The following is a 122282-nucleotide window of genomic DNA, read 5'->3' as shown; positions in this document are numbered from 1 at the left end:
CCGGTCTTCACCTGGGTTGTTGCTGCTCGTTGCTATCGGGGGTTGGTCTGTGACCTTGTTTTCTTCCCGGTCGGTGGTCTGGGGGGTCTGTGCCTTCCGTTCCCCGTTGGTGCTTTGCCTCTTTATCTGAGGCCGATTCTTGTCCTGTTTTCCCTCATCGGATGAGGTGTCGGCACTAAGTGCGCCGGCTGAGAGGTGTCGCTTTTTGCCACTACCCCTCAGAGGGTTCTTCAGTTTGTTTTTTTGTTTCCTCTTACGTTTGTCCCTGTTCACGGTTTCCCAGGGCTCTTTATTCTTTGTCCCATCCTCTTCCTCTTCCATTGAGTGTTCCTCATCAGATGGGGCTGGGGTTGGGTTGTCAGGAGGTGCTGGGGCCTCCTCTTTTTGTTGGGGGCCCTTCTGTTGCTTTTCCTCATTCTGAACCGTGGTGTCTTTTTCGGTGGAGGGTGTATGCACCTCCTCTCTGGTCGCCTTTTTAACTCCGCTGCTGATGATTTCAGCGTATGTCGCCCCGCGTTTCGGGCAGGCCCTGTAAAGATGGCCGGCCTCCCCACACAGGTTGCAGCACTTGTCTTCTTTGCAGTCCTTAGTCATGTGTCCCTCCTGCCTGCAGTTCTTGCAGAAGGTCACACTGCAGTTTGCGGCAACATGCCCCGTTTTGCCACAGGTGTGGCATACACGTGGCTGTCCCACGTAGTAGAGGTAGCCACGATTTACTCCAATAGCGAAATTGGAGGGGGGATGCAGGATGGCTCCGTTGCTGTCCGTTCTTAGGGTCACCTTGACCTGGTGCTCACTTGTCCAGATGCCGAAGGTGTCTTTCACTTGCACGCTGTCACTTTTCAGCTCAGCGTACCTGGCGAGGAACGTGAGCACATCAGATACAGGGACGTGGGGGTTGTACGTGTGCAGTGTAACAACCCGATTTCGCTGTGCCGGTAGCGTAAACAGAGGTTCCGCAGTCAGGATCGACAAGGGACTCTGGTTACCTTTCTCCTTGAAGACGTTCAAGAATTTGATGCACGCTGCGACGCTCTTGAAGGTGACATCAAAGAAACCATTCTTGGGGAAGTTTTGCAAGCAGAAGGTCTCTGTTGCTTTAAACCCACAGCACTCGAGCAGCACCTTCTTCACGAAGTGTTTCCGGTCCAAAGGTGACTCTCCATCCGTTTTCTTCACTGTGACTCGGACAGTGTTTCGCACGCCCCAGCCTGGTGGTCGGGATGCAGCTGCATCCATAGCTCGTACGTTGGGTGTGAAACTGTATCGGCGTTAGGCCTAAACCCGAGGTTTAGGCCAGCATGTAGATCCACCAATAGCAGCCAAGCTCCAAACGTTTCTTCTTTGACGACTTCAATCCCTCCGAGTTCTCCAATCCACGATCGTCATCGAAATCCTCAGCTTCCCTCGATCAAATGAGACTACACTTGATCTTAGGCAAAAGGCCGAGAAGCCGAGTAATGCACATTGAAGAGTGAAATGGGTGGTCAATTTTGAATGAGTTCCCTTTCGCCGTTGTGCTTGTAAGATGCGTTTGGTCATTCTTGATGACACCCCCGGGGCCAGGTAGAAGGTGAGTAGCAGCAGCCAGTTGCCGAAGCATTTTGTTGTGTGCTGGAAGAAGTGTGAATAAAGTGTATATTTGTATGTGTTTGAGCTGTTTTTTGAGTTTGAAATTCCCCATGAAGGGGTGGTGTGCACCGTTGCTGGAGATACTGCAATACCAGGTCGATGCGTGGAGTGGACGGAGCAAGCCCCTATTCCATCTCCCTGCTCCAAAAATCAATTTAATATATGGTCCCCAGATAAGGGACGTATCAGATATTAAACTGATAAGAACAGATACTACACTTGATCTTAGCCAAAAGGCCGAGAAGCGATGGCCAATGTTCTTGAGTTGCCCGAGTGCCATATGCCCTCCCTCTTTTACAGCACGCTGACAGCATTCCAAAGACTCTTCGATGAAAGCACTGACACTTTCACTCTTGCCACATTGCTCCTGGCCTTTGCCATTGAAACAGGAGATTCATATTGACAGAACCTGCCTCTTTTCCCCTTTGTCAATCAGACTGCATGACAGTTATGTAAATGAGCAGTACTCCACCTATCCACACGTACGTCACTGTCACCGCTGCGGAGCAAGCTTTTGAAAACACTTGCATGTCTTGCCAGTGAGAATGCAGCAGCAGCAACCTGCCTTTTCCCCGTGGCCCTGCAAATATTTTCCCTTCAGATAATTATCCCATTGTCTTTTGAAAGGCAGGCTTGAAACTGCCCACAGCACCCTCTCTCAGGCAGTGCATTGCAGATTCTTGTTTTAAAAATATATTTATTAAAGTTTTTTAACAACACAATTTTTTCCCCTTACAAACAATAACCCCCCCCTCCGTAACAAAATCGCACTGAGCAAGATATATACATGGCAAAATGGTATATTTACATAGCTTTATACACTGGCTCTCGCCCGCACGTGCCAATTTCCCCCACCCTCCATGTTATCTCCTGCTCATCCATCCCCTCAAACAATCTCTCGTTCCCCCCTCCCCTCCGCCCCCCCCCCCAGGGTTGCTGCTGACCGACCGTAGTCTAGGAACGGTTGCCACCGCCTGCAGAACCCTCTCAGGGCAAACTTAATCCTCTCCAGCTTTCTGAACCCAGTGCATTGCAGATTCTAACCACTCGAGCCAGGCAGGAAGATTTCCCCTCACGCCCAAAGACTGTATCATGAAAGGAATTCTGCTAGCCCAAGTCTCGCTCGCTCCTGTGATACTGGTTTTGGCTTGTTAAACGAGGCCCTCTTGTTGAAACCATTGTGTGAGAACAGTCAATGTTTAGGCCATTCGCACCATTATTGGACATCAGCTCCTGCGAACGGCAGCCTTTGTTCAAAGCTGGCTGCAGCAGACAAACTGTCTGTTGGCTCAATTGTGTTAGTGTAGCTGGACTGCTTTTGTCATACAAGGTGACTTACACGCCAGGATCTTTGAGATGTTAGCCATTGTTCACTTTTTAAAAAAAATGTCATTCGGATTTTAACATAAATCGTGCAGATAGATAAACGGGTACGATATAATTGGGATTACGGTGACCAAGGATGGGAACTGAATGTCCCTGGATATTCAGTATTTCGGAAGGACAGGCATAAAAGAAAAGGTGGTGGCGTGGCCCTGCTGGTTAAAGCGGAAATGAACACAATGGTGAGAAAGGATATTAGCTTTGACAATGTGGAGTCTGTATGGGTGGAGTTGAGAAATACCAAGGGGCAAAAAACATTAGAAGAGAAAATGCTGGAAAATCTCAGCAGGTCTGGCAGGGAGAGAAAAGAGCTAACGTCCCGAGTCCAGGTGATCCCCCGCCAAAGCCCAAAGAGCTTTGACAAAGGGTCACCCAGACCCAAAACATCATCTCTCCCCGCACCCCCCCCCCCGCCCCACAGATGCCGCCAGTTCCTTGATTGTCAAGGTATCACGGTTCAAGAGTTCAGATTCTCACTGGGGCTTCACATTTGAAATGAAAATGAAAATCGCTTATTGTCACAAGTAGGCTTCAAATGAAGTTACTGTGAAAAGCTCCTAGTCGCCACATTCCAGCGCCTGTTCGGGGAGACTGGTACGGGAATTGAACCGTGATGCGGGGACCTGGAAACCTTAGAAAAAGTTGCATTCCTGGGATGGAGTGACCCCCCTCCCCCGCTAAAGGTTCATCCCAGAGAACATCGATCAAGCTGAAAGTGAAAACAAATGTGCAAAAGAAAAATCAGTTGGAGCAACTTTTGTTTTATTTACAGTAGAAATGGTTCTTACTTCACAGCTATTCAGGGAGAGGTTTGAAATCAATGTCCAGAAGAAAGTTTTGTAATGGATGAATAATTTTGGCCACTATTGAAGGAGATGTGTGCCAAAAATGAGACTGAAGGGTCAGTGTGACAATCATTGCCTCACCCTTCACATTCCCATTGGTGGGAATTGTTATTCAAACTCTTTATAAATGGGCAGTACAGTGGGTTAGCCCTGCTACCTCACGGCGCCGAGGTCCCAGGTTCAATCCCGGCTCTGGTCATTATCCGTGTGGAGTTTGCACATTCTCCCTGTGTTTGCGTGAGTTTCGCCCACACAACCCAAAAGATGTGCAGGTTCGGTGGATTGGCCATGCAAAATTGCCCATAGGTTAGATGGGGTTACTGGTTTATGGGAATAGGGTGGGGGTGTGGGCTTAAGAGGGGTGTGCTTTCCAAGAGCCGGTGCAGACTCGATGGGCCGAATGGCCACCTTTGGCACTGTAAATTCTATGATGTCAGTTTCCTCTTGCGTGCAGCTTTTTTGTCCGTGTTTGGATCGCGGCTGTAATTGGGTGAGGAGCTGAGTGACCTGGTGGAACCAAACTGAGTGTCAGCGAGCAGGTTATTGCTGAGCAAGTGCTGCTTGATAGAGCCGTCATCAACACCTTCAGAATAATTACTCATCATCAATATCAGAACAGCAAATATATTTGACAGGCCCAGATGCGGGTTAATTTTATAACCCACCTATACTATGTCCACTGACACTTTCAATCACTTCAGTTTAATCTGTTTCAGTATTTAACACACATTCAGGAGAAATCAAGCGACACCGTCAGAGGGTTCCTTACATTTTGGATCATCGTGTTGCTCTATGTGTGGGTCTATGTATTCATGCTGTGCTCAAGTGGCAGCGCCTCGGAGAACAACTGCCTCTGCTCAGAAGTCTGTGGTTTACCTTGTGTAGAGTAAAGGGTTAACTCAAACACCAGCGGAAGGAACTATGTCAATGTCACTCGTTGAGGGGAAGCTGAATGAGTGGTATCTTAGAGAGTAACTCCAGCGATGTCCTGCCCTGACTTTTTTTTTATTAAGGTATTTTTGGCATTGTAAACAGTTACAGTAATGTGCAAATATCAACCCAAAAGAGAAACATAGTGCAAAAGACCAAACCTCTCTCGTAAACAGTACCCGCCTATTTATCCCTTCCATTCTACTCTAATCTACCCCCTCCCGCCCCTGCTGACGTTTAATTCCCCGCGAAGAAGTCGATGAATGGTTGCCACCTTCGGGCGAACCCTAATACAGATCCTCTCATGGCGAACTTAATTTTTTCCAGCCCCAAAAAGCTCGCCGTGTCCGAGAGCCATGCTTCGGCCTTCGGGGGCTTTGAGTCCCTCCATGCCAGCAATATACGTCGCCGGGCTACCAGGGAAGCAAAGGCCAAGATGTCGGCCTCCCTCTCCTCCCGGACCCCCGGGTCTTCCAAGACCCCCAAAATTGCCACCACTGGACTCATCACCACCCTAGCTTTCAGTACCTGGGACATGACGCCCACAAACCCCTCCCAGTATCTACTAAGTTTTGGGCATGCCCAGAACATGTGGACGTGATTCGCTGACCCTCCCGCACTTGTCCTCCACCCCAGTAAATGTACTCATCCGGGCCACCGTCATGTGGGCCCGGTGGACGACCTTGAACTGGATCAGGCTGAGCCTAGCACATATTGCAGTTGAATTTACCCTACTCAGGGTTTCCGCCCATACCCCCTCCTCCATCTCCTCGCCGAGCTCCTCCTCCCACTTGAGCTTCAGTTCCTCTGTCTGGGACTCATCCCCTTTCATAAGTTCTCGGTAAATATCCGAGAGTTTCCCCTCTCCTACCTCTCCCCTAGAGCCTACTCTGTCCTGGATCCCATTTGGTGGGAGGCGCGGACAGGATGGGACCTGTCTGCGTATGAAGTCACGCACTTGCAAGTACCAAAAGTCATTCCCTCTTTCTAGTCCGAATTTCTCCTCCAAAGCCTTCATGCTCGAGAAGTTCCCCCCGCAAGAACATATCGCCCATCCTTCCCACCGCTGCCACGCTCGGAATCCACCGTCCATACTCCCAGGGGCGAATCGGTGGTTGTCGCATCGCATATTGGAGACCAGGCCGATGCTCCCACCTCCCCTACATGCCTCCTCCACTGGCCCCAAATCCGCAGGGCTGCCACCGCTACGACCAGGGCTGCCAAACTGGTACCCCTGCACGAAGCCGCGTCCACTCGCCCCCAAATAGACCCCGTACCCACCATCCAATTCCTTACCATGGCTATGTTGGCCGCCCATAGTAGTTGCTGAGGTTCGGCAGCGCCAGCCCCCCCCTCGCTACGGTTCCTCTCAAGCATCGCTTTCTTCACCCGCGGGGGTTTCCCGCCCAGACAAAGCCCATAATAATCTTGTTGACCCTTTTGAAGAAGGACCGCGGGATGAAAATCGGGAGGCACTGAAAAATAAACAGGAATCTTGGGAGGATTGTCATCTTTACCGTCTGCACTCTCCCCGCAAGTGATAGCGGGAGTGCGTCCCGTCTCCTAAACCCGCTCTTCATTTGCTCCACCACTCTAGTCAAATTTAGCTTATGCAGCCTGCCCCAGTCTCGCGCCACCTGTATCCCTAAGTCTGGGAAACTTTCTCCGACCATCCTAAATGGCAGCCCCTTCAACCTGTTCTCCTGGCCCCTCGCCTGCACTACAAACATCTCACCCGTAGTCATGTTCAGTTTGTACCCTGAAAACCTGCCAAATTCTCTCAATACTCCTAGTATACTGTCCATCCCAGCCAGCGGGTCCAATACGTACAGGAGCAGGTCGTCAGCGATACCCTGTGCTCCACCCCTCCCCTAATCATTACCTCTCTGCCCCCGGGGGCATGATGATCACATTGAGTCGTCTTCTCAAGTTGGCTACCAGCTGTCTGCCTTTAACAAACCCTGTTTGGTCGTCCCCGATCACCTCCGGGACACAGTCCTCAGTTTTAAGCGCCAAGACTTTAGCCAGGAGCTTGGTGTCGACGTTAATCAGGGAGATTGGTCTGTATGACCCACACGCTGTCCTGCCCTTACTTTACCATTGGAAATAGTTAGTTTGCTGCTGGGGGAGGGGCGATGGGGAGATATTGCTGAACTTGTGAGAGCAGCAGGGGGCCGGCTGACAAATACCTTTGTCGCTGGAGAATGGGGGTGGGGGAGGGGTGGGGAGGCTCATGGATGAAGGAAGCCTCCATACTTTCCTCTTCTCTGGAAAGCTTCAATGAAGATTCAGATTATTTGGAGGGAACAGGATTCAGAGCAGAACGAGGAAAAAATAAACCAAGTTTCAGATGCGAGTAAGGACATTTTTCAGTGACGATGGGGATTGGGGAAGAAAGTGGAGGGACATCATGCAACCTGTTAAGATGTTTAAATGTAGGAATTGATTCTGTGTCAAATTGGAGAGTGTGGTCAGAGAGTGAAGAGTTCTTCCTCTGAGGAAGGGGCGTAAGGGAGAATGCGTTTATGTTTCAAGCATTACCTCTTTTTCCAGAACAAAGAAACAAAGGCCTGAATTTTATTTAATTTTTAACCCCAGGGAGGGTTTTTAGGCGGGGCGGAACGAGGTGGGAAATTGAAGGGACAGGATTCCCGTCCTGCCCAGCCTGACCTCACAATGAGTTTACACTGGGGCAGGCAAGGCCTCAGATGGGGAGCTGCCACCCTTGTCCCAATTGAGGATCATAAGTGGCCAATTATTGGCCACTGCAGGGCTGTTTCCCAGCCTCAATCTTTAGGGTGGTGGGCCACCCAGATTCGGACACGCCTGCCCTCCTCTGACCCTACTACGCTCCAGAAACCCCCTCTTTACCCTCGAGGTCTTGTTTGCCCACACAAAGCCCATGATGCTCCTACCTACCCGCTTAAAACAGGCCTTGGTAATCATAATAGGAAGGCACTGGAACACAAAAAGAAACCTCGGGAGGATCATCATTTTAATCGACTGTACCCTGCCCGCTAGCGAGAGTGGCAACACATCCCATCGTTTGAAGTCCTCCTCCATCTGCTCCACCAGCCGCGTCAAATTAAGTTTGTGCAGGGCTCCCAACTCCTAGCTACCTGGATCCCCAAGTACCAAAAGCTCCTTTCCGCCCTCCTCAACGTCGTCTATCCCTCTTCCCTGGTCCCCTGGATGCACCACAAAGAGTTCACTTTTCCCTACATTGAGCTTATAGCCCGAGAAGTCCCCAAACTCCCTTAGGATCTGCATGACCTCCACCATCCCCTCCACTGGATCTGCCACATACAGCAACAGGTCGTCTGCACACAGCGACACCCGATGCTCCTCTCCCACTCGGACCACCCCCTTCCATTTCCTGGACTCCCTTAATGCCATGGCCAAAGGCTCAATTGCTAATGCAAACAACAGGGGAGACAGGGGGCACCCCTGCCTCGTCCCTCGATACAGCCGAAAATACTCCGACCTCCGCCGATTCGTAACCACACTCGCCACCGGGGCTCTATATAGGAGCTTAACCCAACTGATAAACCCCTCCCCAAACCCAAACCTCCGCAGCACTTCCCAGAGATACTCCCACTCCACTCGGTCACAGGCCTTCTCCGCGTCCCTAGCTGCCACTATCTCCGCCTCTCCCTCCACCGATGGCATCATAATCACGTTTAGGAGCCTCCACACATTGGTGTTTAGCTGCCTGCCCTTTACAAATCCCGTCTGGTCCTTGTGAATCACCCCCGGGACACAGTCCTCAATCCTCGTAGCCAGCACTTTTGCCAGCAACTTAGCGTCCACATTAAGAAGCGAAATCAGCCTATACGACCCGCATTGCAGTGGGTCCTTGTCCCGCTTCAGGATCAGAGACATTGTCGCGGGCAGGGTCCCCCCCTCCCTTGCCTCATTGAAAGTCGTCACCAGCAACGGGGCTAGCAGGTCCGCATACTTCCTGTAAAACTCGACCGGGAACCCATCTGGTCCCGGGGCCTTCCCCGCCTGCATGCTCCCAAGTCCTGCAATCAGCTCCTCCAACCCAATTGGCGCCCCCAAACCAGCCACCTCCTGCTCCTCCACCCTCGGGAACCTCAGCTGATCCAGAAATCGTCGCATCCCCTCTTCCCCCGCTGGGGGCTGAGATCTGTACAGCTCCTCATAAAAGGCCTTAAATGCCTCATTTACTTTCACCGCAATCCGCACCGTAGTTCCCCTGCCATCCTTGACTCCACCTATCTCCCTCGCTGCCATCCTCTTACGGAGCTGATGTGCCAGCATCCGGCTCGCCTTCTCCCCATACTCGTACGTCGCCCCCTGTGCTTTCCTCCACTGTGCCTCTGCCTTCCCTGTGGTCAACAGGTCGAATTCCGTCTGGAGACTTCGCCGCTCCCTAAGTAGTCCCTCTTCAGGGGCCTCTGCATATCTCCTGTCCACCCTCAGGATCTCCCCCACTGACCTCTCCCTTTCCCTGCCCTCTCTCTTCTCTCTGTGAGCCTTGATGGAGATGAACTCTCCCCTGACCACGGCCTTCAGCGCCTCCCATACTACCCCCACCTGCACCTCCCCGTTGTCGTTGGTCTCCAAATACCTTTCAATGCACCCCCGTACCATCCTGCACACCTCCTCATCTGCCAGCAAACCCACATCTAGACGCCACAGCGGGCGTTGGTCCCTCCCCTCTCCCAACTCCAGCTCCACCCGGTGCGGGGCGTGGTCTGAGATGGCTATGACCGAGTACTCCGTTCCCTCCACTTTCGGGATCAGAGCCCTGCTCAAAACAAACAAATCTATCCGGGAGTAGGCTTTGTGTACGTGGGAAAATAAAGAAAATTCCCTGGCCAGGGGCCTAGCAAATCTCCACGGATCTACTCCCCCCATCTGGTCCATAAACCCCCGAAGCACCTTGGCCGCAGCCGGCCTCTTTCCCGTCCTAGATCTGGAACGATCTAATGCTGGGTGATAAACAATTTTAATGAGGTATTTTTTGGCATTGTAAACAGTAGAATTACAGAACGAGAAAACAAAAGGACTGTACAGTAAACAAAATACAGTAACCCTCCCTCTCTCTCTCTTCCCCCCCCCCCGCCCTGCTGACGATCATTGTCCACAAAGAAGTCAATGAATGGTTGCCACCTCCGGGCGAACCCTAACAACGACCCTCTCAAGGTGAACTTGATTTTCTCCAAGCCCAGGAAACTCGCCATGTCTGACAGCCAGGCTTCTGACTTCGGGGGGTTTGAGTCCCTCCAAGCTAGAAGTATCCGTCTCCGGGCAACAGGGAAGCAAAGGCCAAAACGTCGGCCTCTTTCTCTCCCTGGACTTCCGGGGCCTCTGAAACACCAAAAATCGCCATCTCCGGGCCCATTGCCACCCTTATGTTCAATACTCTGGACATGACGTCCTCAAACCCCTGCCAGAATTCCTAAATTTTGGACACGCCCAAAACATGTGGACATGGTCTGCCGGTCCTCTCAGACACTTTACACACCTGTCCTCTACGCCGAAGAATCTGTTAATCCGGGACACTGTCATGTGGGCCCGGTGGACGACTTTGAGCCTGGCACATGTTGCAGTCCCATTAACCCTGCACAGCGCGTCCAACCACAGGCCTTCCCCAATCTCCCCTCCGAACTCCTCCTCCCATTTATGCCTCAGCTCCTCGGTCTGCGTCTCCTCCGCCCCCATGAGCTCCTTGTAAATTTCCGAGACACTTCCCTCCCCCACCAATCCTCTAGACACTACCCTATCTTGGATCCCCCTTAGTGGCAAGAGTGGAAAAGGTGGCACCTGCCTGCGCAAAAAGTCCCGCACCTGAATATACCGGAATTCATTCCCCCTTCGTCAACCCAAACTTGGCCTCCAGCGCCCTCAAGCTAGGGAAGCTCCCTTCCAAGAACAAATCTCCCATCCGCTCAATCCACGCCCTCCACCATACCCGAAACCCCCCGTCCAACCTCCCCGGGGCAAATCAATGGTTGTCACATATCGGGGACCAGACCGATGCTCCCTTTGCTCCCACGTGCCTCCTCCACTGTCCCCAGATCCGAAGGGCCGCGACCACTACAGGACTGGTGGAGAAGCACGCCGGCGGGAACGGCAGAGGCGCCGTCACCAACACCACCAGACTGGTACCCTTACATGAGGCTGCCTCCACCCACTCCCAAGTCAACCCAGGTCGGAGAATCGGTGGGGGGGGGCGTGAATCCCGCCCCCGCCGGCTGCCGAATATTCCGGCGCCGGAGATCTGGCGGGGGCGGGAATTGCGCTGCGCCGGTCGGCGGCCTCCCTCCGCCGATTCTCCGGACCGCGATGGGCCAAGTTACGGCCTGTTTTTGCCGGGCCCCGCCGGCGTAAATCAAGGTAGGTCCCTACCGGTGGGACCCAGCTCCTTTGCCGGCCTCCGGGGTCCTCTGGGCGATCTGGCCCCCGAGGTGCCCCACGGTCGCCTGGCCCGCGGTCAGGGCGCACCGTTCCGCATGTGGGCCTGTGCCATGGGGGCACTCTATTCCTACGTGCCGGCCGTCTAAGCCTCCGCAATGGCCGGCGCGAAGGTGAACCCCGCTGCGGCGCCAAAGGCCTTCCACACCGGCCGGCCGGGCGCAAACCACTCCGCACCTTTGGGGCGGTCCGACTCCAGAGTGGTTCCCGCCACTCCACTGCGCCGTTTCTGCCCGTCCCGCCAATTCCCGGAGAATCCCGCCCCAGGTGCTTGTGAGGAGAGTGCAAGCAACCAAAACACATCCGTTTTTCAAAACCAGAACGTTTTGGGGAAAGTTCATAGATTGTCATAGAATCATAGAATTTACAGTGCAAAAGGAGGCCATTCCGCCCATCGAGTCTGCACCGGCCCTTGGAAAGAGCACCCTACTTAAATCCACGCTTCCACCCTCTCTCCATAACCTTTTGGACACTAAGGGACAATTTAGCCTGGCCAGCCCACCTAACCTGCACATCTTTGGACTGTGGGAGGAAACCAGAGCACCCGGAGGAAACCCACGCACACACGGGGAGAAAGTGCAAATTCCACACAGTCACCCGAGACCGGAATTGAACCTGGGTCCCGAGGACTGTGAGGCAGCAGTGGTAACCACTAAAGAACTGTTCTCATTGCGGGGAGGGAGGATCAATCCAAACCAAAAAAACTGATTGGGATAGTTTTAACATCCGGTCAGCCGTCAACAGAACCTGTGATGATCCATAATGATCTGTAATTGCAATGTGGCCTCATTTTGTCTTTCTCTCTCTCCAGTATGTGTTCGATTACCATGATGGCGATGTGTTTGGCTCTGTTGCGGACATTGGTTGGATCACTGGTCACAGCTATGTTGTGTATGGGCCTCTGTGCCATGGAGGAACCACAGTGCTGTTTGAGAGTACACCTGTCTACCCGAACCCAGGTAATGATTCTAGAGCTCAGTCATGTCTAAACATCTCAAAGTGCTCAGCTCCTTCCATCTCTTCTTTCAAGGATATGTTATTGGACTATTTAGCCAAATATTTGTGGGTTAGGTGGATTGGCCATGCTAAATTGCCCTTTAGGGTCCAACAATGTGTAGGTTAGGTGGGGTTACGGGGATAGGGAGGGTGAGTGGGGCGAGATAGGGTGCTCTTTCAGAGGGTAGTGCAGACTCAATGGGCCGAATAGCCTAACTGGTTCCGTAATGTCCTTTGAGGAAAGGAAATCTGCTGTTTCTTACCCAGTTTAGCCTGTACGTATCTCCCGTCCTGCGACAGCGTGGTTTACGCTTAATGACTTGCTGTAGTGGCTAATGTCCCTCAGCTAAATCAAAATGCAGCAGTTGTTGCCGAGGATGATATCCCACCATCACCTTCTCTGGGGCATGAGGGGTGGGCAACAAGTGTCAGCCTTACTGGCGATGCCCACACAACGCCCAAGAATGATTTTTCATATAAAGCATCTGTGTGAAAGGTGACTGGACAACTTGTGAGCCAAACATGTGCACATGCCCTCCCTCAGCTTGCTGCACTGCTCCAGCTGGTTTAGCTCAGTGGGCTAGAACAAAGAACAAAGAAAAGTACTGCACAGGAACAGGCCCTTCGGCCCTCCAAGCCCGTGCCGAACATGCTGCCCAATTAAATCTTCTACACTTCCTGGGTCCATATCCCTCTATTCCCATCCTATTCATGTATTTGTCAAATGTCACTATCGTCCCTGCTTCCACCACCTCCTCTGGCAGAGGGTTACAGGCACCCACTACCCTCTGTGTAAAAAACGGGCCTCGTACATCGACTCTAGACCTTGCCCCTCGCACCTTAAACCTATGCCCCCTAGTAATTGATCCCTCTACCCTGGGGAAAAGCCTCTGACTATCCACTCTGTCTATGCCCCTCATAATTTTGTAGACCTCTATCAAGTCGCCCCTCAACCTCTGTCGTTCCAGTGAGAACAAACCAAGTTTATTCAACCGCTCCTCATAGCTAATGCCCTCCATACCAGGCAACATCCTGGTAAATCTCTTCTGCACCCTGTCTAAAGTTTCCACATCCTCCTGGTAGTGTGGTGACCAGAATTGAACATTATACTCCAAGTGTGGCCTAACTAACGTTCGATACAGCTGCAACATGACTTGCCAATTCTTATACAGTGTTGATGTAAGCCTACTTGTGACAATAAAGATTATTTATTATTATTATGATCATGCACACGCAAGCTCTCTCCCAGCTCCCGAGTCAGTCTGAGGTCACCTGACGGACTGGTTTCGCACGGTGGGCTAAATAGCTGACTTGTAAAGCAGACCAAGGCCAGCAGCGCGGGTTCAATTCCCGTACCAGCCTCCCCGAACAGGCGCCGGAATGTGGCGACTAGGGGCTTTTCACAGTAACTTCATTTGAAGCCTACCTGTGACAATAAGCGATTTTCATTTCTAACATTCACTTATATACTCAAGAGACTCCTCGTGGTCAGTCATGACATCACTACACCCCTGCACATCCCATCAGTACAGAGACCATTCGGCCCATCAAGTCTGCACCAATTTTTTGAATGAGCACTCTACCCCTGCCCACTCCCCCTCTATCCCTGTAACCCCATAACCGAACCTGCACATCCCGGACACTAAGGACAATTTAGCATAGCTGATCCACCTAACCTGCACATCTTTGGACTGTGGGAGGAAACAGGAGCACCTGGAGGAAACCCACGCTGACACGGGGAGAACGTACAAACTCCACACAGTCACCAAAGGCTGTGAACGCGGGTTTCTGGTGCTCTGAGGCAGCAATGCTAATTATTGTGCCAACATGACGCCTGTGCTGTCTTCGTCCGGAACCTTCTGTGGTTGGGACCAAGACGGTTGCTCCTTTGCACCACTCTCCCAATGCTATGCTGATTTATAGCGTTACGAGGAGCAAGCTGACAATGTTGCAAACATAGGTCTCTTTAAGAGTAGACCTGGGCTTCGGAGTGAGCACTGCAGTCAATAGATAGCTGCCTCAGATCGATGGCCGCTCTCTCACATCAGCCTGGGTGCTGTGTGTGCCCTCAGCAACTGATAAAGGCGGGCATCAGGTGGCAGTCCTGGCTATAAGTATTTTATGGTTTGGGTTTGATAAGGTCATGAATTATCTTTTGAAAAAGGAGCTTGTGTAAAACTGAGGGAGGTGCAGCTGCTACTGAAAGGAGAGAGGAATGTTCATGAAGTATTGTGAATGTGTCAGCTGTGGGAAAATCAGAATCTTGCTTCACAGTTGGCTAGAAGAGAAGAGCGAGAGACTATAGATCGGAAGGGAGGGAAATGAAAATGAAAATGGATGGAGTGGAATCTGCAGTTACAGAATAAATAGTTTGTGCTCAGAAAGTGCGAGGTTTTCGTAATAATATGCCAGCAGCCAAGTGAGGAAATGGAGGCCGCAAGGGGAGATTTGATGGGCCGAATGGCCTTTCTCACCCAATGGGCGGGATTCTCCGACCCCCCGCCGGGTCGGAGAATCGGCGGGGGCTGGCGTGAATCCTGCCCCTGCCGGTTGCCGAATTCTCCGGCTCCGGATATTCAGCGGGGGTGGGAATCGCGCCGCGCCGCTTAGTGGGCCCCCACCCACCGGCGATTCTCCCGCCCGCGATGGGCCGAAGTCCCGCTGCTGGAATGCCTGTCCCGCCGGCGAGAATCAAACCACCTCTCTTACCGGCGGGACAAGCGGTGGGCTCCGGTGTCCTGGGGGGGGGGGCGCGGGGCGATCTGGCCCCGGGGGTGCCCCCACGGCAGCCTGGTCCGCGATCGGGGCGCACCGATCGGCGGGCGGGCCTGTGCCGTGGGGGCACTCTTTTCCTTCTGCCTTCGCCATGGTGTCCACTATGGCGGAGGCGGAAGAGACCCCCTCCACTGCGCATGCGCGGGGATGCCGTGAGCGACCGCTGACGCTCCCACGCATGTGCCGCACGGCAAAGTCATTTCCGCGCCATCTGGCAGGGCATCAAAGGCCTTTCCCGCCAGCTGGCGGGGCGGAAATCAGTCCGGCGCGGGCCGTGCCCTTCAAGGTGAGGGCTCGGCCTCTCAAGATGTGGAGAATTCCGCACCTTTGGGGCGGCGCGATGCCGGACTGATTCGTGCCGTTTTTGGCGCTGGTCGGCGGACATCGCGCCGATTGCAGAGAATCCCGCCCCTATCTTTTCTCACCGACTGATATCAATATTCACACCAGCCGATGTTTCGGGGCGAGCCCAGTCTGGGTCTTGGCGTATATCTTCGGGGATTGAGAAATTGGTTAAGAATAGAACTGGTAGGGCAGCACGGTGGCTCAGTGGTTAGCACTGGGACTGCGGCACTGAGGATCTGGGTTCGAATCCCGGCCCTGGATCACTGTCCGTGTGGAGTTTGCACATTCTCCCCGTGTCTGCGTGGGTTTCACCTCCACAACCCAAAGGTGTGCAGGTTAAATGGATTGGCTATGCTAAATTGCCCCTTAATTTATTTTTTAAAAAGAATATAACTGGTGGCTTCAGGTAACTGATTACAGCTGTAGAGATGATACGTGACTGTGTGAGGTCTCCATTGAAATACTTCCATAGCGAAAGATCAAAAAGGATTTGCTTTTCCCATAAAGGAATACTGGAGCGCTGGTGGGGGAGGGGCGATGGGGAGATATTGCTGAACTTGTGAGAGCAGCAGGGGGCCGGCTGACAAATTCCTTTGTCGCTGGAGAATGGGGGTGGGGGAGGGGTGGGCAGGCCCATGGATGAAGGAAGCCTCCATACTTTCCTCTTCTCTGGAAAGCTTCAATGAAGCTTCAGATTATTTGGAGGGAACAGGATTCAGAGCAGAACGAGGAAAAATAACCCAAGTTTCAGATGCGAGTAAGGACGGTGCATCTATTTTTCAGTGACGATGGGGAGTGGGGAAGAAAGTGGAGGGACATCATGCAACCTGTTAAGATGTTTAAATGTAGGAATTGATTCTGTGTCAAATTGGAGAGTCTGGTCATAGAGTGAAGAGTCCTTCCTCTGAGGAAGGGGCGTACGGGAGAATGCGTTTATGTTTCAAGCATTACCTCTTTTTACAGAACAAAGAAACAAAGGCCTGAATTTTATTTAATTTTTAACCCCAGGGAGGGTTTTTAGGCGGGGCGGAACGAGGTGGGAAATTGAAGGGACAGGATTCCCGTCCTGCCCAGCCTGACCTCACAATGAGTTTACACTGGGGCAGGCAAGGCCTCAGATGGGGAGCTGCCACCCTTGTCCCAATTGAGGATCATAAGTGGCCAATTATTGGCCACTGCAGGGCTGTTTCCCAGCCTCAATCTTTAGGGTGGTGGGCAGATTGAAGCCCTGTGGGTAAGGCTGGAAATAATTCAGATTATTTTCCTGCTATGCCAGGATGTGGTGGGGGGTGAGCATGGGGATACCTCCATCAGAAGCCCTCTTATAACCAGGAATTCCCTCCTCCCCCACACACCATATAATACCCAGTGGCCTCTGGACCTCCCTCCCATCCCGCTCCCTCCTCTGGGATTCCGATCGCTCCCACCTCATCCAATCAGATTGATTGGCATCTCCCTGAGGCAGGACTTCCTCACAAATTGAAAAGTAGTCTCCGCAATGGTGGAAATACTGATCGCTGGTTGTAAAAGCCTGTCTAGTTCACTAATGTCCTTTAGGAAAGGAAATCTGCCGCCCTTACCCGGTCTGGCCTACATGTGACTCCAGACCCACAGCAATGTGGTTGACAGGGCATCATGGTGGCGCAGTGGTAGCACTGCAGTCTCACGGCGCCGAGGTCCCAGGTTCGATCCCAGCTCTGGGTCACTGTCCGTGTGGAGTTTGCACATTCTCCCCGTGTTTGCGTGGGTTTCGACCCCACAACCCAAAGATGTACAAAGTAGATGGATTGAACAGGCTGAATTGCCCCTTAATTGGAAAAAATGAATCGGGTACTCTAAAAATTTTTTTTAAAGCAATGTGGTTGACTCTTTTTTTTTGATAAACAATTTTAATGAGGTATTTTTTGGCTTTGTAAACAGCAGAATTACAGAACGAGAAAACAAAAGGACTGTACAGTAAACAAAATACAAGAGCAATTGCCGTAACCCGCCCCACCCAGATCTGCCTAATTGACCCCCGATACTACATTCCCCTAACCACCACCCCCGCCTGCTGATGATTAATTCTGCGCAAAGAAGTCAATGAATGGTTGCCACCTCCGGGCGAACCTTAACAACGACCCTCTCAAGGCGAACTTGATTTTCTCCAAGCCCAGGAAACTCGCCATGTCTGACAGCCAGGCTTCCGACTTCGGGGGGTTTGAGTCCCTCCAAGCTAGATGTATCCGTCTCCGGGCTACCAGGAAATCAAAGGCCAAACCTTCGGCCTTTTTATCCCCTGGACTTCCGTGGCCTCTGAAACACCAAAAATCGCCACCTCTGGACCCATTGCCACCCTTATGTTCAATACCCTAGACATGACGTCCTCAAACCCCTGCCAGTATCTCCTAAGTTTTGGACACGCCCAAAACATGTGGAAATGGTCTGCCGGTCCTCTCAGACACTTTACACACCTGTCCTCTACGCCAAAGAATCTGCTCAACCAGGACACTGTCATGTGGGCCCGGTGGACGACCTTAAATTGAATCAGGCTGAGCCTGGCACATGTTGCAGTCCCATTAACCCTGCACAGCGCGTCCACCCACAGGCCTTGCCCAATCTCCCCTCCCAACTCCTCCTCCCATTTATGCCTCAGCTCCTCGGTCTGCGTCTCCTCTGCCCCCATGAGCTCCTTGTAAATATCCGAGACACTTCCCTCCCCCACCCATCCTCTAGACACTACCCTAGCTTGGATCCCCCTTCATGGCAAGAATGGAAAAGGTGGCACCTGCCTGCGCAAAATGTCCCGCACCTGAATATACCGGAATTCATTCCCCCTCGTCAACCCAAACTTGGCCTCCAGCGCCCTCAAGCTAGGGAAGCTCCCTTCCAAAAACAAATCTCCCATCCGCTCAATCCCCGCCCTCCACCATACCCGAAACCCCCCGTCCAACCTCCCCGGGGCAAATCAATGGTTGTCACATATCGGGGACCAGACCGATGCTCCTGTTGCTCCCACGTGCCTCCTCCACCGTCCCCAGATCCGAAGGGCCGCCACCACTACAGGACTGGTGGAGAAGCACGCCGGCGGGAACGGCAGAGGCGCCGTCACCAACACCACCTGACTGGTACCCTTACATGAGGCTGCCTCCACCCACTCCCATGTCGACCACCCCCTACCCCGCACCACCCACTTCCTTGTCATGGCTATGTTAGCTGCCCAATAATAGTTGCTGAAATTCGGCAGTACAAGCACCCCTTCCCCCTGGTCCCGCTCGAGCATCACCCTCTTCACTCGCGGGGACTTGCCCGCCCATACAAAGCCCAAAATGATCTTGCTTACCCTCTTAAAAAAGGAACGTGGAATGAAAATGGGGAGACACTGGAACATGAATAAGTACCTCAGGAGGACCATCATTTTAACTGTCTGTAATTTCCCAGCTAACGACAGCAGGAGCGCATCCCACCTCCGAAACTCCCCTCGCATTTGATCAACCGGCCGGGAGAGGTTCAGCTTGTGCAGTCGACCCCAATCCCGCGCCACTTGTATTCCCAGGTACCTGAACTGTCCCCCACTAACCGGAACAGCAGCTCCCTCAGCCGGTCCCCGTGGCCCCTCTCCTGAACTACAAACATTTCACTTTTTGTCATATTCAATTTGTACCCCGAAAACCGGCCGAATTCCCCCAGGGTCGCCATGATTCCGTCCATCCCCGCCATCGGGTCCGAAACGTACAAAAGCAGGTCATCTGCATACAATGAAACCCTATGCTCCACCCAGCACCCCCCCCCCCCCCCCCCGAACCAGCCCCTTCCAACCCTCTGAAGCCCTCAGAGCAATTGCCAGCGGCTCTATAGCTAACGCAAACAGCAGTGGGGAGAGGGGGCACCCCTGTCTCGTCCCGCGGTGCAGTCTAAAATAGTCGGAAGTCGTCCTGTTTGTCCTCACACTCGCCTCCAGGACCTGATATAGCAGCCTGACCCAGTCGGTGAAACCACCCCAAATCCAAACCGTCCCAGCACCTCCCATAAGGATTCCCACTCAACCTGGTCAAATGCCTTCTCAGTGTCCATTGCCACCACTACCTCCACCTCCTTTCCCTCTGGGGGCATCACGATCACATTGAGCAATCTTCTTGTATTCGCCACCAGTTGCCTACCTTTAACGAACCCTGTTTGATCCTCCCAAATAACACTCAGCACACAATCCTCAATCCTAGTGGCCAAAAGGTTTGCCAGCAGTTTGGCATCCACGTTAAGAAGGGAGATCGGCCTATAAGACCCTCACGACTCCGGGTTCTTGTCCCGTTTTAAAATCAAGGAGATGGTAGCCTGCGACATGGTCTGGGGCAACACCCCTCTGTCCCTTGCCTCATTAAAAACCTTGACCAGCAGCGGCCCCAATATCCCGGAGAAGTTTTTATAAAATTCTACCGGGTACCCATCCGGCCCCGGGGCTTTAGCTGACTGCATGGCCTTTAAGCCCTCTAATATCTCCTCCGCTCTGATCGGGGCGCCCAGCCCTTCTACAAGCTCCCTGCCCACATTTGGGAATGTCAGGCCGTCTAAGAAGCATCTCATCCCCTCCAGCCCCGCGGGGGGCTCCGAGCTATCGAGTTTGCTATAAAAGTCCTTGAAAGCTCTGTTCACACCCGCCGCATCCCCAACCAAGTTACCACCTCCATCCACCACTTTACCTATTGCCCTAGCCGCCTCCCTCTTTCTGAGCTGCTGAGCCAGCATCCTGCTGGCTTTCTCTCCATGTTCATATACCGCATCCCTCGCTTTTCTGAGCTGCTCCACTGCCTTACCCGTGGACACCACCCCAAACTCCACCTGCAGCCTCCTCCGTTCCCTCAAGAGCTCCGCACTCGGGGTCCCAGCATAGCTCCTGTCAATCTGCAGGATCTCTGCTAACAGTCGGTCCGTCTCTGCCCTGCCCGTCTTGTCCCTGTGAGCCCGGATTGAAATCAGCTCCCCTCTCAGCACTGCCTTGAGCGCCTCCCACACCACCGCTGCTGAGACTTCCCCCGTACCTGCAGGTAGTTTTGTATACACTTCCTCACCTTCTTGCACACCCCCTCATCCGCCAGCAGCCCCACATCCAGCCTCCACTGCGGGCGCTGGAAGCTCTCTTCACTCACCTGTAGCTCGACCCAGTGCGGGGCATGGTCGCAAATGGTGATTGCACATCCACCACCCCTGTCAGTAGATCCCTCAGCTCTTTTCCCATTGCTGACACTCTGCCCGTTCATGAGCACGACCGGTCCAAGCCTGGATCCATAACTGTATTGAAGTCCCCTCCCATAACCAGCTTGTGGGAATCCAGGTTGGGTATCTTCCCCAGCACCCTCTTTATGAAATCCGCATCATCCCAGTTTGGCGCATATATGTTGACCAGGACCGCCTTCCTCCTTTCCAGCTTACCACTAACCATAACATAGCGACCTCCCCCATCCGAAACAATACTTCCCACCTCAAACTGCACCGCTTATTCACCAGAATCGCGACCCCCCTGGTCTTCGTATCTAGTCCAGAGCGGAATACCTGACTAACCCAGCTCTTCCTCAACCTAATCTGGTCCGCTACCTTCAGGTGACTCTTTACTGCCCTCTGCAATGGTCCAGCAAACCCCTCAGTTCAAGGGCACTTAGGGATGGGTAACAAATGCTGGCTCAGCCCAGCGATGCCCACATCTCATGAAAGAATTTTTATAAAGGTCTCCGGTTTCTTTTGAAGATAGGGAGACAGCATGTGAAGAAAAAGAGCTATTAACAATATCAGTTAGTGGGGGAGGGGGACTGGGGGGCTGTGTATGTACGCTATGTTGGCTGGGTGTGGTTGTTGGTTGGGTTACTTTGTTGTTTTTCCTCTTGAAATTGTTGTTAAAAATTTATAAATGCTTTAATTGAATGTTTTTTTTAATATCAGCTAACATGGGAGCCGGAAAGGGCAATTTGTTGGCCAGCAGGTTAATGGGGGTAGGTAGAGGAAGCATTAGGTGGGTTTCATGGACAATGTGAGAGTCATGAGATAGGAGAGAAAGTCGAGAGTGATATGGATTCAAAATGCAAAACTGGAAGTTGGGGGGCGCTGCTTTGCTGGAGTTGGTCTTCAGAGGAAGCTTGGACCTGTGGGCTAGGAGCGATGTGACAGAGGCAACTGATCGGATGGCCTTGATCTTAGTGATAGAGCGTTGCCACCAAGTGAGGGGCGATCCATGAGCTCCTTGCACTTTTTGGTGACGGGGAGGAGTCAGGAGTGAAAAGAACTGGGAGATTATCTTTGTGCCTCAGCATGATCCTGGATTCGTGACCTGTTGTAGCAGACAGGAGTCGGACCTTGATAGCGATGTGATCCAGCCAATTCTGGACATAAATGGCTAAACCAGTCGTCCGCCAGTTCAAGCCTGCTTCTCTTGGACTTATGGGAGTGGAGGTAATGGGGGTGGGGGGCGCGGATTGGTCAGTGTGAGAGAGAGCAATGCTTTAGTGGGGACAAAGAGAATGAGGGTAAGGATACGTCTAACAAATCAGTAGCTGCTGATGTAATGTGGATCGGAGGGCCAGAGATGGATCAATTCCCTTAATATCCCAAAAAACAAATTGATACCAGGTGCACAAGAGCTGTGTCCCAGTATTCACGGGGGCTGACTGTTAGATGGGCTTTGCTCCCCCACGGACCATGGTGACAATATTCTTGGCTCACTGTCCTCCTGTTGGAGCAGACCTTTTCTGTTTCGGCGGACGATTCCCACTGTAGCTTCTACTTTGAAGAAAAATCCCAGCTCCGCAAGTTTCAGGAAGTTAAATCCATTTTTTGCTGTGTGTGGGGATGTGGAAAGAAGTAGGAAGAACATCATCCAATCGGGTGAAACAGTACAAATGTAGAGAGTGATTCTGAAATTCGAGAGCGTTATCGCAAAGTGAGTAATCAGACCTTAAAAAGGGGACAGAACTGGCGGCAGAGTAGTTTGTGTTTCAATCAATATCTGTTTTTAACGGGACAAAATACAGCTGCTCTGAGCCGGGCCGAGAACCATAAGATTGTGTACATTGTGGTAATCGATTAACCAAATGATAAACTTGTTTGTTGACTTTTATCTCTGTACCTTTCTGGTGTTGAGGAATGATCACCGTGATATTAGTCTGGTATCATTCTGATTTCAGCACAAATTAATACCTCAGTTAAAATAACACAGGAATGTCAGGTGTAGCATTGCTGCCTCACTTCGCCGAGGTCCCAGGTTCGATCGCGGCTCTAGGTCACTGGCCGTGTGGAGTTTGCACATTCTCCCCATGTCTGCGTGGGTTTCGCCCCCACAACCCAAAGATGTGCAGGTTAGGTGGATTGGCCACGCTAAATTGCCCTTTAATGGGGAAAAATGAATTGGCTACAATAAATTTATTTTAAAAAAGGAATGTCAGGTGAATATGCTCGTGAGGGGGTCGATGGGGGGCATTTGTCAGCTGACAGCTAAGCATTGGTCACGAGATTGATAACATAATAGTGTAGATTGTCCAAAAACAGCTCTTTATTAGAAACTGTGGTAGAAGTTTATAATCTGCATCACATTGTGACTGCTCACATCACGGAGTCATAGAGAGAGAGAGTCGTAGAATTTACAGTGCAAAAGGAGGCCATTCGGCCCATCCAGTCTGTACCGGCCCTTGGAAAGAGCACCCCACTTAAGCCCACACCTCCACCCAGTAACCCCATCACCCCAGCTAATCCTTTTGGACACCAAGGGGCAATTTATCATGGCCAATCCACCTAACCTGCGCATCTTTGGACTGTGGGAGAAAACCGGAGCACCCGGAGGAAACCCACGCAGACACGGGGACAGACAGTGAACCAAGCTGGGAATCGAACCTGGGACCCTGGAGCTGTGAAGCAATTGTGGTAACCACTGTGCTGCCATGCTGCCTTACTCCACTAGGTTCTCTATCTCCCTCCTGAATTCTGACTCGTCGTTGTTCAAGAACCGACCCACTACAGTCGTGTCGTCAGCAAACTTGCAGATGTAGTTGGAGGCACATTTTGCCACACTGTCGTGTGTGTATAGAGAGTATAGGTGGAAGGGCTCAGTATGCAGCTTTGGAAAGCCCCGATATTGAGGACATTCATGGAGGAGATGTTGTTGTTTATTCTTACTGATTGTGGTCTGTGGGTCAGAAAGTCAAGGATCCAGTTGCAGAGTGAGGAGCCAAGTACTAGGTTTTGAAGCTTTGATATGAGTTTGGCTGGGATTATGGTGTGGAAGGCGGAGTTGTAGTCAATAAACCGGAGTCTGATGTAGGAGTCCTTGTTGTCGAGATGCTCCAGGGATGAGAGCAGGGCCAGGGAGATGGCATCTGCTGTGGACCGGTTGCGGTGGTTTGCGAATTGCAGTGGATCTAGGCATCCTGGGAGTATGGAGTTGATATGCCTCATGACGCACTTCATTCCGATCGATGTCAGAGCCACCGGAGGGTAATCACTGAGGCGCGTTGCCTGGTTCTTCTTTGGCACCGGTATGATGGTGGTCTTCTTGAAGTAGGTGGGGACCTCGGAACGGAGTAGGGAAAGGTTGAAGATGTCCGCGAACACATCTGCCAGCTGGTCCGCGCAGGCTCTGAGCGCACGACCAGGGACCCCGTCTGGGCCTGTTGCCTTCCGAGGGTTCACGTTCTGGAAGGCCAATCTGACTTTGCAAGTTGTGACGGTGGGTATGGGTGTGTCCGGGGCTGCTGGGGCAGTCGACAGCGGATTGATGGTTTCATAGAACATAAAACATACAGTGCAGAAGGAGGCCATTCAGCCCATCGCGTCTGCGCCGACCCACTTCAACCCTCACTTCCACCCAACCCTGTAACCCAGTAACCCCTCCAAATCTTTTTGGTCACTAAGGGTAATTTATCATGGCCAATCCACCTAACCTGCACGTCTTTGGACTGTGGGAGGAAACCGGAGCACCCGGAGGAAACCGGGGAGAATGTGCAGACTCCGCACAGACAGTGACCCAGCGGGGAATCGAACCTGGGATCCTGGAGCTGTGAAGCCACAGTGCTATCCACTTGTGCTACCGTGCTACCTGCTCGAACCGGGATAGAATGGATGACAGGTGGAATTGTGAGACTTGCTAAGATGAAAAAGGAAGCATCGGCAACTGTTGTTTGTGATATACATAAATGATCTAGACGAAGGTATAGGTCGTCTGATTAGCAAGTTTGCAGATGATACTAAGATTGGTGGAGTTGCAGATAGTGAGGAGGACTGTCAGGGAATACAGCAAAATATAGATAGATTGGAGAGTTGGGCAGAGAAATGGCAGATGGAGTACAATCTAGGCAAATGCGAGGTGATGCATTTTGGAAGATCTAATTCAAGAGCAACGCAGGTCGATAGAGTGGTCAAGAAGGCATACAGCACGCTTGCCTTCATTGGACGGGGTATTGAGTACAAGAGTCGGCAGGTCATGTTACAGTTGTATAGGACTTTGGTTCGGCCACATTTGCAATAGTGCATGCAGTTCTGATCGCCACATTACCAGAAGGATGTGGGTGCTTTAGAGAGGGTGCAGAGGAGGTTCACTAGGATGTTGCCTGGTATGGAGGGTGCTAGCTCTGAAGAAAGGTTGAGTAGATTAGGATTGTTTTTGTTGGAAAGACGGAGGTTGAGGGGGAACCTGATTGAGGTCTACAAAATTATGAGAGGTATGGACAGGGTGGATAGCAACAAGCTTTTTCCAAGAGTGGGGATATCAATTACAAGGGGTCACAATTTCAAGGGGAGAGGGGGAAAGTTTAAGGGAGATGTGCGTGGAAAGTTTTCTATGCAGAGGGTGGTGGGTGCCTGGAACGCTTTGCCAGCGGAGGTGGGAGAGGCGGGCACGATAGCATCATTTAAGATGCATCTAGACAGATATATGAACGGGCGGGGAACAGAGGGAAGTAGATCAAAGAACAAAGAAATGTACAGCACAGGAACAGGCCCTTCGGCCCTCCAAGCCCGCGCCGACCATACTGCCCGACTAAACTACAATCTTCTACACTTCCTGGGTCCGTATCCTTCTATTCCCATCCTATTCATATATTTGTCAAGGTGCCCCTTAAATGTCCCTATCGTCCCTGCTTCCACTACCTCCTCCGGTAGCGAGTTCCAGGTACCCACTACCCTCTGCGTAAAAAACTTGCCTCGTACATCTACTCTAAACCTTGCCCCTCTCACCTTAAACCTATGCCCCCTAGTAATTGACCCCTCTACCCTGGGGAAAAGCCTCTGACTATCCACTCTGTCTATGCCCCTCATAATTTTGTAGACCTCTATCAGGTCTCCCCTCAACCTCCTTCGTTCCAGTGAGAACAAACCGAGTTTATTCAATCGCTCCTCATAGCTTATGCCCTCCATACCAGGCAACATTCTGGTAAATCTCTTCTGCACCCTCTCTAAAGCCTCCACATCCTTCTGGTAGTGTGGCGACCAGAATTGAACACTATACTCCAAGTGTGGCCTAACTAAGGTTCTATACAGCTGCAACATGACTTGCCAATTCTTATACTCAATGCCCCGGCCAATGAAGGCAAGCATGCCGTATGCCTTCTTGACTACCTTCTCCACCTGTGTTGCCCCTTTCAATGACCTGTGGACCTGTACTCCTAGATCTCTTTGACTTTCAATACTCTTGAGGGTTCTACCATTCACTGTATATTCCCTACCTGCATTAGACCTTCCAAAATGCATTACCTCACATTTGTCCGGATTAAACTCCATCTGCCATCTCTCCGCCCAAGTCTCCAGACAATCTAAATCCTTCTGTATCCTCAGACAGTCCTCATTGCTATCCGCAATTCCACCAACCTTTGTGTCGTCTGCAAACTTACTAATCAGACCAGTTACATTTTCCTCCAAATCATTTATATATACTACAAAGAGCAAAGGTCCCAGCACTGATCCCTGTGGAACACCACTGGTCACAGCCCTCCAATTAGAAAAGCATCCCTCCATTGCTACCCTCTGCCTTCTATGGCCTAGCCAGTTCTGTATCCACCTTGCCAGTTCACCCCTGATCCCGTGTGACTTCACCTTTTGTACTAGTCTACCATGAGGGACCTTGTCAAAGGCCTTACTGAAGTCCATATAGACAACATCTACTGCCCTACCTGCATCAATCATATTAGTGACCTCCTCGAAAAACTCTATCAAGTTAGTGAGACACGACCTCCCCTTCACAAAACCGTGCTGCCTCTCACTAATACACTAATCCTTGGAAAATAGAAGACAGGTTTAGATAAAGGATCTGGATCGGCGCAGGCTGGGAGGGCCGAAGGGCCTGTTACTGTGCTGTAATTTTCTTTGTTGTTTGTTCGTTCTTTGAGTTCATCGGGGAGGGATGTGCTGCTGCTGCTGCTGGAGATACTGCGCGGCTTCACTTTGTTTTGTTGTTTAGGCCTAGCTACAACCGCTGAGAGTCTGTAACGCTAGTCTGAGACTGTCGTTATGTGTGATATTGTGAATATGGTGATTAAGCAATGGTTAAGCAATGATTTCCGGTTAGGGACATTTGAGGGTGGTTTAGGAGTGTGATAAGAGTGGGGGGAGGGGGAAGAAGGTGTTTTTTAACGTGTTAGTGGGTGTTGTCAGACTTTTGTATGTGGTGGGCGATGGAAGAATTTGTAAGAGTGAATAGGCGGGCCAGGTGGGAGGGAGGTGTGTTTGGTTATGCTGCGCACTGTAATAATATAATCAGGGCTTAGTTTTAAGGTTGATTAAATTGGATATCTTAAATTAAAGAATTGGCCACTTTAAAAACCACGTCTGCAGAAGCCTGCAAAATCCGAATATACGAAACTCAGACTGGCTGCGGGGGGAGGGGGGCATATCTGGAGCAGCAGCTGAAATCCTTCAGGTGATCCATCGCACCTACTTGAGATGCATTGTCCTATTGTCCACAGTTGCTGATAATCCATCGCTCCTCCCAGGGCGGCCTCAGGTGCCCTGTCAACAGGTCATCAACCAGACCATTGGGCAATGGGGTCCTGCCTTCTGAGACTCCATTGGCCGAAGGCCAGGGGCAGGTGGAGAAAGGATAAAAATAGGCATTTCCAGCCAGACATCTCATGAGGAAAGACTCGAAGCAAAAGGCTGGAAGCTGGGTGTGTGAGGTGACCTTGACCAGACCAACATTCAGCGAGAATCACCTTTGCAAAGAGGAAGCAGAGGGACTCAGGGAGCAGATCTACAGGTTATCAAACCACCTTTGCGGGTAGGATAGACGATTCCTGGGTGTTTCTTGTATATAGAGTGGGTAATTTATGGATTAACTACATTTAATAAAGTGTGTTTCATTATATCTGTCTCTGTACTTTGTAATACTCATACTGGGTAAAGTTTAATGAAGGAGCTGGTCGAAGTATCTGAATTGATTTAGATCCAAGAGCGCTTTGGCAAGGTAGCGTGAGGGGTAGTTAAGGTGTTGTGCAAAGCAAAGCGTTGAGGGAGTGTGGTGCGTTTAGTGTGTGGGATGTGGAAAATGAGCATTAATTTTGTTGTGATTGACTGGAGGATGATCAGAAAAGAGTATAAAGTGGAGAAGTGTAACTGTGCTCAAGCTATTTTTAGACTTTGAAATTCCCCATAGAGGGGGGGTGCAAGGTTCGCGGAGATACTGGAATAGTGTGTGGCATATGGAGAATGGGCATGAATTTTTGTGTGATTGAGTAGAGAATTGTAAGAAAAGGCATAAAGTAGAGAATTGCATGCGCATGCTTGAAGTGTTTTTGTACTTTGAAATTGCCCATAGAGGAGGGTTTTTTGGAGCAGGGAGATGGGATAGGGTTGGTGGAGATACTGGAATCGTGTGTGGGATGTGTATAATGGGCATGAATTTTTGTGTGTAGTCGATAATTGTAAGAAAGGGGATAAAGTGTAGCTGTGCATGTGCATGCTTGAAGTGTTTTTGTACTTTGAAATTCCCCATAAAGGGGTTTGTGCACCGTTCTCGGAGATACTACAATACGGAGTCGATGCGTGGAGTGGACGGAGCAAGCCCCTATTCCATCTCCCTGCTCCAAAAATCAATTTAATATATGCTCCCCAGATAACGGACGTATCAGATATTAAACTGATAAGAACAGATTTTTAAAAAAAAAAATTTAATTCAAAAAAATATACTTTATTCATAAAATTTATCATAAGCATTACAGAACATTTCGAATTGTCTTGACTGTACATTTCCGTCAGAGTTACACATTGCCTTGACTTCCATTCAATTTTGATATTATCATACACATATCACTCTTTACATTACAATTCCTTCTTAAATATTTACATTGTCATGTTTGTTTTATACATTGGAGTGTTGGTTGCCCAGACCGAGGGGGGTTTACACTGTTACCCGCCCCTCGGTGTACATTTGCTGGGAAGACCTTACACAATGGTCTTTCCCCATTGCGCCTTGGCGGCTGCTGCCCCAAGCTTGAGTGCGTCCCTCAGCACGTAGTCCTGGACCTTGGAATGTGCCGGTCTGCAACACTCGGTCGAGGACAATTCTTTGCACTGGACGATCAGCAGGTTTCGGGCAGACCAAAGAGCGTCTTTCACCGAGTTGATGACCTTCCAGCAGCAGTTGATATTTGTCTTGGTGTGTGTCCCTGGAAACAGTCCGTAGAGCACAGAGTCCTGTGTCACAGAGCTGTTCGGGATGAACCTTGACAAATACCACTGCATCTCTCTCCAGACCTTCTTTGCAAAGGCACATTCCACAAGGAGGTGTGTGACCGTCTCATTTCCCCCACAGCCACTCCGAGGGCAGGGTGCATTGGCGCAGAGCCTTCGGGTGTGCATGAAGAATCTGACAGGGAGGGCCCTTCTCACCACCAGCCAAGCTAGGTCTTGGTGCTTGTTTGAAAGTTCTGGTGATGAGGCGTTCTGCCAGATGACTCTGGCAGTCTGCTCAGGGAACCATCCAACGTCCTCCACGGTCTCCTTTTCCATGAGGGCCTCGAGGACATTACGTGCTGACCACTGCTTCATTGCCTTGTGGTCAAAGGTGTTTTCCTTCGACTTCCGGTTGCGGCGATGACCAGCTAAGCCGCACGTTTCGGCGGCTCCAGCTCGAACGGACCTTCGGGCTCTTTTAAGAGCCCCAACGTGGAATTTTTTCGGGACAAAACCCGGTGTGGGGTGAGACAACAGGGAGTCCCCCCCCCAGCGAAAAAGAAAAATATCGGCGGTGGTGGCCAGATCTCGAAGAATCCTCGAGGGCAGTGGCAGAAGGAAGAAAGGAGCAAGATGGCGGCGGAGGTGACCTGGGGACCAGACCAGGATGAATTTTTAAGACTGTGTGTGGAGCTGCTAAAAAAGGAGGTGCTGGCCTCGATGCTACAAGCAATTGAGGGGCTTAAGGAGACACAAAAGACCCAGGAGATAGAGCTCCATGTTGTGGAGCAGAAGGTGACTGACAACGAGGACGAGATCCTGGGCCTGGCGGTCAAAATGCAGACGCACGAGGCGCTCCATAAGAAGTGCATCGAAAGGATTGAAGTCCTAGAAAACAGATCACGGAGAAAGAACCTCCGGATCCTGGTTCTCCCCTAGGGAGTGGAAGGAGCTGACGGGTGGGCTTACGTGAGTACGATGCTACGCTCGCTAATGGGAGCTGAGGCCCCCTCGGGCCCCTTGGAAGTGGAAGGGGCCCATCGGGTCCCTGCGAGGAGACCAAAGGCAGCAGAACCATCTAGGGCGATGATCGTGCGATTTCACTGCTTCAATGATAGAGAGGCGGTTCTGAGATGGGCCATGAAGATACGGAGTAGTAGATGGGAGAATGCGGTGCTACGAGTGTATCAGGATTGGTGTGCGGAGGTGGCGAGAAGGAGGGCGAGCTTCAATCGAGCCAAGGAGGTGCTGCACAAGAAGAAAGTGAAGTTCGGGATGTTGCAGCCGGCGCGACTGTGGGTCACGCACCAGGAGAGGCATTACTACTTCGAACCGGCGGAAGAAGCATGGACCTTCATTAAAAACGAGAAACTGGATCAGAACTGTGGGACTGATGTTGGAGGGGAATCGACAATGCTGATGTATATAGAAATGTAAATTGGGGAGGGGGGGACATTGAGAAATGTGGGCGCCGGTGCGGGGGAAAAAGAGACTCAGGCGGGGGATGGGGAATGGGAGTGGGGCGGCGGAGGGAGCTGCGCCACAAGGGGCGGGACGGCTCTAGAGAACACAAGGTTTGTTTTTCTTGTTCCCGCGTCAGAAAGATGATGGTGGGAAGATAGGCGCAAGGTGGATGGGAGTTCCTCATATGGGTGGGGGGGGGGTCAAGGAGAGAGCGGGAGAAGCCGGGGTCAGTTGAAGTCAGCTGACTTTCGGAAGCAATATGGGGGGAGTAACCATGCTAGATGGGGGTCTAGCGGGGTGGGGGGGGGGATAACTGGGTTGCTGCTGCGGAGATCGAGAAGGAACTGGTAAAAGAAAAGGTGGTCGGGGCGGGAATGCGCCGCCTGGGGGACGGGTGGGTGCGCGGAACCGGGACGTGGGACTGGCCCAGAGAGGGTGATGGCTAGTCGACAGGGGAGGGGGGCGGGCACGGGTCCGGCTGATCACGTGGAATGTGAGAGGCCTAAATGGGCCGATTAAGAGGGCCCGAGTGTTCGCGCACTTAAAAGGACTGAAGGCAGACGTGGCCATGCTTCAGGAGACGCACCTGAAGGTGGCGGACCAGGTTAGGTTAAGGAAAGGATGGGTGGGACAGGCGTTCCACTCGGGGCTGGACGCAAAGAACAAGGGGGGTGGCCATATTGGTGGGGAAACGGGTGTCATTCGAGGCTAGGAACATTGTAGCGGACAGCGGTAGCAGATATGTGATGGTGAGCGGCAGACTGCAAGGAATGGAGGTCGTGTTGGTTAATGTATATGCCCCGAATTGGGATGATGTGGGATTTATGAAGCGGATGCTGGGATGTATCCCGGACCTGGAGGTAGGAAACCTGATAATGGGGGGGGACTTCAACACCGTGCTGGACCCAGGGTTAGATAGATCTAGATCCAGGACCGGAAGAAGGCCGGCAGCGGCCAAGCTACTTAAGGGGTTTATGGACCAAATGGGGGGAGTGGATCCGTGGAGATTTGCTAGGTCACTGGCCAAAGAGTTCTCCTTTTTCTCCCATGTCCATAAGGTATACTCCCGGATAGATTTCTTTGTTTTGGGTAGGTCACTGATATCGAGGGTGGAAGGAACTGAGTACTCGGCCATAGCTGTTTCAGATCATTCCCCACACTGGGTGGACCTGGAACTAGGAGAGGAGAGGGAGCAGCATCCACTCTGGCGACTGGATTTGGGATTATTGGCGGATGAGGGAGTCTGCGGAAGGGTGCGGGGATGTATCGAAAGATACCTGGAGGCCAACGACAACGGGGAGGTCCGAGTAGGAGTAGTATGGGAAGCACTAAAAGTGGTGGTCAGGGGAGAGTTGATCTCCATCAGGGCTCACAAGGGGAAAACGGAGGCCAAAGAAAGGGAAAGACTACTGGGAGAGATTTTGAAGGTAGATAAAAAATATGCGGAGGCCCCGGATGAATGACTATACAGGGAGAGGCGATGACTCCAGACGGAGTTCGATCTGCTCACCACAGGGAGGGCAGAGGCACAGTGGAGGAAGGCACAGGGGATGAGATATGAATATGGGGAAAAGGCGAGTCGCCTGTTGGCCCACCAGCTGCGAAAGAGGACAGCGGCGAAGGAGATAGGGGGAGTTAGGGATGAAACGGGAGCCACGGTGCGGAGAGCAGGGAAGATAAACGAGGTGTTTAAGACCTTTTACGAGAGGCTATATAGGTCCCAACCCCCGGAGGGAAAAGAAGGGATGCAGCAGTTTCTGGACCAACTAAGGTTCCCGAAGGTGGAGGAGCAGGAGGTGGCAGGCCTGGGGGCGCCAATTGGGGTGGACGAGGTGATCAAAGGGCTGGGGATCATGCAGGCAGGGAAGGCCCCGGGACCAGATGTGTTCCCGGTGGAATTCTATAGAAAATATGCGGACCTGTTGGCCCCGCTGCTGGTAAGAACCTTTAACGAGGCCAGAGAAGGGGGGACCCTACCCCCAACAATGTAGGAGGCGACGATATCTCGAATCTTGAAGCGAGATAAAGATCCGCTGCAGTGCGGGTCCGATAGGCCTATCTCATTGCTAAATGTGGACGCCAAGTTGCTGGCAAATGTGCTGGCGACGAGGATGGAGGATTGTGTCCCGGGGGTGGTGCACGAAGACCAGACAGGGTTCGTAAAGGGGAGACAATTGAATGTCAACGTGCAACGGCTATTAGGGGTGATAATGATGCCCCCAGCAGAGGGGGAGGCAGAGATAGTGGCGGCAATGGATGCAGAGAAGGCATTTGATAGGGTGGCGTGGGAGTATCTATGGGGGGTGCTGAGGAGGTTCGGGTTCGGGGAGGGGTTTGTCAGCTGGGTTAAACTCCTCTCTGGGGCCCCAACGGCAAGTGTGGTCACAAATCGGCAAAGGTCGGAGTATTTTCGACTACACAGGGGAACAAGACAGGGATGCCCGCTGTCCCCATTACTGTTCGCGCAGGCAATTGAACCACTGGCCATAGCGCTGAGAGACTCCAGAAAATGGAGAGGGGTGGTTAGAGGGGGAGAGGAACACCGAGTGTCACTCTATGCGGATGACCTACTGCTGTATGTGACGGATCCAGTGGGGGGGATGACAGAGGTCATGCAGATATTGAGGGAGTTTGGACATTTCTCGGGATATAGGCTTAACAAGGGAAAGAGTGAGTTTTTTGTGATACACCCTGGGGACCAGACTAGAGGGATAGATGGCCTACCACTACGGAGAGTGGAAAGAAACTTCCGATACCTGGGGATTCAGATAGCCAGGAGCTGGGGAACGTTACACAGACTCAATCTGACACGGCTGGTGGAACAAATGGAAGAGGATTTCAAAAGGTGGGACATGCAGCCGCTGTCACTGGCAGGCAGAGTGCAGGCAATTAAGATGATGGTCCTCCCGAGATTCCTATTTGTGTTCCAATGTCTCCCTATACTGATCACTAAGGCCTTCTTTAAAAAAATAGATAGGAGCATCACGAGCTTCGTGTGGGCAGGGAAGGCCCCGAGGGTAAGGAGGGTGTTCCTACAACGTAGTAGAGACAGAGGGGGACTGGCGTTGCCGAATTTGGGCGACTACTATTGGGCCGCCAACGTGGCGATGATTCGTAAGTGGATGGGAGAGGGAGCAGCGTGGAAAAGGTTGGAGATGAAGTCCTACAAAGGGACGAGCTTGAAGGCGCTGGTGACGGCGCCATTACCGCTCTCCCCGAAAACGTTTACCACGAACCCAGTAGTGGCGGCAACATTAAGTATCTGGGGGCAATGGAGGCAACAGAGGGGTGTGCTGGGAGCCTCGGTGTGGTCCCTGATCAGGAACAACCATAGGTTTGCCCCAGGGAGGCTGGACGGAGGATTCCAGAGCTGGTACCGGGCAGGAATCAGGAGAGTGGGAGACTTATTTGTGGTTGGGACGTTTGCAAGTTTGGGAATACAAGAGGAAAAGTATGAGTGCCCCTGGGAAATACCTTTAGGTATATGCAGGTGAGAGCGTTCACGAGACAACTGGTGAGGGAATTTCCGCTGCTCCCGACACACGGGATCCAGGACAGGGTGCTTTCGGGGGGGTGGGTCGGGGAGGGCAAAGTGTCCGAGATGTACCGGGAGATGAGAGAAGAGGGGGAGGAGCTGGTGGACGAACTGAAGGGAAAATGGGAAGAAGAGCTCGGGGAGGAGATTGAGGAGGGTTTGTGGGCTGATGCCCTAAGCAGGGTAAATTCCTCTTCCTCGTGTGCCAGGCTGAGCCTGATCCAATTTAAGGTGCTGCATAGAGCACACATAACGGGAGCAAGGTTGAGCAGGTTCTTCGGAGTGGAGGACAAGTGTGGGAAGTGCGGGGGAAGCCCGGCGAACCACACACATATGTTTTGGTCGTGTTCGGCACTGGAGGGGTATTGGAGGGGAGTGACGGGAGTGATCTCGAAGGTGGTGAAGGTCCGTGTCAAGCCAGGCTGGGGGTTAGCTATATTTGGAGTAGCGGATGAGCCGGGAGTGCAGGAGGCGAAAGAGGCCGATGTTGTGGCCTTTGCGATCCCTAGTAGCCCGGCGTAGGATTTTACTCATGTGGAAGGAAGCGAAACCCCCCGGCCTGGAGACCTGGATAAAATATATGGCGGGGTTCATAAAACTGGAGCGGATGAACTTTGCGCTGAGAGGTTCGGCTCAAGGGTTCACTTGGCGGTGGCAACCGTTCCTCGACTATCTAGCGGAACGTTAGGGGGAAGATAGATAGCCAGCAGCAGCCTGCGGGGGGTGGGGGGGTAAATTGTTTGTGTTCTAGATGGGGAGAGGGGGTGGGGGAGCATTACTTTGTGTTATTTGGTTAGTTTACTATATTATTTAAACAATGTTCTCGAGCAGGTATCAAGCTACCATTTTTGTTGATTAGTAAGGGAAAAAATTGTGTTTGAAAACATAATAAAATATATTTTTTTAAAAAGGTGTTTTCCTTCAAAAACGTTTCCACGAAGGACAGGTGGTACGGCACGGTCCAACTACTTGGAGCGTTCCGCGGCAATGAGGCCAGGCCCATCCTTCGTAACACCGGGCACAGGTAGAACCTCAGTATGTAGTGACACTTGGTGTTTGCATACTGGGGGTCCACGCACAGCTTGATGCAGCTGGAGACAAAGGTGGCCAATAGGATGAGGGAGGCGTTGGGTACGTTCTGCCCTCCCTTCTCCAGAGGTTTGTACATGGTGTCCCTTCGGACACGGTCCATCTTGGATCTCCAGATAAATTTGAAGATGGCCCTGGTGACTGCTGTGGCGTAGGGTCGGGTTATGGGCCAGACCTGCGCCACGTACAGTAACACCGAGAGTACCTCACACCTGATGACCAGGGTTTTGCCCGCAATGGAGAGGGAGCGTTGCTCCCACCAGCCCAGTTTCTGTCTTACCTTTGCTATGCGCTCCTCCCAGTTTTTGGTGCCACCCCCAGCAGCTCCGAACCATATCCTCAGCACCTTCAGGTAATCTGACCTGACAGTGAAGGGGACAAAGGACCGGTCGGCCCAGTTCCCAAAGAACATGGCCTCGCTCTTGCCACGGTTTACCTTGGCTCCCGAGGCCAGTTCAAACTGGTCGCAGGCGTTCAAGAGCCTGCGTACAGACGCAGGATCCGAGCAGAAGACGGCAACGTCGTCCATGTACAGGGAGGCCTTGACTTGCATGCCTCCACTGCCTGGGATCGTCACTCTTCTTATACCCGGATACTTCCTGATGGACTCGGCAAAAGGTTCTATGCAGCACACAAAAAGGGCAGAGGAGAGAGGGCAGCCCTGCCTGACTCCGGATTTGATCTGGAACCTTTCTGATTCCCACCCATTGATTGAGACTGCGCTATCGATGTTGGTGTAGAGCAGTTTGATCCAATTGCGAATTCCCTCCCCAAACCCCATTTTGGAGAGCACATCCATCATGTAGGTGTGCGATATTCTGTCAAAAGCCTTCTCCTGGTCAAGGCTGATGAGGCAGGTGTCCACCCTCCTGTCCTGCACGTAGGCGATCGTATCCCTGAGTAGCGCGAGGCTATCAGAGATCTTCCTGCCGGGTACAGCACAGGTCTGGTCAGGGTGGATCACCGACTCCAGAGCAGACTTGACCCGATTGGCGATGACCTTGGCTAGAATGTTGTAGTCCACATTCAACAGTGAAATGGGTCGCCAATTTCGAATTTCTTCCCTTTCCCCCTTCTGCTTGTAGATGAGGGTGATGATGCCTTTCCTCATGGACTCTGACATGCTGCCTTCCAGAAGCATACTCTCGTACACTTCCAGCAGGTCTGGGCCCATCCAGTCCCACAGAGCCGAATACAACTCAACCGGTAAGCCGTCGTTTCCGGGAGTCTTTCTCGTCTGGAAGGACTTGACGGCCTTAAACGGATAAGAACAGATTTTTTTATTTTTTTAAAATATATTTTATTAAAGTTTATCAATTACAATGTTTTCCCCTTACACATCAAACAAAATAAAAATAAAAAGTACAAGTAACATGATAACTACAATCTAACAATGAGTAACTAACTAACATGGTAAACTAACCAAATAACATAAAATGAAACTCCCCCCTCCCCCTCCCAGAACCCAAATATCTTACCCCCCCCCCCCCCCCCCCCGGGTTGCTGCTGCTGGTCATCTATCTTCCCTCTAACGTTCCGCTAGGTAGTCGAGGAACGGTTGCCACCGTCTGGTGAACCCTTGAGCCGATTCTCTCAGCGCAAACTTAATCTGCTCCAGTTTTATGAACCCCGCCTTTTCGTTTATCCAGGTCTCCAGTCCGGGGGGTTTCGCTTCCTTCCACATGAGTAAAATCCTGCGCCGGGCTACTAGGGACGCAAAGGCCACGACATCGGCCTCTTTCGCCTGCTGCACTCCCGGCTCATCCGCAACTCCAAGTAAAGCTAACCCCCAGCCTGGTTTGACCCGGACCTTCACCACCTTCGAGATCACTCCCGTCACTCCCCTCCAATACCCCTCCAGTGCCGGACACGACCAAAACATATGTGTGTGGTTTGCCGGGCTTCCGCCGCACCTCCCACACTTGTCCTCCACTCGGAAGAACCTGCTCAACCTTGCTCTCGTTCTGTGTGCTCTATGCAGCACCTTAAATTGGATCAGGCTAAGCCTGGCACACGAGGAAGAGGAATTTACCCTGCTTAGGGCATCAACCCGCAAACCCTCCTCAATCTCCTCCCCGAGCTCTTCTTCCCATTTTCCTTTCAGTTCGCCCACCAGCTCCTCCCCCTCTTCTCTCATCTCCCGGTATATCTCTGACACCTTGCCCTCCCCAACCCACCCCCCCGAAAGCACTCTATCCTGGATCCCCTGTGTCGGGAGCAGCGGAAATTCCCTCACCTGTTGTCTTGTGAACGCCCTCACCTGCATATACCTAAAGAAATTTCCCCGGGGCAGCTTATACTTTTCCTCCAGCGCTCCCAAGCTCGCAAACGTCCCGTCTATAAATAAATCTCCCACTCTCCTCATTCCCAACTGGTGCCAGCTCTGGAATCCTCCATCCAGCCTCCCTGGGGCAAACCTATGGTTGTTCCTAATTGGGGACCCCATCAAGGCTCCCAGCACACCTCTCTGTCACCTCCATTGCCCCCAGATACTTAATGTTGCCGCCACCACTGGGTTCGCGGTAAATTTTTTTGGTGAGAGCGGTAGTGGCGCCGTCAGCAGCGCTTCTAGACTCGTCCCTTTGCAGGACTTCATCTCTAGTCTTTTCCACGCCGCTCCCTCTCCCTCTATCATCCACTTACGAATCATCGCCACATTGGCGGCCCAGTAGTAGTCGCCTAAATTCGGCAGCGCCAGTCCCCCTCTGTCTCTCCTACGCTGTAAGAACCCCCTCCTTACCCTCGGAACCTTCCATGCCCACACGAAGCTCGTGATGCTCCTGTCTATTTTTTTAAAAAAGGCCTTAGTGATCAGTATAGGGAGACATTGGAACACAAATAGGAACCTCGGGAGGACCATCATCTTAATTGCCTGCACTCTGCCCGCCAGTGACAGCGGCTGCATGTCCCACCTCTTGAAGTCCTCTTCCATTTGTTCCACCAGTCGTGTCAGATTAAGTCTGTGTAAGGTTCCCCAGCTCCTGGCTATCTGAATCCCCAGGTATCGAAAGTTTCTTTCCACTCTCCTTCACGGTAGGCCATCTATCCCTCTCCTCTGGTCCCCAGGGTGTATCACAAAAAGTTCACTCTTTCCCATGTTAAGCCTATATCCCGAGAAATGTCCAAACTCCCTCAATATCTGCATGACCTCTGTCATCCCCCCCACCGGGTCCGCTACATATAGCAGTAGGTCGTCCGCGTAGAGTGATGCTCGGTGTTCCTCTCCCCCTCTAATCACCCCTCTCCATTTTCTGGAGTCTCTCAGCGCCATGGCCAGTGGTTCAATTGCCAACGCGAACAGTAATGGAGATAGCGGGCATCCCTGTCTTGTTCCCCTGAATAGTCGAAAATACTGCGATCTTTGCCGACTCGTGACCACATTTGCCGTTGGGGCCCCATAGAGGAGTTTGACCCAGCTAACAAACCCGTCCCCGAACCCGAACCTCCTCAGCACCTCCCATAGATACTCCCACTCCACCCTATCAAATGCACTTTTCGTCCTGCTCCACGGAGCGGACTCTGGAACGGAAGATAACCTTGGAGGCCTCCGAGGTGTAGAGCGAGGTTTGCTGGCCTTAAACTACACCTTAAACTGATAAGAACAGATTTTTTTTTTTTAATTCAAAAAAATATGATTTATTCATAAAATTTATCATAAGCATTACAGAACATTTCGAATTGTCTTGACTGTACATTTCCGTCAGTTACACATTGCCTTGACTTTCTTCCATTCAATTTTGATAATATTATACACATATCACTCTTTACATTACAATTCCTTCTTAAATATTTACATTGTCATGTTTATTTGATACACCTCCCCCACCTCTGCCTCCCCGCCCCCTCCACTCCCGAACTTCGCCCCATCGATCCCTGCCCCTCCCCCTCACTAACCCCACCCCATTGATCCCTGCCCCTCCCCGCACCAAAACCCCATCGATCTGCCCCTCCCCCTCCGCTGCCTGACCCCGCCCCCTGTCCCGTAACTCCGCCCCTCCTGGGGCCGCGCCCCCTCCTGTAACCCCGCCCCACCCCTAACCCCGCCCCTTCTCTTCAAACCCCGCCCCTTCTCTTCAAACCCCGCCCTTCCATTCCAAGACCCTCCCTCTATCCCAACCCCCACGCCCTCTTTTCTCCCTCCCCTCCTCACCCCCATTGCTTGGTGAACCAGGCTTTGCGATCAGGACTGCGCCTGCGCTCGCCCCGATCCGGCGGTTGCCGGAGGGGGCGGGGCGATCAGTTTGAAAGCCGCGCTCGAGCCTCCGAGACTGGCTGCGCGCGCGGAGGGGGAGGCTCGAGCTGGGTCTCGGGCTGTCTGAGGCGCGCGTTGTCTGAGGCGCGGGGCCGGGGACCGGGCCAGGGCGCCGTGGCAGGGGACCGGGACCGGGCCCGGGGACCGGGCCCGGGCGCCGGGGCAGGGGACCGGGCCCGGGCGGCGGGGCAGGGGACCGGGCCCGGGCGCCGGGGCAGGGGACTGGGCCCGAGGCAGGGGACCGGGCCCGTGGCAGGGGACCGGGCGCCGGGGACTGGGCCCGAGGCAGGGGACCGGTGCCAAGCGGAGGAGCTATTGCGCTGAGTCACTTTGCTGCTGAGGTGAAGAAACCCTGGAGTTATTGGCGTTGACTTCTATTTTGTGTATTGAATGTCAATATCGCCAAAAATACGCTGCAGGGTTAAAATCAGGTTGCAATATGTGGTTTGGGATTTGAACCCCTAATCCAGGGGAATGCAAAAACATTTTGGTGATCTCCCAGTGCCTTGGCCAACATTCACCCCCACCATCAGGATCTCTGAAACAGATCGGGGCGGCATGTTGGTGCAGTGGTTAGCACTGCTGCCCCAGCGCACCGAGGACCCGGGGTCGATCCTGGCCCTGGGTCACTGTCCGTGTGGAGTTTGCACAATCCCCCCCGTGTCTGCGTGGGTTTCACCCCCACAACCCAAAAAGATGTGCAGGCTAGGTGGATTGGCCACACTAAATTGCCCCTTAATTGGGGAACAAAGAATTGGCTACACTAAACGTACATATAAAAAAGAAACCGATCACCTGATTGTTATAACATTGTGGAGCCTTGCTGTGCGCATGTTGGCTGCCCCCCTTCTCGCTTTACAGCAGATCTTTCTCCCAGTTGGTGTAAAGTGCCTTTGGATGTCCTGTGGTTCGTGATCGATGCTCTACAAATGCAAGTGACTCCTTTTGTGCAGTACTGGAGGGAGGGACAACACGATGGTTAGCATCTGTGCCTCACCGGGCCTGGGACCCGGGCTTTTCTTTAGGTGTTTAATGCTTTTTCCTTCGTGTAGATTGGCAACTCTGAGTCCTTGGCTTGAATAAAAACATTGCAATGTTAACAGTACCAGACCAGACCCGCAATGTTAACAGTACCAGACCAGACCCCCCCCCAATTTATATTAGGAAACCGGAGAAGAAACCCCAACAATTTTCCAATTTGTACACTATGAGGAAAGGATGCTGTATGCCTGGGAGTGATTCCACTAACAAAAACAAAAACGTATTAAAACAAACATTATTAACACAGGATTAACCCCATTGACATCCAAGGAGAAAACAGCTTTTCAATGAACAGTTCTTTTTTAAAAAGTCTTTGCGCTGACTTTCTCGTCTACTTCTAAAATTTCAATGGGGCAAGATCCACATTCGGGTCAAATGGCACTTATTAATAAAGTGTGGGGGAATCAGTTAGCTGGATGGCTGGTTTGTGACGCAGAGCAATGCCAACAGGGGGGAGTTCAATTCCCGTATTGGCTGAGGTTACCAGGAAGGCCTCGCCTTCTCAACCTTGACCCTTGCTTGAGGTGAGGTGGCCCACAGGTCAAATCACCACAAGTCTGCACTCTCCCTCTCTCAAAGGGAAGAGTAGCCTATGGCCCTCTGGGACGAGGGTGGCTTTCATTAATAAAGTTAACACTCAGGATTTGTTCACAAAGTCCTTGGAGAGAAACTTTCAGAAGGCAGTCTGAGAGACACAACTCTTTTCCTCAGAATCCAGAGCAGGGCTGGAAACGAAACTAAAAAGAGACGCAGCTCCTGCCAAGAGTGACATCACAGCCTGCCTAGCTGTTAACCCTTAATCACAGACATATAATCTGGATACCTTAACCTAAGTCCTTGTTAAAAAATATATATTTTATTGAAATTTTTCAAACAAAAATTTTTCCCGTTTTTACAACTCAACAAGGGATTATACATTAAACATTATTTAAATAATATAGTGAGCTTACAACAAAACTAGAAAAGAAAAAACAAATAGCAAAAACACAAAATAGTGCTCCCCCCTCCCCCCTGGGTTGCTGCTGCTGTCCTTTCTGTCTGGTGCTTGTTTGAAAGTTCTGGTGATGAGGCGTTCTGCCAGATGACTCTGGCAGTCTGCTCAGGGAACCATCCAACGTCCTCCACGGTCTCCTTTTCCCTGAGGGCCTCGAGGACATTACGTGCTGACCACTGCTTCATTGCCTTGTGGTCAAAGGTGTTTTCCTTCAAAACCCTTTCCACGAAGGACAGGTGGTACGGTACGGTCCAACTACTTGGAGCATTCCGCGGCAATGAGGCCAGGCCCATCCTTCGTAACACCGGGGACAGGTAGAACCTCAGTATGCAGTGACACTTGGTGTTTGCATACTGGGGGTCCACGCACAGCTTGATGCAGCTGGACACAAAGGTGGCCAACAGGATGAGGGAGGCGTTGGGTACCTTCCGCCCTCCCTTCTCCAGAGGTTTGTACATGGTGTCCCTTCGGACACGGTCCATCTTGGATCTCCAGATGAAATTGAAGATGGCCCGGGTGACTGCTGTGGCGTAGGGTCGGGTTATGGGCCAGACGTGCGCCACGTACAGTAGCACCGAGAGTACCTCACACCTGATGACCAGGGTTTTGCCCGCAATGGAGAGGGAGCGTTGCTCCCACCAGCCCAGTTTCTGCCTTACCTTTGCTATGCGCTCCTCCCAGTTTTTAGTGCACACCCGAGCAGCTCCGAACCATATCCCCAGCACCTTCAGGTAATCTGACCTGACAGTGAAGGGGACAAAGGACCGGTCGGCCCAGTTCCCAAAGATCATGGCCTCGCTCTTGCCACGGTTTACCTTGGCTCCCGAGGCCAGTTCAAACTGGTCGCAGGCGGTCAAGAGCCTGCGTACAGATGCAGGATCCGAGCAGAAGACGGCAACGTCCTCCATTTACAGGGAGGCCTTGACTTGCATGCCTCCACTGACTGGGATCGTCACTCCACTTATACCCAGATCCTTCCTGATGGACTCAGCAAAAGGTTCTATGCAGCACACAAAAAGGGCAGAGGAGAGAGGGCAGCCCTGCCTGACTCCGGATTTGATCTGGAACTTTTCTGATTCCCACCCATTGATTGAGACTGCGCTATAGATGTTGGTGTAGAGGAGTTTGATCCAATTGCGGATTCCCTCCCCAAACCCCATTTTGGAGAGCACAGCTATCATGTAGGTGTGCGATATTCTGTCAAAAGCCTTCTCCTGGTCAAGGCTGATGAGGCAGGTGTCCACCCTCCTGTCCTGCACGTAGGCGATCGTATCCCTGAGTAGCGCGAGGCTATCAGAGATCTTCCTGCCTTGTACAGCACAGGTCTGGTCAGGGTGGATCACCGACTCCAGAGCAGACTTGACCCGATTGGGGATGACATTGGCTAGAATTTTGTAATCCACATTCAACAGTGAAATGGGTCGCCAATTTCGAATTTCTTCCCTTTCCCCCTTCTGCTTGTAGATGAGGGTGATGATGCCTTTCCTCATGGACTCTGACATGCTGCCTTCCAGAAGCATACTCTCGTACACTTCCAGCAGGTCTGGGCCCATCCAGTCCCACAGAGCCAAATACAACTCAACCGGTAAGCCGTCGCTTCCGGGGGTTTTACTCGTCTCGAAGGACTTGACGGCCTTTGTCAGCTCATCCAGAGTTCGTGGTTTGTCCAGGTTTTCCAGCTCGCTGCCGCCTATGACCTCCGTGATAGTCGACAGGAAGGTCTGGGAAACAGTGCTATCTGTTGGCTTCAGGTCATACAGTCCGGCATAAAAGGATTGGCTGATCCTCAGGATGTCAGACTGCGATGACTTTTCAGAGCCATCTTCTTCCTTCAGGCTGCTGATCACAGAGGTCTCTCTGTGCACCTTTTGGAAGAAGAAGCGTGAGCACTTTTCATCCTGCTCCACGGAGCGGACTCTGGAACGGAAGATAACCTTGGAGGCCTCCGAGGTGTAGAGCGAGGCTTGCTGGCTCTTCACCTCTTGGAGATCCCCTTTGACATCCACCCCCATCGACTGCAGCTGGAGCAAATTCTGCATACTTTTCTGGAGCCTGGACATGACCCCTCGTCTTTCTCTCACCTTCTGAACGCCCTTGAGGATGAAAAACCTCTTGAAATTCCCCTTGATTGCTTCCCACCAGAGATGTGGGGCCTCAAAGAGGGGTTTCACGGTTCTCCAACCTTTGTAATCCCTCCTGAGTTCCTCGAGGTTCTCAGGGGTCAGCAGTTTTACATTTAGCCTCCATGTCCCCCTGCCTACCCCCTGGTTTTCCTTGCAGGTGGCAGTCGGCCAGTAGGAGGCAGTGGTCAGAGAAGAACACCGGCCTTACGTCGGTGGACCTGACCGTGAAAGCTCGGGACACAAAAAAGAAGTCTATCCTGGAGCGGATGGACCCGTCTGGACGTGACCATGTGAATCTACGCTGCGCTCCGTCTGCAGGGTTGCTGCAGACGTCGAGCAGCTTGGCGTCTTTTACCGTTTCCATCAGGAGTCTGGACGTAGCGTCTAGTTTGCTGTCGGCTCTGCCAGATCGTCCAGCCGCATCGATGATGCAGTTGAAGTCACCGCCCAGGATGACCGGCTTGGAGGTGGCCAACAACAGTGGGAGTTGCTGAAGGACTGCCAGCCGCTCACTTTTTACGGCCGGCGCGTACACATTAATAAGTCTGAGAGGGGTGTTTTTGTATTTCACGTCTGCTACGAGGAGGCGCCCTCCCACCACCTCCTTAACGTCGGAGATGGTGAAGTTGCCTCCCCGCAGCAGAATACCCAGGCCGGAGGAGCAGCAGTCGTTTCCTCCTGACCAGATGGATGGCCCGTGGGACCACCAGCTCGACCAGCGCCTGTAGTAGCTGAGGTGCGGAATTCCGCACTCCTGCAGGAACAGTAGGTCAGCTTTCACATTTGCTAAATAGTTGAGTGTGGCTACACACCGCGAAGTATCTTTGATGCTTCGCACATTTCTGGATGCAATTTTAAAACCCATTATAAAAACGTAGATTTACCAGTCTCAAGAGTCCAGAGTCTATACAGTTGGCTGTTCCAGCTGTTGGATGTTCCCCAGCATGCCGGTGGTGCTCGCAAACTTTAGCACAGTTGCAGGGTTGAGAAAACTGTTCTGGTCCGCACTGGCCACGTGAACTTGATGCAGATGCATTGGGGGGGGGGTGGTGTAGCTCTGGCGTTCGTTGTGGCAGTCAGTAGGTGTTGGGGTTGCAGGCCGGTCTTCGCCTGGGTTGTTGCTGCTCGTTACTTTCGGGGGTAGGTCTGTGACCTTGTTTTCTTCCCGGTCGGTGGTCTGGGGGGGTCTGTGCCTCCCGTTCCACGTTGGTGCTTTGCCTCTTTATTTATTTATTTTTTTAAAATATATTTTATTCAAGATTTTTTGGCCAAACATAACAGTACATAGTTTTTAATTTAAACAACAATAAAACAATATAAATAACAGTGGCCAGTTTTAAACAAATAAATAAATAATGTATAAACAGAAACAAAAACAAAACTAAATGGCAACTGCCTTGTCAAAAATAGTTACTCTCCAAAGATACAATCCAACAGTCCAATATACATTTCCTATAACAAATGTCTATACATATACAATGACATCCCTGAGAGCCCCCCCCCCCCCCCCCCCTCCCTCCCCCCCTGGCTTGGTGCTGTTGTCTTTCTTTCTTTTTCATTCCTTCTATCGTTCTGTGAGGTAGTTGACGAATGGTTGCCACCGCCTGGTGAACCCTTGAGCCGAACCCCTTAATACGAACTTGATCCGTTCTAACTTTATAAACCCTGTCATGTCGTTTATCCAAGTCTCCACGCCCAGAGGTTTGGCTTCCTTCCACATAAGCAATATCCTTCGCCGGGCTACTAGGGACGCAAAGGCCAAAACATAAGCCTCTTTCGCCTCCTGCACTCACGGCTCTTCTGCAACCCGAATATAGCTAACCCCCAGCTTGGCTCGACCCGGACCCCCACCACCTTCGAACGCACCTTCGCCACCCCCACCCAGAACCCCTGTAATGCCGGACATGACCAGAACATGTGGGTGTGATTCGCTGGGCTTCGCGAGCATCTCCCACACCTATCCTCTACCCCGAAAAATTTACTGAGCCGTGCTCCAGTCATATGCGCCCTGTGTAGAACCTTGAATTGTATCAGGCTTAGCCTGGCACACGAGGACGACGGGTTTACCCTACGTAGGGCCTCAGCCCACAGCCCCTCCTCAATCTCTTCCCCAGCTCTTCCCATTTCCCTTTCAGCTCATCTACCATGATCTCCCCCTCGTCCCTCATTTCCCTGTATATATCCGACACCCTACCATCCCCCACCCATGTCTCTGAGATCACTCTATCCTGCACCTCCTGCGTCGGGAGCTGCGGGAATTCCCTCACCTGTTGCCTCACAAAAGCCCTCAGTTGCATATACCGAAATGCATTCCCTTGGGGCAACCCATATTTTTCCGTCAGCGCTCCCAGACTCGCAAACGTCCCATCTACGAACAGATCTCTCAATTGTACTACCCCAGCTCTTTGCCATGCTCCAAATCCCCCATCCATTCTCCCCGGAACAAACCTATGGTTATTTCTTATCGGGGACCGCACCGAGGCTCCCGTCCTTCCCCTATGCCGTCTCCACTGCCCCCAAATTTTTAATGTTGCCACCACCACCGGGCTTGTAGTGTATTTCTTCGGTGAGAACGGCAACGGTGCCGTCACCATTGCTTGTAAGCTGGTCCCCTTGCAGGACGCCCTTTCCAATCTCTTGCACACCGCTCCCTCCCCTTCTCCCATCCACTTACACACCATTGAAATATTGGCGGTCCAGTAATAATCATTTAGGCTCGGTAGTGCCAGCCCCCCCCTATCCCTACTACACTGCAAGAACCCCCTCCTCACTCTCGGGGTCTTCCCGGCCCCCACACAACTCATAATGCTTTTCTCGATTCTCTTAAAAAAAGCCTTCGTGACCATCACCGGGAGGCACTGAAACACAAAGAGGAATCTCGTGAGAACCACCATTTTAACCGCCTGCACCCTACCTGCCAGTGACAGGGACACCATGTCCCATCTCTTGAAGTCCTCCTCCATTTGTTCCACCAATCGTGTTAAATTAAGCCGGTGTAAGGTTCCCCAATTCTTGGCTATCTGAATCCCCAAGTACCGGAAGTCTCTTGTTACCTTCCTCAGCGGTAAATCCTCTATTTCCCTGCTCTGCTCCCCCGGATACACCACAAACAACTCACTTTTCCCCATGTTCAATTTATACCCCGAAAAATCCCCAAACTCCCCAAGTATCCGCATTATCTCTGGCATCCCCTCCACCGGGTCCACCACATACAACAACAAATCATCCGCATACAAAGATACCCGGTGTTCTTCTCCTCCCCTAAACACTCCCCTCCACTTCCTGGAACCCCTCAGTGCTATGGCCAGGGGCTCAATCGGCAGTGCAAACAATAACGGAGACAGGGGACACCCCTGCCTCGTCCCTCTGTAAAGCCGGAAATAATCAGACCCCCGTCCATTCGTAACCACACTCGCCATCGGTGCCCTATACAGCAACTGTACCCATCCGATATACCCATCTCCAAAGCCAAATCTCCTCAGCACCTCCCACAGATAATCCCACTCCACTCTATCAAATGCTTTCTCGGCATCCATCGCCACCACTATCTCCGCTTCCCCCTCTGGCAGGGGCATCATCATTATCCCTAGCAACCTCCGTATGTTCGTGTTCAGCTGTCTCCCCTTCACAAACCCAGTTTGGTCCTCATGAACCACCCCCGGGACACAGTCCTCTATCCTCGTCGCCGTTACCTTGGCCAGAATCTTAGCATCCACATTTAAAAGAGAAATGGGCCTATAGGACCCGCATTGCAGCGGGTCTTTTTCCTTCTTTAGGAGGAGCGATATCGTTGCCTTTGACATAGTCGGGGGCAACTGCCCCCTTTCCCTAGCCTCATTAAAGGTTCTTGTCAGAAGCGGGGCCAGCAAGTCCATATACTTCCTATAAAATTCCACCGGGAATCCGTCTGGTCCCGGAGCCTTCCCCGCCTGCATGCTCCCAATCCCTTTCACTACCTCCTCCATCTCAATCTGTGCTCCCAGTCCCGCCCTCTCCTGCTCCTCCACCTTAGGGAATTCCAGCTGATCCAGAAAGCTCATCATTCTCTCCTTCCCTTCCGGGGGCTGAGCTTTGTATAATGTTTCGTAGAATGCCTTGAACACACCATTCACTCTCTCCGCTCCCCGCTCCATCTCTCCCTCCTCATATCTCACCCCCCCTATCACCCTCGCTGCTCCCCTCTTCCTCAGTTGGTGGGCCAGCAACCGGCTCGCCTTCTCCCCATATTCGTACTGTACACCCTGTGCCTTCCTCCATTGTGCCTCTGCATTACCCGTAGTCAACAAGTCAAATTCTACATGTAGCCTTTGCCTTTCCCTGTACAGTCCCTCCTCCGGTGCCTCCGCACATTGTCTGTCCACCCTCAAAAGTTCTTTCAGCAACCGCTCCCTTTCCCTACCCTCCTGCTTTCCTTTATGTGCCCTAATAGATATCAGCTCCCCTCTAACCACTGCCTTCAGTGCCTCCCAGACCACTCCCACCTGAACCTCCCCATTGTCATTAAGCTCCAAGTACCTTTCAATACACCCCCTCACCCTTAAACATACCCCCTCATCTGCCAGTAATCCCATGTCCATTCTCCAGGGCGGGTGCTGTTCTTTTTCCTCCCCTATCTCCAGGTCCACCCAATGTGGAGCGTGGTCCGAGATAGCTATAGCCGTGTACTCCGTCCCTGTCACCTTCGGGATCAGCGCCCTTCCCAAAACACAAAAGTCTATCCGTGAATATACTTTATGGACATAGGAGAAAAACGAGAACTCCTTACTCCTAGGCCTGCTAAATCTCCAGGGGTCTACTCCTCCCATCTGCTCCATAAAGTCCTTGAGCACCCTAGCTGCAGCCGGCCTCCTCCCGGTCCTGGACCTCGATCTGTCCAGCCCTGGGTCCAGCACCGTATTGAAGTCTCCCCCCATTACCAACTTTCCCGCCTCTATGTCCGGGATACGTCCCAACATACGCCTCATAAAATTGGCATCATCCCAGTTCGGGGCATATACGTTCACTAGAACCACCACCTCCCCTTGCAATCTGCCACTCACCATCACGTATCTACCCCCACTATCCGCCACTATGGTCTTTGCCTCAAACCGTACCCGTTTCCCCACTAATATAGCCACGCCCCTGTTCTTTGCGTCTAACCCCGAATGAAACACCTGCCCCACCCATCCTTTGCGTAGTCTGACCTGGTCTATCAGTTTCAAATGCGTCTCCTGCAACATAACCACATCTGCCTTTAATTTCATTAGGTGTGCGAGTATCCGTGCCCTTTTAATCGGCCCGTTCAGCCCTGTCACATTCCACGTGATCAGCCGGGTTGGGGGGCTCTTTACCCCCCCCCCTTGTCGACTAGCCATCCCCTTTTTTAATCCAGCTCCTCACCCAGTTCCCACGTAGCCGTATCTCCCCCTGACGGCGCCCTCCCGCTTCGACCACCCAAGCCCATACCAGCTCCCCCTTCTCCCCAGCAGCAGCAACCCAGTTAGGCCCCCCCCCCCGCTAGATCCTTTTCTAGCGTAATTGCACCCCCCATGTTGCTCCCAGAAGTCAGCAAACTCTGGCTGACCTCTGCTTCCCCCCGTGACCTCGGCCCCCACTGAGCGAGGCCCCCTTCTTCCTGCTTCCCTGTTCCCGCCATGATTACCATAGCGCGGGAACAAAGCCCGCCTTTCCCACTTGGCCCCACCCCTAATGGCCGGCGCCCACAATTCCTCATCCTCCCTCCCCCCTCTCCCCCACGACATGGGGAAGAGCGAAAAGTTACAGGGTCGCAAGATTAACAACTTGAGAGATCATCCCTTCCCCCTTTTTCCCCCCCTTCACCCCACGTAATCACCCCACCACTTTGTCCCAAACGTTCTTTTTCTGGCCCGCCTATTGCAGCTTCTCCTCCACAATAAATGTCCACGCCTCTTCTGCCGTCTCAAAGTAGTGGTGCTTCCCTTGGTGTGTGACCCACAGTCTTGCCGGCTGCAACATTCCAAATTTGACCTTCCTTTTGTGAAGCACCGCCTTGGCCCGATTAAAACTTGCCCTCCTTCTCGCCACCTCCGCACTCCAATCTTGATATACGCGGATCACCGCATTCTCCCACCTACTGCTCCGAGTTTTCTTCGCCCATCTGAGGACCATGTCTCTGTCATTATATCGGAGAAATCTCACCACTATGGCTCAAGGTATTTCTCCAGCCCTCGGTCTTCACGTCATAACTCGATAAGCTCCCTCCACCTCCAACGGGCCCGTCGGGGCCTCCGATCCCATTAACGAGTGAAGCATCGTGCTCACATATGTCCCGACGTCTGCACCTTCGGGAAGACCAAGAATCCTTAAATTCTTCCTCCTCGCATTATTCTCCAGCACCTCCAGCCTTTCCACACTCCTTTTGTGCTGTTCCTCGTGCGTCTCTGTCTTCACCACCAGGCCCTGTATTTCGTCTTCATTTTCAGCGACCTTTGCCTTCACGACCCGAAGCTCCTGCTCCTGGGTCTTTTGCTCCTCCTTTAGCCCTTCAATCGCCTGTAATATCGGGGCCAGCAGCTCCTTCTTCATCTCCTTTTTAAGTTCTTCCACACAGCGCCGCAGGAACTCTTGTTGGTCAGGGCCCCATACTAGACGGCCACCTTCCGACGCCATCTTGCTTTGTGCTTGCCTTCCTTGCCGCTGCTCTAGAGGATCCTCCGCAATCCGGCCACTTTCCTCTCCTTTTTCCATCCGTGTCCAGGGGGAATTCCCTTCTGGTTACCGCACAGTGTTTTTAGCCGTTAAACTTGCGGTTGGGGCTCCTATCAAGAGCCCAAAAGTCCGTTCCACCGGGAGCTGCCGAAACGTGCGACTTAGCTGGTCATCGCCGCACCCGGAAGTCTTTGCCTCTTTATTTGAGGCCGATTCTTGTCTTGTTTTCCCTCATCGGAGGAGGTGTCGGCATTAAGTCCGCTGGCTGAAAGGTGTCGCTTTTTGCCACTACCCCTCGGGGGGTTCTTCAGTTTGTTTTTTTGTTTCCTCTTTCGTTTGTCCCTGTTCACTGTTTGCCAGGGCTCTCTATTCTTTGTCCCATCCTCTTCCTCTTCCATTGAGTGTTCCTCATCAGATGAGGCTGGGGTTGGGTTGTCAGGGCGTGCTGGGGCCTCCTCTTTTTGTTGGGGGCCCTTCTGTTGCTTTTCCGCATTCTGTGCCGTGGTGTCTTTTTCGGTGGGGGGTGCATGAACCTCCTCTCTGGTCGCCTTTTTAACTCCGCTGCTGATGATCTGTGCATATGTCGCCCCCCGTTTCGGGCAGGCCCTGTAAAGATGGCCGGCCTCCCCACACAGGTTGCAGCACTTGTCTTCTTTGCAGTCCTTAGTCATGTGTCCCTCCTGCCTGCAGTTTTTGCAGAAGGTCACACTGCAGTTTGCGGCAACATGCCCCGTTTTGCCACAGGTGTGGCATACTCGTGGCTGTCCCACGTAGTAGAGGTAGCCACGATTTCCTCCAATAATGAAACTGGAGGGGGGATGCAGGATGGTTCCGCTGCCGTCTGTTCTTAGAGTCACCTTGATGTGGTGCTCACTTGTCCAGATGCCGAAGGTGTCTTTCACTTGCACGCTGTCACTTTTCAGCTCAGCGTACCTGGCGAGGAACGTGAGCACATCAGACACGGGGACGTGGGGGTTGTACGTGTGCAGTGTTACAACCCGGTTTTGCTGCGACGGTAGCGTAAACAGAGGCTCCGCAGTCAGGATCGACAGGGGACTCTGATTACCTTTTTCCTTGAAGACGTTCAAGAATCTGATGCACGCTGCGACGCTCTTGAAGGTGACATCAAAATATCCATTGTTGGGGAAGTTTTGCAAGCAGAAGATCTCTGTTGCTTTAAACCCACAACACTCGAGCAGCACCCGTTTCACGAAGAGTTTCCGGTCCACAGGTGACTCTCCTTCCGTTTTCTTCACTGTGACTCGGACAGTGTTTCGCACTCCCCAGCCTGGTGGTCGGGATGCAGCTGCATCCATAGCTCGTTCGTTGGGTGTGAAACTGTATCGGTGTTAGGCCTAAACCCGAGGTTTAGGCCAGCATGTAGATCCACCAATAGCAGCCAAGCTCCAAACGTTTCCTCTTTGACGACTTCAATCCCTCCGAGTTCTCCAATCCACGATCGACATGGAAATCCTCAGCTTCTCTCGATCAAATGAGACTACACTTGATCTTAGGCAAAAGGCCGAGAAGCCGAGTAATGCACATTCAAGAGTGAAATGGGTGGTCAATTTAGAATTAGTTCCCTTTCGCCGTTGTGCTTGTAAGATGCGTTTGGTCATTCTTCATGACACCGGGGCCAGGTAGAAGCTGAGTAGCAGCAGCCACTTGCCGAAGCATTTTGTTGTGTGCTGAAAGAACTGTGAATAAAGTGTATATTTGTATGTGTTTGATCTGTTTTTTAAGTTTGAAATTCCCCATGAAGGGGTGGTGTGCACCGTTCCTGGAGATACTGCAATACCAGGTCGATGCGTGGAGTGGACGGAGCAAGCCCCTATTCCATCTCCCTGCTCCAAAAATCAATTTAATATATGGTCCCCAGATAAGGGACGTATCAGATATTAAACTGATAAGAACAGATTTTTTTTTTTTTTCCAAAAAAATTTACTTTATTCATAAAAATTTATCATAAGCATTACAGAAACATTTCAAATTGTCTTGACTGTACATTTCCGGCAGGGTTACATGTTGCCTTGACTTTCTTTCATTCAATTTTGATATTATTATTCACATATCACTCTTTACGTTACAATTCCTTCTTAAATATTTACATTGTCATGTTTGTTTTATACATTGGAGTGTTGGTTGCCCAGACCGAGGGGCTTTACACTGTTACCCGCCCCTCGGTGTACATTTGCTGGAAAGACTTTACACAGTGGTCTTTCCCCATTGCGCCTTGGCGGCAGCTGCCCCAAGCTTGAGTGCGTCCCTCAGCACGTAGTCCTGGACCTTGGAATGTGCCAGTCTGCAACACTCGGTCGAGGACAATTCTTTGCACTGGAAGATCAGCAAGTTTCGGGCAGACCAAAGAGCGTCTTTTACCGAGTTGATGACCTTCCAGCAGCAGTTGATATTTGTCTCGGTGTGTGTCCCTGGAAACAGTCCGTAGAGCACAGAGTCCTGTGTCACAGATCTGTTTGGGATAAACCTTGACAAATACCATTGCATCTCTCTCCAGACCTTCTTTGCAAAGGCACATTCCACAAGGAGGTGTGTGACCGTCTCATTTCCCCCACAGCCACTCCGAGGGCAGCGTGCATTGGTGCAGAGCCTTCGGGTGTGCATGAAGAATCTGACAGGGAGGGCCCTTCTCACCACCAGCCAAGCTAGGTCTTGGTGCTTGTTTGAAAGTTCTGGTGATGAGGCGTTCTGCCAGATGACTCTGGCAGTCTGCTCAGGGAACCATCCAACGTCCTCCACGGTCTCTTTTTCCCTGAGGGCCTCGAGGACATTACGTGCTGACCACTGCTTCATTGCCTTGTGGTCAAAGGTGTTTTCCTTCAAAAACTTTTCCACGAAGGACAGGTGGTACGGTACGGTCCAACTACTTGGAGCGTTCCGCGGCAATGAGGCCAGGCCCATCCTTCGCAACACCGGGGACAGGTAGAACCTCAGTATGTAGTGACACTTGGTGTTTGCATACTGGGGGTCCACGCACAGCTTGATGCAGCTGGACACAAAGGTGGCCAACAGGATGAGGGAGGCGTTGGGTACGTTCCGCCCTCCCTTCTCCAGAGGTTTGTACATGGTGTCCCTTCGGACACGGTCCATCTTGGATCGCCAGATAAATTTGAAGATGGCCCGGGTGACTGCTGTGGCGTAGGGTCGGGTTATGGGCCAGACCTGCGCCACGTACAGTAGCACCGAGAGTACCTCACACCTGATGACCAGGGTTTTGCCCGCAATGGAGAGGGAGCGTTGCTCCCACCAGCCCAGTTTCTGTCTTACCTTTCCTATGCGCTCCTCCCAGTTTTTGGTGCACGCCCCAGCAGCTCCGAACCATATCCCCAGCACCTTCAGGTAATCTGACCTGACAGTGAAGGGGACAAAGGACCGGTCGGCCCAGTTCCCAAAGAACATGGCCTCGCTCTTGCCACGGTTTACCTTGGCTCCCGAGGCCAGTTCAAACTGGTCGCAGGTGGTCAAGAGCCTGCGCACAGACGCAGGATCCGAGCAGAAGACGGCAACGTCGTCCATGTACAGGGAGGCCTTGACTTGCATGCCTCCACTGCCTGGGATCGTCACTCCTCTTATGCCCGGATCCCTCCTGATGGACTCGGCAAAAGGTTCTATGCAGCACACAAAAAGGGCAGAGGAGAGAGGGCAGCCCTGCCTGACTCCAGATTTGATTTGGAACTTTTCTGATTCCCACCCATTGATTGAGACTGCGCTATAGATGTTTGTGTAGAGCAGTTTGACCCAATTGCGAATTCCCTCCCCAAACCCCATTTTGGAGAGCACATCCATCATGTAGGTGTGTGATATTACAGTTATAATGGAGGCTGCTCTGAAACCCGACAAGCTCTCGCTCGACCCCCACGCTCCACGCGCAGATCACCTTTTCAACTGCTGGCTCCGGTGTTTCGAGGCCTACCTGGAAGCATCCTCCGCCTTCGCCAAAACGGACGCCGACCGACTCAATCTCCTGTGCTCACGGCTCGACTACGGGCTTTTCGACCTCATCACGGGAACAACGACCTATGCCGATGCCATCGTGAAGCTCAAAAGCCGGTATGCACGAACTGTTAATTCTATTTACGCCCGCCACCGCCTCGCCTCCCGGCACCAGCAGCCGGGTGAACCCCTATCCGTGTTTGTTCGGGACCTCCGTGCCCTCGCGCTCACCTGCAACGCGCCAGCAGTCTCCGCTGAGCAGAACACTGAGGCCCTGGCGCTTGATGCCTTTGTAGCTGGCATTGCTTCCGTCCCGATTCGCCAACTCCTTCTGACACAAACTACCCTGACTCTGGACACGGCAGTCACTATGGCAGAGGCCCAACAGGCAGCCTACGACAATAATGCGTCCTACACGCCTGCACAAACTTCCTTTGCTCCTGTCCACGCTCCCTACGTGGCCGCTACCTCCCAGCAACAACCCCTGCAAGTCACGGCCCACCCAGCCACTCCAGCAGTAAAAATGCCTGGGCCCCAGTGTTATTTTTGTGGCCAGGCAAAACACCCCAGGAAACGCTGCCCTGCTAGAGATGCTACCTGTTCAGCCTGAGTTAAAGTCTCACATGTCTTTGTGGTTCTTGACGCTTAGCGCATCAATTTAATATACTTTTTGTATGTGTGCTGGAAGAAGTGAATAAAGTGTATATTTGTATGTGTTTGATCTGTATTTTGAGTTTGAAATTCCCCATCAAGGGGTGGTGTGCACCGTTGCTGGAGATACTGCAATACCAGGTCGATGCGTGGAGTGGACGGAGCAAGCCCCTATTCCATCTCCCTGCTCCAAAAATCAATTTAATATATGGTCCCCAGATAAGGGACGTATCAGATATTAAACTGATAGGAACAGATTTTTTTTTTTTTTTTTTTTATTCAAAAAAATATACTTTATTCATAAAAATTTATCATGAGCGTTACAGAAACATTTCAAATTGTCTTGACTGTACATTTCCGGCAGGGTTACATGTTGCCTTGACTTTCTTCCATTCAATTTTGATATTGTCGTACACATATCACTCTTTACATTACCATTCCTTCTGAAATATTTACAGTGGCATGTTTGTTTTCTACATTGGAGTGTTGATTGCCCAGACCGAGGGGCTTTACACTGTTACGCTCCCCTCGGTGTACATTTGCTGGAAAGACTTTACACAGTGGTCTTTCCCCATTGCGCCTTGGCGGCAGCTGCCCCAAGCTTGAGTGCGTCCCTCAGCACGTAGTCCTGGACCTTGGAATGTGCCAGTCTGCAACACTCGGTCGAGGACAATTCTTTGCACTGGAAGATCAGCAAGTTTCGGGCAGACCAAAGAGCGTCTTTTACCGAGTTGATGACCTTCCAGCAGCAGTTGATATTTGTCTCGGTGTGTGTCCCTGGAAACAGTCCGTAGAGCACAGAGTCCTGTGTCACAGATCTGTTTGGGATAAACCTTGACAAATACCATTGCATCTCTCTCCAGACCTTCTTTGCAAAGGCACATTCCACAAGGAGGTGTGTGACCGTCTCATTTCCCCCACAGCCACTCCGAGGGCAGCGTGCATTGGTGCAGAGCCTTCGGGTGTGCATGAAGAATCTGACAGGGAGGGCCTTTCTCACCACCAGCCAAGCTAGGTCTTGGTGCTTGTTTGAAAGTTCTGGTGATGAGGCGTTCTGCCAGATGACTCTGGCAGTCTGCTCAGGGAACCATCCAACGTCCTCCACGGTCTCTTTTTCCCTGAGGGCCTCGAGGACATTACGTGCTGACCACTGCTTCATTGCCTTGTGGTCAAAGGTGTTTTCCTTCAAAAACTTTTCCACAAAGGACAGGTGGTACGGTACGGTCCAACTACTTGGAGCGTTCCGCGGCAATGAGGCCAGGCCCATCCTTCGCAACACCGGGGACAGGTAGAACCTCAGTATGTAGTGACACTTGGTGTTTGCATACTGGGGGTCCACGCACAGCTTGATGCAGCTGGACACAAAGGTGGCCAACAGGATGAGGGAGGCGTTGGGTACGTTCCGCCCTCCCTTCTCCAGAGGTTTGTACATGGTGTCCCTTCGGACACGGTCCATCTTGGATCGCCAGATAAATTTGAAGATGGCCCGGGTGACTGCTGTGGCGTAGGGTCGGGTTATGGGCCAGACCTGCGCCACGTACAGTAGCACCGAGAGTACCTCACACCTGATGACCAGGGTTTTGCCCGCAATGGAGAGGGAGCGTTGCTCCCACCAGCCCAGTTTCTGTCTTACCTTTCCTATGCGCTCCTCCCAGTTTTTGGTGCACGCCCCAGCAGCTCCGAACCATATCCCCAGCACCTTCAGGTAATCGGACCTGACAGTGAAGGGGACAAAGGACCGGTCGGCCCAGTTCCCAAAGAACATGGCCTCGCTCTTGCCCCGGTTTACCTTGGCTCCAGAGGCCAGTTCAAACTGGTCGCAGGTGGTCAAGAGCCTGCGTACAGACGCAGGATCCGAGCAGAAGACGGCAACGTCGTCCATGTACAGGGAGGCCTTGACTTGCATGCCTCCACTGCCTGGGATCGTCACTCCTCTTATGCCCGGATCCCTCCTGATGGACTCGGCAAAAGGTTCTATGCAGCACACAAAAAGGGCAGAGGAGAGAGGGCAGCCCTGCCTGACTCCAGATTTGATTTGGAACTTTTCTGATTCCCACCCATTGATTGAGACTGCGCTATAGATGTTTGTGTAGAGCAGTTTGACCCAATTGCGAATTCCCTCCCCAAACCCCATTTTGGAGAGCACATCCATCATGTAGGTGTGTGATATTACAGTTATAATGGAGGCTGCTCTGAAACCCGACAAGCTCTCGCTCGACCCCCACGCTCCACGCGCAGATCACCTTTTCAACTGCTGGCTCCGGTGTTTCGAGGCCTACCTGGAAGCATCCTCCGCCTTCGCCAAAACGGACGCCGACCGACTCAATCTCCTGTGCTCACGGCTCGACTACGGGCTTTTCGACCTCATCACGGGAACAACGACCTATGCCGATGCCATCGTGAAGCTCAAAAGCCGGTATGCACGAACTGTTAATTCTATTTACGCCCGCCACCGCCTCGCCTCCCGGCACCAGCAGCCGGGTGAACCCCTATCCGTGTTTGTTCGGGACCTCCGTGCCCTCGCGCTCACCTGCAACGCGCCAGCAGTCTCCGCTGAGCAGAACACTGAGGCCCTGGCGCTTGATGCCTTTGTAGCTGGCATTGCTTCCGTCCCGATTCGCCAACTCCTTCTGACACAAACTACCCTGACTCTGGACACGGCAGTCACTATGGCAGAGGCCCAACAGGCAGCCTACGACAATAATGCGTCCTACACGCCTGCACAAACTTCCTTTGCTCCTGTCCACGCTCCCTACGTGGCCGCTACCTCCCAGCAACAACCCCTGCAAGTCACGGCCCACCCAGCCACTCCAGCAGTAAAAATGCCTGGGCCCCAGTGTTATTTTTGTGGCCAGGCAAAACACCCCAGGAAACGCTGCCCTGCTAGAGATGCTACCTGTTCAGCCTGAGTTAAAGTCTCACATGTCTTTGTGGTTCTTGACGCTTAGCGCATCAATTTAATATACTTTTTGTATGTGTGCTGGAAGAAGTGAATAAAGTGTATATTTGTATGTGTTTGATCTGTTTTTTGAGTTTGAAATTCCCCATCAAGGGGTGGTGTGCACCGTTGCTGGAGATACTGCAATACCAGGTCGATGCGTGGAGTGGACGGAGCAAGCCCCTATTCCATCTCCCTGCTCCAAAAATCAATTTAATATATGGTCCCCAGATAAGGGACGTATCAGATATTAAACTGATAAGAACAGATTTTTTTTTTTTTTTTTTTTTTTCTCAAAAAAATATACTTTATTCATAAAAATTTATCATGAGCATTACAGAAACATTTCAAATTGTCTTGACTGTACATTTCCGGCAGGGTTACATGTTGCCTTGACTTTCTTCCATTCAATTTTGTTATTGTCATACACATATCACTCTTTACATTACAATTCCTTCTGAAATATTTACAGTGGCATGTTTGTTTTATACATTGGAGTGTTGGTTGCCCCGACCGAGGGGCTTTACACTGTTACCGGCCCCTCGGTGTACATTTGCTGGAAAGACTTTACACTGTGGTCTTTCCCCATTGCGCCTTGGCGGCAGCTGCCCCAAGCTTGAGTGCGTCCCTCAGCACGTAGTCCTGGACCTTGGAATGTGCCAGTCTGCAACACTCGGTCGAGGACAATTCTTTGCACTGGAAGATCAGCAAGTTTCGGGCAGACCAAAGAGCGTCTTTTACCGAGTTGATGACCTTCCAGCAGCAGTTGATATTTGTCTCGGTGTGTGTCCCTGGAAACAGTCCGTAGAGCACAGAGTCCTGTGTCACAGATCTGTTTGGGATAAACCTTGACAAATACCACTGCATCTCTCTCCAGACCTTCTTTGCAAAGGCACATTCCACAAGGAGGTGTGTGACCGTCTCATTTCCCCCACAGCCACTCCGAGGGCAGCGTGCATTGGTGCAGAGCCTTCGGGTGTGCATGAAGAATCTGACAGGGAGGGCCCTTCTCACCACCAGCCAAGCTAGGTCTTGGTGCTTGTTTGAAAGTTCTGGTGATGAGGCGTTCTGCCAGATGACTCTGGCAGTCTGCTCAGGGAACCATCCAACGTCCTCCACGGTCTCCTTTTCCCTGAGGGCCTCGAGGACATTACGTGCTGACCACTGCTTCATTGCCTTGTGGTCAAAGGTGTTTTTCTTCAAAAACTTTTCCACGAAGGACAGGTGGTACGGTACGGTCCAACTACTTGGAGCGTTCCGCGGCAATGAGGCCAGGCCCATCCTTCGTAACACCGGGGACAGGTAGAACCTCAGTATGTAGTGACACTTGGTGTTTGCATACTGGGGGTCCACGCACAGCTTGATGCAGCTGGACACAAAGGTGGCCAACAGGATGAGGGAGGCGTTGGGTACGTTCCGCCCTCCTTTCTCCAGAGGTTTGTACATGGTGTCCCTTCGGACACGGTCCATCTTGGATCGCCAGATGAATTTGAAGATGGCCCGGGTGACTGCTGTGGCGTAGGGTCGGGTTATGGGCCAGACCTGCGCCACGTACAGCAACACCGAGAGTACCTCACACCTGATGACCAGGGTTTTGCCCGCAATGGAGAGGGAGCGTTGCTCCCACCAGCCCAGTTTCTGTCTTACCTTTGCGATGCGCTCCTCCCAGTTTTTGGTGCATGCCCCAGCAGCTCCGAACCATATCCCCAGCACCTTCAGGTAATCTGACCTGACAGTGAAGGGGACAAAGGACCGGTCGGCCCAGTTCCCAAAGAACATGGCCTCGCTCTTGCCCCGGTTTACCTTGGCTCCCGAGGCCAGTTCAAACTGGTCGCAGGTGGTCAAGAGCCTGCGCACAGACGCAGGATCCGAGCAGAAGACGGCAACGTCGTCCATGTACAGGGAGGCCTTGACTTGCATGCCTCCACTGCCTGGGATCGTCACTCCTCTTATACCCGGATCCCTCCTGATGGACTCGGCAAAAGGTTCTATGCAGCACACAAAAAGGGCAGAGGAGAGAGGGCAGCCCTGCCTGACTCCAGATTTGATCTGGAACTTTTCTGATTCCCACCCATTGATTGAGACTGCGCTATAGATGTTTGTGTAGAGCAGTTTGATCCAATTGCGAATTCCCTCCCCAAACCCCATTTTGGAGAGCACATCCATCATGTAGGTGTGCGATATTCTGTCAAAAGCCTTCTCCTGGTCAAGGCTGATGAGGCAGGTGTCCACCCTCCTGTCCTGCACGTAGGCGATCGTATCCCTGAGTAGCGCAAGGCTATCAGAGATCTTCCTGCCGGGTACAGCACAGGTCTGGTCAGGGTGGATCACCGACTCCAGAGCAGACCTGACCCGATTGGCGATGACCTTTGCTAGAATTTTGTAGTCCACATTCAACAGTGAAATGGGTCGCCAATTTCGAATTTCTTCCCTTTCCCCCTTCTGCTTGTAGATGAGGGTGATGATGCCTTTCCTCATGGACTCTGACATGCTGCCTTCCAGAAGCATACTCTCGTACACTTCCAGCAGGTCTGGGCCCATCCAGTCCCACAGAGCCGAATACAACTCAACCGGTAAGCCGTCGCTTCCGGGAGTTTTACTCGTCTCGAAGGACTTGGCGGCCTTTGTCAGCTCGTCCAGAGTTAGTGGTTTGTCCAGGTTTTCCAGCTCGCTGTCGCCTATGACCTCCGTGATAGTCGACAGGAAGGTCTGGGAAACAGTGCTATCTGTTGGCTTCAGGTCATACAGTCCGGCATAAAAGGATTGGCTGATCCTCAGGATGTCAGACTGCGATGACTTTTCAGAGCCATCTTCTTCCTTCAGGCTGCTGATCACAGAGGTCTCTCTGTGCACCTTTTGGAAGAAGAAGCGTGAGCACTTTTCGTCCTGCTCCACGGAGCGGACTCTGGAACGGAAGATAACCTTGGAGGCCTCCGAGGTGTAGAGCGAGGCTTGCTGGCTCTTCACCTCTTGGAGATCCTCCTTGACATCCACCCCCATCGACTGCAGCTGGAGCAAATTTTGCATACTTTTCTGGAGCCTGGACATGACCCCTCGTCTCTCTCTCACCTTTTGAACGCCCTTGAGGATGAAAAACCTCTTGATATTCCCCTTGATTGCTTCCCACCAGAGATGTGGGGCCTCAAAGAGGGGTTTCACGGTTCTCCAACCTTTGTAATCCCTCCTGAGTTCCTCGATGTTCTCAGGGGTCAGCAGTTTTACATTTAGCTTCCACGTCCCCCTGCCTACCCCCTGGTCTTCCTGCAGGTGGCAGTCGGCCAGTAGGAGGCAGTGGTCAGAGAAGAACACCGGCGTTACGTCGGTGGACCTGACCGTGAAAGCTCGGGACACAAAAAAGAAGTCTATCCTGGAGCGGACGGACCCGTCTGGCCGTGACCATGTGTATCTACGCTGCGCGCCGTCTGCAGGGTTGCTGCAGACGTCGAGCAGCTTGGCGTCTTTTACCGTTTCCATCAGGAGTCTGGACGTAGCGTCTAGTTTGCTGTCGGCTTTGCTGGATCGTCCAGCCGCATCGATGATGCAGTTGAAGTCACCACCCAGGATGACCGGCTTGGAGGTGGCCAACAGCAGTGGGAGTTGCTGAAGAACTGCCAGCCGCTCACTTTTTACGGCCGGGGCGTACACATTAATAAGTCTGAGAGGGGTGTTTTTGTATTTCACGTCTGCTACGAGGAGGCGCCCGCCCACCACCTCCTTAACGTCGGAGATGGTGAAGTTGCCTCCCCGCAGCAGAATACCCAGGCCGGAGGAGCGGCAGTCGTTTCCTCCTGACCAGATGGATGGCCCGTGGGACCACCAGCTCGACCAGCGCCTGTAGTTGCTGAGGTGCGGAATTCCGCACTCCTGCAGGAACAGTAGGTCAGCTTTTACATTTGCCAAATAGTTGAGTGTGGCTACACACCGCGAAGTATCTTTGATGCTTCGCACATTTATGGATGCAATTTTTAAACCCATTATAAAAAAGATAGATTTACCAGTCTCAAGAGTCCAGAGTCTATACAGTTGGCTGTTCCAGCTGTTCGATGTTCCCCAGCATGCCGGTGGTGCTCGCAAACTTTAGCACAGTTGCAGGGCTGAGAAAGCTGTTCTGGTCCATACTGGCCCCGTGATTTTGATGCAGATGCATTGGGGGGGTGATGTAGCCCTGGCGTTCGTCATGGCAGTCAGTAGGTGTTGGGGTTGCAGGCCGGTCTTCACCTGGGTTGTTGCTGCTCGTTACTATCGGGGGTTGGTCTGTGACCTTGTTTCCTTCCCGGTCGGTGGTCTGGGGGGTCTGTGCCTTCCGTTCCACGTTGGTGCTTTGCCTCTTTATTTGAGGCCGATTCTTGTCCTGTTTTCCCTCATCGGATGAGGTGTCGGCGCTAAGTGCGCCGGCTGAGAGGTGTCGCTTTTTGCCACTACCCCTCGGGGGGTTCTTCAGTTTGTTTTTTTGTTTCCGCTTTCGTTTGTCCCTGTTCACTGTTTCCCAGGGCTCTTTATTCTTTGTCCCATCCTCTTCCTCTTCCATTGAGTGTTCCTCATCAGATGGGGCTGGGGTTGGGTTGTCAGGAGGTGCTGGGGCCTCTTCTTTTTGTTGGGGGCCCTTTTGTTGCTTTTCCTCATTCTGAGCCGTGGTGTCTTTTTCGGTGGAGGGTGTATGCACCTCCTCTCTGGTCGCCTTTTTAACTCCGCTGCTGATGATTTGAGCGTATGTCGCCCCGCGTTTCGGGCAGGCCCTGTAAAGATGGCCGGCCTCCCCACACAGGTTGCAGCACTTGTCTTCTTTGCAGTCCTTAGTCATGTGTCCCTCCTGCCTGCAGTTCTTGCAGAAGGTCACACTGCAGTTTGCGGCAACATGCCCCGTTTTGCCACAGGTGTGGCATACTCGTGGCTGTCCCACGTAGTAGAGGTAGCCACGATTTACTCCAATAGCGAAATTGGAGGGGGGATGCAGGATGGCTCCGTTGCTGTCCGTTCTTAGGGTCACCTTGACCTGGTGCTCACTTGTCCAGATGCCGAAGGTGTCTTTCACTTGCACGCTGTCACTTTTCAGCTCAGCGTACCTGGCGAGGAACGTGAGCACATCAGATACAGGGACGTGGGGGTTGTACGTGTGCAGTGTAACAACCCGATTTCGCTGTGCCGGTAGCGTAAACAGAGGCTCCGCAGTCAGGATCGACAAGGGACTCTGGTTACCTTTTTCCTTGAAGACGTTCAAGAATTTGATGCACGCTGCGACGCTCTTGAAGGTGACATCAAAGAAACCATTCTTGGGGAAGTTTTGCAAGCAGAAGATCTCTGTTGCTTTAAACCCACAACACTCAAGCAGCACCCACTTCACGAAGTGTTTCCGGTCCGAAGGTGACTCTCCCTCCGTTTTCTTCACTGTGACTCGGACAGTGTTTCGCACTCCCCAGCCTGGTGGTCGGGATGCAGCTGCATCCATAGCTCGGACGTTGGGTGTGAAACTGTATCGGCGTTAGGCCTAAACCCGAGGTTTAGGCCAGCATGTAGATCCACCAATAGCAGCCAAGCTCCAAACGTTTCCTCTTTGACGACTTCAATCCCTCCGAGTTCTCCAATCCACGATCGACATGGAAATCCTCAGCTTCTCTCGATCAAATGAGACTACACTTGATCTTAGGCAAAAGGCCGAGAAGCCGAGTAATGCACATTGAAGAGTGAAATGGGTGGTCAATTTCGAATGAGTTCCCTTTCGCCGTTGTGCTTGTAAGATGCGTTTGGTCATTCTTCATGACACCGGGGCCAGGTAGAAGGTGAGTAGCAGCAGCCAGTTGCCGAAGCATTTTGTTGTGTGCTGAAAGAAGTGAATAAAGTGTATATTTGTATGTGTTTGAGCTGTTTTTTGAGTTTGAAATTCCCCATGAAGGGGTGGTGTGCACCGTTGCTGGAGATACTGCAATACCAGGTCGATGCGTGGAGTGGACGGAGCAAGCCCCTATTCCATCTCCCTGCTCCAAAAATCAATTTAATATATGGTCCCCAGATAAGGGACGTATCAGATATTAAACTGATAAGAACAGATTTTTTTTTTTTTTTTTTTTTTTTTCAAAAAAATATACTTTATTCATAAAAATTTATCATGAGCATTACAGAAACATTTCAAATTGTCTTGACTGTACATTTCCGGCAGGGTTACATGTTGCCTTGACTTTCTTTCATTCAATTTTGATATTGTCATACACATATCACTCTTTACATTACAATTCCTTCTTAAATATTTACATTGTCATGTTTGTTTTATACATTGGAGTGTTGGTTGCCCAGACCGAGGGGCTTTACACTGTTACGCGCCCCTCGGTGTACATTTGCTGGAAAGACTTTACACTGTGGTCTTTCCCCATTGCGCCTTGGCGGCAGCTGCCCCAAGCTTGAGTGCGTCCCTCAGCACGTAGTCCTGGACCTTGGAATGTGCCAGTCTGCAACACTCAGTCGAGGACAATTCTTTGCACTGGAAGATCAGCAAGTTTCGGGCAGACCAAAGAGCGTCTTTTACCGAGTTGATGACCTTCCAGCAGCAGTTGATATTTGTCTCGGTGTGTGTCCCTGGAAACAGTCCGTAGAGCACAGAGTCCTGTGTCACAGATCTGTTTGGGATAAACCTTGACAAATACCACTGCATCTCTCTCCAGACCTTCTTTGCAAAGGCACATTCCACAAGGAGGTGTGTGACCGTCTCATTTCCCCCACAGCCACTCCGAGGGCAGCGTGCATTGGTGCAGAGCCTTCGGGTGTGCATGAAGAATCTGACAGGGAGGGCCTTTCTCACCACCAGCCAAGCTAGGTCTTGGTGCTTGTTTGAAAGTTCTGGTGATGAGGCGTTCTGCCAGATGACTCTGGCAGTCTGCTCAGGGAACCATCCAACGTCCTCCACGGTCTCCTTTTCCCTGAGGGCCTCGAGGACATTACGTGCTGACCACTGCTTCATTGCCTTGTGGTCAAAGGTGTTTTCCTTCAAAAACTTTTCCACAAAGGACAGGTGGTACGGTACGGTCCAACTACTTGGAGCGTTCCGCGGCAATGAGGCCAGGCCCATCCTTCGCAACACCGGGAACAGGTAGAACCTCAGTATGTAGTGACACTTGGTGTTTGCATACTGGGGGTCCACGCACAGCTTGATGCAGCTGGACACAAAGGTGGCCAACAGGATGAGGGAGGCGTTGGGTACGTTCCGCCCTCCCTTCTCCAGAGGTTTGTACATGGTGTCCCTTCGGACACGGTCCATCTTGGATCGCCAGATAAATTTGAAGATGGCCCGGGTGACTGCTGTAGCGTAGGGTCGGGTTATGGGCCAGACCTGCGCCACGTACAGTAGCACCGAGAGTACCTCACACCTGATGACCAGGGTTTTGCCCGCAATGGAGAGGGAGCGTTGCTCCCACCAGCCCAGTTTCTGTCTTACCTTTCCTATGCGCTCCTCCCAGTTTTTGGTGCACGCCCCAGCAGCTCCGAACCATATCCCCAGCACCTTCAGGTAATCTGACCTGACAGTGAAGGGGACAAAGGACCGGTCGGCCCAGTTCCCAAAGAACATGGCCTCGCTCTTGCCCCGGTTTACCTTGGCTCCAGAGGCCAGTTCAAACTGGTCGCAGGTGGTTAAGAGCCTGCGTACAGACGCAGGATCCGAGCAGAAGACGGCAACGTCGTCCATGTACAGGGAGGCCTTGACTTGCATGCCTCCACTGCCTGGGATCGTCACTCCTCTTATACCCGGATCCCTCCTGATGGACTCGGCAAAAGGTTCTATGCAGCACACAAAAAGGGCAGAGGAGAGAGGGCAGCCCTGCCTGACTCCAGATCTGATCTGGAACTTTTCTGATTCCCACCCATTGATTGAGACTGCGCTATAGATGTTTGTGTAGAGCAGTTTGATCCAATTGCGAATTCCCTCCCCAAACCCCATTTTGGAGAGCACATCCATCATGTAGGTGTGCGATATTCTGTCAAAAGCCTTCTCCTGGTCAAGGCTGATGAGGCAAGTGTCCACCCCCCTGTCCTGCACGTAGGCGATCGTATCCCTGAGTAGCGCGAGGCTATCAGAGATCTTCCTGCCGGGTACAGCACAGGTCTGGTCAGGGTGGATCACCGACTCCAGAGCAGACCTGACCCGATTGGCGATGACCTTTGCTAGAATTTTGTAGTCCACATTCAACAGTGAAATGGGTCGCCAATTTCGAATTTCTTCCCTTTCCCCCTTCTGTTTGTAGATGAGGGTGATGATGCCTTTCCTCATGGACTCTGACATGCTGCCCTCCAGAAGCATACTCTCGTACACTTCCAGCAGGTCTGGGCCCATCCAGTCCCACAGAGCCGAATACAACTCAACCGGTAAGCCGTCGCTTCCGGGAGTTTTACTCGTCTCGAAGGACTTGGCGGCCTTTGTCAGCTCGTCCAGAGTTAGTGGTTTGTCCAGGTTTTCCAGCTCGCTGTCGCCTATGACCTCCGCGATAGTCGACAGGAAGGTCTGGGAAACAGTGCTATCTGTTGGCTTCAGGTCATACAGTCCGGCATAAAAGGATTGGCTGATCCTCAGGATGTCAGACTGCGATGACTTTTCAGAGCCATCTTCTTCCTTCAGGCTGCTGATCACAGAGGTGTCTCTGTGCACCTTTTGGAAGAAGAAGCGTGAGCACTTTTCGTCCTGCTCCACGGAGCGGACTCTGGAACGGAAGATAACCTTGGAGGCCTCCGAGGTGTAGAGCGAGGCTTGCTGGCTCTTCACCTCTTGGAGATCCTCCTTGACATCCACCCCCATCGACTGCAGCTGGAGCAAATTTTGCATACTTTTCTGGAGCCTGGACATGACCCCTCGTCTCTCTCTCACCTTTTGAACGCCCTTGAGGATGAAAAACCTCTTGATATTCCCCTTGATTGCTTCCCACCAGAGATGTGGGGCCTCAAAGAGGGGTTTCACGGTTCTCCAACCTTTGTAATCCCTCCTGAGTTCCTCGATGTTCTCAGGGGTCAGCAGTTTTACATTTAGCTTCCACGTCCCCCTGCCTACCCCCTGGTCTTCCTGCAGGTGGCAGTCGGCCAGTAGGAGGCAGTGGTCAGAGAAGAACACCGGCGTTACGTCGGTGGACCTGACCGTGAAAGCTCGGGACACAAAAAAGAAGTCTATCCTGGAGCGGACGGACCCGTCTGGCCGTGACCATGTGTATCTACGCTGCGCGCCGTCTGCAGGGTTGCTGCAGACGTCGAGCAGCTTGGCGTCTTTTACCGTTTCCATCAGGAGTCTGGACGTAGCGTCTAGTTTGCTGTCGGCATTGCTGGATCGTCCAGCCGCATCGATGATGCAGTTGAAGTCACCACCCAGGATGACCGGCTTGGAGGTGGCCAACAGCAGTGGGAGTTGCTGAAGAACTGCCAGCCGCTCACTTTTTACGGCCGGGGCGTACACATTAATAAGTCTGAGAGGGGTGTTTTTGTATTTCACGTCTGCTACGAGGAGGCGCCCGCCCACCACCTCCTTAACGTCGGAGATGGTGAAGTTGCCTCCCCGCAGCAGAATACCCAGGCCGGAGGAGCGGCAGTCATTTCCTCCTGACCAGATGGATGGCCCGTGGGACCACCAGCTCGACCAGCGCCTGTAGTTGCTGAGGTGCGGAATTCCGCACTCCTGCAGGAACAGTAGGTCAGCTTTTACATTTGCCAAATAGTTGAGTGTGGCTACACACCGCGAAGTATCTTTGATGCTTCGCACATTTATGGATGCAATTTTTAAACCCATTATAAAAAAGATAGATTTACCAGTCTCAAGAGTCCAGAGTCTATACAGTTGGCTGTTCCAGCTGTTCGATGTTCCCCAGCATGCCGGTGGTGCTCGCAAACTTTAGCACAGTTGCAGGGCTGAGAAAGCTGTTCTGGTCCGTACTGGCCCCGTGATTTTGATGCAGATGCATTGGAGGGGTGATGTAGCCCTGGCGTTCGTCATGGCAGTCAGTAGGTGTTGGGGTTGCAGGCCGGTCTTCACCTGGGTTGTTGCTGCTCGTTACTATCGGGGGTTGGTCTGTGACCTTGTTTCCTTCCCGGTCGGTGGTCTGGGGGGTCTGTGCCTTCCGTTCCACGTTGGTGCTTTGCCTCTTTATTTGAGGCCGATTCTTGTCCTGTTTTCCCTCATCGGATGAGGTGTCGGCGCTAAGTGCGCCGGCTGAGAGGTGTCGCTTTTTGCCACTACCCCTCGGGGGGTTCTTCAGTTTGTTTTTTTGTTTCCGCTTTCGTTTGTCCCTGTTCACTGTTTCCCAGGGCTCTTTATTCTTTGTCCCATCCTCTTCCTCTTCCATTGAGTGTTCCTCATCAGATGGGGCTGGGGTTGGGTTGTCAGGAGGTGCTGGGGCCTCTTCTTTTTGTTGGGGGCCCTTTTGTTGCTTTTCCTCATTCTGAGCCGTGGTGTCTTTTTCGGTGGAGGGTGTATGCACCTCCTCTCTGGTCGCCTTTTTAACTCCGCTGCTGATGATTTGAGCGTATGTCGCCCCGCGTTTCGGGCAGGCCCTGTAAAGATGGCCGGCCTCCCCACACAGGTTGCAGCACTTGTCTTCTTTGCAGTCCTTAGTCATGTGTCCCTCCTGCCTGCAGTTCTTGCAGAAGGTCACACTGCAGTTTGCGGCAACATGCCCCGTTTTGCCACAGGTGTGGCATACTCGTGGCTGTCCCACGTAGTAGAGGTAGCCACGATTTACTCCAATAGCGAAATTGGAGGGGGGATGCAGGATGGCTCCGTTGCTGTCCGTTCTTAGGGTCACCTTGACCTGGTGCTCACTTGTCCAGATGCCGAAGGTGTCTTTCACTTGCACGCTGTCACTTTTCAGCTCAGCGTACCTGGCGAGGAACGTGAGCACATCAGATACAGGGACGTGGGGGTTGTACGTGTGCAGTGTAACAACCCGATTTCGCTGTGCCGGTAGCGTAAACAGAGGCTCCGCAGTCAGGATCGACAAGGGACTCTGGTTACCTTTTTCCTTGAAGACATTCAAGAATTTGATGCACGCTGCGACGCTCTTGAAGGTGACATCAAAGAAACCATTCTTGGGGAAGTTTTGCAAGCAGAAGATCTCTGTTGCTTTAAACCCACAACACTCAAGCAGCACCCACTTCACGAAGTGTTTCCGGTCCGAAGGTGACTCTCCCTCCGTTTTCTTCACTGTGACTCGGACAGTGTTTCGCACTCCCCAGCCTGGTGGTCGGGATGCAGCTGCATCCATAGCTCGGACGTTGGGTGTGAAACTGTATCGGCGTTAGGCCTAAACCCGAGGTTTAGGCCAGCATGTAGATCCACCAATAGCAGCCAAGCTCCAAACGTTTCCTCTTTGACGACTTCAATCCCTCCGAGTTCTCCAATCCACGATCGACATGGAAATCCTCAGCTTCTCTCGATCAAATGAGACTACACTTGATCTTAGGCAAAAGGCCGAGAAGCCGAGTAATGCACATTGAAGAGTGAAATGGGTGGTCAATTTCGAATGAGTTCCCTTTCGCCGTTGTGCTTGTAAGATGCGTTTGGTCATTCTTCATGACACCGGGGCCAGGTAGAAGGTAAGTAGCAGCAGCCAGTTGCCGAAGCATTTTGTTGTGTGCTGAAAGAAGTGAATAAAGTGTATATTTGTATGTGTTTGAGCTGTTTTTTGAGTTTGAAATTCCCCATGAAGGGGTGGTGTGCACCGTTGCTGGAGATACTGCAATACCAGGTCGATGCGTGGAGTGGACGGAGCAAGCCCCTATTCCATCTCCCTGCTCCAAAAATCAATTTAATATATGATCCCCAGATAAGGGACGTATCAGATATTAAACTGATAAGAACAGATTTTTTTTTTTTTTTTTTTTTTTTTCAAAAAAATATACTTTATTCATAAAAATTTATCATGAGCATTACAGAAACATTTCAAATTGTCTTGACTGTACATTTCCGGCAGGGTTACATGTTGCCTTGACTTTCTTTCATTCAATTTTGATATTGTCATACACATATCACTCTTTACATTACAATTCCTTCTTAAATATTTACATTGTCATGTTTGTTTTATACATTGGAGTGTTGGTTGCCCAGACCGAGGGGCTTTACACTGTTACGCGCCCCTCGGTGTACATTTGCTGGAAAGACTTTACACTGTGGTCTTTCCCCATTGCGCCTTGGCGGCAGCTGCCCCAAGCTTGAGTGCGTCCCTCAGCACGTAGTCCTGGACCTTGGAATGTGCCAGTCTGCAACACTCAGTCGAGGACAATTCTTTGCACTGGAAGATCAGCAAGTTTCGGGCAGACCAAAGAGCGTCTTTTACCGAGTTGATGACCTTCCAGCAGCAGTTGATATTTGTCTCGGTGTGTGTCCCTGGAAACAGTCCGTAGAGCACAGAGTCCTGTGTCACAGATCTGTTTGGGATAAACCTTGACAAATACCACTGCATCTCTCTCCAGACCTTCTTTGCAAAGGCACATTCCACAAGGAGGTGTGTGACCGTCTCATTTCCCCCACAGCCACTCCGAGGGCAGCGTGCATTGGTGCAGAGCCTTCGGGTGTGCATGAAGAATCTGACAGGGAGGGCCTTTCTCACCACCAGCCAAGCTAGGTCTTGGTGCTTGTTTGAAAGTTCTGGTGATGAGGCGTTCTGCCAGATGACTCTGGCAGTCTGCTCAGGGAACCATCCAACGTCCTCCACGGTCTCCTTTTCCCTGAGGGCCTCGAGGACATTACGTGCTGACCACTGCTTCATTGCCTTGTGGTCAAAGGTGTTTTCCTTCAAAAACTTTTCCACAAAGGACAGGTGGTACGGTACGGTCCAACTACTTGGAGCGTTCCGCGGCAATGAGGCCAGGCCCATCCTTCGCAACACCGGGAACAGGTAGAACCTCAGTATGTAGTGACACTTGGTGTTTGCATACTGGGGGTCCACGCACAGCTTGATGCAGCTGGACACAAAGGTGGCCAACAGGATGAGGGAGGCGTTGGGTACGTTCCGCCCTCCCTTCTCCAGAGGTTTGTACATGGTGTCCCTTCGGACACGGTCCATCTTGGATCGCCAGATAAATTTGAAGATGGCCCGGGTGACTGCTGTAGCGTAGGGTCGGGTTATGGGCCAGACCTGCGCCACGTACAGTAGCACCGAGAGTACCTCACACCTGATGACCAGGGTTTTGCCCGCAATGGAGAGGGAGCGTTGCTCCCACCAGCCCAGTTTCTGTCTTACCTTTCCTATGCGCTCCTCCCAGTTTTTGGTGCACGCCCCAGCAGCTCCGAACCATATCCCCAGCACCTTCAGGTAATCTGACCTGACAGTGAAGGGGACAAAGGACCGGTCGGCCCAGTTCCCAAAGAACATGGCCTCGCTCTTGCCCCGGTTTACCTTGGCTCCAGAGGCCAGTTCAAACTGGTCGCAGGTGGTTAAGAGCCTGCGTACAGACGCAGGATCCGAGCAGAAGACGGCAACGTCGTCCATGTACAGGGAGGCCTTGACTTGCATGCCTCCACTGCCTGGGATCGTCACTCCTCTTATACCCGGATCCCTCCTGATGGACTCGGCAAAAGGTTCTATGCAGCACACAAAAAGGGCAGAGGAGAGAGGGCAGCCCTGCCTGACTCCAGATCTGATCTGGAACTTTTCTGATTCCCACCCATTGATTGAGACTGCGCTATAGATGTTTGTGTAGAGCAGTTTGATCCAATTGCGAATTCCCTCCCCAAACCCCATTTTGGAGAGCACATCCATCATGTAGGTGTGCGATATTCTGTCAAAAGCCTTCTCCTGGTCAAGGCTGATGAGGCAAGTGTCCACCCCCCTGTCCTGCACGTAGGCGATCGTATCCCTGAGTAGCGCGAGGCTATCAGAGATCTTCCTGCCGGGTACAGCACAGGTCTGGTCAGGGTGGATCACCGACTCCAGAGCAGACCTGACCCGATTGGCGATGACCTTTGCTAGAATTTTGTAGTCCACATTCAACAGTGAAATGGGTCGCCAATTTCGAATTTCTTCCCTTTCCCCCTTCTGTTTGTAGATGAGGGTGATGATGCCTTTCCTCATGGACTCTGACATGCTGCCCTCCAGAAGCATACTCTCGTACACTTCCAGCAGGTCTGGGCCCATCCAGTCCCACAGAGCCGAATACAACTCAACCGGTAAGCCGTCGCTTCCGGGAGTTTTACTCGTCTCGAAGGACTTGGCGGCCTTTGTCAGCTCGTCCAGAGTTAGTGGTTTGTCCAGGTTTTCCAGCTCGCTGTCGCCTATGACCTCCGCGATAGTCGACAGGAAGGTCTGGGAAACAGTGCTATCTGTTGGCTTCAGGTCATACAGTCCGGCATAAAAGGATTGGCTGATCCTCAGGATGTCAGACTGCGATGACTTTTCAGAGCCATCTTCTTCCTTCAGGCTGCTGATCACAGAGGTGTCTCTGTGCACCTTTTGGAAGAAGAAGCGTGAGCACTTTTCGTCCTGCTCCACGGAGCGGACTCTGGAACGGAAGATAACCTTGGAGGCCTCCGAGGTGTAGAGCGAGGCTTGCTGGCTCTTCACCTCTTGGAGATCCTCCTTGACATCCACCCCCATCGACTGCAGCTGGAGCAAATTTTGCATACTTTTCTGGAGCCTGGACATGACCCCTCGTCTCTCTCTCACCTTTTGAACGCCCTTGAGGATGAAAAACCTCTTGATATTCCCCTTGATTGCTTCCCACCAGAGATGTGGGGCCTCAAAGAGGGGTTTCACGGTTCTCCAACCTTTGTAATCCCTCCTGAGTTCCTCGATGTTCTCAGGGGTCAGCAGTTTTACATTTAGCTTCCACGTCCCCCTGCCTACCCCCTGGTCTTCCTGCAGGTGGCAGTCGGCCAGTAGGAGGCAGTGGTCAGAGAAGAACACCGGCGTTACGTCGGTGGACCTGACCGTGAAAGCTCGGGACACAAAAAAGAAGTCTATCCTGGAGCGGACGGACCCGTCTGGCCGTGACCATGTGTATCTACGCTGCGCGCCGTCTGCAGGGTTGCTGCAGACGTCGAGCAGCTTGGCGTCTTTTACCGTTTCCATCAGGAGTCTGGACGTAGCGTCTAGTTTGCTGTCGGCATTGCTGGATCGTCCAGCCGCATCGATGATGCAGTTGAAGTCACCACCCAGGATGACCGGCTTGGAGGTGGCCAACAGCAGTGGGAGTTGCTGAAGAACTGCCAGCCGCTCACTTTTTACGGCCGGGGCGTACACATTAATAAGTCTGAGAGGGGTGTTTTTGTATTTCACGTCTGCTACGAGGAGGCGCCCGCCCACCACCTCCTTAACGTCGGAGATGGTGAAGTTGCCTCCCCGCAGCAGAATACCCAGGCCGGAGGAGCGGCAGTCATTTCCTCCTGACCAGATGGATGGCCCGTGGGACCACCAGCTCGACCAGCGCCTGTAGTTGCTGAGGTGCGGAATTCCGCACTCCTGCAGGAACAGTAGGTCAGCTTTTACATTTGCCAAATAGTTGAGTGTGGCTACACACCGCGAAGTATCTTTGATGCTTCGCACATTTATGGATGCAATTTTTAAACCCATTATAAAAAAGATAGATTTACCAGTCTCAAGAGTCCAGAGTCTATACAGTTGGCTGTTCCAGCTGTTCGATGTTCCCCAGCATGCCGGTGGTGCTCGCAAACTTTAGCACAGTTGCAGGGCTGAGAAAGCTGTTCTGGTCCGTACTGGCCCCGTGATTTTGATTCAGATGCATTGGGGGGGTGATGTAGCCCTGGCGTTCGTCATGGCAGTCAGTAGGTGTTGGGGTTGCAGGCCGGTCTTCACCTGGGTTGTTGCTGCTCGTTGCTATCGGGGGTTGGTCTGTGACCTTGTTTTCTTCCCGGTCGGTGGTCTGGGGTGTCTGTGCCTTCCGTTCCACGTTGGTGCTTTGCCTCTTTATCTGAGGCCGATTCTTGTCCTGTTTTCCCTCATCGGATGAGGTGTCGGCACTAAGTGCGCCGGCTGAGAGGTGTCGCTTTTTGCCACTACCCCTCAGGGGGTTCTTTAGTTTGTTTTTTTGTTTCCTCTTACGTTTGTCCCTGTTCACGGTTTCCCAGGGCTCTTTATTCTTTGTCCCATCCTCTTCCATTGAGTGTTCCTCATCAGATGGGGCTGGGGTTGGGTTGTCAGGAGGTGCTGGGGCCTCTTCTTTTTGTTGGGGGCCCTTTTGTTGCTTTTCCTCATTCTGAGCCGTGGTGTCTTTTTCGGTGGAGGGTGTATGCACCTCCTCTCTGGTCGCCTTTTTAACTCCGCTGCTGATGATTTCAGCGTATGTCGCCCCGCGTTTCGGGCAGGCCCTGTAAAGATGGCCGGCCTCCCCACACAGGTTGCAGCACTTGTCTTCTTTGCAGTCCTTAGTCATGTGTCCCTCCTGCCTGCAGTTCTTGCAGAAGGTCACACTGCAGTTTGCGGCAACATGCCCCGTTTTGCCACAGGTGTGGCATACACGTGGCTGTCCCACGTAGTAGAGGTAGCCACGATTTACTCCAATAGCGAAATTGGAGGGGGGATGCAGGATGGCTCCGTTGCTGTCCGTTCTTAGGGTCACCTTGACCTGGTGCTCACTTGTCCAGATGCCGAAGGTGTCTTTCACTTGCACGCTGTCACTTTTCAGCTCAGCGTACCTGGCGAGGAACGTGAGCACATCAGATACAGGGACGTGGGGGTTGTACGTGTGCAGTGTAACAACCCGATTTCGCTGTGCCGGTAGCGTAAACAGAGGCTCCGCAGTCAGGATCGACAAGGGACTCTGGTTACCTTTTTCCTTGAAGACGTTCAAGAATTTGATGCACGCTGCGACGCTCTTGAAGGTGACATCAAAGAAACCATTCTTGGGGAAGTTTTGCAAGCAGAAGATCTCTGTTGCTTTAAACCCACAGCACTCGAGCAGCACCTTCTTCACGAAGTGTTTCCGGTCCAAAGGTGACTCTCCATCCGTTTTCTTCACTGTGACTCGGACAGTGTTTCGCACGCCCCAGCCTGGTGGTCGGGATGCAGCTGCATCCATAGCTCGTACGTTGGGTGTGAAACTGTATCGGCGTTAGGCCTAAACCCGAGGTTTAGGCCAGCATGTAGATCCACCAATAGCAGCCAAGCTCCAAACGTTTCTTCTTTGACGACTTCAATCCCTCCGAGTTCTCCAATCCACGATCGTCATCGAAATCCTCAGCTTCCCTCGATCAAATGAGACTACACTTGATCTTAGCCAAAAGGCCGAGAAGCCGAGTAATGCACATTGAAGAGTGAAATGGGTGGTGAATTTCGAATGAGTTCCCTTTCGCCGTTGTGCTTGTAAGATGCGTTTGGTCATTCTTGATGACACCCCCGGGGCCAGGTAGAAGGTGAGTAGCAGCAGCCAGTTGCCGAAGCATTTTGTTGTGTGCTGGAAGAAGTGTGAATAAAGTGTATATTTGTATGTGTTTGAGCTGTTTTTTGAGTTTGAAATTCCCCATGAAGGGGTGGTGTGCACCGTTGCTGGAGATACTGCAATACCAGGTCAATGCGTGGAGTGGACGGAGCAAGCCCCTATTCCATCTCCCTGCTCCAAAAATCAATTTAATATATGGTCCCCAGATAAGGGACGTATCAGATATTAAACTGATAAGAACAGATTTATTTTTTTTTTTTTTTTTCAAAAAAATATACTTTATTCATAAAAATTTATCATGAGCATTTCAGAAACATTTCAAATTGTCTTGACTGTACATTTTCGGCAGGGTTACATGTTGCCTTGACTTTCTTTCATTCAATTTTGATATTGTCGTACACATATCACTCTTTACATTACAATTCCTTCTTAAATATTTACAGTGGCATGTTTGTTTTATACATTGGAGTGTTGATTGCCCAGACCGAGGGGCTTTACACTGTTACGCGCCCCTCGGTGTACATTTGCTGGAAAGACTTTACACTGTGGTCTTTCCCCATTGCGCCTTGGCGGCAGCTGCCCCAAGCTTGAGTGCGTCCCTCAGCACGTAGTCCTGGACCTTGGAATGTGCCAGTCTGCAACACTCGGTCGAGGACAATTCTTTGCACTGGAAGATCAGCAAGTTTCGGGCAGACCAAAGAGCGTCTTTTACCGAGTTGATGACCTTCCAGCAGCAGTTGATATTTGTCTCGGTGTGTGTCCCTGGAAACAGTCCGTAGAGCACAGAGTCCTGTGTCACAGATCTGTTTGGGATAAACCTTGACAAATACCACTGCATCTCTCTCCAGACCTTCTTTGCAAAGGCACATTCCACAAGGAGGTGTGTGACCGTCTCATTTCCCCCACAGCCACTCCGAGGGCAGCGTGCATTGGTGCAGAGCCTTCGGGTGTGCATGAAGAATCTGACAGGGAGGGCCCTTCTCACCACCAGCCAAGCTAGGTCTTGGTGCTTGTTTGAAAGTTCTGGTGATGAGGCGTTCTGCCAGATGACTCTGGCAGTCTGCTCAGGGAACCATCCAACGTCCTCCACGGTCTCCTTTTCCCTGAGGGCCTCGAGGACATTACGTGCTGACCACTGCTTCATTGCCTTGTGGTCAAAGGTGTTTTTCTTCAAAAACTTTTCCACGAAGGACAGGTGGTACGGTACGGTCCAACTACTTGGAGCGTTCCGCGGCAATGAGGCCAGGCCCATCCTTCGCAACACCGGGGACAGGTAGAACCTCAGTATGTAGTGACACTTGGTGTTTGCATACTGGGGGTCCACGCACAGCTTGATGCAGCTGGACACAAAGGTGGCCAGCAGGATGAGGGAGGCGTTGGGTACGTTCCGCCCTCCCTTCTCCAGAGGTTTGTACATGGTGTCCCTTCGGACACGGTCCATCTTGGATCGCCAGATAAATTTGAAGATGGCCCGGGTGACTGCTGTGGCGTAGGGTCGGGTTATGGGCCAGACCTGCGCCACGTACAGTAGCACCGAGAGTACCTCACACCTGATGACCAGGGTTTTGCCCGCAATGGAGAGGGAGCGTTGCTCCCACCAGCCCAGTTTCTGTCTTACCTTTCCTATGCGCTCCTCCCAGTTTTTGGTGCACGCCCCAGCAGCTCCGAACCATATCCCCAGCACCTTCAGGTAATCTGACCTGACAGTGAAGGGGACAAAGGACCGGTCGGCCCAGTTCCCAAAGAACATGGCCTCGCTCTTGCCCCGGTTTACCTTGGCTCCAGAGGCCAGTTCAAACTGGTCGCAGGTGGTTAAGAGCCTGCGTACAGACGCAGGATCCGAGCAGAAGACGGCAACGTCGTCCATGTACAGGGAGGCCTTGACTTGCATGCCTCCACTGCCTGGGATCGTCACTCCTCTTATACCCGGATCCCTCCTGATGGACTCGGCAAAAGGTTCTATGCAGCACACAAAAAGGGCAGAGGAGAGAGGGCAGCCCTGCCTGACTCCAGATCTGATCTGGAACTTTTCTGATTCCCACCCATTGATTGAGACTGCGCTATAGATGTTTGTGTAGAGCAGTTTGATCCAATTGCGAATTCCCTCCCCAAACCCCATTTTGGAGAGCACATCCATCATGTAGGTGTGCGATATTCTGTCAAAAGCCTTCTCCTGGTCAAGGCTGATGAGGCAAGTGTCCACCCCCCTGTCCTGCACGTAGGCGATCGTATCCCTGAGTAGCGCGAGGCTATCAGAGATCTTCCTGCCGGGTACAGCACAGGTCTGGTCAGGGTGGATCACCGACTCCAGAGCAGACCTGACCCGATTGGCGATGACCTTTGCTAGAATTTTGTAGTCCACATTCAACAGTGAAATGGGTCGCCAATTTCGAATTTCTTCCCTTTCCCCCTTCTGTTTGTAGATGAGGGTGATGATGCCTTTCCTCATGGACTCTGACATGCTGCCTTCCAGAAGCATACTCTCGTACACTTCCAGCAGGTCTGGGCCCATCCAGTCCCACAGAGCCGAATACAACTCAACCGGTAAGCCGTCGCTTCCGGGAGTTTTACTCGTCTCGAAGGACTTGGCGGCCTTTGTCAGCTCGTCCAGAGTTAGTGGTTTGTCCAGGTTTTCCAGCTCGCTGTCGCCTATGACCTCCGTGATAGTCGACAGGAAAGTCTGGGAAACAGTGCTATCTGTTGGCTTCAGGTCATACAGTCCGGCATAAAAGGATTGGCTGATCCTCAGGATGTCAGACTGCGATGACTTTTCAGAGCCATCTTCTTCCTTCAGGCTGCTGATCACAGAGGTGTCTCTGTGCACCTTTTGGAAGAAGAAGCGTGAGCACTTTTCGTCCTGCTCCACGGAGCGGACTCTGGAACGGAAGATAACCTTGGAGGCCTCCGAGGTGTAGAGCGAGGCTTGCTGGCTCTTCACCTCTTGGAGATCCTCCTTGACATCCACCCCCATCGACTGCAGCTGGAGCAAATTTTGCATACTTTTCTGGAGCCTGGACATGACCCCTCGTCTCTCTCTCACCTTTTGAACGCCCTTGAGGATGAAAAACCTCTTGATATTCCCCTTGATTGCTTCCCACCAGAGATGTGGGGCCTCAAAGAGGGGTTTCACGGTTCTCCAACCTTTGTAATCCCTCCTGAGTTCCTCGATGTTCTCAGGGGTCAGCAGTTTTACATTTAGCTTCCACGTCCCCCTGCCTACCCCCTGGTCTTCCTGCAGGTGGCAGTCGGCCAGTAGGAGGCAGTGGTCAGAGAAGAACACCGGCGTTACGTCGGTGGACCTGACCATGAAAGCTCGGGACACAAAAAAGAAGTCTATCCTGGAGCGGACGGACCCGTCTGGCCGTGACCATGTGTATCTACGCTGCGCGCCGTCTGCAGGGTTGCTGCAGACGTCGAGCAGCTTGGCGTCTTTTACCGTTTCCATCAGGAGTCTGGACGTGGCGTCTAGTTTGCTGTCGGCTTTGCTGGATCGTCCAGCCGCATCGATGATGCAGTTGAAGTCACCACCCAGGATGACCGGCTTGGAGGTGGCCAACAGCAGTGGGAGTTGCTGAAGAACTGCCAGCCGCTCACTTTTTACGGCAGGGGCGTACACATTAATAAGTCTGAGAGGGGTGTTCTTGTATTTCACGTCTGCTACGAGGAGGCGCCCGCCCACCACCTCCTTAACGTCGGAGATGGTGAAGTTGCCTCCCCGCAGCAGAATACCCAGGCCGGAGGAGCGGCAGTCGTTTCCTCCTGACCAGATGGATGGCCCGTGGGACCACCAGCTCGACCAGCGCCTGTAGTTGCTGAGGTGCGGAATTCCGCACTCCTGCAGGAACAGTAGGTCAGCTTTTACATTTGCCAAATAGTTGAGTGTGGCTACACACCGCGAAGTATCTTTGATGCTTCGCACATTTATGGATGCAATTTTTAAACCCATTTTAAAAAAGATAGATTTACCAGTCTCAAGAGTCCAGAGTCTATACAGTTGGCTGTTCCAGCTGTTCGATGTTCCCCAGCATGCCGGTGGTGCTCGCAAACTTTAGCACAGTTGCAGGGCTGAGAAAACTGTTCTGGTCCGTACTGGCCCCGTGATTTGGATGCAGATGCATTGGGGGGGTGGTGTAGCCCTGGGGTTCGTCGTGGTGGTCAGTAGGTGTTGGGGTTGCAGGCCGGTCTTCACCTGGGTTGTTGCTGCTCGTTGCTATCGGGGGTTGGTCTGTGACCTTGTTTTCTTCCCGGTCGGTGGTCTGGGGGGTCTGTGCCTTCCGTTCCACGTTGGTGCTTTGCCTCTTTATCTGAGGCCGATTCTTGTCCTGTTTTCCCTCATCGGATGAGGTGTCGGCACTAAGTGCGCCGGCTGAGAGGTGTCGCTTTTTGCCACTACCCCTCAGAGGGTTCTTCAGTTTGTTTTTTTGTTTCCTCTTACGTTTGTCCCTGTTCACGGTTTCCCAGGGCTCTTTATTCTTTGTCCCATCCTCTTCCTCTTCCATTGAGTGTTCCTCATCAGATGGGGCTGGGGTTGGGTTGTCAGGAGGTGCTGGGGCCTCCTCTTTTTGTTGGGGGCCCTTCTGTTGCTTTTCCTCATTCTGAACCGTGGTGTCTTTTTCGGTGGAGGGTGTATGCACCTCCTCTCTGGTCGCCTTTTTAACTCCGCTGCTGATGATTTCAGCGTATGTCGCCCCGCGTTTCGGGCAGGCCCTGTAAAGATGGCCGGCCTCCCCACACAGGTTGCAGCACTTGTCTTCTTTGCAGTCCTTAGTCATGTGTCCCTCCTGCCTGCAGTTCTTGCAGAAGGTCACACTGCAGTTTGCGGCAACATGCCCCGTTTTGCCACAGGTGTGGCATACACGTGGCTGTCCCACGTAGTAGAGGTAGCCACGATTTACTCCAATAGCGAAATTGGAGGGGGGATGCAGGATGGCTCCGTTGCTGTCCGTTCTTAGGGTCACCTTGACCTGGTGCTCACTTGTCCAGATGCCGAAGGTGTCTTTCACTTGCACGCTGTCACTTTTCAGCTCAGCGTACCTGGCGAGGAACGTGAGCACATCAGATACAGGGACGTGGGGGTTGTACGTGTGCAGTGTAACAACCCGATTTCGCTGTGCCGGTAGCGTAAACAGAGGTTCCGCAGTCAGGATCGACAAGGGACTCTGGTTACCTTTTTCCTTGAAGACGTTCAAGAATTTGATGCACGCTGCGACGCTCTTGAAGGTGACATCAAAGAAACCATTCTTGGGGAAGTTTTGCAAGCAGAAGATCTCTGTTGCTTTAAACCCACAGCACTCGAGCAGCACCTTCTTCACGAAGTGTTTCCGGTCCAAAGGTGACTCTCCATCCGTTTTCTTCACTGTGACTCGGACAGTGTTTCGCACGCCCCAGCCTGGTGGTCGGGATGCAGCTGCATCCATAGCTCGTACGTTGGGTGTGAAACTGTATCGGCGTTAGGCCTAAACCCGAGGTTTAGGCCAGCATGTAGATCCACCAATAGCAGCCAAGCTCCAAACGTTTCTTCTTTGACGACTTCAATCCCTCCGAGTTCTCCAATCCACGATCGTCATCGAAATCCTCAGCTTCCCTCGATCAAATGAGACTACACTTGATCTTAGCCAAAAGGCCGAGAAGCCGAGTAATGCACATTGAAGAGTGAAATGGGTGGTGAATTTCGAATGAGTTCCCTTTCGCCGTTGTGCTTGTAAGATGCGTTTGGTCATTCTTGATGACACCCCCGGGGCCAGGTAGAAGGTGAGTAGCAGCAGCCAGTTGCCGAAGCATTTTGTTGTGTGCTGGAAGAAGTGTGAATAAAGTGTATATTTGTATGTGTTTGAGCTGTTTTTTGAGTTTGAAATTCCCCATGAAGGGGTGGTGTGCACCGTTGCTGGAGATACTGCAATACCAGGTCGATGCGTGGAGTGGACGGAGCAAGCCCCTATTCCATCTCCCTGCTCCAAAAATCAATTTAATATATGGTCCCCAGATAAGGGACGTATCAGATATTAAACTGATAAGAACAGATTTTTTTTTTATTCAAAAAAATATACTTTATTCATAAAAATTTATCATGAGCATTACAGAAACATTTCAAATTGTCTTGACTGTACATTTCCGGCAGGGTTACATGTTGCCTTGACTTTCTTTCATTCAATTTTGATATTGTCGTACACATATCACTCTTTACATTACAATTCCTTCTTAAATATTTACAGTGCCATGTTTGTTTTATACATTGGAGTGTTGGTTGCCCAGACCGAGGGGCTTTACACTGTTACCCGCCCCTCGGTGTACATTTGCTGGAAAGCCCTTACACAGAGGTCTTTCCCCATTGCGCCTTGGCGGCCGCTGCCCCAAGCTTGAGTGCGTCCCTCAGCACGTAGTCCTGGACCTTGGAATGTGCCAGTCTGCAACACTCGGTCGAGGACAATTCTTTGCACTGGAAGATCAGCAAGTTTCGGGCAGACCAAAGAGCGTCTTTTACCGAGTTGATGACCTTCCAGCAGCAGTTGATATTTGTCTCGGTGTGTGTCCCTGGAAACAGTCCGTAGAGCACAGAGTCCTGTGTCACAGATCTGTTTGGGATAAACCTTGACAAATACCACTGCATCTCTCTCCAGACCTTCTTTGCAAAGGCACATTCCACAAGGAGGTGTGTGACCGTCTCATTTCCCCCACAGCCACTCCGAGGGCAGCGTGCATTGGTGCAGAGCCTTCGGGTGTGCATGAAGAATCTGACAGGGAGGGCCTTTCTCACCACCAGCCAAGCTAGGTCTTGGTGCTTGTTTGAAAGTTCTGGTGATGAGGCGTTCTGCCAGATGACTCTGGCAGTCTGCTCAGGGAACCATCCAACGTCCTCCACGGTCTCCTTTTCCCTGAGGGCCTCGAGGACATTACGTGCTGACCACTGCTTCATTGCCTTGTGGTCAAAGGTGTTTTCCTTCAAAAACTTTTCCACAAAGGACAGGTGGTACGGTACGGTCCAACTACTTGGAGCGTTCCGCGGCAATGAGGCCAGGCCCATCCTTCGCAACACCGGGGACAGGTAGAACCTCAGTATGTAGTGACACTTGGTGTTTGCATACTGGGGGTCCACGCACAGCTTGATGCAGCTGGACACAAAGGTGGCCAGCAGGATGAGGGAGGCGTTGGGTACGTTCCGCCCTCCCTTCTCCAGAGGTTTGTACATGGTGTCCCTTCGGACACGGTCCATCTTGGATCGCCAGATAAATTTGAAGATGGCCCGGGTGACTGCTGTGGCGCAGGGTCGGGTTATGGGCCAGACCTGCGCCACGTACAGCAACACCGAGAGTACCTCACACCTGATGACCAGGGTTTTGCCCGCAATGGAGAGGGAGCGTTGCTCCCACCAGCCCAGTTTCTGTCTTACCTTTCCTAGGCGCTCCTCCCAGTTTTTGGTGCACGCCCCAGCAGCTCCGAACCATATCCCCAGCACCTTCAGGTAATCTGACCTGACAGTGAAGGGGACAAAGGACCGGTCGGCCCAGTTCCCAAAGAACATGGCCTCGCTCTTGCCACGGTTTACCTTGGCTCCCGAGGCCAGTTCAAACTGGTCGCAGGTGGTCAAGAGCCTGCGCACAGACGCGGGATCCGAGCAGAAGACGGCAACGTCGTCCATGTACAGGGAGGCCTTGACTTGCATGCCTCCACTGCCTGGGATCGTCACTCCTCTTATGCCCGGATCCCTCCTGATGGACTCGGCAAAAGGTTCTATGCAGCACACAAAAAGGGCAGAGGAGAGAGGGCAGCCCTGCCTGACTCCAGATTTGATCTGGAACTTTTCTGATTCCCACCCATTGATTGAGACTGCGCTATAGATGTTTGTGTAGAGCAGTTTGATCCAATTGCGAATTCCCTCCCCAAACCCCATTTTGGAGAGCACATCCATCATGTAGGTGTGTGATATTCTGTCAAAAGCCTTCTCCTGGTCAAGGCTGATGAGGCAAGTGTCCACCCCCCTGTCCTGCACGTAGGCGATCGTATCCCTGAGTAGCGCGAGGCTATCAGAGATCTTCCTGCCGGGTACAGCACAGGTCTGGTCAGGGTGGATCACCGACTCCAGAGCAGACCTGACCCGATTGGCGATGACCTTTGCTAGAATTTTGTAGTCCACATTCAACAGTGAAATGGGTCGCCAATTTCGAATTTCTTCCCTTTCCCCCTTCTGCTTGTAGATGAGGGTGATGATGCCTTTCCTCATGGACTCTGACATGCTGCCTTCCAGAAGCATACTCTCGTACACTTCCAGCAGGTCTGGGCCCATCCAGTCCCACAGAGCCGAATACAACTCAACCGGTAAGCCGTCGCTTCCGGGAGTTTTACTCGTCTCGAAGGACTTGGCGGCCTTTGTCAGCTCGTCCAGAGTTAGTGGTTTGTCCAGGTTTTCCAGCTCGCTGTCGCCTATGACCTCCGTGATAGTTGACAGGAAGGTCTGGGAAACAGTGCTATCTGTTGGCTTCAGGTCATACAGTCCGGCATAAAAGGATTGGCTGATCCTCAGGATGTCAGACTGCGATGACTTTTCAGAGCCATCTTCTTCCTTCAGGCTGCTGATCACAGAGGTGTCTCTGTGCACCTTTTGGAAGAAGAAGCGTGAGCACTTTTCGTCCTGCTCCACGGAGCGGACTCTGGAACGGAAGATAACCTTGGAGGCCTCCGAGGTGTAGAGCGAGGCTTGCTGGCTCTTCACCTCTTGGAGATCCTCCTTGACATCCACCCCCATCGACTGCAGCTGGAGCAAATTTTGCATACTTTTCTGGAGCCTGGACATGACCCCTCGTCTCTCTCTCACCTTTTGAACGCCCTTGAGGATGAAAAACCTCTTGATATTCCCCTTGATTGCTTCCCACCAGAGATGTGGGGCCTCAAAGAGGGGTTTCACGGTTCTCCAACCTTTGTAATCCCTCCTGAGTTCCTCGATGTTCTCAGGGGTCAGCAGTTTTACATTTAGCTTCCACGTCCCCCTGCCTACCCCCTGGTCTTCCTGCAGGTGGCAGTCGGCCAGTAGGAGGCAGTGGTCAGAGAAGAACACCGGCGTTACGTCGGTGGACCTGACCGTGAAAGCTCGGGACACAAAAAAGAAGTCTATCCTGGAGCGGACGGACCCGTCTGGCCGTGACCATGTGTATCTACGCTGCGCGCCGTCTGCAGGGTTGCTGCAGACGTCGAGCAGCTTGGCGTCTTTTACCGTTTCCATCAGGAGTCTGGACGTAGCGTCTAGTTTGCTGTCGGCTTTGCTGGATCGTCCAGCCGCATCGATGATGCAGTTGAAGTCACCACCCAGGATGACCGGCTTGGAGGTGGCCAACAGCAGTGGGAGTTGCTGAAGAACTGCCAGCCGCTCACTTTTTACGGCCGGGGCGTACACATTAATAAGTCTGAGAGGGGTGTTTTTGTATTTCACGTCTGCTACGAGGAGGCGCCCGCCCACCACCTCCTTAACGTCGGAGATGGTGAAGTTGCCTCCCCGCAGCAGAATACCCAGGCCGGAGGAGCGGCAGTCGTTTCCTCCTGACCAGATGGATGGCCCGTGGGACCACCAGCTCGACCAGCGCCTGTAGTTGCTGAGGTGCGGAATTCCGCACTCCTGCAGGAACAGTAGGTCAGCTTTTACATTTGCCAAATAGTTGAGTGTGGCTACACACCGCGAAGTATCTTTGATGCTTCGCACATTTATGGATGCAATTTTTAAACCCATTATAAAAAGATAGATTTACCAGTCTCAAGAGTCCAGAGTCTATACAGTTGGCTGTTCCAGCTGTTGAATGTTCCCCAGCATTCCGGTGGTGCTCGCAAACTTTAGCACAGTTGCAGGGCTGAGAAAACTGTTCTGGTCCGTACTGGCCCCGTGATTTTGATGCAGATGCATTGGGGGGGTGGTGTAGCCCTGGGGTTCGTTGTAGCAGTCAGTAGGTGTTGGGGTTGCAGGCCGGTCTTCACCTGGGTTGTTGCTGCTCGTTACTATCGGGGGTTGATCTGTGACCTTGTTTCCTTCCCGGTCGGTGGTCTGGGGGGTCTGTGCCTTCCGTTCCACGTTGGTGCTTTGCCTCTTTATTTGAGGCCGATTCTTGTCCTGTTTTCCCTCATCGGATGAGGTGTCGGCGCTAAGTGCGCCGGCTGAGAGGTGTCGCTTTTTGCCACTACCCCTCGGGGGGTTCTTCAGTTTGTTTTTTTGTTTCCGCTTTCGTTTGTCCCTGTTCACTGTTTCCCAGGGCTCTTTATTCTTTGTCCCATCCTCTTCCTCTTCCATTGAGTGTTCCTCATCAGATGGGGCTGGGGTTGGGTTGTCAGGAGGTGCTGGGGCCTCTTCTTTTTGTTGGGGGCCCTTTTGTTGCTTTTCCTCATTCTGAGCCGTGGTGTCTTTTTCGGTGGAGGGTGTATGCACCTCCTCTCTGGTCGCCTTTTTAACTCCGCTGCTGATGATTTGAGCGTATGTCGCCCCGCGTTTCGGGCAGGCCCTGTAAAGATGGCCGGCCTCCCCACACAGGTTGCAGCACTTGTCTTCTTTGCAGTCCTTAGTCATGTGTCCCTCCTGCCTGCAGTTCTTGCAGAAGGTCACACTGCAGTTTGCGGCAACATGCCCCGTTTTGCCACAGGTGTGGCATACTCGTGGCTGTCCCACGTAGTAGAGGTAGCCACGATTTACTCCAATAGCGAAATTGGAGGGGGGATGCAGGATGGCTCCGTTGCTGTCCGTTCTTAGGGTCACCTTGACCTGGTGCTCACTTGTCCAGATGCCGAAGGTGTCTTTCACTTGCACGCTGTCACTTTTCAGCTCAGCGTACCTGGCGAGGAACGTGAGCACATCAGATACAGGGACGTGGGGGTTGTACGTGTGCAGTGTAACAACCCGATTTCGCTGTGCCGGTAGCGTAAACAGAGGTTCCGCAGTCAGGATCGACAAGGGACTCTGGTTACCTTTTTCCTTGAAGACGTTCAAGAATTTGATGCACGCTGCGACGCTCTTGAAGGTGACATCAAAGAAACCATTCTTGGGGAAGTTTTGCAAGCAGAAGATCTCTGTTGCTTTAAACCCACAGCACTCGAGCAGCACCTTCTTCACGAAGTGTTTCCGGTCCAAAGGTGACTCTCCATCCGTTTTCTTCACTGTGACTCGGACAGTGTTTCGCACGCCCCAGCCTGGTGGTCGGGATGCAGCTGCATCCATAGCTCGTACGTTGGGTGTGAAACTGTATCGGCGTTAGGCCTAAACCCGAGGTTTAGGCCAGCATGTAGATCCACCAATAGCAGCCAAGCTCCAAACGTTTCTTCTTTGACGACTTCAATCCCTCCGAGTTCTCCAATCCACGATCGTCATCAAAATCCTCAGCTTCCCTCGATCAAATGAGACTACACTTGATCTTAGCCAAAAGGCCGAGAAGCGGAGTAATGCACATTGAAGAGTGAAATGGGTGGTGAATTTCGAATGAGTTCCCTTTCGCCGTTGTGCTTGTAAGATGCGTTTGGTCATTCTTGATGACACCCCGGGGCCAGGTAGATGGTGAGTAGCAGCAGCCAGTTGCCAAAGCATTTTGTTGTGTGCTGAAAGAACTGTGAATAAAGTGTATATTTGTATGTGTTTGAGCTGTTTTTTGAGTTTGAAATTCCCCATGAAGGGGTGGTGTGCACCATTGCTGGAGATACTGCAATACCAGGTCGATGCGTGGAGTGGACGGAGCAAGCCCCTATTCCATCTCCCTGCTCCAAAAATCAATTTAATATATGGTCCCCAGATAAGGGACGTATCAGATATTAAACTGATAAGAACAGATTTTTTTTTTTTTTTTTTTTTTTTTTTTTTCAAAAAAATATACTTTATTCATAAAAATTTATCATGAGCATTACAGAAACATTTCAAATTGTCTTGACTGTACATTTCCGGCAGGGTTACATGTTGCCTTGACTTTCTTTCATTCAATTTTGATATTGTCGTACACATATCACTCTTTACATTACAATTCCTTCTTAAATATTTACAGTGCCATGTTTGTTTTATACATTGGAGTGTTGGTTGCCCAGACCGAGGGGCTTTACACTGTTACCCGCCCCTCGGTGTACATTTGCTGGAAAGCCCTTACACAGAGGTCTTTCCCCATTGCGCCTTGGCGGCCGCTGCCCCAAGCTTGAGTGCGTCCCTCAGCACGTAGTCCTGGACCTTGGAATGTGCCAGTCTGCAACACTCGGTCGAGGACAATTCTTTGCACTGGAAGATCAGCAAGTTTCGGGCAGACCAAAGAGCGTCTTTTACCGAGTTGATGACCTTCCAGCAGCAGTTGATATTTGTCTCGGTGTGTGTTCCTGGAAACAGTCCGTAGAGCACAGAGTCCTGTGTCACAGATCTGTTTGGGATAAACCTTGACAAATACCACTGCATCTCTCTCCAGACCTTCTTTGCAAAGGCACATTCCACAAGGAGGTGTGTGACCGTCTCATTTCCCCCACAGCCACTCCGAGGGCAGCGTGCATTGGTGCAGAGCCTTCGGGTGTGCATGAAGAATCTGACAGGGAGGGCCTTTCTCACCACCAGCCAAGCTAGGTCTTGGTGCTTGTTTGAAAGTTCTGGTGATGAGGCGTTCTGCCAGATGACTCTGGCAGTCTGCTCAGGGAACCATCCAACGTCCTCCACGGTCTCCTTTTCCCTGAGGGCCTCGAGGACATTACGTGCTGACCACTGCTTCATTGCCTTGTGGTCAAAGGTGTTTTCCTTCAAAAACTTTTCCACAAAGGACAGGTGGTACGGTACGGTCCAACTACTTGGAGCGTTCCGCGGCAATGAGGCCAGGCCCATCCTTCGCAACACCGGGGACAGGTAGAACCTCAGTATGTAGTGACACTTGGTGTTTGCATACTGGGGGTCCACGCACAGCTTGATGCAGCTGGACACAAAGGTGGCCAGCAGGATGAGGGAGGCGTTGGGTACGTTCCGCCCTCCCTTCTCCAGAGGTTTGTACATGGTGTCCCTTCGGACACGGTCCATCTTGGATCGCCAGATAAATTTGAAGATGGCCCGGGTGACTGCTGTGGCGCAGGGTCGGGTTATGGGCCAGACCTGCGCCACGTACAGCAACACCGAGAGTACCTCACACCTGATGACCAGGGTTTTGCCCGCAATGGAGAGGGAGCGTTGCTCCCACCAGCCCAGTTTCTGTCTTACCTTTCCTAGGCGCTCCTCCCAGTTTTTGGTGCACGCCCCAGCAGCTCCGAACCATATCCCCAGCACCTTCAGGTAATCTGACCTGACAGTGAAGGGGACAAAGGACCGGTCGGCCCAGTTCCCAAAGAACATGGCCTCGCTCTTGCCACGGTTTACCTTGGCTCCCGAGGCCAGTTCAAACTGGTCGCAGGTGGTCAAGAGCCTGCGCACAGACGCGGGATCCGAGCAGAAGACGGCAACGTCGTCCATGTACAGGGAGGCCTTGACTTGCATGCCTCCACTGCCTGGGATCGTCACTCCTCTTATGCCCGGATCCCTCCTGATGGACTCGGCAAAAGGTTCTATGCAGCACACAAAAAGGGCAGAGGAGAGAGGGCAGCCCTGCCTGACTCCAGATTTGATCTGGAACTTTTCTGATTCCCACCCATTGATTGAGACTGCGCTATAGATGTTTGTGTAGAGCAGTTTGATCCAATTGCGAATTCCCTCCCCAAACCCCATTTTGGAGAGCACATCCATCATGTAGGTGTGTGATATTCTGTCAAAAGCCTTCTCCTGGTCAAGGCTGATGAGGCAAGTGTCCACCCCCCTGTCCTGCACGTAGGCGATCGTATCCCTGAGTAGCGCGAGGCTATCAGAGATCTTCCTGCCGGGTACAGCACAGGTCTGGTCAGGGTGGATCACCGACTCCAGAGCAGACCTGACCCGATTGGCGATGACCTTTGCTAGAATTTTGTAGTCCACATTCAACAGTGAAATGGGTCGCCAATTTCGAATTTCTTCCCTTTCCCCCTTCTGCTTGTAGATGAGGGTGATGATGCCTTTCCTCATGGACTCTGACATGCTGCCTTCCAGAAGCATACTCTCGTACACTTCCAGCAGGTCTGGGCCCATCCAGTCCCACAGAGCCGAATACAACTCAACCGGTAAGCCGTCGCTTCCGGGAGTTTTACTCGTCTCGAAGGACTTGGCGGCCTTTGTCAGCTCGTCCAGAGTTAGTGGTTTGTCCAGGTTTTCCAGCTCGCTGTCGCCTATGACCTCCGTGATAGTCGACAGGAAGGTCTGGGAAACAGTGCTATCTGTTGGCTTCAGGTCATACAGTCCGGCATAAAAGGATTGGCTGATCCTCAGGATGTCAGACTGCGATGACTTTTCAGAGCCATCTTCTTCCTTCAGGCTGCTGATCACAGAGGTGTCTCTGTGCACCTTTTGGAAGAAGAAGCGTGAGCACTTTTCGTCCTGCTCCACGGAGCGGACTCTGGAACGGAAGATAACCTTGGAGGCCTCCGAGGTGTAGAGCGAGGCTTGCTGGCTCTTCACCTCTTGGAGATCCTCCTTGACATCCACCCCCATCGACTGCAGCTGGAGCAAATTTTGCATACTTTTCTGGAGCCTGGACATGACCCCTCGTCTCTCTCTCACCTTTTGAACGCCCTTGAGGATGAAAAACCTCTTGATATTCCCCTTGATTGCTTCCCACCAGAGATGTGGGGCCTCAAAGAGGGGTTTCACGGTTCTCCAACCTTTGTAATCCCTCCTGAGTTCCTCGATGTTCTCAGGGGTCAGCAGTTTTACATTTAGCTTCCACGTCCCCCTGCCTACCCCCTGGTCTTCCTGCAGGTGGCAGTCGGCCAGTAGGAGGCAGTGGTCAGAGAAGAACACCGGCTTTACGTCGGTGGACCTGACCGTGAAAGCTCGGGACACAAAAAAGAAGTCTATCCTGGAGCGGACGGACCCGTCTGGCCGTGACCATGTGTATCTACGCTGCGCGCCGTCTGCAGGGTTGCTGCAGACGTCGAGCAGCTTGGCGTCTTTTACCGTTTCCATCAGGAGTCTGGACGTAGCGTCTAGTTTGCTGTCGGCTTTGCTGGATCGTCCAGCCGCATCGATGATGCAGTTGAAGTCACCACCCAGGATGACCGGCTTGGAGGTGGCCAACAGCAGTGGGAGTTGCTGAAGAACTGCCAGCCGCTCACTTTTTACGGCCGGGGCGTACACATTAATAAGTCTGAGAGGGGTGTTTTTGTATTTCACGTCTGCTACGAGGAGGCGCCCGCCCACCACCTCCTTAACGTCGGAGATGGTGAAGTTGCCTCCCCGCAGCAGAATACCCAGGCCGGAGGAGCGGCAGTCGTTTCCTCCTGACCAGATGGATGGCCCGTGGGACCACCAGCTCGACCAGCGCCTGTAGTTGCTGAGGTGCGGAATTCCGCACTCCTGCAGGAACAGTAGGTCAGCTTTTACATTTGCCAAATAGTTGAGTGTGGCTACACACCGCGAAGTATCTTTGATGCTTCGCACATTTATGGATGCAATTTTTAAACCCATTATAAAAAGATAGATTTACCAGTCTCAAGAGTCCAGAGTCTATACAGTTGGCTGTTCCAGCTGTTGAATGTTCCCCAGCATTCCGGTGGTGCTCGCAAACTTTAGCACAGTTGCAGGGCTGAGAAAACTGTTCTGGTCCGTACTGGCCCCGTGATTTTGATGCAGATGCATTGGGGGGGTGGTGTAGCCCTGGGGTTCGTTGTAGCAGTCAGTAGGTGTTGGGGTTGCAGGCCGGTCTTCACCTGGGTTGTTGCTGCTCGTTACTATCGGGGGTTGATCTGTGACCTTGTTTCCTTCCCGGTCGGTGGTCTGGGGGGTCTGTGCCTTCCGTTCCACGTTGGTGCTTTGCCTCTTTATTTGAGGCCGATTCTTGTCCTGTTTTCCCTCATCGGATGAGGTGTCGGCGCTAAGTGCGCCGGCTGAGAGGTGTCGCTTTTTGCCACTACCCCTCGGGGGGTTCTTCAGTTTGTTTTTTTGTTTCCGCTTTCGTTTGTCCCTGTTCACTGTTTCCCAGGGCTCTTTATTCTTTGTCCCATCCACTTCCTCTTCCATTGAGTGTTCCTCATCAGATGGGGCTGGGGTTGGGTTGTCAGGAGGTGCTGGGGCCTCTTCTTTTTGTTGGGGGCCCTTTTGTTGCTTTTCCTCATTCTGAGCCGTGGTGTCTTTTTCGGTGGAGGGTGTATGCACCTCCTCTCTGGTCGCCTTTTTAACTCCGCTGCTGATGATTTGAGCGTATGTCGCCCCGCGTTTCGGGCAGGCCCTGTAAAGATGGCCGGCCTCCCCACACAGGTTGCAGCACTTGTCTTCTTTGCAGTCCTTAGTCATGTGTCCCTCCTGCCTGCAGTTCTTGCAGAAGGTCACACTGCAGTTTGCGGCAACATGCCCCGTTTTGCCACAGGTGTGGCATACTCGTGGCTGTCCCACGTAGTAGAGGTAGCCACGATTTACTCCAATAGCGAAATTGGAGGGGGGATGCAGGATGGCTCCGTTGCTGTCCGTTCTTCGGGTCACCTTGACCTGGTGCTCACTTGTCCAGATGCCGAAGGTGTCTTTCACTTGCACGCTGTCACTTTTCAGCTCAGCGTACCTGGCGAGGAACGTGAGCACATCAGATACAGGGACGTGGGGGTTGTACGTGTGCAGTGTAACAACCCGATTTCGCTGTGCCGGTAGCGTAAACAGAGGTTCCGCAGTCAGGATCGACAAGGGACTCTGGTTACCTTTTTCCTTGAAGACGTTCAAGAATTTGATGCACGCTGCGACGCTCTTGAAGGTGACATCAAAGAAACCATTCTTGGGGAAGTTTTGCAAGCAGAAGATCTCTGTTGCTTTAAACCCACAGCACTCGAGCAGCACCTTCTTCACGAAGTGTTTCCGGTCCAAAGGTGACTCTCCATCCGTTTTCTTCACTGTGACTCGGACAGTGTTTCGCACGCCCCAGCCTGGTGGTCGGGATGCAGCTGCATCCATAGCTCGTACGTTGGGTGTGAAACTGTATCGGCGTTAGGCCTAAACCCGAGGTTTAGGCCAGCATGTAGATCCACCAATAGCCAAGCTCCAAACGTTTCTTCTTTGACGACTTCAATCCCTCCGAGTTCTCCAATCCACGATCGTCATCAAAATCCTCAGCTTCCCTCGATCAAATGAGACTACACTTGATCTTAGCCAAAAGGCCGAGAAGCGGAGTAATGCACATTGAAGAGTGAAATGGGTGGTGAATTTCGAATGAGTTCCCTTTCGCCGTTGTGCTTGTAAGATGCGTTTGGTCATTCTTCATGACACCCCGGGGCCAGGTAGATGGTGAGTAGCAGCAGCCAGTTGCCAAAGCATTTTGTTGTGTGCTGAAAGAACTGTGAATAAAGTGTATATTTGTATGTGTTTGAGCTGTTTTTTGAGTTTGAAATTCCCCATGAAGGGGTGGTGTGCACCGTTGCTGGAGATACTGCAATACCAGGTCGATGCGTGGAGTGGACGGAGCAAGCCCCTATTCCATCTCCCTGCTCCAAAAATCAATTTAATATATGGTCCCCAGATAAGGGACGTATCAGATATTAAACTGATAAGAACAGATTTTTTTTTTTTTTTTTTTTTTTTTTTTTTCAAAAAAATATACTTTATTCATAAAAATTTATCATGAGCATTACAGAAACATTTCAAATTGTCTTGACTGTACATTTTCGGCAGGGTTACATGTTGCCTTGACTTTCTTTCATTCAATTATGATATTGTCGTACAAATATCACTCTTTACATTACAATTCCTTCTTAAATATTTACAGTGGCATGTTTGTTTTATACATTGGAGTGTTGGTTGCCCAGACCGAGGGGCTTTACACTGTTACGCGCCCCTCGGTGTACGTTTGCTGGAAAGACTTTACACTGTGGTCTTTCCCCATTGCGCCTTGGCGGCAGCTGCCCCAAGCTTGAGTGCGTCCCTCAGCACGTAGTCCTGGACCTTGGAATGTGCCAGTCTGCAACACTCGGTCGAGGACAATTCTTTGCACTGGAAGATCAGCAAGTTTCGGGCAGACCAAAGAGCGTCTTTTACCGAGTTGATGACCTTCCAGCAGCAGTTGATATTTGTCTCGGTGTGTGTCCCTGGAAACAGTCCGTAGAGCACAGAGTCCTGTGTCACAGATCTGTTTGGGATAAACCTTGACAAATACCACTGCATCTCTCTCCAGACCTTCTTTGCAAAGGCACATTCCACAAGGAGGTGTGTGACCGTCTCATTTCCCCCACAGCCACTCCGAGGGCAGCGTGCATTGGTGCAGAGCCTTCGGGTGTGCATGAAGAATCTGACAGGGAGGGCCCTTCTCACCACCAGCCAAGCTAGGTCTTGGTGCTTGTTTGAAAGTTCTGGTGATGAGGCGTTCTGCCAGATGACTCTGGCAGTCTGCTCAGGGAACCATCCAACGTCCTCCACGGTCTCCTTTTCCCTGAGGGCCTCGAGGACATTACGTGCTGACCACTGCTTCATTGCCTTGTGGTCAAAGGTGTTTTTCTTCAAAAACTTTTCCACGAAGGACAGGTGGTACGGTACGGTCCAACTACTTGGAGCGTTCCGCGGCAATGAGGCCAGGCCCATCCTTCGCAACACCGGGGACAGGTAGAACCTCAGTATGTAGTGACACTTGGTGTTTGCATACTGGGGGTCCACGCACAGCTTGATGCAGCTGGACACAAAGGTGGCCAGCAGGATGAGGGAGGCGTTGGGTACGTTCCGCCCTCCCTTCTCCAGAGGTTTGTACATGGTGTCCCTTCGGACACGGTCCATCTTGGATCGCCAGATAAATTTGAAGATGGCCCGGGTGACTGCTGTGGCGTAGGGTCGGGTTATGGGCCAGACCTGCGCCACGTACAGTAGCACCGAGAGTACCTCACACCTGATGACCAGGGTTTTGCCCGCAATGGAGAGGGAGCGTTGCTCCCACCAGCCCAGTTTCTGTCTTACCTTTCCTATGCGCTCCTCCCAGTTTTTGGTGCACGCCCCAGCAGCTCCGAACCATATCCCCAGCACCTTCAGGTAATCTGACCTGACAGTGAAGGGGACAAAGGACCGGTCGGCCCAGTTCCCAAAGAACATGGCCTCGCTCTTGCCCCGGTTTACCTTGGCTCCAGAGGCCAGTTCAAACTGGTCGCAGGTGGTTAAGAGCCTGCGTACAGACGCAGGATCCGAGCAGAAGACGGCAACGTCGTCCATGTACAGGGAGGCCTTGACTTGCATGCCTCCACTGCCTGGGATCGTCACTCCTCTTATACCCGGATCCCTCCTGATGGACTCGGCAAAAGGTTCTATGCAGCACACAAAAAGGGCAGAGGAGAGAGGGCAGCCCTGCCTGACTCCAGATCTGATCTGGAACTTTTCTGATTCCCACCCATTGATTGAGACTGCGCTATAGATGTTTGTGTAGAGCAGTTTGATCCAATTGCGAATTCCCTCCCCAAACCCCATTTTGGAGAGCACATCCATCATGTAGGTGTGCGATATTCTGTCAAAAGCCTTCTCCTGGTCAAGGCTGATGAGGCAAGTGTCCACCCCCCTGTCCTGCACGTAGGCGATCGTATCCCTGAGTAGCGCGAGGCTATCAGAGATCTTCCTGCCGGGTACAGCACAGGTCTGGTCAGGGTGGATCACCGACTCCAGAGCAGACCTGACCCGATTGGCGATGACCTTTGCTAGAATTTTGTAGTCCACATTCAACAGTGAAATGGGTCGCCAATTTCGAATTTCTTCCCTTTCCCCCTTCTGTTTGTAGATGAGGGTGATGATGCCTTTCCTCATGGACTCTGACATGCTGCCTTCCAGAAGCATACTCTCGTACACTTCCAGCAGGTCTGGGCCCATCCAGTCCCACAGAGCCGAATACAACTCAACCGGTAAGCCGTCGCTTCCGGGAGTTTTACTCGTCTCGAAGGACTTGGCGGCCTTTGTCAGCTCGTCCAGAGTCAGTGGTTTGTCCAGGTTTTCCAGCTCGCTGTCGCCTATGACCTCCGTGATAGTCGACAGGAAGGTCTGGGAAACAGTGCTATCTGTTGGCTTCAGGTCATACAGTCCGGCATAAAAGGATTGGCTGATCCTCAGGATGTCAGACTGCGATGACTTTTCAGAGCCATCTTCTTCCTTCAGGCTGCTGATCACAGAGGTGTCTCTGTGCACCTTTTGGAAGAAGAAGCGTGAGCACTTTTCGTCCTGCTCCACGGAGCGGACTCTGGAACGGAAGATAACCTTGGAGGCCTCCGAGGTGTAGAGCGAGGCTTGCTGGCTCTTCACCTCTTGGAGATCCTCCTTGACATCCACCCCCATCGACTGCAGCTGGAGCAAATTTTGCATACTTTTCTGGAGCCTGGACATGACCCCTCGTCTCTCTCTCACCTTTTGAACGCCCTTGAGGATGAAAAACCTCTTGATATTCCCCTTGATTGCTTCCCACCAGAGATGTGGGGCCTCAAAGAGGGGTTTCACGGTTCTCCAACCTTTGTAATCCCTCCTGAGTTCCTCGATGTTCTCAGGGGTCAGCAGTTTTACATTTAGCTTCCACGTCCCCCTGCCTACCCCCTGGTCTTCCTGCAGGTGGCAGTCGGCCAGTAGGAGGCAGTGGTCAGAGAAGAACACCGGCGTTACGTCGGTGGACCTGACCGTGAAAGCTCGGGACACAAAAAAGAAGTCTATCCTGGAGCGGACGGACCCATCCGGCCGTGACCATGTATATCTACGCTGCGCGCCGTCTGCAGGGTTGCTGCAGACGTCGAGCAGCTTGGCGTCTTTTACCGTTTCCATCAGGAGTCTGGACGTAGCGTCTAGTTTGCTGTCGGCTTTGCTGGATCGTCCAGCCGCATCGATGATGCAGTTGAAGTCACCACCCAGGATGACCGGCTTGGAGGTGGCCAACAGCAGTGGGAGTTGCTGAAGAACTGCCAGCCGCTCACTTTTTACGGCCGGGGCGTACACATTTATAAGTCTGAGAGGGGTGTTTTTGTATTTCACGTCTGCTACGAGGAGGCGCCCGCCCACCACCTCCTTAACGTCGGAGATGGTGAAGTTGCCTCCCCGCAGCAGAATACCCAGGCCGGAGGAGCGGCAGTCGTTTCCTCCTGACCAGATGGATGGCCCGTGGGACCACCAGCTCGACCAGCGCCTGTAGTTGCTGAGGTGCGGAATTCCGCACTCCTGCAGGAACAGTAGGTCAGCTTTTACATTTGCCAAATAGTTGAGTGTGGCTACACACCGCGAAGTATCTTTGATGCTTCGCACATTTATGGATGCAATTTTTAAACCCATTATGAAAAGATAGATTTACCAATCTCAAGAGTCCAGAGTCTATACAGTTGGCTGTTCCAGCTGTTGAATGTTCCCCAGCATGCCGGTGGTGCTCGCAAACTTTAGCACAGTTGCAGGGCTGAGAAAACTGTTCTGGTCCGTACTGGCCCCGTGATTTTGATGCAGATGCATTGGGGGGGTGGTGTAGCCCTGGGGTTCGTCGTGGCAGTCAGTAGGTGTTGGGGTTGCAGGCCGGTCTTCACCTGGGTTATTGCTGCTCGTTGCTATCGGGGGTTGGTCTGTGACCTTGTTTTCTTCCCGGTCGGTGGTCTGGGGGGTCTGTGCCTTCCGTTCCACGTCGGTGCTTTGCCTCTTTATTTGAGGCCGATTCTTGTCCTGTTTTCCCTCATCGGATGAGGTGTCGGCACTAAGTGCGCCGGCTGAGAGGTGTCGCTTTTTGCCACTACCCCTCAGGGGGTTCTTCAGTTTGTTTTTTTGTTTCCTCTTACGTTTGTCCCTGTTCACGGTTTCCCAGGGCTCTTTATTCTTTGTCCCATCCTCTTCCTCTTCCATTGAGTGTTCCTCATCAGATGGGGCTGGGGTTGGGTTGTCAGGAGGTGCTGGGGCCTCCTCTTTTTGTTGGGGGCCCTTCTGTTGCTTTTCCTCATTCTGAACCGTGGTGTCTTTTTCGGTGGAGGGTGTATGCACCTCCTCTCTGGTCGCCTTTTTAACTCCGCTGCTGATGATTTCAGCGTATGTCGCCCCGCGTTTCGGGCAGGCCCTGTAAAGATGGCCGGCCTCCCCACACAGGTTGCAGCACTTGTCTTCTTTGCAGTCCTTAGTCATGTGTCCCTCCTGCCTGCAGTTCTTGCAGAAGGTCACACTGCAGTTTGCGGCAACATGCCCCGTTTTGCCACAGGTGTGGCATACACGTGGCTGTCCCACGTAGTAGAGGTAGCCACGATTTACTCCAATAGCGAAATTGGAGGGGGGATGCAGGATGGCTCCGTTGCTGTCCGTTCTTAGGGTCACCTTGACCTGGTGCTCACTTGTCCAGATGCCGAAGGTGTCTTTCACTTGCACGCTGTCACTTTTCAGCTCAGCGTACCTGGCGAGGAACGTGAGCACATCAGATACAGGGACGTGGGGGTTGTACGTGTGCAGTGTAACAACCCGATTTCGCTGTGCCGGTAGCGTAAACAGAGGTTCCGCAGTCAGGATCGACAAGGGACTCTGGTTACCTTTTTCCTTGAAGACGTTCAAGAATTTGATGCACGCTGCGACGCTCTTGAAGGTGACATCAAAGAAACCATTCTTGGGGAAGTTTTGCAAGCAGAAGATCTCTGTTGCTTTAAACCCACAGCACTCGAGCAGCACCTTCTTCACGAAGTGTTTCCGGTCCAAAGGTGACTCTCCATCCGTTTTCTTCACTGTGACTCGGACAGTGTTTCGCACGCCCCAGCCTGGTGGTCGGGATGCAGCTGCATCCATAGCTCGTACGTTGGGTGTGAAACTGTATCGGCGTTAGGCCTAAACCCGAGGTTTAGGCCAGCATGTAGATCCACCAATAGCAGCCAAGCTCCAAACGTTTTTTCTTTGGCGACTTCAATCCCTCCGAGTTCTCCAATCCACGATCGTCATCGAAATCCTCAGCTTCCCTCGATCAAATGAGACTACACTTGATCTTAGCCAAAAGGCCGAGAAGCGGAGTAATGCACATTGAAGAGTGAAATGGGTGGTGAATTTCGAATGAGTTCCCTTTCGCCGTTGTGCTTGTAAGATGCGTTTGGTCATTCTTCATGACACCCCGGGGCCAGGTAGATGGTGAGTAGCAGCAGCCAGTTGCCAAAGCATTTTGTTGTGTGCTGAAAGAACTGTGAATAAAGTGTATATTTGTATGTGTTTGAGCTGTTTTTTGAGTTTGAAATTCCCCATGAAGGGGTGGTGTGCACCGTTGCTGGAGATACTGCAATACCAGGTCGATGCGTGGAGTGGACGGAGCAAGCCCCTATTCCATCTCCCTGCTCCAAAAATCAATTTAATATATGGTCCCCAGATAAGGGACGTATCAGATATTAAACTGATAAGAACAGATTTTTTTTTTTTTTTTTTTTTTTTATTCAAAAAAATATACTTTATTCATAAAAATTTATCATGAGCATTTCAGAAACATTTCAAATTGTCTTGACTGTACATTTTCGGCAGGGTTACATGTTGCCTTGACTTTCTTTCATTCAATTTTGATATTGTCGTACACATATCACTCTTTACATTACAATTCCTTCTTAAATATTTACAGTGGCATGTTTGTTTTATACATTGGAGTGTTGATTGCCCAGACCGAGGGGCTTTACACTGTTACGCGCCCCTCGGTGTACATTTGCTGGAAAGACTTTACACTGTGGTCTTTCCCCATTGCGCCTTGGCGGCAGCTGCCCCAAGCTTGAGTGCGTCCCTCAGCACGTAGTCCTGGACCTTGGAATGTGCCAGTCTGCAACACTCGGTCGAGGACAATTCTTTGCACTGGAAGATCAGCAAGTTTCGGGCAGACCAAAGAGCGTCTTTTACCGAGTTGATGACCTTCCAGCAGCAGTTGATATTTGTCTCGGTGTGTGTCCCTGGAAACAGTCCGTAGAGCACAGAGTCCTGTGTCACAGATCTGTTTGGGATAAACCTTGACAAATACCACTGCATCTCTCTCCAGACCTTCTTTGCAAAGGCACATTCCACAAGGAGGTGTGTGACCGTCTCATTTCCCCCACAGCCACTCCGAGGGCAGCGTGCATTGGTGCAGAGCCTTCGGGTGTGCATGAAGAATCTGACAGGGAGGGCCCTTCTCACCACCAGCCAAGCTAGGTCTTGGTGCTTGTTTGAAAGTTCTGGTGATGAGGCGTTCTGCCAGATGACTCTGGCAGTCTGCTCAGGGAACCATCCAACGTCCTCCACGGTCTCCTTTTCCCTGAGGGCCTCGAGGACATTACGTGCTGACCACTGCTTCATTGCCTTGTGGTCAAAGATGTTTTTCTTCAAAAACTTTTCCACGAAGGACAGGTGGTACGGTACGGTCCAACTACTTGGAGCGTTCCGCGGCAATGAGGCCAGGCCCATCCTTCGCAACACCGGGGACAGGTAGAACCTCAGTATGTAGTGACACTTGGTATTTGCATACTGGGGGTCCACGCACAGCTTGATGCAGCTGGACACAAAGGTGGCCAGCAGGATGAGGGAGGCGTTGGGTACGTTCCGCCCTCCCTTCTCCAGAGGTTTGTACATGGTGTCCCTTCGGACACGGTCCATCTTGGATCGCCAGATAAATTTGAAGATGGCCCGGGTGACTGCTGTGGCGTAGGGTCGGGTTATGGGCCAGACCTGCGCCACGTACAGTAGCACCGAGAGTACCTCACACCTGATGACCAGGGTTTTGCCCGCAATGGAGAGGGAGCGTTGCTCCCACCAGCCCAGTTTCTGTCTTACCTTTCCTATGCGCTCCTCCCAGTTTTTGGTGCACGCCCCAGCAGCTCCGAACCATATCCCCAGCACCTTCAGGTAATCGGACCTGACAGTGAAGGGGACAAAGGACCGGTCGGCCCAGTTCCCAAAGAACATGGCCTCGCTCTTGCCCCGGTTTACCTTGGCTCCAGAGGCCAGTTCAAACTGGTCGCAGGTGGTCAAGAGCCTGCGTACAGACGCAGGATCCGAGCAGAAGACGGCAACGTCGTCCATGTACAGGGAGGCCTTGACTTGCATGCCTCCACTGCCTGGGATCGTCACTCCTCTTATACCCGGATCCCTCCTGATGGACTCGGCAAAAGGTTCTATGCAGCACACAAAAAGGGCAGAGGAGAGAGGGCAGCCCTGCCTGACTCCAGATCTGATCTGGAACTTTTCTGATTCCCACCCATTGATTGAGACTGCGCTATAGATGTTTGTGTAGAGCAGTTTGATCCAATTGCGAATTCCCTCCCCAAACCCCATTTTGGAGAGCACATCCATCATGTAGGTGTGCGATATTCTGTCAAAAGCCTTCTCCTGGTCAAGGCTGATGAGGCAAGTGTCCACCCCCCTGTCCTGCACGTAGGCGATCGTATCCCTGAGTAGCGCGAGGCTATCAGAGATCTTCCTGCCGGGTACAGCACAGGTCTGGTCAGGGTGGATCACCGACTCCAGAGCAGACCTGACCCGATTGGCGATGACCTTTGCTAGAATTTTGTAGTCCACATTCAACAGTGAAATGGGTCGCCAATTTCGAATTTCTTCCCTTTCCCCCTTCTGTTTGTAGATGAGGGTGATGATGCCTTTCCTCATGGACTCTGACATGCTGCCTTCCAGAAGCATACTCTCGTACACTTCCAGCAGGTCTGGGCCCATCCAGTCCCACAGAGCCAAATACAACTCAACCGGTAAGCCGTCGCTTCCGGGAGTTTTACTCGTCTCGAAGGACTTGGCGGCCTTTGTCAGCTCGTCCAGAGTTAGTGGTTTGTCCAGGTTTTCCAGCTCGCTGTCGCCTATGACCTCCGTGATAGTCGACAGGAAGGTCTGGGAAACAGTGCTATCTGTTGGCTTCAGGTCATACAGTCCGGCATAAAAGGATTGGCTGATCCTCAGGATGTCAGACTGCGATGACTTTTCAGAGCCATCTTCTTCCTTCAGGCTGCTGATCACAGAGGTGTCTCTGTGCACCTTTTGGAAGAAGAAGCGTGAGCACTTTTCGTCCTGCTCCACGGAGCGGACTCTGGAACGGAAGATAACCTTGGAGGCCTCCGAGGTGTAGAGCGAGGCTTGCTGGCTCTTCACCTCTTGGAGATCCTCCTTGACATCCACCCCCATCGACTGCAGCTGGAGCAAATTTTGCATACTTTTCTGGAGCCTGGACATGACCCCTCGTCTCTCTCTCACCTTTTGAACGCCCTTGAGGATGAAAAACCTCTTGATATTCCCCTTGATTGCTTCCCACCAGAGATGTGGGGCCTCAAAGAGGGGTTTCACGGTTCTCCAACCTTTGTAATCCCTCCTGAGTTCCTCGATGTTCTCAGGGGTCAGCAGTTTTACATTTAGCTTCCACGTCCCCCTGCCTACCCCCTGGTCTTCCTGCAGGTGGCAGTCGGCCAGTAGGAGGCAGTGGTCAGAGAAGAACACCGGCGTTACGTCGGTGGACCTGACCGTGAAAGCTCGGGACACAAAAAAGAAGTCTATCCTGGAGCGGACGGACCCGTCTGGCCGTGACCATGTGTATCTACGCTGCGCGCCGTCTGCAGGGTTGCTGCAGACGTCGAGCAGCTTGGCGTCTTTTACCGTTTCCATCAGGAGTCTGGACGTAGCGTCCAGTTTGCTGTCGGCTTTGCTGGATCGTCCAGCCGCATCGATGATGCAGTTGAAGTCACCACCCAGGATGACCGGCTTGGAGGTGGCCAACAGCAGTGGGAGTTGCTGAAGAACTGCCAGCCGCTCACTTTTTACGGCCGGGGCGTACACATTAATAAGTCTGAGAGGGGTGTTCTTGTATTTCACGTCTGCTACGAGGAGGCGCCCGCCCACCACCTCCTTAACGTCGGAGATGGTGAAGTTGCCTCCCCGCAGCAGAATACCCAGGCCGGAGGAGCGGCAGTCGTTTCCTCCTGACCAGATGGATGGCCCGTGGGACCACCAGCTCGACCAGCGCCTGTAGTTGCTGAGGTGCGGAATTCCGCACTCCTGCAGGAACAGTAGGTCAGCTTTTACATTTGCCAAATAGTTGAGTGTGGCTACACACCGCGAAGTATCTTTGATGCTTCGCACATTTATGGATGCAATTTTTAAACCCATTTTAAAAAAGATAGATTTACCAGTCTCAAGAGTCCAGAGTCTATACAGTTGGCTGTTCCAGCTGTTCGATGTTCCCCAGCATGCCGGTGGTGCTCGCAAACTTTAGCACAGTTGCAGGGCTGAGAAAACTGTTCTGGTCCGTACTGGCCCCGTGATTTGGATGCAGATGCATTGGGGGGGTGGTGTAGCCCTGGGGTTCGTCGTGGTGGTCAGTAGGTGTTGGGGTTGCAGGCCGGTCTTCACCTGGGTTGTTGCTGCTCGTTGCTATCGGGGGTTGGTCTGTGACCTTGTTTTCTTCCCGGTCGGTGGTCTGGGGGGTCTGTGCCTTCCGTTCCCCGTTGGTGCTTTGCCTCTTTATCTGAGGCCGATTCTTGTCCTGTTTTCCCTCATCGGATGAGGTGTCGGCACTAAGTGCGCCGGCTGAGAGGTGTCGCTTTTTGCCACTACCCCTCAGAGGGTTCTTCAGTTTGTTTTTTTGTTTCCTCTTACGTTTGTCCCTGTTCACGGTTTCCCAGGGCTCTTTATTCTTTGTCCCATCCTCTTCCTCTTCCATTGAGTGTTCCTCATCAGATGGGGCTGGGGTTGGGTTGTCAGGAGGTGCTGGGGCCTCCTCTTTTTGTTGGGGGCCCTTCTGTTGCTTTTCCTCATTCTGAACCGTGGTGTCTTTTTCGGTGGAGGGTGTATGCACCTCCTCTCTGGTCGCCTTTTTAACTCCGCTGCTGATGATTTCAGCGTATGTCGCCCCGCGTTTCGGGCAGGCCCTGTAAAGATGGCCGGCCTCCCCACACAGGTTGCAGCACTTGTCTTCTTTGCAGTCCTTAGTCATGTGTCCCTCCTGCCTGCAGTTCTTGCAGAAGGTCACACTGCAGTTTGCGGCAACATGCCCCGTTTTGCCACAGGTGTGGCATACACGTGGCTGTCCCACGTAGTAGAGGTAGCCACGATTTACTCCAATAGCGAAATTGGAGGGGGGATGCAGGATGGCTCCGTTGCTGTCCGTTCTTAGGGTCACCTTGACCTGGTGCTCACTTGTCCAGATGCCGAAGGTGTCTTTCACTTGCACGCTGTCACTTTTCAGCTCAGCGTACCTGGCGAGGAACGTGAGCACATCAGATACAGGGACGTGGGGGTTGTACGTGTGCAGTGTAACAACCCGATTTCGCTGTGCCGGTAGCGTAAACAGAGGTTCCGCAGTCAGGATCGACAAGGGACTCTGGTTACCTTTTTCCTTGAAGACGTTCAAGAATTTGATGCACGCTGCGACGCTCTTGAAGGTGACATCAAAGAAACCATTCTTGGGGAAGTTTTGCAAGCAGAAGATCTCTGTTGCTTTAAACCCACAGCACTCGAGCAGCACCTTCTTCACGAAGTGTTTCCGGTCCAAAGGTGACTCTCCATCCGTTTTCTTCACTGTGACTCGGACAGTGTTTCGCACGCCCCAGCCTGGTGGTCGGGATGCAGCTGCATCCATAGCTCGTACGTTGGGTGTGAAACTGTATCGGCGTTAGGCCTAAACCCGAGGTTTAGGCCAGCATGTAGATCCACCAATAGCAGCCAAGCTCCAAACGTTTCTTCTTTGACGACTTCAATCCCTCCGAGTTCTCCAATCCACGATCGTCATCGAAATCCTCAGCTTCCCTCGATCAAATGAGACTACACTTGATCTGAGCCAAAAGGCCGAGAAGCGAAGTAATGCACATTGAAGAGTGAAATGGGTGGTGAATTTCGAATGAGTTCCCTTTCGCCGTTGTGCTTGTAAGATGCGTTTGGTCATTCTTGATGACACCCCGGGGCCAGGTAGATGGTGAGTAGCAGCAGCCAGTTGCCAAAGCATTTTGTTGTGTGCTGAAAGAAGTGTGAATAAAGTGTATATTTGTATGTGTTTGAGCTGTTTTTTGAGTTTGAAATTCCCCATGAAGGGTTGGTGTGCACCGTTGCTGGAGATACTGCAATACCAGGTCGATGCGTGGAGTGGACGGAGCAAGCCCCTATTCCATCTCCCTGCTCCAAAAATCAATTTAATATATGGTCCCCAGATAAGGGACGTATCAGATATTAAACTGATAAGAACAGATACTACACTTGATCTTAGCCAAAAGGCCGAGAAGCGATGGCCAATGTTCTTGAGTTGCCCGAGTGCCATATGCCCTCCCTCTTTTACAGCACGCTGACAGCATTCCAAAGACTCTTCGATGAAAGCACTGACACTTTCACTCTTGCCACATTGCTCCTGGCCTTTGCCATTGAAACAGGAGATTCATATTGACAGAACCTGCCTCTTTTCCCCTTTGTCAATCAGACTGCATGACAGTTATGTAAATGAGCAGTACTCCACCTATCCACACGTACGTCACTGTCACCGCTGCGGAGCAAGCTTTTGAAAACACTTGCATGTCTTGCCAGTGAGAATGCAGCAGCAGCAACCTGCCTTTTCCCCGTGGCCCTGCAAATATTTTCCCTTCAGATAATTATCCCATTGTCTTTTGAAAGGCAGGCTTGAAACTGCCCACAGCACCCTCTCTCAGGCAGTGCATTGCAGATTCTTGTTTTAAAAATATATTTATTAAAGTTTTTTAACAACACAATTTTTTCCCCTTACAAACAATAACCCCCCCCTCCGTAACAAAATCGCACTGAGCAAGATATATACATGGCAAAATGGTATATTTACATAGCTTTATACACTGGCTCTCGCCCGCACGTGCCAGTTTCCCCCACCCTCCATGTTATCTCCTGCTCATCCATCCCCTCAAACAATCTCTCGTTCCCCCCTCCCCTCCGCCCCCCCCCAGTGTTGCTGCTGACCGACCTTCCTCTAACGCTCCGCGAGGTAGTCTAGGAACGGTTGCCACCGCCTGCAGAACCCTCTCAGGGCAAACTTAATCCTCTCCAGCTTTCTGAACCCAGTGCATTGCAGATTCTAACCACTCGAGCCAGGCAGGAAGATTTCCCCTCACGCCCAAAGACTGTATCATGAAAGGAATTCTGCTAGCCCAAGTCTCGCTCGCTCCTGTGATACTGGTTTTGGCTTGTTAAACGAGGCCCTCTTGTTGAAACCATTGTGTGAGAACAGTCAATGTTTAGGCCATTCGCACCATTATTGGACATCAGCTCCTGCGAACGGCAGCCTTTGTTCAAAGCTGGCTGCAGCAGACAAACTGTCTGTTGGCTCAATTGTGTTAGTGTAGCTGGACTGCTTTTGTCATACAAGGTGACTTACACGCCAGGATCTTTGAGATGTTAGCCATTGTTCACTTTTTTTTTTTTAAATGTCATTCGGATTTTAACATAAATCGTGCAGATAGGTAAACGGGTACGATATAATTGGGATTACGGTGACCAAGGATGGGAACTGAATGTCCCTGGGTATTCAGTATTTCGGAAGGACAGGCATAGAAGAAAAGGTGGTGGCGTGGCCCTGCTGGTTAAAGCGGAAATGAACACAATGGTGAGAAAGGATATTAGCTTTGACAATGTGGAGTCTGTATGGGTGGAGTTGAGAAATACCAAGGGGCAAAAAACATTAGAAGAGAAAATGCTGGAAAATCTCAGCAGGTCTGGCAGGGAGAGAAAAGAGCTAACGTCCCGAGTCCAGGTGATCCCCCGCCAAAGCCCAAAGAGCTTTGACAAAGGGTCACCCAGACCCAAAACATCATCTCTCCCCGCACCCCCCCCCCCGCCCCACAGATGCCGCCAGTTCCTTGATTGTCAAGGTATCACGGTTCAAGAGTTCAGATTCTCACTGGGGCTTCACATTTGAAATGAAAATGAAAATCGCTTATTGTCACAAGTAGGCTTCAAATGAAGTTACTGTGAAAAGCTCCTAGTCGCCACATTCCAGCGCCTGTTCGGGGAGACTGGTACGGGAATTGAACCGTGATGCGGGGACCTGGAAACCTTAGAAAAAGTTGCATTCCTGGGATGGAGTGACCCCCCTCCCCCGCTAAAGGTTCATCCCAGAGAACATCGATCAAGCTGAAAGTGAAAACAAATGTGCAAAAGAAAAATCAGTTGGAGCAACTTTTGTTTTATTTACAGTAGAAATGGTTCTTACTTCACAGCTATTCAGGGAGAGGTTTGAAATCAATGTCCAGAAGAAAGTTTTGTAATGGATGAATAATTTTGGCCACTATTGAAGGAGATGTGTGCCAAAAATGAGACTGAAGGGTCAGTGTGACAATCATTGCCTCACCCTTCACATTCCCATTGGTGGGAATTGTTATTCAAACTCTTTATAAATGGGCAGTACAGTGGGTTAGCCCTGCTACCTCACGGCGCCGAGGTCCCAGGTTCAATCCCGGCTCTGGTCATTATCCGTGTGGAGTTTGCACATTCTCCCTGTGTTTGCGTGAGTTTCGCCCACACAACCCAAAAGATGTGCAGGTTCGGTGGATTGGCCATGCAAAATTGCCCATAGGTTAGATGGGGTTACTGGTTTATGGGAATAGGGTGGGGGTGTGGGCTTAAGAGGGGTGTGCTTTCCAAGAGCCGGTGCAGACTCGATGGGCCGAATGGCCACCTTTGGCACTGTAAATTCTATGATGTCAGTTTCCTCTTGCGTGCAGCTTTTTTGTCCGTGTTTGGATCGCGGCTGTAATTGGGTGAGGAGCTGAGTGACCTGGTGGAACCAAACTGAGTGTCAGCGAGCAGGTTATTGCTGAGCAAGTGCTGCTTGATAGAGCCGTCATCAACACCTTCAGAATAATTACTCATCATCAATATCAGAACAGCAAATATATTTGACAGGCCCAGATGCGGGTTAATTTTATAACCCACCTATACTATGTCCACTGACACTTTCAATCACTTCAGTTTAATCTGTTTCAGTATTTAACACACATTCAGGAGAAATCAAGCGACACCGTCAGAGGGTTCCTTACATTTTGGATCATCGTGTTGCTCTATGTGTGGGTCTATGTATTCATGCTGTGCTCAAGTGGCAGCGCCTCGGAGAACAACTGCCTCTGCTCAGAAGTCTGTGGTTTACCTTGTGTAGAGTAAAGGGTTAACTCAAACACCAGCGGAAGGAACTATGTCAATGTCACTCGTTGAGGGGAAGCTGAATGAGTGGTATCTTAGAGAGTAACTCCAGCGATGTCCTGCCCTGACTTTTTTTTTATTAAGGTATTTTTGGCATTGTAAACAGTTACAGTAATGTGCAAATATCAACCCAAAAGAGAAACATAGTGCAAAAGACCAAACCTCTCTCGTAAACAGTACCCGCCTATTTATCCCTTCCATTCTACTCTAATCTACCCCCTCCCGCCCCTGCTGACGTTTAATTCCCCGCGAAGAAGTCGATGAATGGTTGCCACCTTCGGGCGAACCCTAATACAGATCCTCTCATGGCGAACTTAATTTTTTCCAGCCCCAAAAAGCTCGCCGTGTCCGAGAGCCATGCTTCGGCCTTCGGGGGCTTTGAGTCCCTCCATGCCAGCAATATACGTCGCCGGGCTACCAGGGAAGCAAAGGCCAAGATGTCGGCCTCCCTCTCCTCCCGGACCCCCGGGTCTTCCAAGACCCCCAAAATTGCCACCACTGGACTCATCACCACCCTAGCTTTCAGTACCTGGGACATGACGCCCACAAACCCCTCCCAGTATCTACTAAGTTTTGGGCATGCCCAGAACATGTGGACGTGATTCGCTGACCCTCCCGCACTTGTCCTCCACCCCAGTAAATGTACTCATCCGGGCCACCGTCATGTGGGCCCGGTGGACGACCTTGAACTGGATCAGGCTGAGCCTAGCACATATTGCAGTTGAATTTACCCTACTCAGGGTTTCCGCCCATACCCCCTCCTCCATCTCCTCGCCGAGCTCCTCCTCCCACTTGAGCTTCAGTTCCTCTGTCTGGGACTCATCCCCTTTCATAAGTTCTCGGTAAATATCCGAGAGTTTCCCCTCTCCTACCTCTCCCCTAGAGCCTACTCTGTCCTGGATCCCATTTGGTGGGAGGCGCGGACAGGATGGGACCTGTCTGCGTATGAAGTCACGCACTTGCAAGTACCAAAAGTCATTCCCTCTTTCTAGTCCGAATTTCTCCTCCAAAGCCTTCATGCTCGAGAAGTTCCCCCCGCAAGAACATATCGCCCATCCTTCCCACCGCTGCCACGCTCGGAATCCACCGTCCATACTCCCAGGGGCGAATCGGTGGTTGTCGCATCGCATATTGGAGACCAGGCCGATGCTCCCACCTCCCCTACATGCCTCCTCCACTGGCCCCAAATCCGCAGGGCTGCCACCGCTACGACCAGGGCTGCCAAACTGGTACCCCTGCACGAAGCCGCGTCCACTCGCCCCCAAATAGACCCCGTACCCACCATCCAATTCCTTACCATGGCTATGTTGGCCGCCCATAGTAGTTGCTGAGGTTCGGCAGCGCCAGCCCCCCCCTCGCTACGGTTCCTCTCAAGCATCGCTTTCTTCACCCGCGGGGGTTTCCCGCCCAGACAAAGCCCATAATAATCTTGTTGACCCTTTTGAAGAAGGACCGCGGGATGAAAATCGGGAGGCACTGAAAAATAAACAGGAATCTTGGGAGGATTGTCATCTTTACCGTCTGCACTCTCCCCGCAAGTGATAGCGGGAGTGCGTCCCGTCTCCTAAACCCGCTCTTCATTTGCTCCACCACTCTAGTCAAATTTAGCTTATGCAGCCTGCCCCAGTCTCGCGCCACCTGTATCCCTAAGTCTGGGAAACTTTCTCCGACCATCCTAAATGGCAGCCCCTTCAACCTGTTCTCCTGGCCCCTCGCCTGCACTACAAACATCTCACCCGTAGTCATGTTCAGTTTGTACCCTGAAAACCTGCCAAATTCTCTCAATACTCCTAGTATACTGTCCATCCCAGCCAGCGGGTCCAATACGTACAGGAGCAGGTCGTCAGCGATACCCTGTGCTCCACCCCTCCCCTAATCATTACCTCTCTGCCCCCGGGGGCATGATGATCACATTGAGTCGTCTTCTCAAGTTGGCTACCAGCTGTCTGCCTTTAACAAACCCTGTTTGGTCGTCCCCGATCACCTCCGGGACACAGTCCTCAGTTTTAAGCGCCAAGACTTTAGCCAGGAGCTTGGTGTCGACGTTAATCAGGGAGATTGGTCTGTATGACCCACACGCTGTCCTGCCCTTACTTTACCATTGGAAATAGTTAGTTTGCTGCTGGGGGAGGGGCGATGGGGAGATATTGCTGAACTTGTGAGAGCAGCAGGGGGCCGGCTGACAAATACCTTTGTCGCTGGAGAATGGGGGTGGGGGAGGGGTGGGGAGGCTCATGGATGAAGGAAGCCTCCATACTTTCCTCTTCTCTGGAAAGCTTCAATGAAGATTCAGATTATTTGGAGGGAACAGGATTCAGAGCAGAACGAGGAAAAAATAAACCAAGTTTCAGATGCGAGTAAGGACATTTTTCAGTGACGATGGGGATTGGGGAAGAAAGTGGAGGGACATCATGCAACCTGTTAAGATGTTTAAATGTAGGAATTGATTCTGTGTCAAATTGGAGAGTGTGGTCAGAGAGTGAAGAGTTCTTCCTCTGAGGAAGGGGCGTAAGGGAGAATGCGTTTATGTTTCAAGCATTACCTCTTTTTCCAGAACAAAGAAACAAAGGCCTGAATTTTATTTAATTTTTAACCCCAGGGAGGGTTTTTAGGCGGGGCGGAACGAGGTGGGAAATTGAAGGGACAGGATTCCCGTCCTGCCCAGCCTGACCTCACAATGAGTTTACACTGGGGCAGGCAAGGCCTCAGATGGGGAGCTGCCACCCTTGTCCCAATTGAGGATCATAAGTGGCCAATTATTGGCCACTGCAGGGCTGTTTCCCAGCCTCAATCTTTAGGGTGGTGGGCCACCCAGATTCGGACACGCCTGCCCTCCTCTGACCCTACTACGCTCCAGAAACCCCCTCTTTACCCTCGAGGTCTTGTTTGCCCACACAAAGCCCATGATGCTCCTACCTACCCGCTTAAAACAGGCCTTGGTAATCATAATAGGAAGGCACTGGAACACAAAAAGAAACCTCGGGAGGATCATCATTTTAATCGACTGTACCCTGCCCGCTAGCGAGAGTGGCAACACATCCCATCGTTTGAAGTCCTCCTCCATCTGCTCCACCAGCCGCGTCAAATTAAGTTTGTGCAGGGCTCCCAACTCCTAGCTACCTGGATCCCCAAGTACCAAAAGCTCCTTTCCGCCCTCCTCAACGTCGTCTATCCCTCTTCCCTGGTCCCCTGGATGCACCACAAAGAGTTCACTTTTCCCTACATTGAGCTTATAGCCCGAGAAGTCCCCAAACTCCCTTAGGATCTGCATGACCTCCACCATCCCCTCCACTGGATCTGCCACATACAGCAACAGGTCGTCTGCACACAGCGACACCCGATGCTCCTCTCCCACTCGGACCACCCCCTTCCATTTCCTGGACTCCCTTAATGCCATGGCCAAAGGCTCAATTGCTAATGCAAACAACAGGGGAGACAGGGGGCACCCCTGCCTCGTCCCTCGATACAGCCGAAAATACTCCGACCTCCGCCGATTCGTAACCACACTCGCCACCGGGGCTCTATATAGGAGCTTAACCCAACTGATAAACCCCTCCCCAAACCCAAACCTCCGCAGCACTTCCCAGAGATACTCCCACTCCACTCGGTCACAGGCCTTCTCCGCGTCCCTAGCTGCCACTATCTCCGCCTCTCCCTCCACCGATGGCATCATAATCACGTTTAGGAGCCTCCACACATTGGTGTTTAGCTGCCTGCCCTTTACAAATCCCGTCTGGTCCTTGTGAATCACCCCCGGGACACAGTCCTCAATCCTCGTAGCCAGCACTTTTGCCAGCAACTTAGCGTCCACATTAAGAAGCGAAATCAGCCTATACGACCCGCATTGCAGTGGGTCCTTGTCCCGCTTCAGGATCAGAGACATTGTCGCGGGCAGGGTCCCCCCCTCCCTTGCCTCATTGAAAGTCGTCACCAGCAACGGGGCTAGCAGGTCCGCATACTTCCTGTAAAACTCGACCGGGAACCCATCTGGTCCCGGGGCCTTCCCCGCCTGCATGCTCCCAAGTCCTGCAATCAGCTCCTCCAACCCAATTGGCGCCCCCAAACCAGCCACCTCCTGCTCCTCCACCCTCGGGAACCTCAGCTGATCCAGAAATCGTCGCATCCCCTCTTCCCCCGCTGGGGGCTGAGATCTGTACAGCTCCTCATAAAAGGCCTTAAATGCCTCATTTACTTTCACCGCAATCCGCACCGTAGTTCCCCTGCCATCCTTGACTCCACCTATCTCCCTCGCTGCCATCCTCTTACGGAGCTGATGTGCCAGCATCCGGCTCGCCTTCTCCCCATACTCGTACGTCGCCCCCTGTGCTTTCCTCCACTGTGCCTCTGCCTTCCCTGTGGTCAACAGGTCGAATTCCGTCTGGAGACTTCGCCGCTCCCTAAGTAGTCCCTCTTCAGGGGCCTCTGCATATCTCCTGTCCACCCTCAGGATCTCCCCCACTGACCTCTCCCTTTCCCTGCCCTCTCTCTTCTCTCTGTGAGCCTTGATGGAGATGAACTCTCCCCTGACCACGGCCTTCAGCGCCTCCCATACTACCCCCACCTGCACCTCCCCGTTGTCGTTGGTCTCCAAATACCTTTCAATGCACCCCCGTACCATCCTGCACACCTCCTCATCTGCCAGCAAACCCACATCTAGACGCCACAGCGGGCGTTGGTCCCTCCCCTCTCCCAACTCCAGCTCCACCCGGTGCGGGGCGTGGTCTGAGATGGCTATGACCGAGTACTCCGTTCCCTCCACTTTCGGGATCAGAGCCCTGCTCAAAACAAACAAATCTATCCGGGAGTAGGCTTTGTGTACGTGGGAAAATAAAGAAAATTCCCTGGCCAGGGGCCTAGCAAATCTCCACGGATCTACTCCCCCCATCTGGTCCATAAACCCCCGAAGCACCTTGGCCGCAGCCGGCCTCTTTCCCGTCCTAGATCTGGAACGATCTAATGCTGGGTGATAAACAATTTTAATGAGGTATTTTTTGGCATTGTAAACAGTAGAATTACAGAACGAGAAAACAAAAGGACTGTACAGTAAACAAAATACAGTAACCCTCCCTCTCTCTCTCTTCCCCCCCGCCCCCCCCCCCCCCCCCCCCCCCCCCCCCCCCCCCCCCCCCCCCCCCGCCCTGCTGACGATCATTGTCCACAAAGAAGTCAATGAATGGTTGCCACCTCCGGGCGAACCCTAACAACGACCCTCTCAAGGTGAACTTGATTTTCTCCAAGCCCAGGAAACTCGCCATGTCTGACAGCCAGGCTTCTGACTTCGGGGGGTTTGAGTCCCTCCAAGCTAGAAGTATCCGTCTCCGGGCAACAGGGAAGCAAAGGCCAAAACGTCGGCCTCTTTCTCTCCCTGGACTTCCGGGGCCTCTGAAACACCAAAAATCGCCATCTCCGGGCCCATTGCCACCCTTATGTTCAATACTCTGGACATGACGTCCTCAAACCCCTGCCAGAATTCCTAAATTTTGGACACGCCCAAAACATGTGGACATGGTCTGCCGGTCCTCTCAGACACTTTACACACCTGTCCTCTACGCCGAAGAATCTGTTAATCCGGGACACTGTCATGTGGGCCCGGTGGACGACTTTGAGCCTGGCACATGTTGCAGTCCCATTAACCCTGCACAGCGCGTCCAACCACAGGCCTTCCCCAATCTCCCCTCCGAACTCCTCCTCCCATTTATGCCTCAGCTCCTCGGTCTGCGTCTCCTCCGCCCCCATGAGCTCCTTGTAAATTTCCGAGACACTTCCCTCCCCCACCAATCCTCTAGACACTACCCTATCTTGGATCCCCCTTAGTGGCAAGAGTGGAAAAGGTGGCACCTGCCTGCGCAAAAAGTCCCGCACCTGAATATACCGGAATTCATTCCCCCTTCGTCAACCCAAACTTGGCCTCCAGCGCCCTCAAGCTAGGGAAGCTCCCTTCCAAGAACAAATCTCCCATCCGCTCAATCCACGCCCTCCACCATACCCGAAACCCCCCGTCCAACCTCCCCGGGGCAAATCAATGGTTGTCACATATCGGGGACCAGACCGATGCTCCCTTTGCTCCCACGTGCCTCCTCCACTGTCCCCAGATCCGAAGGGCCGCGACCACTACAGGACTGGTGGAGAAGCACGCCGGCGGGAACGGCAGAGGCGCCGTCACCAACACCACCAGACTGGTACCCTTACATGAGGCTGCCTCCACCCACTCCCAAGTCAACCCAGGTCGGAGAATCGGTGGGGGGGGGCGTGAATCCCGCCCCCGCCGGCTGCCGAATATTCCGGCGCCGGAGATCTGGCGGGGGCGGGAATTGCGCTGCGCCGGTCGGCGGCCTCCCTCCGCCGATTCTCCGGACCGCGATGGGCCAAGTTACGGCCTGTTTTTGCCGGGCCCCGCCGGCGTAAATCAAGGTAGGTCCCTACCGGTGGGACCCAGCTCCTTTGCCGGCCTCCGGGGTCCTCTGGGCGATCTGGCCCCCGGGGTGCCCCACGGTCGCCTGGCCCGCGGTCAGGGCGCACCGTTCCGCATGTGGGCCTGTGCCATGGGGGCACTCTATTCCTACGTGCCGGCCGTCTAAGCCTCCGCAATGGCCGGCGCGAAGGTGAACCCCGCTGCGGTGCCAGAGGCCTTCCACACCGGCCGGCCGGGCGCAAACCACTCCGCACCTTTGGGGCGGTCCGACTCCAGAGTGGTTCCCGCCACTCCACTGCGCCGTTTCTGCCCGTCCCGCCAATTCCCGGAGAATCCCGCCCCAGGTGCTTGTGAGGAGAGTGCAAGCAACCAAAACACATCCGTTTTTCAAAACCAGAACGTTTTGGGGAAAGTTCATAGATTGTCATAGAATCATAGAATTTACAGTGCAAAAGGAGGCCATTCCGCCCATCGAGTCTGCACCGGCCCTTGGAAAGAGCACCCCACTTAAATCCACGCTTCCACCCTCTCTCCATAACCTTTTGGACACTAAGGGACAATTTAGCCTGGCCAGCCCACCTAACCTGCACATCTTTGGACTGTGGGAGGAAACCAGAGCACCCGGAGGAAACCCACGCACACACGGGGAGAAAGTGCAAATTCCACACAGTCACCCGAGACCGGAATTGAACCTGGGTCCCGAGGACTGTGAGGCAGCAGTGGTAACCACTAAAGAACTGTTCTCATTGCGGGGAGGGAGGATCAATCCAAACCAAAAAAACTGATTGGGATAGTTTTAACATCCGGTCAACCGTCAACAGAACCTGTGATGATCCATAATGATCTGTAATTGCAATGTGGCCTCATTTTGTCTTTCTCTCTCTCCAGTATGTGTTCGATTACCATGATGGCGATGTGTTTGGCTGTGTTGCGGACATTGGTTGGATCACTGGTCACAGCTATGTTGTGTATGGGCCTCTGTGCCATGGAGGAACCACAGTGCTGTTTGAGAGTACACCTGTCTACCCGAACCCAGGTAATGATTCTAGAGCTCAGTCATGTCTAAACATCTCAAAGTGCTCAGCTCCTTCCATCTCTTCTTTCAAGGATATGTTATTGGACTATTTAGCCAAATATTTGTGGATTAGGTGGATTGGCCATGCTAAATTGCCCTTTAGGGTCCAACAATGTGTAGGTTAGGTGGGGTTACGGGGATAGGGAGGGTGAGTGGGGCGAGATAGGGTGCTCTTTCAGAGGGTAGTGCAGACTCAATGGGCCGAATAGCCTAACTGGTTCCGTAATGTCCTTTGAGGAAAGGAAATCTGCTGTTTCTTACCCAGTTTAGCCTGTACGTATCTCCCGTCCTGCGACAGCGTGGTTTACGCTTAATGACTTGCTGTAGTGGCTAATGTCCCTCAGCTAAATCAAAATGCAGCAGTTGTTGCCGAGGATGATATCCCACCATCACCTTCTCTGGGGCATGAGGGGTGGGCAACAAGTGTCAGCCTTACTGGCGATGCCCGCACAACGCCCAAGAATAATTTTTCATATAAAGCATCTGTGTGAAAGGTGACTGGACAACTTGTGAGCCAAACATGTGCACATGCCCTCCCTCAGCTTGCTGCACTGCTCCAGCTGGTTTAGCTCAGTGGGCTAGAACAAAGAACAAAGAAAAGTACTGCACAGGAACAGGCCCTTCGGCCCTCCAAGCCCGTGCCGAACATGCTGCCCAATTAAATATTCTACACTTCCTGGGTCCATATCCCTCTATTCCCATCCTATTCATGTATTTGTCAAATGTCACTATCGTCCCTGCTTCCACCACCACCTCTGGCAGAGGGTTACAGGCACCCACTACCCTCTGTGTAAAAAACGGGCCTCGTACATCGACTCTAGACCTTGCCCCTCGCACCTTAAACCTATGCCCCCTAGTAATTGACCCCTCTACCCCGGGGAAAAGCCTCTGACTATCCACTCTGTCTATGCCCCTCATAATTTTGTAGACCTCTATCAAGTCGCCCCTCAACCTCCGTCGTTCCAGTGAGAACAAACCAAGTTTATTCAACCGCTCCTCATAGCTAATGCCCTCCATACCAGGCAACATCCTGGTAAATCTCTTCTGCACCCTCTCTAAAGTTTCCACATCCTCCTGGTAGTGTGGTGACCAGAATTGAACATTATACTCCAAGAGTGGCCTAACTAACGTTTGATACAGCTGCAACACGACTTGCCAATTCTTATACTCAATGCCCCGGCCAATGAAGGCAAGCATGCCGTATGCCTTCTTGACTACCTTCTCCACCTGTGTTGCCCCTTTCAGTGACCTGTGGACCTGTACACCTAGATCTCTCTGACTTTCAATACTCTTGAGGGTTCTACCAATCACTGTATATTCCCTACCTGCATTCGACCTTCCAAAATGCATTAGCTCACATTTGTCCGGATTAACCTCCATCTGCCATCTCTCTGCCCAAGTCTCCAAACGATCTAAATCCTGCTGTATCCTCTGACAGTCCTCATCGCTATCCGCAATTCCGCCAACCTTTGTGTGATCTGCAAACTTACTAATCAGACAGCTGGTTTGTGAGGCAGAACAAGGCCCGGGTTCAATTCCCGAACCAGCTGAGAATTCTGAATTCTCCCTCTGTGTACCCGAACAGGAGCTGGAGTGTGGCGACTAGGGGCTTTTCACAGTAACTTCATTGCAGTGTTGATGTAAGCCTACTTGTGACAAAAAAGATTATTTATTATTATTATGATCATGCACACGCAAGCTCTCTCCCAGCTCCCGAGTCAGTCTGAGGTCACCTGACGGACTGGTTTCACACAGTGGGCTAAATAGCTGACTTGTAAAGCAGACCAAGGCCAGCAGCGCGGGTTCAATTCCCGTACCAGCCTCCCCGAACAGGCGCCGGAATGTGGCGACTCGGGGCTTTTCACGGTAACTTCATTTGAAGCCTACCTGTGACAATAAGCGATTTTCATTTCTTACATTCACTTATATACTCAAGAGACTCCTCGTGGTCAGTCATGACATCACTACACCCCTGCACATCCCATCAGTACAGAGACCATTCGGCCCATCAAGTCTGCACCAATTTTTTGAATGAGCACTCTACCCCTGCCCACTCCCCCTCTATCCCTGTAACCCCATAACCGAACCTGCACATCCCGGACACTAAGGACAATTTAGCATAGCTGATCCACCTAACCTGCACATCTTTGGACTGTGGGAGGAAACAGGAGCACCTGGAGGAAACCCACGCTGACACGGGGAGAACGTACAAACTCCACACAGTCACCAAAGGCCGGAATTGAACGCGGGTTTCTGGTGCTCTGAGGCAGCAATGCTAATTATTGTGCCAACATGACGCCTGTGCTGTCTTCGTCCGGAACCTTCTGTGGTTGGGACCAAGACGGTTGCTCCTTTGCACCACTCTCCCAATGCTATGCTGATTTATAGCGTTACGAGGAGCAAGCTGACAATGTTGCAAACATAGGTCTCTTTAAGAGTAGACCTGGGCTTCGGAGTGAGCACTGCAGTCAATAGATAGCTGCCTCAGATCGATGGCCGCTCTCTCACATCAGCCTGGGTGCTGTGTGTGCCCTCAGCAACTGATAAAGGCGGGCATCAGGTGGCAGTCCTGGCTATAAGTATTTTATGGTTTGGGTTTGATAAGGTCATGAATTATCTTTTGAAAAAGGAGCTTGTGTAAAACTGAGGGAGGTGCAGCTGCTACTGAAAGGAGAGAGGAATGTTCATGAAGTATTGTGAATGTGTCAGCTGTGGGACAATCAGAATCTTGCTTCACAGTTGGCTAGAAGAGAAGAGCGAGAGACTATAGATCGGAAGGGAGGGAAATGAAAATGAAAATGGATGGAGTGGAATCTGCAGTTACAGGATAAATAGTTTGTGCTCAGAAAGTGCGAGGTTTTCGTAATAATATGCCAGCAGCCAAGTGAGGAAATGGAGGCCGCAAGGGGAGATTTGATGGGCCGAATGGCCTTTCTCACCCAATGGGCGGGATTCTCCGACCCCCCGCCGGGTCGGAGAATCGGCAGGGGCTGGCGTGAATCCTGCCCCTGCCGGTTGCCGAATTCTCCGGCTCCGGATATTCAGCGGGGGTGGGAATCGCGCCGCGCCGCTTGGTGGGCCCCCCCCCCACCCACCGGCGATTCTCCCGCCCGCGATGGGCCGAAGTCCCGCTGCTGGAATGCCTGTCCCGCCGGCGAGAATCAAACCACCTCTCTTACCGGCGGGACAAGCGGCGCGGGTGGGCTCCGGTGTCCTGGGGGGGGGCGCGGGGCGATCTGGCCCCGGGGGTGCCCCCACGCCAGCCTGGTCCGCGATCGGGGCGCACCGATCGGCGGGCGGGCCTGTGCCGTGGGGGCACTCTTTTCCTTCCGCCTTCGCCATGGTCTCCACTATGGCGGAGGCGGAAGAGACCCCCTCCACTGCGCATGCGCGGGGATGCCGTGAGCGACCGCTGACGCTCCCACGCATGTGCCGCACGGCAAAGTCATTTCCGCGCCATCTGGCAGGGCATCAAAGGCCTTTCCCGCCAGCTGGCGGGGCGGAAATCAGTCCGGCGCGGGCCGTGCCCTTCAAGGTGAGGGCTCGGCCTCTCAAGATGTGGAGAATTCCGCACCTTTGGGGCGGCGCGATGCCGGACTGATTCGTGCCGTTTTTGGCGCTGGTCGGCGGACATCGCGCCGATTGCAGAGAATCCCGCCCCTATCTTTTCTCACCGACTGATATCCATATTCACACCAGCCGATGTTTCGGGGCGAGCCCAGTCTGGGCCTTGGCGTATATCTTCGGGGATTGAGAAATTGGTTAAGAATAGAACTGGTAGGGCAGCACGGTGGCTCAGTGGTTAGCACTGGGACTGCGGTGCTGAGGATCTGGGTTCGAATCCCGGCCCTGGATCACTGTCCGTGTGAAGTTTGCACATTCTCCCCGTGTCTGCGTGGGTTTCACCTCCACAACCCAAAGGTGTGCAGGTTAAATGGATTGGCTATGCTAAATTGCCCCTTAATTTATTTTTAAAAAAGAATATAACTGGTGGCTTCAGGCAACTGATTACAGCTGTAGAGATGATACGTGACTGTGTGAGGTCTCCATTGAAATACTTCCATAGCGAAAGATCAAAAAGGATTTGCTTTTGCCTTAAAGGAATACTGGAGTGCTGCTGGGGGAGGGGCGATGGGGAGATATTGCTGAACTTGTGAGGGCAGCAGGGGGCCGGCTGACAAATTCCTTTGTCGCTGGAGAATGGGGGTGGGGGAGGGGTGGGCAGGCCCATGGATGAAGGAAGCCTCCATACTTTCCTCTTCTCTGGAAAGCTTCAATGAAGATTCAGATTATTTGGAGGGAACAGGATTCAGAGCAGAACGAGGAAAAATAACCCAAGTTTCAGATGCGAGTAAGGACGGTGCATCTATTTTTCAGTGACGATGGGGAGTGGGGAAGAAAGTGGAGGGACATCATGCAACCTGTTAAGATGTTTAAATGTAGGAATTGATTCTGTGTCAAATTGGAGAGTGTGGTCAGAGAGTGAAGAGTCCTTCCTCTGAGGAAGGGGCGTAAGGAAGAATACGTTTATGTTTCAAGCATTACCTCTTTTTACAGAACAAAGAAACAAAGGCCTGAATTTTATTTAATTTTTAACCCCAGGGAGGGTTTTTAGGCGGGGCGGAACGAGGTGGGAAATTGAAGGGACAGGATTCCCGTCCTGCCCAGCCTGACCTCACAATGAGTTTACACTGGGGCAGGCAAGGCCTCAGATGGGGAGCTGCCACCCTTGTCCCAATTGAGGATCATAAGTGGCCAATTATTGGCCACTGCAGGGCTGTTTCCCAGCCTCAATCTTTAGGGTGGTGGGCAGATTGAAGCCCTGTGGGGAAGGCTGGAAATAATTCAGATTATTTTCCTGCTATGCCAGGATGTGGTGGGGGGTGAGCATGGGGATACCTCCATCAGAAGCCCTCTTATAACCAGGAATTCCCTCCTCCCCCACACACCATATAATACCCAGTGGCCTCTGGACCTCCCTCCCATCCCGCTCCCTCCTCTGGGATTCCGATCGCTCCCACCTCATCCAATCAGATTGATTGGCATCTCCCTGAGGCAGGACTTCCTCACAAATTGAAAAGTAGTCTCAGCAATGGTGGAAATACAGATCGCTGGTTGTAAAAGCCTGTCTAGTTCACTAATGTCCTTTAGGAAAGGAAATCTGCCGTCCTTACCCGGTCTGGCCTACATGTGACTCCAGACCCACAGCAATGTGGTTGACAGGGCATCATGGTGGCGCAGTGGTAGCACTGCAGTCTCACGGCGCCGAGGTCCCAGGTTCGATCCCAGCTCTGGGTCACTGTCCGTGTGGAGTTTGCACATTCTCCCCGTGTTTGCGTGGGTTTCGACCCCACAACCCAAAGATGTACAAAGTAGATGGATTGAACAGGCTGAATTGCCCCTTAATTGGAAAAAATGAATCGGGTACTCTAAAATTTTTTTTAAAGCAATGTGGTTGACTCTTTTTTTTTGATAAACAATTTTAATGAGGTATTTTTTGGCTTTGTAAACAGCAGAATTACAGAACGAGAAAACAAAAGGACTGTACAGTAAACAAAATACAAGAGCAATTGCCGTAACCCGCCCCACCCAGATCTGCCTAATTGACCCCCGATACTACATTCCCCTAACCACCACCCCCGCCTGCTGACGATCATTGTCCACAAAGAAGTCAATGAATGGTTGCCACCTCCGGGCGAACCCTAACAACGACCCTCTCAAGGCGAACTTGATTTTCTCCAAGCCCAGGAAACTCGCCATGTCTGACAGCCAGGCTTCCGACTTCGGGGGGTTTGAGTCCCTCCAAGCTAGAAGTATCCGTCTCCGGGCTACCAGGAAACCAAAGGCCAAACCTTCGGCCTTTTTATCCCCTGGACTTCCGTGGCCTCTGAAACACCAAAAATCGCCACCTCTGGACCCATTGCCACCCTTATGTTCAATACCCTAGACATGACGTCCTCAAACCCCTGCCAGTATCTCCTAAGTTTTGGACACGCCCAAAACATGTGGAAATGGTCTGCCGGTCCTCTCAGACACTTTACACACCTGTCCTCTACGCCAAAGAATCTGCTCAGCCAGGACACTGTCATGTGGGCCCGGTGAGCGACCTTAAATTGAATCAGGCTGAGCCTGGCACATGTTGCAGTCCCATTAACCCTGCACAGCGCGTCCACCCACAGGCCTTGCCCAATCTCCCCTCCCAACTCCTCCTCCCATTTATGCCTAAGCTCCTCGGTCTGCGTCTCCTCTGCCCCCATGAGCTCCTTGTAAATATCCGAGACACTTCCCTCCCCCACCCATCCTCTAGACACTACCCTAGCTTGGATCCCCCTTCATGGCAAGAATGGAAAAGATGGCACCTGCCTACGCAAAAGGTCCCGCACCTGAATATACCGGAATTCATTCCCCCTCGTCAACCCAAACTTGGCCTCCAGCGCCCTCAAGCTAGGGAAGCTCCCTTCCAAAAACAAATCTCCCATCCGCTCAATCCCCGCCATCCACCATATCCGAAACCCCCCGTCCAACTACCCATGGGCAAACCAATGGTTGTCACATATCGGGGGACCAGACCGATGCTCCTGTTGCTCCCACGTGCCTCCTCCACTGTCCCCAGATCCGAAGGGCCGCCACCACTACAGGACTGGTGGAGAAGCGCGCCGGCGGGAATGGCAGAGGCGCCGTCACCAACACCACCAGACTGGTACCCTTACATGAGGTTGCCTCCACCCACTCCCATGTCGACCACCCCCTACCCCGCACCACCCACTTCCTTGTCATGGCTATGTTAGCTGCCCAATAATAGTTGCTGAAATTCGGCAGTACAAGCACCCCTTCCCCCTGGTCCCGCTCGAGCATCACCCTCTTCACTCGCGGGGACTTGCCCGCCCATACAAAGCCCAAAATGATCTTGCTTACCCTCTTAAAAAAGGAACGTGGAATGAAAATGGGGAGACACTGGAACACGAATAAGTACCTCAGGAGGACCATCATTTTAACTGTCTGTAATTTCCCAGCTAACGACAGCAGGAGCGCATCCCACCTCCGAAACTCCCCTCGCATTTGATCAACCGGCCGGGAGAGGTTCAGCTTGTGCAGTCGACCCCAATCCCGCGCCACTTGTATTCCCAGGTACCTGAACTGTCCCCACTAACCGGAACAGCAGCTCCCTCAGCCGGTCCCCGTGGCCCCTCTCCTGAACTACAAACATTTCACTTTTTGTCATATTCAATTTGTACCCCGAAAACCGGCCGAATTCCCCCAGGGTCGCCATGATTCCATCCATCCCCGCCATCGGGTCCGAAACGTACAAAAGCAGGTCATCTGCATACAATGAAACCCTATGCTCCACCCAGCACCCCCCCCCCCCCCCCCCCCGAACCAGCCCCTTCCAACCCTCTGAAGCCCTCAGAGCAATTGCCAACGGCTCTATAGCTAACGCAAACAGCAGTGGGGAGAGGGGGCACCCCTGTCTCGTCCCGCGGTGCAGTCTAAAATAGTCGGAAGTCGTCCTGTTTGTCCTCACACTCGTCTCCAGGACCTGATATAGCAGCCTGACCCAGTCGGTGAAACCACCCCAAATCCAAACCGTCCCAGCACCTCCCATAAGGATTCCCACTCAACCTGGTCAAATGCCTTCTCAGTGTCCATTGCCACCACTACCTCCACCTC

At 52.2% G+C, this 122282-nt stretch overlaps 10 non-coding genes and 3 pseudogenes across 10 annotated transcripts; all 13 read right to left on the bottom strand.

The window, feature by feature from the left end:
- Positions 1-1690: 1690 nt before the first annotated feature.
- LOC140408144 (U2 spliceosomal RNA) lies at positions 1691-1881 on the bottom strand. The gene has a single exon (XR_011940061.1). It is a non-coding gene; the product is annotated as a U2 spliceosomal RNA (small nuclear RNA).
- A 26411-nt stretch (positions 1882-28292) lies between these two features.
- LOC140408054 (U2 spliceosomal RNA) lies at positions 28293-28466 on the bottom strand (annotated as a pseudogene).
- Positions 28467-51898: 23432 nt separating this feature from the next.
- Positions 51899-52077, bottom strand: LOC140408163 (U2 spliceosomal RNA; annotated as a pseudogene).
- A 2763-nt stretch (positions 52078-54840) lies between these two features.
- LOC140408036 (U2 spliceosomal RNA) lies at positions 54841-55027 on the bottom strand. The gene has a single exon (XR_011939982.1). It is a non-coding gene; the product is annotated as a U2 spliceosomal RNA (small nuclear RNA).
- A 2763-nt stretch (positions 55028-57790) lies between these two features.
- On the bottom strand, positions 57791-57979 carry LOC140407985 (U2 spliceosomal RNA). Its single transcript, XR_011939939.1, has one exon. It is a non-coding gene; the product is annotated as a U2 spliceosomal RNA (small nuclear RNA).
- A 5587-nt stretch (positions 57980-63566) lies between these two features.
- On the bottom strand, positions 63567-63755 carry LOC140407981 (U2 spliceosomal RNA). Its single transcript, XR_011939935.1, has one exon. It is a non-coding gene; the product is annotated as a U2 spliceosomal RNA (small nuclear RNA).
- Positions 63756-69342: 5587 nt separating this feature from the next.
- On the bottom strand, positions 69343-69531 carry LOC140408016 (U2 spliceosomal RNA). The gene has a single exon (XR_011939967.1). It is a non-coding gene; the product is annotated as a U2 spliceosomal RNA (small nuclear RNA).
- Positions 69532-75117: 5586 nt separating this feature from the next.
- Positions 75118-75302, bottom strand: LOC140408007 (U2 spliceosomal RNA). The gene has a single exon (XR_011939961.1). It is a non-coding gene; the product is annotated as a U2 spliceosomal RNA (small nuclear RNA).
- A 5592-nt stretch (positions 75303-80894) lies between these two features.
- LOC140407942 (U2 spliceosomal RNA) lies at positions 80895-81071 on the bottom strand (annotated as a pseudogene).
- A 5590-nt stretch (positions 81072-86661) lies between these two features.
- Positions 86662-86855, bottom strand: LOC140408015 (U2 spliceosomal RNA). The gene has a single exon (XR_011939966.1). It is a non-coding gene; the product is annotated as a U2 spliceosomal RNA (small nuclear RNA).
- Positions 86856-92442: 5587 nt separating this feature from the next.
- Positions 92443-92636, bottom strand: LOC140408002 (U2 spliceosomal RNA). The gene has a single exon (XR_011939956.1). It is a non-coding gene; the product is annotated as a U2 spliceosomal RNA (small nuclear RNA).
- Positions 92637-98226: 5590 nt separating this feature from the next.
- LOC140407990 (U2 spliceosomal RNA) lies at positions 98227-98417 on the bottom strand. Its single transcript, XR_011939944.1, has one exon. It is a non-coding gene; the product is annotated as a U2 spliceosomal RNA (small nuclear RNA).
- Positions 98418-104008: 5591 nt separating this feature from the next.
- LOC140408148 (U2 spliceosomal RNA) lies at positions 104009-104199 on the bottom strand. Its single transcript, XR_011940064.1, has one exon. It is a non-coding gene; the product is annotated as a U2 spliceosomal RNA (small nuclear RNA).
- Positions 104200-122282: the final 18083 nt, after the last annotated feature.

Source organism: Scyliorhinus torazame, chromosome 2 (genome assembly GCF_047496885.1).
Source record: "Scyliorhinus torazame isolate Kashiwa2021f chromosome 2, sScyTor2.1, whole genome shotgun sequence".
NCBI lineage: Eukaryota > Metazoa > Chordata > Chondrichthyes > Carcharhiniformes > Scyliorhinidae > Scyliorhinus > Scyliorhinus torazame.
This window is presented reverse-complemented; position numbering and strand designations above follow the sequence as displayed.